The sequence below is a fragment of the Leptodactylus fuscus genome, chromosome 6 (assembly GCF_031893055.1).
Source record: "Leptodactylus fuscus isolate aLepFus1 chromosome 6, aLepFus1.hap2, whole genome shotgun sequence".
Classification (NCBI taxonomy): domain Eukaryota; kingdom Metazoa; phylum Chordata; class Amphibia; order Anura; family Leptodactylidae; genus Leptodactylus; species Leptodactylus fuscus.
Window position 1 is genome coordinate 53,073,818 of NC_134270.1, and position 143,590 is coordinate 53,217,407.

Sequence of the window (143,590 nt, forward strand, 5' to 3'; positions counted from 1 at the left end):
ATCTGTTGAATTGAACAACTAATACCTATAGAAGAACCCTCATTTTATATTAGGGGGTCTATGAAGACATTGTCATTGTCCATTAGGACCATCTATGGAATCTTCTTGTCTGGAGACCTTCTTGTTTATCGGCCTAGCCCAGCTCCTAGGCTTGTAGGTTTCACTTCCCATCAAACAAGAAGAGAAGACAATTCCAATGGCCATATAACATCATACATATTATAAACAATGAAAACCCTGTAAATTGGCTTCTATATTGTAAACCCAATGGGACAGTTTTTGTAAATTGAAACATACGCGGAGGATGAGTTATACAGGAAGTTTATGACAATCCCGGACTGGTGAAGATTTCAATTGAGTGTCAGTCTGATTTATAAGAAAGACTGACATAGGAAACACCAGTCTCAATAAATTCCCCCCATTGTTTCAGTAACACAGACATAGTGATACACAATAATGTCCTTAATCCTTACAATCACAGTATATTTAAGGACATACCAATCCCTGTGAAACAGCTGAGGGGTAGGATTCTTATCAAAGTGTGTCTGTTCACACCTCAGTGTCCTCCTTCACTTCCAAGTTCTGCACATTGTAAAAGTAGACCACTATGGCACTTGTTATTTTGGGAAACACGACAGGGAACCCAGGCACAGGGATCTGTGAGAAAAGCCCACTGCTACAATTTCTGTAAAGGAGGCTTCACTACAGAGGGCTATTATGATGTAAGATTGGTTCTGTAGAACTAGCAGTGGTTTAGGTCTTGTATCGTTAATATGGACCCTAAAATGTGTCTGCCAGAGTACTTAGCTATCTCCATCAGTCCAAAAGAAATTGAACAGAGCAATAGTGTCCTTTGCCCTCTTATTACATGACTGGTGGGGGACAAAGTAAAAAGACACTTATATTTTGTAGTTAGGAAATAAGTTAGTATTGTGGGCTAGCCCCTTTAAACCAGTGATCTCCAACCAGGGTTCCTCTAAAAACAATAATGGTAGGAGCTCCCATATTGACGGATAACAGAGGCGATGATAATAAGAGGATTTTACCAACCCCACAGCTAGATTCTTTGAAATAAGAGCAATAACAAGGCTTTCCTGGGAAAACAAAAATGAAAAAAGAAAAATCAGTGGTTCCCCTATGCACCTATGGTGGAGAACCTATGGCTCGCATGCCAGAGGTGGCACTCGGAGCCTTGTCTGTGGGCACCCATCTGTTTAAAAGATAATATTGTGTGGGGGGGGCCACTGTGGGACCGATTTTACTGTGTGGGGGCCACTGTGGAGCAGATTGCACTCTATGGGGGCCACTGTGGGGAAGCTTGCACTGTGCAGGGGCCACTGTGAGGCAGATTGCACTGTGTGGGGGCCACTGTGGAGCAGATTATACTGTGTGGGGACCAGTGTGGGGCAGATTGCACTGTGTGTGGGCTGCTGTGGAGCAGATTGTACTGTGTGGGGACCAGTGTGGGGCAGATTGCACTGTGTGGGGGCCGCTGTGGGGCAGATTGCACTGTGTGGGGATGAATGTGGGGCAGATTGCACTATGTGTGTGCTGCTGTGGAGCAGGTTGTACTGTGTGGGGGCCACTGTGGTGCAGATTGCACTGTGTGGGGGCCGCTGTGGGGCAGATTGCACTGTATGGGGATGAATGTGGGGCAGATTGCACTATGTGTGGGCTGCTGTGGAGCAGGTTGTACTGTGAGGGGGCCAGTGTGGGGCAGACTGCACTGTATGAGGGCCACTGTGGGGCAGCTTGCACTGTGTAGGGGCCGCTGTGAGGCAGATTGTACGGTGTGGGGCAGATTGTACTGTGTGGGGCAGATTGTACTGTATGGGGGCCACTGTGGGACAGATTGCACTGTGTGTGGGTCACTGTGAGGCAGATTGTACTTTGTGGTGTCACTGAGGGGCAGATCGCACAGTGTGGGGACCCCTTCACTATGTCACACAGTATCTGTTTTATTTCAGACGTGATATTAGTACAGGCTGTAATAACATTGCACGGTCACTATAAAACAAATCCTGTGCAATGTAAATAGTGAACATTAATTGTTCAACATGATCCCAAATGCAAACGTCTACCTTTCAGTACAAAGTTGCTTTGTATCATTGAAAGCTCTGTAAAGCCTCATTCACACGACTGTATTTTGTGGGTCCGTAACTGTCCACAATTGTGGATCCGCACAGGTTAACTTGCCGTGTTGGTACTTTGTCATAAATTATTTGGTCACTCAGTCTTTATAAGGTTCGCCATCACCGCCCTATGCTGTAAGCTTCGGAATTGCAGACATAGGCCATTACAGTGAACAATGTGCATATAATGCTTTAGACCAGCTGCTAGACAGTTCAGAGACTATCATGAAGCTTAGTGTGAAAGTGTGCCTAGCACAAGCATGCTAAATGTACTATACATGTGCCAAGAGGAAGCATCGCTTGTTGTGCTGACACCCACATTACACCTATGGGCAGTCTCTAGTTCTCTAGCATGGAGCATTGTTCCTCTTGGCTTTAGTTCTTGATACATTGTAGTGATTGATACAGTGGAATCTCTGGTCTTCTTCTGCTCCCAGGCAAGTGTGACAATTCATGCAGATTCAGCTGTAGAATGATTTTTTACCCTTATCATTCTCAACACCATAAATCAATGTTTCCCAACCAGGGTTTCACTTGTAATGGAAGGGCTCTTGCAATGACAGGGGAGATGGCAAGTTGATCTCAAACAGCTAAAACAGGACAAAACAGTCTTTGAAACATAACATATGGCCAATAGTAAAAGAATGATCAGGAATCTATTAAGAAAGGCATTTCCAATGCCAGTCTTAGTCAATGCCCTCACTGGCATGAGGATCCATCCTCTTAATAGTTCTGGTACACTTCACTGAGCCAGAATTGAAAGCAATGCAAGTCAGGGACTGGATTACATTTCAGATATAACTTGTTAGGCCAGGGTATCTCTGCCCTGGCTGTCTTGTACTTTCCCCATTGCACATGCTTTCAGAACGTGGTGAGTGAGGTGCAGAAGAAACAATGTACGGGATCTAATTGTTGCAAAAAAAAAAACATGTGCTAAAGATGTGCCACATTTATACCCAGAAAACTAATATAGGTGGGTTAATAAATCATCCCCAATTTTTCTGATTTCACATCAAACATCAGTGAAGTAATGGTAATAACAGAGTTTCCACTGGTCACAAAAAATGGGGTTCCTCCAAAGCAAAAGTTGGAGATTACAGCCATAAATCCTTGACGGCTACATTGTGTATATAATGCTTTAGCTTAGCAGTCTGACATTAGCTCAAAGACTGTTATGGAACTGGGTGTGAAAGTGTGCCAGCACAAGCCTCTGAAAAGTACCATACATGTGTAAGAGGAATGCTGTCATGTAATTGTGCTGACCCCCACATTACACCTATGGCAGTTATATTTTGCTGCTAATGGAAGAATATTCTTCTCAGCCCCTTGTGTCATAATTGAGGTTTAGTTCCTGATATATTGTAGTGATAGATAAAGTGGAAGCTCTGGACTTCCTCTTCTGCCAGACAGATGTGACAATTCACACCTGCCTGTCAGGCACACTTCCAGGCTCATGGACAAGTGCCAACATGGCAATTAGGCCTAATGTCTTCTGTTGTCAGAGCCAGGCTGAGTTCAAAAGGAGTCAAAGTGTGAAAGTGTGCTACTCCAATGGGGTTCCTTCACACCCAACTCATCAAAGGACATAGGAGGGGAAAGGGGATGGAACTGTCCTAAAACAGACAGGCCAAGGACATAAGAATTTACTGACTATAGTATCACAATGCGGTAAGATTCTTATAGTGCAATTGTATAGGGGCCCTGAAGAAAGGGGACTCTCCACCGTCTTGGTATTAGCAATATGGCAGTTATGTAGCCTCAGGTAAAGACTTCCTAATGGCCCTTCAACTTCTAATGAGCAAGACTAGTCATGGTACATTTATAGTTCATATTGTAACCTGAAGGGCCACAAACTAGACTCCACTGGTCTAAGTGGTTTCAACCTAAACATATCTTGTATATCAGTATAGAGGCAATATGTTAAATTGTTTGACTACAATGCAAAATCTGTAACATGGCCCCCACCTATGTATCAGGCACTAGGGCCCTGGATACTATCCGTGCATCCAGATGCAAACTATGACAGCCGGTCTTATATATCATAGTTCCTCTCCTATAGTAGCCCCCCTTATATATAATGGTCCCGCCTTATAATAGTGCTCCTTATATATAATAATTACTCTCTTATAATAGTGCGTATTATATAAAACAGTTCCTCCATTACAAATAATACCCTCTTATATATGTCTCCCCCTTATAATAGCCCCTTATATATAATTGTTCCCCCTTATAATAGCCCTCTTATATTTAATAGCCCCCCTATGTATAATAATTCCATTTTTATAATAGTGCCTCTTATGTATAATAATTCCTCCATTCTAAATACTAGCCCCTTATAGTTAGTAGTTTCCCCACTATAAATATTAGCCCCCTATTAATAATAGTTTGCCCCCTGACGCTGGGTTCACACTAGCGCCCGGAGTCCATAATGAGCTTTCCGTCTTCTGCATGCAGAAGACGGAAAACTGTCAGACCGGGTCCGGCCGTGAGCGCCGGTGAGCGTTTTATGCTCTCCGCCGCAAAACTGTTTTTTTTTAAACTGGACAAAGAGTACTGCATGTCCAACTCTGTGTCTGGTTTTAAAAAATGGTTTCGCGGCAGAGAGCATAAAACGCTCACTGGCGCTCATGGCTGGATATCTTTCAAACCCATTCAAATGAATGGGTTTGAAAGAGTCCTGCAGGTTTCCGTCTCCTGCCCAGTTTTGTGCAGGAAACGGAAACCTGTATGAACGGAGACCGGGTGCAGATGTGAACGAGCCCTTAGCAGGTGATCCCGATGGGCTGAGCAGCCGAAGACTCTCCCTTTAGTAGTGGCACAGGTGGTACAATGCAGTGATGTCATCACACTGTGATGCAGTGGCATAACTAGGAATGGCGGGGCCCTTTGGCGAACTTTTGACATGGTCCCCATTTCCCCGCTTGACCGATGCTAAGGACCCCGACCGACCTCCCCCCGCATTCCTGCACGCTCTATTATGCCCCATAGTGGCCCCTGCACAAAGTATTATGCCCCATTGTGGACATCCATGAACAATTATTATACTCTGTGGTCTTTTCACACCCCAGAGTATAATAATCGGAGACAGAGAGGGAATACCAACATAAAAAAACACTGTTACTTACCTATCCCTGGATCCACTGCTCTCCTCAGTGGTGTCGGCCATCTTCAATGACGTCCGGGAGGTCACATGACCCGAGACGCAGGCCCCGGTCACGTGACGTCAGGGACGTCACAGTAGTAAGCCCGAGGCCTGCCGAGAGAAGTAACACTGTTTTTTATGTTCCCTTACCTCTGCCGCGCCTTCGATCATTATACTTGGGGGTCTGAAAAGACCCCCGAGTATAATAATAGTGTTTGTGGGTCCCGTGGCATCACTTACCAATTCCAGCTCCTGCCAGGATCGGTAAGTTAATATTGGTAAGTAAATAGGACCCGTTACCGGCTGGAGTAACTCCAGCTGGGAACGGCCTATTATGAAAAAAAAAACGTAGCGGTAGCGGCTGTCGCCAGGCCCCTAATGTCCCGGGCCCTGTGACAGCTGCTACCGCTGCTACCCCGGTAGTTACGTCCCTGCTGTGACGTCCTGTGCACTACTGACGGTCCTCTATGGCAAAGCAGCAACCTTTCACCCGGGATTGGCTGAAAAAATGAATGCAGCAAAAAAAGCCGCTTTTCTACAATGTGGAACCTTAGCCTTAAGTTGTTTATAACCAGCTAATACTTTTTTATATGAACAATGAAAGGTAATAAATAATATCTGATGGCATGAACACATTTATCTAGTCCTGGAATTATTGCTCCCTACATGGAACATAGAAATTACCCCGTTTCTCTGAAAATAAGCCCTAGCATGATTTTTCAGAATTTTTGGAGTCTGCTTAAAATATAAGCCCTACTTTGAAAATAAGCCCTAGTTACATTTCATTAAAAAAGTGTCCAGAAAGCTATACATATACAAAGTAAATAGAATACAGCAGGACAGATAAAGTAGACCCTTCATTAAGGAAAGTAGACACCCTCAAAAAAAACCAGACACCCCAATAGAAAGCAGACTTTGACTTTAAGGGATTTATCTGTACCAGATGGCACTAGTGATATAGTTCTCCACAGCAATAAGGGTTGACTATCAGTGGTATTGAGCTGTCGCAGACTGGGTAGTCCCACTGGCTCTCCCAAGCCTGAGTGTTGTGGCTGCTTCCGGTCACCAGGGGGAGCCAACCACTACACATGGCTGCAGTGGAACGCTTCTGCAACAGCTGACAGTGACTCACCTTTAGCTGGAGTAACGCAGGTCTGTGTATGAGAGCCCTTCCACCATTGGCACTTGCCAACTCTTTGGATCTAAAGTGGGCTAGTAAGTAGATTGCTGTTCATGGATAAAAATAAGACATCCCCTGAAAATGAGCCTTAACCCATCTTTTTGGAGCAAAAAAATGGGACGTTAAAAGGCACCTGTCAAGTCAATATGGTAGACTAAACCACCCACAGGTTCTTATGTCCCATATCACCCAGACAGGTTTCCTTTAACTACAGATTGCATCATGGAGGGCTCTTGCTAGAAGTATGGATGAAGGCCACTGAACCTCAAGTGCCATCAATGTTACAGTCTTAAGATGGACAGACACATTAGACAGAAGTAGATTTAGGTTAAGTAAATGTGTATCACCACCTTTTATGGGGCTTACAGATCATCTCATACGGACTGACCATCTCCATACATGTTTCATATAACTTTATGCATTCTGTGGTCAGTTTTGAAGGAACCAATATGGAAAGTGTTGCTTTACACTATTAGCAAATACTTTCATATTCTCAGCCTTATTTCTTTGTGTTTTCTATGTCAGTTTTCTGCCCGGTAAAAACGTTGCCATTGCAACACTGCCTCTAATTCTTTCCAATGCTAATACTAGCTGAAACGTCACCATACTGCGGTGGGTCACGACATGCTATTAAACAGAGACATAACTGCGTGTGGTCCTACCCCAGCCCAATCTCATAAACCATGGCAGATATCTGAGACTCAGCCTTGGGTTTCTGTTGTGGATTCCATGGCTGACTTGTTACCCTGAATAAATCCACCACGTGAAAACACCCTAAACTGCTCATAAGGCCAGTTTGTATTTGACAGGAGTCTGATTTGTAACTTAAATTTCTCAGAGCCTAATGCAAACTTTAGTACACTTGCTTCCTTTGTCGTCAGAATCTAGAGACTGGGCTCATATTGATAAACCGCAATATGTTTGTGATACATCTATCTTATAACTTCTCTGTCTTCTACCATAATGTCCTCTGCACCAGTATTAGCAACATTTCCATAGAAAATACATGAGGTGCAAGCACTACTGGAGTTTTAAGCGTCACCACAGTGAACATGAGGATCCATTACTACCATTAAGGTCATTTGTTATGCAGTGACAATATCTATGTTTCCAAGGAGCTATTTATCTGGGCCTGTGACTACATATGTTAAGACAGACAGTATGTAGTGTAAAAGTGTGCCTGGCACAGGCGTGTGAGAAGTAGCATGCATGTGCGAAAAGGAAGCCTGCCTTGACAGCCTTGACAACTATAATAAAAGAACAGTTTTTGTCCCAGCCATCATGATGATGAACGAGTTCCTGATACATTGTAGTGACAGTTAAAATGGAAGTTGTGGTTTCCCTCTTCTTCTAGGCCCCTGTGACAATTCACACCTGCCTGCCAGGCACACTTCCAGTCTCATGGACAAGTGCCAGCAGAGAAATTAGGCCTAATGTCTTCTGAGATCAAAAGAGTCGGCGTGTGAAAGTGTGCCACTCCAATGGGGGCCGTCACAGCACATCTATCTATCTATCTATCTATCTATCTATCTATCTATCTATCTATCATCTTTCTATTATCTATCTATCTATCTATCTATCTATCTATCATCTTTCTATTATCTATCTATCTATCTATCTATCTATCTATCTATCTAATAAGTTTGTGATGTCAAGGTTGAGAGGAATGCTATTACAATGAAACATTTGCATAGAACACAAAAAGAAGGGATTGCAGTATTTTTAAGGGGGAATGAAACGGGAAATATTCGAGTCACATAAAACTATGCATACTGCAGAGGTGTGTAATACTCCCCCTGAAGACAGCATAATACACTATATATATAGTAGTCTGTCTAAGAAATTCTTCCATAATTAATGTAATGATTTTTAAGTAAATTGATAACATTCCTTTTGTAATTTCTTGTTAGATTATACATATTTTTTTATCGTAGCAAATGTTAAATAATAAATTCTTGGTACTTTGCTATGGAACCTGTCAGTGCTATTAAATGAAATAATAATTATAAGATAAATAGTATTAATAATAACAATAAAGATAACCACAGCCTTACTTTATTCTTTAACTAAGTTATAAATCATATTTTTATTTTAATCCTTCAAGGTATTTTTTTTTCACTTTTACAAATTTAGAGGATTATTTCTTCTTTTTAATATATTTTTTTACTTGCTCTCATGTTCTGTTCTATTATTAATAATTATGGGATGATTCTGTTCCTAATGTTTATGGTATCAATATCAGTGTATAGTACAGCCCGGCAGATGTACTAAAACGTTTTTTATGGTGTGTTCCTTTCCCTCACTTTCATGTCTGTCTACACAATACCAGCTCCAGATGCTATTCTGCACTATCACAGTTTACTGTGACACACGTCCATTGTCCCTGCTGCTGTGTGATTGGTGTCTGAGTGTGGGAACCTCTTGTCAGTCTGTTCTCCACACATTGTTCTGGTAGGAGAGGGGTATATAAAGGGGTGGCTGCTCCCAAGTAGTCAGACAGCTACTGCCTCATACAGCACAAGTCTACAGACCCCCTGACACTGCACCATGGCTCCATGCAGTATGAGAACATCAGATCATCAGGCAGCTGGTGGGCTCAGAAAGGTAAGAGAACCCCACTAGTGTTTAATACTCCTAGTATTATATACACAACTCCTGTATTATTATATGCACTATTAATACTAATAATGATACAATGTAATATTAATCAGTAATAATAGTCATCACTGTCAGTCATTGTATGTAGCGCCCACAGTGACCTCACACACTGACAGGATAGTTGTCCTTATACTGACATGTCCTCACCACCTCCTATGTCTTGTTGTGCAGCTGAGGAAGCCGGTGATAGAGAAGATGAGGAGAGATCGGATTAACAGCAGCATTGAGCAGCTGCGGATCTTACTGGAGAAGGAGTTTCACAGACATCAGCTCCCCTCCAAACCTGAGAAAGCCGATATCCTGGAGATGACCGTCACCTTCCTGCAGCGCCACATGATGGAGAGAAGTAAGTGTCTTGTCCCAGCTCCTCACACCCCTCATATGTATCTTACTGACAGCAGATTGCAGCAGGTGATGGACGCTGTCACTGACATGTATGTCTTTCCTCTTCTAGATGTCACAGCCTCCAGCCAGGCCCAGAGAGAAGGCTACTCCACCTGTGTCCAGGACTCCATCATGTTTCTACCAGCTTACAAGACAGAGGACGACAGGTCTATAAGACACTTTACTGAACACAATGAGATGTCCACAATGATGACCTGTAATGAAGCAAGTCCTTTTACTGGGAACAGGAGCAAATCCATTTGGAGACCCTGGTGAAGAACAACCATGACAGTGGCTACATCATGGACTGGTCTAAGATGGGCATTTTCTTTTGGACTTGTTTATGAATGAACTTATGTTGAACGATGGTGATGATAAGACGTCCACTCTGCTAGCAACGGGGTAACTGTTAGAAACCAGGTCTTTCTCATAGAAAGCTATGTTTTTCCTTTGCTTTGGGAAGTTATAGTGAAGTTTCTACATCAGGAACCAAATGTTAACTGATTTTGAGTTGCATAGATTGTATGTATTTTCACATATGCCTATTTATATGGAGCCACATAGTGCGCCCCTCCGAAATTGTCCTATTAATTGAATGCCCTGCTGTATTGTATACTCAGGTCATCCCGCATACATGATAAATTGGGGGTTATGTCTATATATATATATATATATATATATATATATATATATATATATATATATATTCCGCCCTTATGGACTCTAATAGTATGTTCCTATTCTTCTGTGAAGATGGTTTAGCATTGGAGATGCTATCGTAGGGTTAACCCTTATAATGTGCATGCCTTAGGTTGACCATGTTTTGGTCTTTCTATTGACTTTTTTTGTAATTTCTGTGAAATTTATCTAGCCTCATGCAGATCGTATGACTTAATGTAATTCAATGAGTGTGTGATATTGCATTATATTGTATGCAGATGATTGGATAGATTATATCCAATGCAAAATAATAAATTTCTATTATATCACAAAAGTGAATTCTTTCCTTAATAGCATAATAATAATGATAAAAATAAAAGTTATGTTATGTTGCCACTATATATGGGCTACATAGAATGGGGGGCCCAATGGTCTCTCTGCCACATTAATATGTATAAATGGAAGGTAGGGAGCACTCAGATTACAGCCTTAATATACATTAAGTGTGAAACTGTTGCAATATGAATACCAAATTATGTTCCCTTAGAGGGATCTTCTAGAAACAGGATATTGAAGGCCTATCTATATCAGATCAGTGGAAGTCTGACTCAGCACCCCTGCTAATACAGTCTGTCTATCTGCATGCCTATACTCTACTTAGTAGTGGAGGTGCAGGGTATTATTACAGCTTCCCATTCACCTATGATAGCTCATGCCAAGGATTGGTTCACACTAGTGCTTGTATTCCGTCCGTTAGGAGTCCGCAGGGACACCCCCGGACGGAATACAATCACAATTGCAAGCGATATGGTTTCAAAGCACACAGACCCCATAGACTATAATGGGTTCTGGGTTTGTGCGGGCAGTGCGCGGCAAGCACACGGAGCCCATTATAGTCTATGGGGTCCATGTGCTTTGAAACCACATTGCTTGCAATTGCGATTGTATTCCGTCCGGGGGTGTCCATGCGGACTCCTTCCGAACGGAATTCAAGCACTAGTGTGAACCAACCCTAAGAGAGACAGTCCGACACACAGAAATAAGTAGTTATGGACATTAAGTCCAATTTATTGATACAATCCAGAGCAATGTTTGGTCAGAAGTAATGGACCTTAATCCAATATATCAGACTGCATAGTGAAGAGACGAGGTAAAGGAGAAGTGGCAGCCAATTCTAAGACAGGACAGCTTGTACTGGGAGAGAATAACATATTGTCCTCTTCTAGGGCTGCTGCTGCTCTTCATCTTGTAATCTGATATATGATATGATTAGGTCCATAAATTCAGACCTCACGTGCACAACAACTTATTTCTGAGTTCTGGACTCTCTCTTTTAGTATTAAGGTGTGAAATCCTGCCCTCTCACCGAAACAAAGGAAATTCCTTTACACAACTCATGCTAAGAGACCTTTATTACAGCCAGAGGGGCCATATATACTGTAGATACAATCCTAGCTACACCTCTGGGCTGCTTAGGCTAGGTTCACATTTGCACCCGTTCTCATTCGTATCCACTGTGGAACCTGAACAATGGCAAGCCCTCCCACTAAAACAGGTGGCACCCGCAGACCCCATAAACTAAAACGGGGTCCGGTGGGTTTTCATCAGTTTTATACTGAAATTAGAAGAGAGAAAAGTCCTCCATGCAGTCCTTTTCTCTCTGCCAATTTTTGGCAGAATCTGAGATGCAGTCTCATCCAGAGACTCCGACGCCAATGTGAAGGAAGTCTTAGGGTGCATTCACACAGAGGAAAATGGTAAGGAATTTGGTGTGGAATTTCAGCACTGAAAAAAAAGCCTCCCAGTCAGTGGCGTAACTAGGAATGGCGGGGACCCGTGGCGAACTTTTGACATGGCCCCCCCTCAACCGACACCGAAGACCTCGACCGACCCCCTCCTCCGCACTCTATTATGTCCATTAGTAAGCCCTGCACACAGTATTATGCCCCATAGTGTCCCCTGCACACTGTATTATGCCCCATAGTGTCCCCTGCACACTGTATTATAGCCCATAGTGTCCCCTGCACACAGTATCATAGCCCATAGTGTCCCCTGCACACAGTATCATAGCCCATAGTGTTCCCTGCACACTGTATTATAGCCCATAGTGTCCCCTGCACACAGTATCATACCCCATAGTGGCCCCTGCACACAGTATCATACCCCATAGTGGCCCCTGCACACAGTATTATGCCCATAGCGGCCCCTGCACACAGTATTATGCCCATAGTGGCCCCTGCACACAGTATTACAGCCCATAGTGGCCCCTGCACACAGTATTATACCCCATAGTGGCCCCTGCACACAGTATCATACCCCATAGTGGCCCCTGCACACAGTATTACAGCCCATAGTGGACACCCATAAACAATTATTATACTCTGGGGTTTTTTCAGACCCCAGAGTATAATAATTGGAGACCCGGGGAAAGAAAAACATGAAAAATTACTGTTACTTACCTGTCCCCCGGCTCCTACGCAGTCTTGACCGCTGTCGGCCCTCTTCTATGACGTCGGACGTCACATGACCTGGGAAGCAGGCTGGGTTCATGTGACGTCAGAGACATCAGACAAGTAGGACGGAGGCCTGGCAGGATCGTGGAGAGGTAAGTAACTGTGTTTGTTATGTTCCCTTACCTCTCCCGGTCGGCCGATCATTATACTCGGGGGTCTGCAAAGGTATAATGATAGCATTTGTGGAGCCCGCGGTGTCACTTGCCGATCCCGGCCCAGCCAGGATCAGCAAGCGAATAGGGCCCGTAACGGCCTATTGAAAAAAAAATAAAAATGCAGCGGTAGCGGCTGTCACTGGGCCCCCTAATGGCCCGGGCCTGTGGCAGCCGCCTCCGCTGCCTCTATGGTAGTTACTTCAGTGACTTCAATGGGTTCCTTGGAATGATAAACTTAATGATAAACTTGCAGCAATATGGAAGAGGTATTGCTAGGGTACTGAATAATCAGGAGCACAAGCCCAGGAGCATATCTTCCCATCACAAAAAAAAACATTGACAGTAGAGATAGATTATGGGAAGAATATGCAAATCTGTCTCCCAAGACTTTCTCAGAAGTCTTTACTGCATAATGCGGGGTTATAACCAAATCAATTTCTCAGCTAAAGATGGCACCATTTCTGTCTGGTTGGACTTAACCCTGCAGTAAAGACTTCTGGGAAAGTCGGGCATGTTGTTCAGGGTTGCTTCCCATAGAGAGCAACATAACAGAGGCACTGTCTCCCTGTTTACATCTTGGGAGACAGATTTGCATATTCTTCCCATGATCCCTTGCAGTGGAACAACTATGGCTGTATAAGTCTCCACACACCTGAAAAGGTGGTCTCTCCTTAAGGAGTGACATTATCCCCATAAAGTAGAGATAGAAGACAACTTTATAACACATGATAGCCTTAGAATATTGTTTATAAAAAAAAATGCAGACTTATATAGTAACCTATATAGTAATATCAATATACAATGATATAGTATATTCATACCATGAAAACAAAGGGTTGTTCTCCTTTCTCATAATGCACCAGCACTTATATATACAAATTCTCCAGCTGTCTCCTTACTCCTAATCTTTACACCTACCTAATCCCACACCTAAAGCACTTTACCTTAGACATACTCCTACATCCTGTACCCTCACACTTAGTACTAGTTCACACGTAAATTACGTGTGGCTTATTTTGGTCCGGAAAAAAAACGCTTCCTAATTAGGAAGCTGTTTTTGGACCTTGCCGCGTTTTTTGGACTGTTTTTTTTTTTTTTTTAAAAAAACTGCTTCAAAAAACGCCAGGCGGTTTTCCCCTCCCCTAAAGTGAATAGACCGCAAAAAAAATGCATCACTTTTTTTGGCTCGTTTTTTGTAAAAACGCGCCAAAAAACGTGACGCGTTTTTCGCCTTCCATTCACTTCTATTGCTTTCTTCAGGCAGAAAACGGCTGAAGAAAGGTCATGTTGCTTCTTTTCTCTGCTAGCGATGAAAAAAAGCTAGCAGAAAATCGAACGCTAGCGGTTTCCATAGACCACCATTCTATGGAGGCGGATTTTGAGGCGAAATCCGCTGTCAAAATCTGCCTCATTGCCCCCGAGTGAACTAGCCCTTATACCCAAGGTAGTAATACACACTTCAGCACCTATAGGCTGTAATGCCCCACGCCCATTGACAGTAATTGTGACTAATGGTATCCCTTAGTGCCCTCAGACTGCAATAATGCCCCCTAAGTGCCCCCAGCCTTAGTTCTCCTTTTCATTATCTTTGGATATTTGTTTATGACTTGTATGTGACCTGTAGAAAGGAGATGCAGCTCTCCAGGACAGGGCATACTTCTCAGCTTGTGACTTTCTGTGAGTTCACCAATACCTGGAATAGTGGATAGCCTGAACTCTCATTGGAAGCATGTATTACCATCCCTACTTTATGAACACAGTATCCCATAAAAATACATATCATAGTCCAGGAAGAGTAAATTGTGAATGTTTGTAGCAAAATATTTCACATTTTGTTTATAAGGAAACAATGTGGTGGATGTGTCATTTGACAGATGCCAATGATAACCAATAGGGCAATCCATTGAGTTATAACTTTGGCTTCCATTGTGATTTTGTTTGTATAGCATGCAGGGCAGAATCTGTGACAGCGCCTCCATAGCAGATATGACTAGAGCCTGGTACACACCATAATAGACTGAGCAAGTTCACATACCTATTCTGCTTGTCTTGGTTTCTGCAGCTTGTTGGTGTGATCTGATAGTAGTATACTGAGTAGTATACACAGCAGTCAGACAGTTCTCTCCCACATGTCATGTCCTCACCTCCAGGGGACATAAAAAACATCCTAGGCAGGCTTTGATGTGTGGAGGTGCAAGGCACACTTTCACACCACCTTGCCAGCAGGGTTCCCAGGCTGATCTGTGATTATTGACATACGGTTTTGTTAGAGTTAAGTCCTCCATCTTTGTATTTTGGCAGCCATCTTGTACTCTTTCACATATAAACTGTATAAGTATGTGTTTTTTCTTCTTAAAGGGGTTGTCCCATCACAAGGATCCTATCTATACTGCTTGTTAATGTGGATGTAAGACTTTTCCTAAATACACTGCTTCAGCAAAACTGCTTTGTTTGTCCACTATCTTACTTTATTCAATTCTTTGTGGCCACAGCCCTGACTTAGCTGCTCATGAGTCCAGTGATGTATCTGCTGCTCTCAGGGGGGAGGGAGGAGGGGCTAAGCGCAGGGAGCGAGCCTGTGTATCTAGCTAATCCTGTGTCTACACCATGTGACCTAGGTCCCTGCTATCAGATAGGGGAGAGGAGCTGCTTTCATTTATTCTGTTCTCCCAGTTATCAGGCTAGCTAATTCAGCTGTGTTCATTATGGCAGAGACAGACAGTCTCTGTATGTAACACAGAATGGAGTTGCTGCTGCCTGTACTTCATAGTCCAATGTGGGTGGGCGGAGCTACACGTGAATTTGGGGGCGGAGCTAAACGGCAGGTTGCCTGTGAAACCCCGCCCACCAAATGATGCAAGAAACCAGGAAGAAAGAAGATTTTATAAGAGTGAAGACTGCTCAGTATGTGAGGTGGGAATACCCCTTTAAGTCAAGGAGGCCCGTTGTTAGACTTTAAGGAATGTGATAATGAACGTTAATGCATAGGTTGCTAATCATTATCTCTCAAGGGCCTCATTTTGAGAAGATGCAGCTGACTTTGTATATCTCTTATCTCCTTTACATGATGTATGGACACATAACCAACAAAAGTATTAATCTTATGGTATCTGGGCACTCTGTCATATTTTATGGTATATGAAGGTCACTTAGAGTGTATAGACACAGGGTCTATGGAACATGTCATCTTATCTCTTTTGCCATGATATATACATTTAGACAGTCTGGGATGTTAGCTCACATAAGTATTTTGAATCCTTCTTTGTTTCATGGGAAAGTCCATCCCAGTGTGGAAAGTTGTAATGAGATGCAGATCATATCAGGCCTCAGCCAATAGTCATGTGCCAGGCTTATCTTATATCTCTATGACCAATCATGGTATACTAATTAGAATAGCCAAGCCAGCTCTTTGTCTGTAATGTATTTAAACTACCTTTTTCTTATAATAAAATCAGAACTCTTTTGATACACTACCATCTTGTGTCTTTAATCAGTTCTCCAGGCTTAAAAGAAAGATGGCTGTAGTCCATCTAGGCCTGTTAATTAATTATCTAATTAGGACCTCTACAACATACGGAGGGATCCATTGCTGTCCCTATCAGTTTGTTTTGTAGATAACAGATTCTCATTTTCAAGGAGTGGGAAATATCTAGGAAGCTCTTATATGTCTCCCTACTGGGACCTCAGCCTAAGGCCTCATTCACATCTGCGTTGGTATTCCGTCTGGGCGAGTCTGCATGAGGACCCCCCTGAACGGAATACCGAACGCAACTGCAAACAGTGTGCCAGTGAAATCACACAGACCCCATAGACTATAATGGGGTCCGTGTGCTGGCCGCCAGATCTCTGCAGGGATCATGCAGACAGGTAAGTAGTTCACAATCTACTTTCCGCATGATTCGCGTGGGCAGCGTGAGACCAGCACACAGACTCCATTATAATATATGGGGTTCGTGTGCTTTTACTGCATAGCGCTTGCAATTGCGTTTGGTACTCCATTCGGGGGGTCCCCCTGCAGACTTCCCCGGACGGAATACCAACACAGATGTGAAGGAGGGGGTCACACTATCTAAACAGTTATAAATATGGTGTAAGGTATATGTGCTCATTTTTTTTTGAGGGGATATCGTCACTCCATAAGGAGAGAACCACCATTAAGTTGTGTGGAGTCTTATTAAGCCATGAGCGCTCCACTGTGCAAAGGAACATGGGAAGAATATGCAAATCTGACTTCCATGATGTAATTAGGATGTAATTTTTTTTTTTTAATTCAGATTGAAGCCATATTCTAGATCAGGGGTAGGGAACCTTTGGCTCTCCAGCTTCTGTGAAACTACAACTCCCAGCATGCTCCATTCACTTCCATGGGAGTTCCAAGAACAGCAGAGCAAGTATGCATGCTGGGAGTTGTAGTTTTGCAACAGCTGGAGAGCCGTACGTTTCCTACGTACCCCTGTTCTAGATCAATGTTAAATCTGCCCTATTTTGTCTATTTTACAAAATATAATAGTAACGGAATGTATTTTCATTTTTTAATTACTATTATATTATTATATTATCATACTGTGGTTGCACACGTCAATTGAAAGTTGCCTTGGCTACCAAAGATGCAAAATATCCTGGTAGCTCTGGCAGCAAAATGGTTAAACCAAAGACATTATGGTACTGGATCACTTGGTAAAACCTGGTCAATGTGACTGTTATCAGCACTATAACATCACCACGGAATGTTCTATACTGGTGACCACACAGGACAACTGGAGAAAACTGAAATGTCAGCATTGAGGTCACTTACTCCAGAGATTTCAAATAAGAAACATTAGCTCTGGATAATCCTTTCAAGATGGGGACAATAGAATCTCCTTGGAAGTGGCTGTGCCATTGGTGTAGATACATGTGTTCGTGTTGCACATGCAATTGCCGCTTTAGATGCTCTCATTGTTGCAATTGTTCGTGCTGCCAGTGTGTGCCGCTACTGTGCCCATCTGAAGCCGATCGCTTAAAAGTTGAAGAGGTCAGCGCCGCCGATTACATTGATGAGAAGAAGAAAGTCAAGGCAAAAACCAAGAAAGACACCCCAACTAAAGCCGCACTGAGGAGCTTTGCAGGATTCACTGTTGGCATTTTGATCACAACAGTCTATGCATGGATTGTCCTTTATGTCAAAAGCTACAACCTGTGGTTCTGCCTGACAACCACCGTCACCATGGGATTGTTCTTATCACTCGGCATGGCGTTTTCTCTGAGAGTACGGGTAACTGTGTTACTAATGCTGCCACAGATCTTGTCAAGTAAGAATATTTTCTGTACATTAAACTATATTACAACTCTAGGTATTGATATATAATGTTATTAATTTGTCATTTATTATTCCATTGCATTTGTAATTAACATTACAATGTTTAGCATATATTTATTAGAATTTATTGTATTATATTAGCAGCTATAAATGATGTCAAATTAGTTGTCACTCGAGATGAGCGAACAGCGTTTGACCGAGTACATGTTCGATCGGATATCAGGCTGTTCGAGATGTTTGATTCGAGTAGAACACCACGTGGCAAACTCACTAAAAATTTGATTCCCCTCCCACCTTCCCTGACACTTTTTTTGCACCAATAACTGTGCAGAGGAGGTGGGATGGGTACTGCGACAATGTAGGCATCGAAAAAAAATCAGAAAAAGCCATTGGCTGCCGAAATCAGGTGACCTCCACTTTAGACGAATAGTGGATTTCAGATCCGGTTCATATGAGACTGTGAACTATGTGACTGTGAGACATGGATAGATGTACTGGCAGGGTTAGCTAGGGATTAGCTTTATTTAGGTAGGAATGTTACTCAAACAGCTCTTTGGGGCTCTATCTCGTGGCAGTTATGCGGGAGCTGACTTTTCCCCATAGGAAAGCATTGGTCAGCGTTCGGCCAATCAACGCTGGCCAATGCTTTCCTATGGGGAAAAGTCAGCTCCCACTCAACTTTGCTATTCCAGAGATGTAGCAATGCTGTGCAGAGCTCTGTCAACTCTGCTATTCCAGAGATGTAGCAATGCTGTGCGGTCAATGCTGCTACATCTGAGATGTACAGAGCTCTGTCAACTCTGCTATTCCAGAGATGTACAGAGCTCTGTCAACTCTGCTATTCCTGAGATATACTGCTGTGGACCGATCTTAGACTCCGCCTCCTCCGGCAGAACCAGCATTGATTGGCCGAATGCTGTACACTTTACGGGATTCGGCCAATCAATGCTGGCCAATGCTTTCCTATGGGGAAAGGTCAGCTCCCACATTATTAGTGGTGTAATACAGGGACTTGGGCATGTTAGATGCCCCCAGGCATGCTTCCCCTGCACTCCCACTTGCATTTCCGAGGTGTTGTCATCATTTGCTGAGGTGTCGTAGTGGACTTGGTGACCCTCCTGAGTCGAATATTGGTTCCCCCTAAACGAGTATTTTTTCCCCATAGACTATAATGGGGTTAATTCGAACAGTCGAGTTTTGAGGGGCTACTCGAATCGAATATCAAACATTTCACTGTTCGCTCATCTCTAGTTGTCACATATGTTAGATTATTTTCTTTCTCATAGCTTTACACTCCATTATTATTCTGTAATACAGATCATAACCACTGTCCATAGTAATTGTACTTATCAATTTCTTGTCATTTAAGATGAAGCTAAGACAGTCTTCCTCCTCCTTGCATTTGCATTGGTCGTGCAAGGGCCAGTTACCAACATAAAGGAAAATGTACAACGTTCAACGCAGTCAATGGCTTGTGGTGCCCAGCTAGCTCTCAACGCAACTAAAGAGCTGACATCAAAGATAACCAAGCCACTAATGAGTGAGTAAGAAGCATATCCACTGTAGGGGCTAAGACATTGTAAGAAGGTGACCCTAGTCTTCTTAACATCTTCTCTCCAGTGACATTTTATGATTTTCATTTTTAACTCACCCCCTCCAAACCTCAAAACTTTTTTATTTTTCCATTCACAGAACCATATGAGGGCTTAATGTTTGCAGGACAAACTGTTCTTTATGACACTGTCATTTATTATTCTGTACAATGTACTGAGAATTTAGAAAAATTCAGAATGGGATAGAACTGGAGAAAAAGTGCATTTGTGGGAGCTTTCAGTAGGCTTTCAGCTGGTGAAACAACAGGATGGCCCCCACAGTCTCAGCGCTGGGAAGCATTTTCATACTTGGGGGTTGGAGTGGGGGTGGGGAAGGGGGGTCCTGTAGTGCCTGGAGTCAGAGTTCATTCTTATCATGGGCATTAGCTCTGGGTCTCTGCTGTACATTACAGCAGAGACCAAGTAGTATGACGGTCGTTCTCCTGCAGAGATAACTTTAAAGACCCAACATCCGCCATACTATTATGGCAGATGTCAAGTAGGGGTTAGTAATGGATAGTAGAGGACTATGTTTCCTCATAATACACACTTCAGCTGCTGCAGAACCTCTTTTTGAGTTACTGAAGCAACTTTCAGTCTACTATAGATAGATTTTAAATGCTTTCACCTCCCGTCTCTGTGTCTCCTTCTTCTTAATCTTGCCCTCATCCGTCCCCTTAGGATTAGCGGCTTCTATGGGGCCCTGTCTAACAGTTTCAGGACTTTTCCTCACCAGTCTATTGTATTATTGCCAGGGTCTGAACTGCGCCTTCTTGGCCTGTTCTGTTTTCTGGGCCTGAGGCCCTGACCAGCCTTATGTTTTCTCTTTACACGGTGTTACACATTTTTCTGTTTTATTTCTTGTTTCTTTTCCTTGTTGTTACATATTTGAAAACTCTTATTAAAACTTAAACATAAAATGCTTTCACCCTCTCTGAAAAGAAGATATGCAGCAGCTGAGATACATTATGATGTTCTGCAGCAGCTGTGGCACAGAACAGTATAGTGTACAATGTAGCTGATAAAGCACTTTGTGTCATCCGATCAGCTCTTCTATAGGATATAGTGATTGGTTCTGATTGGTTCTGATTGGTGGGCGCTCCATCAATGGAAATCTTCAAGCGGAATCTGGATAAACATATAGCTGGGATGATTTAGGAAAACCTGCACTCGCAGGGGGTTGGACCCGATGGCCCTTGAGGTCCCTTCCAACTCTACCATAAGAAAAATATATAAATATTGTATAATGAAAACTTCCATGGATGTGTGTTACTGTATATAGTAACAATGATCTTATGTCCCAACAACCCAGAATGAGGCGCTATGTGTAAATGTGATGCTATTATTCCCTATTCTCTTCCAGGCGCTCTGAATGTACTAAAAAACATCGGAAAGAAACTACGCTCAGCCTCAAAACACGCAGTCAGCTTCTTTCAAAGAATTTTTGATGGCGCTAAACATGTCGGTAAGGACTCCTGGATTGGGCACAATGGTGGATACTGGGAGAGGAGGGAATGATGTGTGTTTACTGGGAAAGCATTCTGTATTGGAAGGAGATAGCTCTGGTGCCAGATGGGATGGGAGATATATGATCTATGATAGCCATTGTTTTCTCTATATCAGCCTCTGTCTTATTTCTCCTCCAGGTAACGTCCTCCGTGGCGTGTGGGCATTCATTGCTAACATCGGCGATATCTGTAATGAAGAGCTGGAACTCCCATACATCCGCTGCAACAAACTCTTCGATGAGGCGAAGAACAACTGCTTTAAAGTGATGTCATTTTTGGGTTTTCTGTGCTATATCCTGGATGCCTTCCGGCCTCTGTGTGGTCTGGCAAAAAGTAAGTGTAATATTAGATGCAGTGGCGTAAACACTGGGGTACCAACAGTAGCAGCTGCCACAGGGCCCAGGACCGTAGGGGGCCTGATGTTTATTTTTTATTTACTTTTTAAAAGGAGTAACCCCAGCAGGTAACAGGCCCTATTTACTCACCAATCCCCGCTCCTTCTCACGGCTGCCTCCACTTCTCCTTCTGTGTCCTACATCATAACATTGGGGCCCCCTAGAGGGCAGAAGGGGAAGCGGAGGCGGCTATGAACAGGTGCAGGGATCAGTAAACGAGGCCGCAGGTCCACAAATCCCAACAAACACTGCTATCCTTATACTCTGAGGTCATTGTAGAGCCCAGGGTATAATGATCGGAGACCAAGGGGAGGTGAGAAAACACTAAAAACACTGTTACTTACCTCTCCTGCATTCTACTGCATTCTCTTTGGTGATGTCCCAGACTTGTGAGGTCTGTAACAACATTGAAGAGGGCTGAAAGCAGCAGGGAGTGCGTTGGAGCCCAGAAGAGGTAAGTAACATTGTTATTTATGTTTGTCACCTCTCCTGAGCTCTGATCATTATACTCTGGGGTCTTAAAAAAGTATAATAATTGTTCATGGATGGTCCACTATAGGACTGTGTGCAGGGGAAACTGTGGGACATAATACTGTGAATACCATGTGCAGGGGCCATTATACTGTGTGAACGGGCTCCTATGACACATTATACTGTTTGGAGGGGCTGCTATGAGACATTATCCTATATGGAGGGGCCATTATGGGACATTATACTGTCTGGAGGCCATTTTGGGACATTATAGTGTATGTAAATGGGGTGTTATACTGTGTGGGGGCCTGGAAAGGGGGTGCTATGCTGTGGTGGTGGTGGTGGGGGGGCAAGTTAAATGTTTTCTGGGGTGCTCAGTCTTTGCTAGTTACACCACTGATTACATGACACAATCATTAACAACAATCATGTAATATGGTACACTGTGTATAATATGGTTGTTAGATCCAAGCCTAGAATATGACATTGTAGTCCCTGATACAGAAATATGGCGATTACATCACAACATTCAGCATTACATGACAGTTACCCATAAGGTACACTTTTTAACCCTTTATGAGTATATATACAGCATCCTAACATTATTCATAATCTTCCTGTTTTGCAGTTATTCTTATCCTCTGTGTCATTCCTAACTATTTGCAATCTTTTGTGAGGAAACACGCAAAAAATCGTAAGTATGAAATTCTTTTGTTAGCTCTAATGATAAATTCAGTAATCTCTCTAGAACAAGTCATTTTGTCTATTATATTCTATGTGACAGACGACTTTCTCCAGCCAACCATTTAGTTTCTGCCCCTCTATGCCTATGTTCCTGCACCCTTCATTCTGCTGCCATTACAACTGGCAGGAAGAAAGAGACCAACCTATTGTTTTTATAACCCCAAACCTGGTGACATCTTGTGGTCATCACTAAATGTTATTGCCCCCTAATGTAATACATTGACCCAGAATATGCACAGATACTAGGCAATGTACTTCGCCTTGTATTGGCTGAGAGTGGCACTGTGCCAGGTGTTAGTATATTGTCAGGAGACATGTTCTTATGTTCGCTCTTCTCTCTCCCTACAGCCCTCCTGTCCTTAATCAGGAACTTCAAGGACCAATTTGACTTTAACATAACTGTGGTCCATGATTTTGATGTGAAGTTGAATACCAGTCGAAATTTCTATCAAGTGGCTTCTACCATTGTCAAAGAAGTTAAGGAAGACATGGGGATGTATATGGAGATGCTGAGCATGTTTAGTTACTCTATAGTCTTTGTCTGTGTCTTCACCTACATCCAGTAAGAGCCTCTCTACTCTATCAATATATATATATATATATATATATATATACTGCAAATCTATCTATCTATCTATCTATAATCTATCTATCTCTATCTATCTATCATCTATCTAATATCTGTCTGATCTATCTATCTATTTATTATCTATCTATCCTGCAAATCTATCTATCTATCATCTATCTAATATCTGTCTGATCTATCTATCTATTTATTATCTATCTATCCTGCAAATCTATCTATCATCTATCTATCTATCTATCTATCTATCTATCTATCTAATATCTGTCTGATCTATCTATCTATCTATCTATCTATCTATCTATCTATCTATCTATCTATCTATCTATCTATCTATCTATCCTGCAAATCTCTATCTATCTATCTATCTATCTATCTATCTATCTAATATATGTCTGATCTATCTATCTATCTATCTAATATCTGTCTGATCTATCTATCTATCTATCTATCTATCTATCTATCTATCTATCTATCTATCTATCCTGCAAATCTCTATCTATCTATCTATCTATCTATCTATCTATCCTGCAAATCTCTATCTATCTATCTATCTATCTATCTATCTATCTATCTTTCTAATATATGTCTGATCTATCTATCTATCTATCTATCTATCTATCTATCCTGCAAATATCTATCTATCTATCTATCTATCTATCTATCTATCTAATATCTGTCTGATCTATCTATCTATCTATCTATCTATCCTGCAAATCTCTATCTATCTATCTATCTATCTATCTATCTATCTATCTATCTATCTATCTATCTATCTAATCTCATCTATCTATATGTGTGTATCTTTCCTCCAGGGCCCTATGCTACCGCAGAAAGTACCTGTCAGATATTAACCATGACAATATCTACATCACTCGCGCATTCATTGAGTTAGACGTAATGAGAGCAAAGCAAAACCGCAATACTCTCCTCCCCCTATCCAGATGCGAAGGATATTCATTCATCCGACCCGGTAGCAAACAATGCCATGTTACCTTGTATTACACCTTACAGATTATAGCTAGAATATCTATTAATCCTTTATTCTCACTTCTATCTCCAGGATCATTAGCTTTGACAAAAAAAGAGAAGAAAGGATACGTTTTCGCAATCATCAATGTTTTCCGGAGCTTACTGATCGCAATGCTTGCTGTGGTTTTGGATTATCTGTTCTTCTGGGTACTAGATTTTGTGTCCCATCTCATGACAGGAGAAATTACAACTCGTGGTGAGTGACGATATTTTTTAAACCTTTCCTTATCCTCCGAAGTTTCTCCACAACGCTGGCAAGTCACAAATAAAATCTAAGTATCTGTGCCGTATTTATGTGCATACTCATGCTAACACGTCACATTTTTCTTCTTCTTTTAGCTCCTATGGTGATTTCGCTGCTTGTGAATGGAAGTGGACACACAGAAGAGATCTATGCGGCCTTGGCCTCTGCATTTGATGCTATTCAAAACTCCAATATCTCCATCCAAACCAGAAAATGCCAAGTTAAACCTTCAGAGCCAGATTATGTACAATATCTTCTTATTGGTATGTTTCTATAGGTATATGGATATGTTTATCAGCATCTATTTCCTCCTCATTTTATAGGTGGTTTAATAATAGGAAATCCTTCCAAAATATACAAAATGGTAACTAAGTATGAATTTGATCCTAAAATCTCTGGTCTTCTATCATTAATCTTTTGTTCCCCTACTCAATAATAATGGGTCAATTGCTTCCTTTCTATACAGGGTTCCTACACGGATTAGCATTTTTCATCGCTATATTTGGGATTTACATGCAGAGGTTAAAGCGCTACATATGTGCCTATTACTATCCAATCCGTGAGCAGGTTTGACAACCAATATCCTACTGTCTATTAACTGATATAAGTGATGGTAATTCTGCAGAATCCAATAGTATTGACTTATCTAGAGATTTGCAGAACATTGCCACATATTGGAGATGTAGAAGTCAGCTGTGATATCAATAAGAAATGTTTCTTTCATTCCCTGTTAGGTGCGGATCAGTTTCCTTTACAATAAGTTACTAACCAAGCGCATGCATGTGGACCAGTCCCTGCTCCAAAGTATAAGGATGAATGAAACGGACAAGGGTCACACCAACATCCTGCTTATACTCTCTGCACAGTAACTATCACCATTATGTCTTCCTTATACATGTACATGTACCACTTTGGTGGTCAGTGGCAGTATTGTGAACGCCCCCTAGGGGTTTCCATCCTAAACCCCGGGGAAACTGGACAGGGGATGGCTTGCTGGCGGAAAGCTTTAAAACCCAATCATTTGAATGGGTTTTTCAAAGGTGACCGCTGGTGTGCGTATACAGCCTGGAAACCTTTTTTTTTTTTTTTTTTTTGCATGGACACAAAGTCCTGTATGTACAACTTTGTGTCTGTGCAACTTTGTGTCCACCAGCGGTTACCTTTAAAAACTCATTCAAATGAATGGATTTTAAAGCTGACCGCCGGCAAGCCGTCCCTTGTCCAGTTTCCCCAAGATTTAGGACGGAAACCCCTGGGCAGAGAGAGGTTCTAGTGTGAATGCCCCCTTTTCTCTAGCTGACTCGCCACTCTAAATTTTTCCAACAGGTGCCCATGGCTATTCAGCTGGTTAGCAAACTATATGGGAGCTTCTGAAAAATACTGCATGGCTTGTGCCCAAATATGTACTGGCAAAAACACAGAGGAATACCGTGCCTGCAGCACTCCTGGTTGTACAGGTAAGACATTTATAAATGGCTACCACATATACATATACCAGACAATCCATTACTAAATATATACACCGATCCTATAAGTTTCCCACCAGATAATGACAGTGACCATAGCTGGGCCATTTTTGTCTTTCTCTTGTCAGCAGATAACGTATAATAAAAAGCATTATACCATCAGGGCCACATTTATATTCCATGTTGTCATAATCAATGAGATTGGAAATTGTCTATATATATATATACTGTATACAGTATATATATATGGAACAGACCCTGCAAAATAAGGAAGAAACAGCTGAGAAAATTCAACTTTTTCACTCCTGTTCTTGGCTTATTGTAAATTTAACTTACCATGTACACCAATACATACACTTTTTATAAGCTAAAGGTATGGCTGGAAACTCACGTATCCTATTAATATTCTGTGTCTTTTTAGCTATTTACTGCAAAGGTTGCTCTGAGCTACTCAAGGATATCTGCTCAGTCTGTATGGCACCTCTTCTGGGCGCTGATTTTGAAGACGAAGTCATGTAAGTTTCTTTTTACCTCCTTACCAGTTTTCACTGGAGAGTCATGTCCTCCAGTGTAATAATGGCTCTATAGACCAGACCTCCATTGGTACATAGGGAAGTAGTGATTGTCATCGGCGAGACAATCTCAGGGCCATCTCTGTTATGAGACCTCAAGAAGCAGATTTCTGAGTCAAGCACTGGGGCATTACTGAGTATATTTATTAGGCAAACCTCGTGAGAGTTGTCTGGTATGACCAGCGGTTTCTTTCAGACCAAACAAAATGGAAATGTTATTATTGTACTCGGGGGGCCTCTTCAGACCCCAGAGTTTAATGAGCAGAGGCCCAGAGGAACCTAAACATAACAAACCTTGCTATTCACCTTCCCTGGGCTCCTGGTCTTGAGGTCTCTTCTAGTCTCAGAGACATCATTAATGACTTCATACACTGCTGAGCCCCAATCAGGTCCTGGAGAATTTGTAGTGACAACTATGGGGCATTATACTATGTGGAAGGGCCACTATGGCATATAATCCTGTGTGGAGGGGCTACTATTGGACATTATGTTATGTGGAGGGCTGTTATGGGACATTAGACTGTATGGAGGCCATTGTGTGGTACATTACACTGTGTGGACAGACTACTATGGGACATTACACTGTGTGGACAGACCACTATGGGACATTACACTGTTTGAAGTAACCACTATGGGACGCATACTGTGTGCACTAAAGGACATCATTCTTAAAATGGTTTTCCAGGAAATGGACAAGCTCTGGAGGGCCCGGCAAGTGTTACATTAAAAAAAAAACAAAGAAATACATAGTCACTTGTCTCTTGTGCTCTGATGTCTGCCTCCGCAGCCTGTCCAATCACATACCGTACCTTAGTCCCTGGAAATGCTTCACCCTATGTGACTAGTTGAGGCCAATCAGAAAGGGACATAGCAGTCACATGGGGCACAGGGCTTCCGGAGACCAAGGTACGGCACGCCACCAACTGGCTGTGGCGGTGGACAATGGACTTTTAGGGACAAGTGAGTGTGCTTATTTTTTCCATGTTACACCTACCATTGGCCCTCTGGATTTTGTCCAATTCTTAGACAACCCATTTAATTGAGGGGACAACGTGGATGAGGACATAAAACAGTGGGGACAACCTGGAGGGGGACATGAAACTGGGTTGGACAACTGTGAGGGGGACATGAAACAGTGGATATATAAATATGCCCTTGGTGAAAGGTTCTATAATGTTTGTGTCTTGTCTTTCAGAGACTCCAGCGATGATGAGAGAGTCAATTTATGGATAGAAGCAACAAAATCCATGAAAAGTAATGAAATAAGTAAAAAAAAAATAATGAAGAAATATATTAAAGGCCGAATAAAACAAACCGCCAAGAGGCAAGGAAAGAATGACAATCTCATCCAAAAATACAAGGAGTCTTTAATGTCCCCAGACTCTGAAGAGTGCTCTGGACTAAGCGATATAGACAGGAGTGAGGAGTCTGAGTAAGCCATATTACTACTGTGTACTTATTCTATGGGTGTTTTATACATAGTTCTGACAGTTAGAAGGTTTTCTTGCTGTCTATGTCTTCCTTTTACTTCTATCCTCATTAGGGTTGAGCCGATCTTGATATTTCAGGATCGATTTTAAAATCCAATTTCCGATCATTTTCCATTCGAACCCGATCTTGATCCCAATTCCAATCCTAATGCAAGTCAAAGGGATTTTTTTTCTAAGGTCGTTTTCAAAAGCTATAAAAAGTTACCAAAAAATACATACAAGTTCTTAGAATGCATAGAGAGAGCAAGGGAACACTTAAATGGCCATGAACATTGTTTTTTAATCACTTTGTGAGGACGACGAGGCACTCGCCATATAAGCCATGGCTGAAGTTCGCGAGTAGATAGATACTATCTACTCTTCTGTTTTCTCCCTGTTGTGCCGTAAACTGGACCCTGCTACATCTGTATTACTGTACATTGACTTGTCTATCTACTCTTCTGCTTCGTCCCTGCTTTACCATATACTCAGCTCTGCTACATCTCAGATGTAGCAGAGCTGAGTATACGGCAAAGCAGGGATGAAGCAGAAGAGTAGATAGACAAGTCAATGTACAGTAGTATCTATCTACTCGCGAATTTCAGCCATGGCTTATTATATGGCGAGTGCCTCATCATCCTCACCGCAGTGCACTGAAGAACAGGAATACCTGCAGGCCTATGAGGACATGCTGGAGAGATATAAAGGTACTGGGCAGAGAGGGCACCGCTCCGGCTGGTAGTACAGCACAGGGAGAAGGGCACTCACCTAAAATAGCCGCAGCCAGCGAGTGTCAGTTACTGCAGATAAGGTAGGCAGCTATAGCAGCAACACAGAGTTATTTACCTCAGCCTGCCACTCTTCTGCTTCCTCCCTGCTTTACCGTATACTCAGCTCTACTACATCTGAGACGTAGCAGAGCCCAGTATACGGTAAAGCAGGGACGAAGCAGAAGAGTAGATAGACAAGTCAATGTACAGTAATGCAGATGTAGCAGAGTCCAGTATACGGCACAGCAGGGAGGAAACAGAATAGTAGATACTATCTATTCTTCTCTTTCCTCCCTACTATGCCGTATACTGGATTCTGCTACATCTTCATTACTGTACATTGTAGTAGTAGCTAACCTTGTTAGCTTTTCCCACAAGGCTTGGGCAGTAGCCAAGCATTGTGGGAAATAACCTCTGACCTTGATCCCGCCGGAAAAGATCGGGATCGGAATTCCGATCACGATCGTGAAATTTACTCGATCGCCGATCAGAATCTGAACTTTTCCGATCCCGATCGCTCAACCCTAATTCTCATCTTACATCCTTTGTTATGACTTTACAGCGAAAGTGACCATGAATATCAAAAGTCAAAGGCCGAAGAAGATTCCCACCTCAAATGGAAATCACCACCTAAGACCATTCAATGGGAAACTGACCTCATTTCCCCAGACAATGTCCAAGACGAGAAAAGCAGTGATGACATAGACAGCATGGAGGACCAAGATGTGGAGAGGTGTCAAATTTATTAATTAAGCCCAATTTTCCTACAGCCTCTTCGTAATGTCATTATTGACCTCTGCTTTCTAGAGACCAGTCATCGTCTCTGCCATCTTCTGCTTGGATATGACATTTACAGGACATGACCTTTCGACTGAATTTGACCTTTTAACCAGATTTGACCTTTTTACCGAATTTGACCCTACTACCGGATTTGACTTTACCCACTGGCTATGACCTTAACTGTTTAACTATTGGACTTATGCCATCCACCTCTAATAACATCTTGTGTGCTGTCTCTGCCTGCTGAAGACTGAAGCCTCTCCATTGTTGTATGCCATCTTATGTTATCTATTTCTGTCAATAAAACCTCGCGCCTGCTCCCAATCGGATTTCTGTCACTTTTTATTTATGAAATTGGAGACTTCATAAAACGAACTTATATTCAGAGTATGTGTAAGAAAAACTCAGCAGTTGGCAACCAGGACCAGCTCCGATTCCGTGAGGTTTTTAATTTTAACCAGTTCTGGATTTCTCCTAGTGTTTCATCCACTACTCCTATGTCCTTGCAGTGTTAACCCCTTCAGGACTGAGGCAATTTTTTGTTTTTGCATTTCAGTTTTTCCCCCACGCCTAATCACGTACATGCTTGTGATTTTAAATAAAGGGGTTAGCAGCTGAAATTGCGCAGCCGTACAACTGGGGAGTTGGCTGTAACTATAGCTAGAGCTCCTATAGAGAAGGTAGGAACGGTTTATTGCCACCCCTGGGTTTCCGATTGCTGTATACACAGTGCTTAATATTGTTATAGGAGCTGGATTATGGGGGATCACATGACTCTCTGACCCAACGGTCATGCGATCTGCCATTCATCGGAAACTGTAAGAGCTGCAGTTCACGTTTTGAGGCTATATTTCTAATGTAACAGGGAATAAATGTATCTATTATGACCTTATGGGGGCACAATGTAGAAAAAAAATAAAAAAATAGACAAAAATTTGAGTAAAATAATAATAATAATAATAATAATAATAAATAATAATAATACTAATAACCAATGCCACACTAACATCACAGGTTTTAGTCCTGCCCCTGGTGACACAGAGACTGGTCAGGTCACGTTGAGGGTTGTAGTGTTCTATGTATAGACATTTCTATTAGAGCTATGTTGTGGGGTGTAGTGCTTTATGGAAAATGTATAACAGAGACGTATTATGGTCACATTGAGTGGTCAGGAGTAGGGTTGAGCTGATCTTGAGACTTCAAGATCGTTTTTTAAAATCAGATTTCCGATCATTTTCCATTCGAACCCGATCCCAATCCCAATTCCGATCCCAATGCAAGTCAATGGGATTTTTTTAATAATCGAAGATCGGATTTTAAAAACGATCCTATTCACTACACAGCATGGAGTCTAAAAATTGAACACTTTAATTGTTAGACTCTATGCTGTGTAGTGATTAAAAAACATCCTCTGGCTACTCAGTCCCCCCTGGTGTCCACTTACCTGCACAGATCACTGGTCTGGTCCCTGCTGTTCTCGCTCCTCTTCTTGCTGCCCCCGCCTCCCAGGTTAGTGTTATAGACCTAGGAATAAGGTGGGGCTTGTGGCTTAGGAGAGTGTGGGTGGGTACAGGGCGGGGAGATATGAGTGTATCACTCACATCTCCCCTCCCAGTACCCGCACACACTCTCCTAAGCCGCAAGCCCCGCCTTCTTCCTAGGTCTGTAACACTAACCTGGGAGGCGGGGACAGCCAGGCGAGAAGAGGAGCGAAAACAGCGGGGACTGGACCAGCGGCAGCGATCTGTGCAGGTAAGTGTTAGCTACTAGAGATGTTAGCTAGTCTCCCATTAGAATGAATGGACGCAGCCGGCGCGCAGGAGGTTAAGCGGCCGGATGCAGCACAGGCTGTGTGCCAGCTGCATCCATTTATTCCTATGGGACCTAGTTAGAATTGTTAGCTTTTCCCACAATGCTCGGCCAGTAGCAAAGCATTGTGGGAAATAACCTCTGACCTTGAGCCCACCTAAAAAGATTGGGATCAGAATTCCGATCGCGATCGTGAAATTTACTCGATCCCTCAACCCTACTCAGGAGATGTTGAGGGTTGTCGTGTCCTATGTATAGATAGAATTGATCTATGAATAATATACTGTAATGTATTACTATAATATCCAGTGGTCAGGTGATAGGATAACTTAAGACTAATGTCCTTTTATGTCACCATAAACCTAGGAAACTATTAAGTCACATTTACGTGCAGCAGATGTCCGGCAAAATATTGAATTCACTTAAAGATTATCTTCCAAGTCAGACTGGTTCCCACAGTTATCTTCCTGCAGGTCTATTATATTACCAGCCCAGATGTCAGTGATGTGTCCTGTGCAGTTAAATGTGACACACTCCTATTGTCTATGTCCTCTATCTAATGCCTGTTGTGTGGGAAAGCCTGTGGACTGCAAGGGGAGGGGCGGCCTGTGCCTACAGATATACTACTAAATGGGGAGAGGCAGTGAACAACTGAACAGAATATATATATATATATATATATATATATATATATATATCCATCACAACATCATTCAAACTTTACAGCTTCTTCTCATGTATGAAATGATTTCATGGAGCCTGTAGTGAATTGAGCAGTGATTCAGGGCCAGGACATCCATTACATGCTCCTCATGTGGTAGAAGAGCCTTTGGGCCCTTCAGGCACCCACATCCTGCTACAACTGTATCTTCTGCACCTGCTATAGTTAACCCTCAGTGGCCCATTACCCCCTTGTCTATCCAGTTTGAGAAATGGATCATCAAGTGAGGGCTAGTAGACCAAATAAAAAGATGTTCATGGTCAGGTGGAGTTATTGCCTCACTCACAATCTTTTTGGCGCCTGAGATCCAAAATGTGGAGAAGTCTCTTGGACAGGACTTCAAATAGTTTCCATAAGTAACCAAAAATGCTTTGGAAGTCTATAGAATCTGTCCATTTAGACCAGTATATAAACCCCAAATACAATGAGACCTCTCCAATTGACCACCCATTTGAGAAGGTCACCCCAATACATACATATTATGCATTATGATTTTTTTTTTTTTTTTGATAACCAAGCTGCTATTTTCCATGCGATATTGGTTGGTTATCTCAAAGTGGTTTTACTGTATACAGCCCAATGTCTTATATAGGTGATTATTGAAGAAGATTTGACAAGTTTTTCTGGTGGTCTGATATCAATGACTTTGCCAACATGATCTTCTTACAAACATCTATCACATATCAGAAAGTCTTCAGGACTTCTTAGATTACTTCATCTTCACATGTACACTATAGGGAAGTAAATGCAGAAATCCGTGCTTACAGATAAATCCAATATTTGTGTTCTAAAACTACAATGGCTAATGATAATCATTCCATCTCCATGTTCCTGGCAGCCGCTTATCTCCCTTGTATGTAGGGGAGACTGAAAAGATGGCCGTCTGCTGAGCACTGATTCTTACCTGTGGGACCAGTCACTGTCTGGAGGGATCAGATACGCCAGCCTGACCAGTCTGGGAGCTAATGGTTTTGTCTCCTTCCTTTGATTTGGAGGTGACACTTGTCACATAGTCTGCTTTGGATAACAGACACACACTTTCACAAGTATGTGCTGCTGGTCTTTTATAGTGAAGACTCTTATTACATGCCATAAAAGACAGTTTCACAGATACCCAGGATGCAGATCTCACATTTGGAGAAAAGAGGAAGAAGAGAGAGGGAAGAGGCCGGAAGGAATTTACCGACAGTAATTTCATGGGTCAGTCTATGGAGATTGGAGAAATCTGAAGAATGTTACATTTTCTAAAGGGATATTGCAACAAGAATGGGGTTTTGTCATTTAGACACAATGTTATTATCACAATCCAACAGAAAGCGAATCCACCAGGAAGCTCAAATGATTGTGTTTCCCGCTATTTCCCTACAGGTGTCTTCAGTAGAACATCCATGTATGACAGTCTGTATTCTGTGAATGGATGACATACTGTAGAAATTGTTGCAATTTACTGATGGGCATCACAGCATTATGGAGAGTCTTAAAGGGGTTTTCTGGTTGGAAGTCAATCTGTATCTGTAAGAAATACTAGATCTGCACAGGTAGTTAAGCTGTAGGATATAAAAAATGTTTCCATCTATTGACAGCAAGAACAGATCTTGAAATTTGGGAGGAAAGTAAATACAAAATATACAACAAAGTTGCAGAATTTCTTGTTACACAATAAAACTTATTAAAATTAAATCAGAAAAAAACATTCAAATTCCACCTGTAATAGCAAATATCAAATATTCCCCCAATTAAAGTACCCATTTGTTCTAACAATGAAGCATGTTATTTATATGTAACAGGAGATAAGTGACCGCTATGGAGCTGCTTGTCACAAGAGACCAGTGTCAGACTGGGCCACCAGAATACAGAATACCTCCGATAGCCCATGCTATAACACAATAATGGTCCAGCAGAAGATCCCTACATTTGCAATGTTCTATGGTCAGTTCCTTGGGCTTTTGAAGGTTTCCCCCCACAGAGTCATTTTCTATGGTGGAGCTAAGGAACCTCAGTCCAACAGATCCAATAACTTTATACATTATAAAGAATATAAAAGGTAATTCTTTCAAAATGGTGCAGAAAAATTCTAAAATTAGCATAAAAGAATCCAGATTTGTTCGGTTCTATTCTTTATTCAGTGTAACAGAATACATAGAGCACTTGTACATAATAGAGACATGTCCTGCCTGGTTAGTGTTATCAGGGTCGGTGTCATTAACAGTCCCAGATGTTCCCCGGCAGTGTCACAGGGTGATAATAGGACTGAAGCGAAGCTATTGTACCCCTGCAATGTGTCTGGTGTGATGCAGAGTGTGAGAACCGCGCTCAGGCCTGAGCTCCACACATTATTATGCGGAAGGATAACTACCTATATAAACCAAGACAACCAAGTCATCTGCCCATCATCTGAAATGATGACCATGTAAGACAAGTGCCTTATAAAGTCTATCTATCTACTTATCTAATCTATCTATAATCTATCTATCTATCTATCTATCTATCTATCTATCTATCTATCTATCAATCTATCTATCTATTATCTATCTATCTATCTATCTATCTATCTATATCATCTATTTACTATTTTTTTTGTCCCTGATGCATACTTCTTTGGTTTCTATGATCTGACATTTGGCAATGGACACCAACAACTGAATGGAAGACGGAGAATGTAGAATATTTCTTCCTGCTACATGAAACAAAGTGGTTCTCAATCTGAGGAATGCTTGGGAGCAGCTGACAGGACATGGGTAAGTGTGACATGGAGTGTGCTTCACAGCAGCTAGTGAATTGTCGGCACACTTACAGCTAGTAATAGGTTTGGATGTTGTCAGCTGCAGTAAATGATGGGAAAGTGTGCGGGAGATAGGAGGTGCTATTATACAGCTCACACAGTAATGATTGTAGTCAGAGACCTCTAACAGCTCTGCTGTCTGTCTGGGGTGTGTATTGTAGCACTTTATTCTGTATTGTATGTAGCCATGACAGGAGGGCTGGGAAGTTTTGCATCACTTTAGATCACATAATATTCATAACTGCAGCTAATATTCCTACCTGACAAATCCATACACTATGTCAGGAGAAGGTTGCACCCTATCTCACTATATAATAATATGGTGGAATATGTCACTAATCGGCTCTTTTTGGAATGAAAAATATTACGCATGCTATACATTTTTTTATTGCTTTGGATACAATAATGTCGTCTACTACACCTGTCCATACAGGAGAAAAATATGCCAATACACACTGGTCTAGCATATGCTAAAAGGATATCATTTTGGCCTATACCAGATAATTACAGTGTATATACATATTTACCCAAATATGCTAAATACAGGACTAAAACGAGATGTGAACAAGTCCTTCTATGTTACCTAGACTGAATGGTATTTACATTGGTACTTCTGAATACACCCACATTTAGAAACGTACACCTCAGTGCCCAATGTATATATTGGTGATGTATGTAGGATAAATAATATACCTGCTTCTAGCAGACCCAAACACAGAAATCATGTCATAGAGCCAATATTACATATGGCACTGTTGCCTTGTAACCAAGAGTATAGCACACTTTGATCCTAACCCTCACGACACAGGGTAGTCAGGGGGTCCTGTTACTGATTCTGAATAAGATCCCATTAGCTTCGATTTATGTCTTCTGGGATGATTTTGATAAAGGAATTAATCTTCTATTTCATTATGACTTAGACCACCATTGTGCTTGTATCACCTCCAGAATATTGAGTGTCCTGCGGTTGATTCTCCACAACTACACAGTTACACCCATGGCTGTCGGGAAATAATTCTAATAAATATTACTCTATCTAATACATGATCTGATAATGCTCCCCTTTATTTTTTCAGACCCTGTGAAATCCATCAGGATAGATGTTGGCTGTTCGATTCCTTCTCAATGGAACCAGTGGAGATTCAGCGAAGGGACTGCTTCCTACTTTATGCTTTCAAACAATGTATGGTCATGGAGACCAAAAAATATGTAACAGGCTGATTCTTGTTTGCTTGTGTCACCTCCATAGAGATTGACAGGAGATGCAGTATACCTGCCGCTTGACTACCACTCCATTGACTCTCCTTCATGATTGCTATAGTACAGTTAAGTGGGGGGTGGGTGATTACCATTCTCTTGTAGTGAACATTGGGGTCCCAGGGGTTGAAACAATTGTATACTCCAGATGTGATCACTGCCCAGTCTACATTCATTGCCAGATCTGATACAATGCACATTATGAGTATGGCCATCTTGAAAACCCCATTATGGGTAATAGATTGTGATTGTGATGTGCAGGTCTAGCTCATGGTTTATAAGGGTATGATGAGGGTAATATACATGATAATATAACATTCTTGTAGTATTTTGACATTTTCATTTGATGGTTTTGATGAACAGATGGATAAAATTTCTGTAAGTGCAATAAAGCTCGAAATGTTCAATCAAATCACTTGTTGTATGTGGTTAGGGTTGTGGTCACTGGATATCATAGCATATCATGAAGCCTGGTGATGATCTGGTTCATCCTATATGACAAATGTATTCAAAAAAGGAATAATGTTATTAAACAGGTTTTCCATCCCCAAATGGAGTTTTCATATTGCTGACCTATCCACAGGATAGGCCATCAGTATGTGATCTCTGGCGGTCACCACACAGATCAGCGGCTCCGGCAGTCTCCAGGATGGAAAATGTAATCTGAGCGGTGCTGCAAATCCCTGGAATCACCATCATACAGTGAACAGGACTGCAGGGCTGCTCCTATTACCTGAATAGGAACAGGCTGCAATTGTTGTCCATCCGGTGCATGGAGGCTAATGAAAAAGCGAATCTGTGTGAGGTCCAGCTGTCAGATCACGAAAGATCATATACTGATGACCTATTCTGGTCTCTGGTGCTAAATTTGTCTTTGAACAATCACAGGTTATCTACGTGGAGGTATTTTGGTTCCTTCGGACACCAGGACCTAGGTAGATCTATAACTTATGTCCTTCCTTATAGCGAAACCAAATGTAACAGTCCATGGTCATGTTTATGGGCAGCCAGAAAAAGATACAGGTCTATATAGCCTGGTTAACACATTGTCTTGTTCAACTAGTTTTTCTCTCAGAGACTCTGACTTGTGCCCCTTTGACGTAAAAGCCGTGACACATAACTGTGACATTGACACCTACCATGTTCTCAAGCCTGAAGGTGCTCAGACATCCAGCTATATAGCAGAGCTCTGTGGAGTAACTCTTTATTGTATAAGTGTATGCATAGATAGATGATAGATAGATAGATAGATAGATAGATAGATAGATAGATAGATAGATAGATAGTCAAGTACTGTGCTGAAAAATGACATATACAAACTTAAAAAAATGGCAACAATACTTTGCTACCTCCAGGAGCATTACTAAGCCTACTGTATATAGAAATACATAAATATAAGGTTCTTGGTGCATATTTTGATGAAACTGTGTGTAAGCTGACCTGCCAGTGATAAAGCCCCCTCTTTAGATGGGACCCTTCACCACAAAGACTCACCTCAAGGCCTTGGACTCCATTGAACTCAAGGGAAGTGCATTTCAGCCATATTATGCTTACCAAACACTATACACACTCTGTGGGCCTAGGATTCTATAGATACATAAAGATATCAGCTAGATGGATGGATGGATGGATGGATGGATGGAAAGATAATAAATATATGGTATAGATAAGTAGATCGATATGACATATATTGATAGATGTATGGAGCTAGTTCAGTCAAGGGATGGGACCCAGACAAGACTAGAGGGAATACAGACGCATTCTATACAGTTCCATAAGCATCAATGGTATTTTGATGTATCCTGTTACCGCTGCAACCAGTTCCTGTGGTACACTATTTCACAGATTCAAGGTTCTTATGGTGAAGAAGCCATGTCACGACAAAGATAGATAGATATTACATAGGTAAAAAGGAGTGTAGATAGCTAGATAGATACATGGATACATATTAGATAAATTGATAGAAAATAGATAAAATATGAGAGATATATAGACAGATTATAGATAGTTAGAAATTGCACAGATAAATAGGTGGGGTTTATATGTCAGTGACAGGTCAGGAAGATATTGTACCATGCTGTATTTGATATAATCCTTATCATTTATATGGGCTCCGTCATTCCTGTTATTGGTGGGGATGACATGTCAATGACAGGTCAGAAAGATCTCCACTTACAGTAACACAATTTAATCCCATCCATGTCCTGAGCAATATGCCATTACAGCGGATAGCATCTTGTTGCAGGTCTTTCCCACACTCCGGCTCACAGCTCGCCCCCAGCAATCTCTATTATCTCCTGTATTGGAGGCACCAGATGGACACACGTCCATTGTCTCCGCTGCTGTGTGATTGGTGGCTGAGTGTGGGAACCTCTTGTCAGTCTGTTCTCCACACATTTTATGTAGGAAGAGGTGTATATAAAGGGGCGGCTGCTCATAAGTAGTCAGACAGCTACTGCCTCATACAGAACAAGTCTACAGACCCCCTGACACTGCACCATGGCTCCATGCAATGTGAGGACATCAGATCATCAGGCTGCTGGTGGGCTCAGAAAGGTAAGAGAACCCCACTAGTGATAGCATCACCCCCATATGTCACATCTACCACTATTACACTGGACATCTGTATAGACTGAATGATTCCTCCTAGACTTATATACACAATTGCCGCAGTATTTTATGTAGTATATGTAATATTAATAATGATACAATATAATATTAATCAGTAATAATAATTATCACTGTCAGGCATTGTATGTAGCGCTCACAGTGACCTCACACACTGACAGGATAGTTGTCCCTATACTGACATGTACTCACCACCTCCTGTGTCTTGTTGTGCAGCTGAGGAAGCCGGTGATAGAGAAGATGAGGAGAGATCGGATTAACAGCAGCATTGAGCAGCTGCGGATCTTACTGGAGAAGGAGTTTCACAGACATCAGCTCCCCTCCAAACCTGAGAAAGCCGATATCCTGGAGATGACCGTCACCTTCCTGCAGCGCCACATGATGGAGAGAAGTAAGTGTCTTGTCCCAGCTCCTCACACCCCTCATATGTATCTTACTGACAGCAGATTGCAGCAGGTGATGGACGCTGTCACTGACATGTATGTCTTTCCTCTTCTAGATGTCACAGCCTCCAGCCAGGCCCAGAGAGAAGGCTACTCCACCTGTGTCCAGGACTCCATTACCTTCCTATCCCAGCACAAACACACTGAGCTTCAGATGCAGCTGCTGCAGAACCTCCCTGGGGCTCACTCTATGACATATGGAGCTGTATCACCTCCTGTATCCCCCATCTGCAAGAACCCCAGCAAGCACAGCCCCCCAGACAGCAGCAAAGCCTTGTGGAGACCCTGGTAGCATGGACTAAATATTACCAGGAACTGTTGTTGACTTTGGATTTCATTGCACTAAGAAATGAATATATCACACTGTACAGAGCGACAGATGAGCTTTAGGCTATTATACAGTCTATGATATTACTTATGACTATGTTATATTAGATTATACATGAGAGTTCTAGGTATGACCTGAGGACAGGTTGTCAAAAGTCTTCCAAGAAGAGTCTGTGCTGGGAAATCAGCTGTTAGTATGTAAACCCTTAAAGTTAGGTATATAGTCCTTATATTTCTATATGACTAAATTATATAGAAATGCAGAATATGTATAATGTTTACCATTAACCCCTTTGTTTCTGAGGAGGGGATTTGTTTGCTTCTGAGATGGCAGGAGGCCCTGCTGTGGCCTCATTCCTGTAGGTTTCTATTAACTTGAAGAAGTATTATTACATATTATAACTTCATGTAATCTGCAAATTGTATTGTGCAGTAATATGGTGTCTATTGAAGAACCTTCCCGTATAAATATTCTTGTAGAATGTGTCTGGATATTAAATTAATATCTATCTATATATAAGTAAATATATATATTTGAACTCCAATATCTGGAGATAAGTGAATATGGGTAATATCATGCCAGCCTCCATAATGGGGTATCATTGTGGAATCAATGTAATATTTGATGGCTTCAATGTTGAAGTTAACTGTATCTTGTGTACTGTGGACTAATGTATGAATATATTATTCATAAGAAAAAGAATAAAGTAACTTTACTTTTACCAGTACTGCATCCTGATTCATCATTTCTGGACAAAATTTATGTTGAAATAAGAACATTCCTATAAATATCTATGAACTATTTTTCTATCTATCTATCTATCTATCTATCTATCTATCTATCTATCTATCTATCTATTTATTCATCTATCTATCCAGGTACAAATACTGCAGCAGCATCCTGCGCACAGCACCAGTGCATATGGAAATAGAGATCCAAAAGGCATTACATTATTGCTAAAATCGACTAATATGATCTATAAACTACTCTCATAAATTAGAGGATGTTAGCACCACCTCTAGCCATGATGGTTAGGTTAGCACTTGTTCTGTGCAATGGAATGTGCTGTCTAAATTTTCTTATCTATCTATCTATCTATCTATCTATCTATCTATCTATCTATCTATCTATCGTCTATCTATCTATCTATCTATCTATCTATCTATCTATCTATCTATCGTCTATCTATCTATCTATCTATCTATCTATCTATCTGTCTGTCTGTCTGTCTGTCTGTCTGTCTGTCTGTCTGTCTGTCTGTCTATCTATCTATCTATCTATCTACAGTATCTATCGTCTATCTATGTCATATTTCTATCTAACTATCTATGTCTATCAGTGGACAGAGGTCCAATAGTATCTATTTCATATCTATCTATCTATCTATCTATCTATCTATCTATCTATCTATCTAATTGTAAAGAAAAACAATTGCAGCAGCACCAGCAAATCTGGGGATTATCCCACAAATTGCAGAAACCCCTCTCCAGGCAAAAGGGTTTGCAATAGAAAAAACAATGCAGTCTGTCAGCAACTTGTATGGATGGAAAATGTCCTTTTATTGGAAAAAGCAGTACACCACATATTGGTCCACACTGGGACCTTTCTCAAGTGCAAAAATTGCATGTGCAATTGAGAAACGTCCCAGTGTGGACCGATACGTGGTGTACTGCTTTTTCCAGTAACAGGACATTTTCCATCCATACAAGTTGCTGACAGACCGCATTGTTTTATCTATCTATCTATCTATCTATCTATCTATCTATCTATCTATCTATCTCACAGTGGCGTAACTAGGAATTGCTAGGCCCCAAGGCGAACATTTGACATGGAGGCTCCCCCCGACCCCGACCGACCCAACTTCACCGCGCACGCACATACTGCATTCCTGCACACAGTATTATGCCCCATAGTGGCTCCTTCACACAGTATTGTCCCCAATAGTGGCCCCTGCACACAGTATAATTCCCCATAGTAGCCCCTGCACACAGTATTATGCCTCATAGTGGCTCCTGCACACAGTATTATGCCCCATACTGGCCCCTGCACACAGTATTATGCCTCATAGTGGCCCCTGCACACAGTATTATGCCCCATAGTGGCCCCTGCTCACAGTATTATGCCCCATAGTGGCCCCTGCACACAGTATTATGCCCCATTTTGGCCCCTGCACACAGTATTATGCCACATTGCGGACCATCCATGAACAATTATTATACTCTCTTATCAGAGCCAAGATTATAAATTATCAGAGACCCAGGGGAGGATATAAACATAAAAAATACTGTTACTTACCTTTCCCTGGCTCTGGCACACTCCCTGCTGTTGTTGGCCATCTTCAGTAATGGACCAGATGTCACGTGAACTGGGGTTGCATCGCGACGCATAATGACGCAAGCTCGGCGCATGTGACATCTGAGACATCACCAAATAGGCCTGAAGCCTTGTTGAGCCAGGAGAGGTAAGTAACAGTGTTTTTTTATGTTCCCTCACCTCTTGTAGCCCTCTGATCATTATACTCGGGGGTCTGACAACATCCCTGAGTATAACGATAGTGGTGTTTGTGGGGTTCGTGAGCCTGTGGCTTCACTTACCGATCCTAGCTCTTGCTCACAGTTGCCTCCGCAAAAGAGGAAGCGCAGGTGGCCGTGAACAGTAGTGAGGATCGGTAAGTAAATAGAACCTCTTACCTGCCCAGGTTACTCCAGCAGGTAACAGCCTATTAAAAAATAAAAAAAAAATCTTGGGCTTACTGGACCCCCTAATGTCCTGGGCCCTGTGGAAGCCACTACCGCTGCTGACCTAGTAGTTACGCCCCTGGTATCTCATATCTATTTGTCTATATCTAAAATAACTAAGAAATAGACAGCACCAAGCATTAGGAAAAAGTTGTACAAGTTGCATGGCAGTGTTGGTGGTGTTTTTGGTTCCAAAAAAACAGGATTCCATCCATTCAAGATGTTATCAGGCGAGTCATTTCTTTCTTTCTTTCTTTCTTTCTTTCTTTCTTTCTTTCTTTCTTTCTTTCTTTCTTTCTTTCTTTCTTTCTCAATAGTAAGTTAGTCCACATAGTTTTGCTATAGAACTGGATGTCTGAGAACCCTCAGAACTGAGAACTTGATAGGTGTCAATGTCACAGTTATCTGCCAAGGCTTCTACATCAAAGGGGCACAAGTTGGGCTTCTTAAAGACTGGCCAACTATGTGTCTATAGGTTGTAATGACTCTTTCCCTGTTGATCATATTGAAGTAAAGTATATTTTGCATTTTGAATGTCAAGGCCCAATCCTTTTGTTCTCAGGGAGAAAAGCTGTCACTAGAGGTGTCTGGAAGTGGCTTACTCCCTCTCCTCATTGATACACATGCATACTTGGCCAAACTATGTGTACACATGTGTAGGATAGTTGAGAGGAATAGGTGTTGGGTGAATTAAGCATTAGATGTATAAATACATTTAGAGACAGAAACAAATCCTACTAATATTATAAATGTGAAAGTTTGGATGTTTGTTACTCGATCACGCAAAAGCAGCTGAATTGATTTGGATGAAATTTGGCACATTACACTATGTGATCAAAAGTATTCAGACACCCCAAAAAAACATACATTTTTCATATTAGGTGTATTGTGCTGCCACATACTGTCAGGTACTCCATATCAGCGACCTCAGTAGACATTAGACATCATGAGAGAGCAGAATGGGGCGCTCCGCGGAACTCACGGACTTCGAACGTGGTCAGGTGATTGGGTGCCACACATCATACAGGTCAATACCAAACGACGCCTCGTTTGGTGTAAGGAGCGTAAACATTGGACGATTGAACAGTGGAAAAACATTGTGTGGAGTGACGAATCACGGTACACAATATGGCGATCCGATGGCAGGGTGTGGGTATGCCGAATGCCCGGCGAACGTCATCTGCCAGCGTGTGTAGTGCCAACAGTAAAATTCGGAGGCGGTGGTGTTATGGTGTGGTCGTGTTTTTCATGAAGGGGGCTTGCACCCCTTGTTGTTTTGCGTGACACTATTCACAGCACAAGCCTACATTGATGTTTTAAACACCTTCTTGCTTCCCACTGTTGAAGAGCAATTCGGGGATGGCGATTGCATCTTTCAACACGATCGAGCACCTGTACATACTGCACGGCCTGTGGCGGAGTGGTTTCATGACAATAACATCTCTGTAATGGACTGGCCTGCACAGAGTCCTGACTTGAATCCTATAGAACACCTTTGGGATGTTTTGGAACGCCGACTTCGTGTCAGGCCTCACCGACCTACATCGATACCTCTCCTCAGTGCAGCACTCCGTGAAGAATGGGCCGCCATTCCCCAAGAAACCTTCCAGCACCTGATTGAACGTATGCCTGCGAGAGTGGAAGCTGTCATCAAGGCTAAGGGTGGGCCAACACCATATTGAATTCAAGCATTACCGATGGAGGGCGCCACGAACTTGTAAGTCATTTTCAGCCAGGTGTCCAGATACTTTTGATCACATAGTGTAGATAGTTTGTAACCTCGACTAACACATAGGCTACTTTTTATCCCAGTAAATGACATTGCTTCACGACTGTTATGAATTTATGTTCATATACTATATTAAACTGCTCTTGACAGCAGCTTATCTCAGTTTCTTATAATCCTTTATGTAAACACACAGATAACACTGAGGCCATTGTGTACAAACATCTGCATATTATCTGATCTGCTACAGGCATTGCTGACACACTGGATGGGAAAACACATTTAATCCAAATTGGTAGTTTGCCAATTTTAAACATTGCGGGGGGGGGGGGGGGCAAAAGAAAATCTAATTTGTCGCAAAATTCTGTTGCTGGAGCAGGCGGATTATCAGCGCCAACAAGATGCTCATTATGTGGCGTCCCAGCCAGCTGCTGAGATGCCGACACAATCACAGGCACAGCGTGAGGAACAAGTTCAGCAGCAGGACAGCTTGAGATCTGCCAAAACGCTGGAGCAGGCAAACCATCTACAGCAACAATTTACTGAATATAGGATGATCATCGATGCCAACAACACACAGACGAAGTCGCGGGCAGAGGCTAGTAATTAATATTATTAATATTTATCAAAGAAGTTTTCAAGACTCAAATTAAATTTATACCAGTCTATCTTCTCCATTGATCCATGAAACAATATATCTTTCCTTAAATCAAACAAACCATCAAGGAATCAGCCAGAAATTTATTTAAGTAATCTAAGTACTATCAGTTTATCTCTCCATTTCTCTGTATCTTATATCTAGCTCCCATTCTTTCTATCTATCTATGCAGAACAGGACTTGTGAGTAGAGCCCAGATCACACACAGTGTCTGTCCCTCTTTGATGTTGAGGATAATGACATGCCACTGGGCTGTCAGACACTTCTTATCACACCGCCACATCCTCTGTCCCTGGAGAGTAGAGGACTCATTTCTAGCACATAGCACATTGTGCCATAGTATTGGATTTCTACAGATATAAATACTACAGGGTTTCTAATTGTCATATAATAAATATTTCTGCAACTTTCTAATTGACATTTGGTTTAATTTCCATACTATTATCAAGATCTTAGCTTGGTGTCAGTGAATGGGAACAGGGGTGAAGCTGTAGAGGATGCAAAGATAACAACTGCTACCGAGAATAGAAGCCCTGAAGGGGCCTAAAAGTCTCTCTACAACATGAGAAGACACAGTATTATAGGTAGAACATGGGAACACATTATAGATTTTGCACTGGAGCCCTGGAGCTTCACATAGCTGAGAGTTTATTACTTTTGTTTGCAGACCAGACAACCAAATTACATCAGCAGCACAAATGTCTCCTGTCCTGAGAGAATACCTACAAATATTGTACAACGCTGTATTTGATATAACCCTTATAATTTATATGGGCTCCTTCATTCTTGTTATTGGTCAATGACAGGTCAGGAAGATCTCCACTTAAAGGAACAACATTTAATCCCATCCATGTCCTGAGCAATATGTCATTACAGCAGATAGCATCTTGTTGCAGGTCTTTCCCACACTCCGGCTCACAGCTCGCCCCCAGCAATCTCTATTATCTCCTGTATTGGAGGCACCAGATGGACACACGTCCATTGTCCCCGCTGCTGTGTGATTGGTGGCTGAGTGTGGGAACCTCTTGTCAGTCTGTTCTCCACACATTTTATGTAGGAAGAGGTGTATATAAAGGGGTGGCTGCTCATAAGTAGTCAGACAGCTACTGCCTCATACAGAACAAGTCTACAGACCCCCTGACACTGCACCATGGCTCCATGCAATGTGAGGACATCAGATCATCAGGCTGCTGGTGGGCTCAGAAAGGTAAGAGAACCCCACTAGTGATAGCATCACCCCCATATGTCACATCTACCACTATTACACTGGACATCTGTATAGACTGAATGATTCCTCCTAGACTTATATACACAATTCCTGTAGTATTTTATGTAGTATAAGTAGTATTAATAATGATACAATGTAATATTAATCAGTAATAATAATCATCCCTGTCAGTCATTGTATATATTATATGTAGTATTAGTACTAATAATGATACAATGTAATAATAATCATCACTGTCAGGCATTGTATGTAGCGCCCACAGTGACCTCACACACTGACAGGATAGTTGTCCCTATACTGACATGTCCTCACCACCGCCATGTCTTGTTGTGCAGCTGAGGAAGCCGGTGATAGAGAAGATGAGGAGAGATCGGATTAACAGCAGCATTGAGCAGCTGCGGATCTTACTGGAGAAGGAGTTTCACAGACATCAGCTCCCCTCCAAACCTGAGAAAGCCGATATCCTGGAGATGACCGTCACCTTCCTGCAGCGCCACATGATGGAGAGAAGTAAGTGTCTTGTCCCAGCTCCTCACACCCCTCATATGTATCTTACTGACAGCAGATTGCAGCAGGTGATGGACGCTGTCACTGACATGTCTTTCCTCTTCTAGATGTCACAGCCTCCAGCCAGGCCCAGAGAGAAGGCTACTCCACCTGTGTCCAGGACTCCATTACCTTCCTATCCCAGCACAAAGAGAGCGAGCCTCAGATGCAGCTGCTGCAGAACCTCCCTGGGGCTCACTCTGTGACATATGGATCTATATCTCCTCCTGAATCCCCCATTTGCCAGACCCCCAACAAGCACAGCCCCCCAAACAGCAGCAAAGCCTTGTGGAGACCCTGGTAGTGAATGGACCCAAAATATGTGCAGTGTGGACTGAGAGATCTGGGCTGTGTACCCCAGTATAGCAGAGAGCTGGAGATGGGACGTATTCTGTCTGTCACTGATATCTCCTCATGTTATAGAAGAGGAGGTTCAGTGTGAACACGGTGCAATGACTATGTGATTTACTAGTCCATCATATTATCTGCTGTCAGATGCAGCTCCTATATGGACTTGTTCTATATCAATAGATAAGTAGTTGTCTTCTATGAAGAAACCGTTCTAGTTCTATATGGACACATTGTATGAATATTCCCAGTGATACAATGTATCAGATTATATGTAGTGTGTACTGGCTCTGTACAGAGTGAAGTATTGTATGTGTATATCAGCCCTCCAGTGCAAAGCATTGCAGAATAATGGAGGTGAGACCTCCGGCCTGATATATAAAGTAGATACCATGTATCATTCAGATTACATACACTATGTACAAGCTCTATATATAGAGTAATAGTAAAATGTTATATGTGTGTATTGCTAGATATTGGCTTTATGTACTATGTGCTATCGTCTAGTATAGTATTATTACTACTGGTCTATGTCCCTTATGAAGATAATTGACAGGATATGAATGAAATGTTTTGCAATATTTGCAGTTTTCTTCGAGGTTCAATACATGTGTATTATTATATATAACAGTGCAATTCACTTGAGTATTGTTGGTATGAAATATCTGCAACCATTGTTTAGCAATTTCTTGAAGTTTATGTATGTCATAAATATCCTAAATTATATGATATATGTCAATGTACATGACTGCAGATGATAATCAATAAATAGATGTTTTCTGAACATAATATTTCTTAATAATGGTGATTAATGTGCCCATATACCTACAAAAGCCTTTTGGCTGTACACTTGTTTCATCAACACCCCCTATATACATGCATTCTCAGTTCAGTCAAGTGTGTATAAGTTGGGGGGGGGGGCACTGCCAAGCATCATGACTTTCACAGGGCATTGAAATTCACTATTCTAAAGCTACATTCACACGACAGTCAGTAATGGCTATGTGATGTCCACTTTTTTATTCAACTTTACATGGCAACATTAAATGCCAGTGAATGGGGGGTATTCAAACGTCTCTTGTCACAGACCATCAAAATGGAGGTCATGTACTATTTTTGGCTGGTTTCACAGCTCTTCATAAACTCAAATGTATGGAGGATCCGTGAAAACGGGTGCCCCTCGGGTGCAAGAAAGCCATGAAAATCAGCCATTTTGCTCCTCGTTCTTCTTAAATTTTCCTTACTCATCCTCTATCCAGTCAGTGTAAGGAGAATAGGAAGGCCATATATACCCATATAAAATAAATCTACAGGACCTTTCAAAATCATTGGGCTTCGCAAACGTATTTGTTATGTCATACCTCCCAACTTTAAAAGGACAAAAAAAGGAGACAAAAAGGGACACCGCAGCAAATTTAGCTCCACCCACTTCTAAATTGACCCCACCCATTCCTATCCTTTTCTGTTTGTGCTCTTACAGTCAACCTAATATTATATGACCCCACATTTTAATGTTCTCCTCAAATTGACCCCACAGTATAAAGTCTCTCTCCTGGTGCACCCACAGTTTAATGTCCCCCTCCAAATGCTCCATAATTTAATGTCCCCCTCCAGATGCTCATTAATTTAATGTCCTCCTCAGTTGCCCCCATTTTAATTTCCTCCTCCATATACCCTTCGGTTTAATGTCCCCCTCAAGTTGCTCTCAGTTTAATGCCACCTCTATCTGCACCCAGTTTAATGCCCTTCTTCATCTGCCCCCATAGTTTAATGACCCCTCTATCTGCTCCCAAAGTTTAATGTCCTCCTGTATCTGTCCCCAAATTTTAATATCCCCCTCATACATCCCCCCACAGTGGCGTAACTACCGTCATAGCAGCGGAGGCAGCTGCCACAGGGCCCGTGACATTAGGGGCCCGGTGACAGCTGCTACCGCTGCTATCATTATGATCGGCGGACTGGGAGAGGTAAGAAACATAATAATAATAATAATTAATTTTATTTATATAGTGCCAACATATTCCGTAGCACTGTACAATTTGTAGGGTTCAAATACAGACAGATAAATAACAAAGAACGTCATTTCACACAATGGGACTGAGGGCCCTGCTCGCAAGAGCTTACAATCTATGAGGTAGAGGGGGGTCTGAAAAGACCCCAGAGTATAATAATTGTTTACGGGTGTCCACAGTGGGACATAATACTGTGTGTAGGGGCAACTATGGGGGATAATACTGTGTTAAGGGGCCAGTATGGGGCATAACAGAACGCGCAGAAATGCGTAGAGGGGGTCGGTCGAGGTCTTCGGCGTCGGTGTTGGTCGGGGGAAGGCCATGTCAAAAGTTTGCCATGGGGCCCCGCCATTCCTAGTTACGCCACTGTCCCCCCAGTTTGTCTCCCCACCATCTGCCCCCACAGTTTAATGTCCTTCTTCATCTGCCAACATTTAACATAAAAAACACTAATACTCCCCTCTCCTCACTCCCCTGCTGCGCAGTCTGCAGTCTCTTGTCCTGGACTGTTCAGGGAGCTGCAGGCGTGATGTGAGTGACGTCATCACATCGCGCCTACAGCTCCCGGTTAACATAGGGGGCATAGTGGTAAGGCAGGAGCTGCCCACTCTTGCTTCACCGCTGTACTGAACTCATCTGCATCCTCTACGGAAATCCAGGACTTTCCCACGGAATCCGTGACGGTTGGAAGGTATGGTTATGTGTATGGGGGCCTTTAGTCTCTGGGCTCATATGCACAGCATTGCTGGGTTCTTGAAGCATACATTACTAAGGGGTCTGTATGTCTGTCATATAGGCATATCGTGCCACCATGAAGCACTGTAATCCCTTATAGAAGCAATGATTTAGGGAAGATTACTCCTGTCAAACTGCATTTGATGGCACATGCTATGATTTATTTTTTCAAGAGAAAACCTGGCATACAAACTATATGGGCCGTAATAGACTAATGCATATACTAATGCATACAATACATACATGGACATCCCATTACCTGGTTGTTAAAAGTCACAATTTACGCAACATATATATATATATATATATATATATATATATATATATATATATACAGGTATATATAGATATATATTTGTTAAAGTTTTTAGTACAAGTTTGAGGCTTCGGCATCCTGCCAGTGAAACAATCTTATGGCTAACTCTGCCCGCGACTTTGTCTGCGTGTTGTTTGTATAGAAGATCCGCCTATATTCAGTAAATTGTTGCCATAGATGGTTCGCCTTTTCCTGCATTTCAGCAGCTCTCAAGCTGTCCTGCTGCTGAACTTGTTCCTCGCACCATGCCTGTTTTTTATTACTCACACATTTTTAATTTCTCTATGGATCCAATTCTGAAGTCGTGGGCAGAAGCTAGTATTAACATAAATTAATAGGAGTCGTGAAGCCATGTCATTTACTGGCTAAAAAGTATTCTATGTGTTAATCGAGGTTACAAACTATCTATGTGGCAAATTTCATCCAAATCCATTCAGTCATTTTCAAGTTCTGCTACATCTGTACATACACAGCTCTACTACATCTGGCAATTTAGATGAAAGGGGTTTTCCTATCTCAGTGTCTGACCAGCTTCTGTGTTATCTGTGTGTTTACATAGAGAGATAACAGAGCAGGCTTTATCAGCAAAACTGCAAATAAATGAAATTTCCTGCTGTGTAACATAGTATATGAACATAAATTCATCACAGTCACAAAGCCATGTCATTTACTGGGATAAAAAGTAGCCTATGTGTTAATTGAGGTTACAAACTATCTATATACCAAATTTCATTCAAATTCGTGCAGCCATTTTTACGTGAAGGAGTAACAAACATCCAAACTTTCACATTTAGTAGGAGGAAGTATAGGATGCCCTAGATAAAATCTACAGGTTACAAGACAAAGCTCCCATACAGCGCAGCACACTGAGCAGGTGTTCGGTTTGTAAGCTCTAGATATAAATAGTAGAATGCTTCCATTCACTGACAGCAATCAAAAAGTAACATTTTGGGGAATTAAAAAACAAAGTATATTAGAATGAATAAGCTTTACTTACAGTGCATAAACCAGAAGGACTGCATTATGCTATAAGAAGCTCAGAAGCTCCTTCCAAACTGAGGACAATAGTTAAGGGAACATTCTGAGCGAATGCATCACTGTATTCCAATACAAGGCCTGAGTGCTGGAACATTATATAGATACATTTTCTTTAATATCCTATCAATCCTTATGTCATATCCTTCTCCCTTAGACGCTACACTGTCAATTTTGCCGGAGTGTTTCTATCACAGGTTATTCCTATCTCAGACTTTTACTGCCCATGTGGTCCCAATTTTTGAGAATACTCTGTACAAATTCTAGGACGAGAGCTTTCTATATTGAAAATTGTAACAGCGTTTATGCAATAAATTCTGAGCTGACACTGTTTAAATGAAGCCTACATCTCAATAGTGGAGTTCCCCTTTAAGAAATACCAGTTTATTATGCATGCGGATGTATTTTAGTAATATGAGTCATAGTGATCAGTCCTATTTTAGATAAGGTTGCATCTCAATCTGTCCAATCTCAGTTGTTTCCCCAGAGATAAGCAACACCCACTATGTATAACAGCTGCTTCTCTCCATCATGAAATAGCATGTCAATCTAAGCTTATTTATGGCGGCGTTTAGCAAAGCATTTTGTGAAAAATCAAGTTGCATGAAGCTGGTAAATGCGGATAGATAAGATCTCATTACACTTAATTGGATTGAATATAATATAAATGGTTTTCCTATAATGTAGATACGTATGCAATGATATCTCCAGCCGTCACATTGCCCAGTATATCTCTCTCATTGATGATGAGGGTAATGAAGTGCCACTGGGATGTTAGATGTCTCTTATCGCACCTTCACATACTCTGTCTCCTGAGACAAGAGCAAGGACTCTCATATCAAGAACATGAGGACATCAGATATTAGAGAAGACAGAAGGGAAATGTAATTCAATTAGAAAATTATCGAATATTCATGAACAAAGTGAAAAACTGCAAAAAATATATTTTGTACAGGTATAAAAACCATACACATAACAGATGATAGAGCAATATTGAGAATTCACGATTATTAGAAATGTATTACATATAAGATGTGTATTATGTTCTGCAGCATCTGAGGTGTGTATTATGAGATCTGCAGTAGCTGAAGTGAATTATGAGGTTCTGTAGCAGCTGAGATTAATTATGAACCCTCTCCATCTGAGCAATAATATGCAATACATAATTCATCTGCTGCAGAATCTCTTTAATAAAATGAGAGGGAAAGCTGTTTATCAGTCTTTTATTGGTTGGTACAGGAGAAAGACCAGTGACAGACCTCTACTGGAAGAAGAGATAAGCAGCGTGTATTAGCAACGCTTATCTATGTATCAGCATCTGACCTCAGAATGTGATAGATTATGAAAATATTGGGGCAGATTATTATTATTATTATTATTATTATTACCAGTCTACATAGCCCAGGAGCCAGTGGAGGGCACAAAGCCTCGACATAAATGAATATCCCAGTCAAGATAAATCCGATTTGCAAAAACATTTATGACTTTTTATGCCTTGCACAGCAGAAAACAGGTTTATACGGCATAAAAAATCTGCTCCAGTATGTACATACATGTCAGTGAGAAATTACCATTGTTGTGTATTTCCAGATGTTTCCAGATATTATTGTTATATTTTTACCACTTCTCCTGGGATTCTCATCTATTCCATATTACACAGTTAATGACCATTAGGACATTTCACTGCCCGTGTCACAGATAACAATGGATCTATAGTGAAAGCATCAGTGGTCAGTGCAATATGTCATGACTTCAGGGTCCATCTTGTTGCAGGTCTTTCCCACACTCCGACTCACAGCTCGCCCCCAGCAATCTCTATTATCTCCTGTATTGGAGGGACCAGATGGACACACGTCCATTGTCCCCGCTGCTGTGGGATTGGTGGCTCAGTGTGGGAACCTGTGCTCGCTCTGATCCTCACACATTATTATGCAGGGAGAGGGGTATATAGAGGGGGCTGCCTGCCTCCCTGGCTGCACATCACTGACAGCCCATCTACAGAGAGGACTCTGCCGCACACCCACTGACTGATGGCTCCTTACAGCGACAGCCTCATCCACAGCTCTGCTACCGATCCCCTCACCCGGCAGCCCAGAAAAGTAAGTGTTAAACTACAACATCTATTCTTCCTAGCATCTAATGCTTCTCACCACTATAAATGTACAGTCGCCTCATGTAACTAACCAACCGCCATGTCTTGTCGTGCAGCTGAGGAAGCCGGTGATAGAGAAGATGAGGAGAGATCGGATTAACAGCAGCATTGAGCAGCTGCGGATCTTACTGGAGAAGGAGTTTCACAGACACCAGCTCCCCTCCAAACCTGAGAAAGCCGATATCCTGGAGATGACCGTCACCTTCCTGCAGCGCCACATGATGGAGAGAAGTAAGTGTCTTGTCCCAGCTCCTCACACCCCTCATATGTATCTTACTGACAGCAGATTGCAGCAGGTGATGGACGCTGTCACTGACATGTATGTCTTTCCTCTTCTAGATGTCACAGCCTCCAGCCAGGCCCAGAGAGAAGGCTACTCCACCTGTGTCCAGGACTCCATTACCTTCCTGTCCCAGCACAAACACACTGAGCTTCAGATGCAGCTGCTGCAGAACCTCTCTGGGGCTCACTCTGTGACATATGAAGCTGTATCTCCTCCTGTATCCCCCATCTGCCAGACCCCCAGCAAGCACAGCCACCCAGACCGCAGCAAAGCCTTGTGGAGACCCTGGTAGTGCCTGGACCCAAAATATGTGCAGTGTGGACTGAGTTCTCTGGGCTGGTTAACCCCAGTATAGCTGAGAGCTGGAGATGGGACGTATTCTGCCGGTCACTGATATCTTCTCATGTGATAGAAGAGGAGGTTCAGTGTGTACATGGAGCAATGACTATGTGATTTACTAGTCCATCATATTATCTGCTGTCAACTGCAGTTCCTATATGGACTTGTTCTAGATCAATAGATAAGTAGTTGTCTTCTATGAAGAAACCGTTCTAGTCCTATATGGACACATTGTATGAATATTCCCAGTGATACAATGTATCAGATTATATGTAGTGTGTACTGGCTCTATACAGAGTGAAGTATTGTATGTGTATATCAGACCTCCAGTGCAAAGCATTGCAGAATAATGGAGGTGAGACCTCCGGCCTGATGTATAAAGTAGATACTATGTATCATTCAGTAATGTGAATACTATAAACTTGTGTATAATAACATGTATATTCTAACTGAGGATAGATCATCTTATATTCATGAAAATGTGTGTACTATGTATAACACTCAGTAGAGTTCACTATTATTAGTGATCAATGTCTTGTATATTATATACAGTATATTATGTCCATTGGATATGATTTCAGAATATTTAAAATTCTATGAATTATATATTATGTGATATGTATTATGTACTATTAATATGGTGTGCAATATTTGCTGCATTTGTTAGAAACTGATGTATAATATACAAAGTATTTCTCTCTATTGTGCAATGTTTGCAATAAATCATTTAATATACATTTGATACTGGTATTATGTTGTTACATTGGTTTTATAGTCCACCATTACAGTCTCTCTTTACAAAATTCCTCAGTATCCTAACTTCCTCCTATATCCTAACAGAATAGCTGACTGTAAGTGTTGTCATGATGACCAGATGACAGATCTGTTGCATTAATAAATGTGCCATACCATTGAACTAGCTGGAAGATCCTCCCATGACGAATCCTATAAAGTTGGCAGAAAGCCTCCTTCCAGTGAGGGCCCCCAGCCACACATTACCAATACCCTCTATGGGCAACATACTAGTGTTTTGAATTTCCTATAGACAGTACTTGGTCCCTTTATAAGGACCTCACACAGTGTAGCATATACAGTATAATATCCTTCTCTTTGATGTTGAGGATACTGAGATTTCATGAGGTTGTTAGACACCTCCACATCCTCTGTCTTTTGGTGACCACAGCTAGGATTTATAGCCAGTACATGTGTCTCTCAGTAGCAGTCCATTGTCAACATGGTTGAGCTCCCCATAATACGATGTCCTGAAAATCTCCTTCAGGCTGAGGCCTCACATAGTGGAAAAAACTTGCTTCTTTTGCTGCACTTTATTGAGCCAAAGCCAGGTATGAATTGAGCAGAATGGAGATGTGTAAGTGATTCCTTAATATTTCCCATTCAGTTTATAGTTACTCCTGTGTTTGCCCGCTTCCCCACCTTCCCCAGCAAAATCTGCAGCAAAAAAGCAGCTTTTGGCGACATGGGACTTTAAGATGAATGTGGTAATAATAATACTGGGGTCTAATATACATATGTGCATACAACCTACATAGGGGCCCAGTAGATAAGCGCCCTCTGTTACCCTACAAAGGGACAAAGGTGACCCTGCAGCTGTACGGGGACGCATAAAGTGGTTTTTTTTGCGGGTCCAGAAGTACTTTTTAGTTATACCATTTTGGGGAATATCTATTGCTTAGATCACCTTGTATTGAAAAAAAAACCCGGTGGTTTATGATATATGATTTTCTACTTTTATATATATATTCTAGGGACAGGAGGTGATTTAGAACTTTTATTTATTTCATATTTTTATTATATATTTTTAAAGCTTTTTTTTTTTTTTTTTTTACTATTTTATTCCCCCCCCCCAGGGCTTGAACCTGCGGTCGCTTGATCGCAAGTCCCATAGACGGCAATACAACTGTATTGCCGTCTATGGGCCATTCTGTCTATTAGTATTACGGCTGGTCATAGAGACCAGCCGCAATACTAATACAGCAGTGACAGGCCCGGGAGCCTCATTAGGCTCCCGGCTGTCACCCGAACAGGTCGGCTCCTGCGATATCGCCGCGCAGGAGCCGGCCTGCAACCTCACAGGTACGGGGCCGGTGGGGACCGGCCCCGGGGGAGAAGAGGCCGCTGATACTGACCCGGCATCCGCTGTACTAGAGAGGCGGATGCCGGGGAGGGATAGACGCCGGGGCCTGAGACATCGCTGCCCTGCATGAAGCCAGCGGCGGGGGGACGGAGGAGCGGAATAGCATCACTCCTCCCGCTGCTGGCTTCATGCAGGGCAGGGCAGCGATGTCTCAGGCCCCGGCACCTGTAATGGCGTCTATCACTTTCCAGCTTCCGCCTCTCTATTACAGCGGATGCCGGGCGCCACCTTCGCACTATAAGACGCACCCTTCTTTTCCCCCCAAATTTGGGGGGAAAAAAGTGCGTCTTATAGTCCGAAAAATATGGTAATATCTAAATATTTCTTTACTAAAAAAAATATATTTCGTAAAGGGGTTGTCCAGTTTCAGCAAAAAAATTTTATTATTTCTATAAAGAAATGTTAGGCAATTTTCCAATATACTCTCTGTACAAATTCCAGATGGTTTTCTGGATCTCAGCTTGCTGTTATTCATTCTGCTTGCTTCCAGTAGATAAAAGTCAGTCCATGGTCATGTGATATATCATCCATGGTCATGTGATATACAGTCCATGATCATGTGATGTACACACAGGTGCTGTTCGTTAGCTCGTTATAGTCGCAGCTCAGTAATCAGACATCTGCCTGCTAATGAGCTGTGCACCTGTGTATCCATGACATGACTATGGACTGTACATCACATGACCATGGAATGTAAATCACATGACCATGGAATGTAAATCACATGACCATGGACTGTACATCACATGACCATGGACTGTACATCACATGATCATGGACATATTTATATATATATATATATATATATATATATATATATATATATATTTGTCAATAGACTTGCATGCATTATATAATACACATGCCATGTTATAACATATTACCATGTTACAAATATTGCAGATATACTGTATGAACATTACATAACACTTATGATACTTGATGCGTGATACAAGCTTTACATTGTCTGCTCATAGTGCAATCCATAGGGAGGCCTCCATTAAATAATAGCTATAATTACACATAAATACTAAACCAGTGCCCCCAACTTGTGGCTTTCCAGCTGTTGTAGAACTAACACTCTCAGCATGCCCTCCCTGCCTGTAGAGGATAAATCAATTAATTTATCTAACAAATTAGGTAAATTTAGGGAATACCACTACAAGAACAATACTCTCCAAAGGAGAGAATCATTATATAAGTGCTGAAGAAACTTCCTCTTAGATTACCATTAATTCCACCGAAGTGACATTTCCACTACCAGGGTCTCCACCAGGCTTTGCTGCAGTTTGGGGGACTTTGCTTGCTGGGGGTCTGGCAGAGGGTGGATACAGGAGATGATACAGCTCTGTATGTCACAGAGTAAGTCCTAGAGAGGTTCTGCAGCAGCTGGATTTGGAAGAAAGACATACATGTCAGTGACAGTGTCCATCACCTGCTGCAATCTGCTGTCAGTAAGATACATATGAGGGATGTGAGGAGGTGGGACAAGACACTTACTTCTCTCCTTCATGTGGCTGTCAGTGATGTCCAGTGATGTGTAGTTAGGGAGGCAGGCAGCCTGCTCCATATACCTCACTCCCTGCATATTAATGTGTGAGGATCAGGACAAGTACAGGTTCCCACACTCAGCAACAGGGACAATGGACGGGTGTCCATCTGGTGCCTCTAATACAGAAGATAATAGCTGGGGGCGAGCTGTGAGCCGGAGAGTGGGAAAGACCTGCAACAAGATGGACTCAGAAGTCAACTCATGACATATTGCACTGACCACTGATACTTTCACTATAGATTTTTTTTGTCTAAGAAATATTATCTATCTCCTACCTATCTATCTATCTATCTATCTATCTATCTATCTATCTATCTATCTATCTATCTATCTATCTATTTATCTACGGTATCTATCTCATCTATCTGCCTATCTATCAATCTATCTATCTGCGTATGTATTTATCTATTAACCAGATTATGTCTAGTGTTCCATTATTGGAACAGAAAAATATATAACCTCCGGCATAAATGGGTTAAGGATACAAACAATTCAGACAGCACATCCCAACAGGTGCAAGCTACTATGGCAATATTACAAATGCAGAAAATGCAGCAGCACTCTTCACACAGCACAAAGACATGCTAAAATAGAGATCAATTGGCATTACTGATAGTTTATTTACACATATATTTGTAGATATATTTAATGAAATATGTAGCATAAAGAACCTTTAATTTTTATTTGTGCTATCTATCTATCTATCTATCTATCTATCTATCTATCTATCTATCATCTATCTATCTATCTATCTATCTATCTATCTATCTCTATCTATGTCATATAACATCCAACTTTCTTTCTTTCATGCACATGGCTGTCTTCAGAACTTTCTGGTTTGTTGTAATGGATCTGAACAAGACCTGCTCTAAAAATATCAGAATGTAACAGACAATTTTTTGTTTTGTTTTTTAATGTAGATTGTCAGCCCCAATAGGGATTACAATGTGCATTTTTTTTCCTATCAGTATGTCTTTGTAGAATGGGAGGAAATCCACGCAAAAACGGGGAGAACATACAAACTCCTTGCAGATGTTGTTCCTGGCAGGATTTCGAACTCCAGGACTCCAGTGCTGCAAGGCTGCAGTGCTAACCACTGAGCCATCGTTTTGCCCCATAACAGATGATTTTAAAGCACTTAGACTGCAGACCCGACCATGTGTACGAAGCCTTACTATGTATCCATCTACAAAACATGAAAAGAAAACCATTGATTTATGAGCTGATATTATCATGTAATTAGAAAGTCCCATATAAAGATGTGATATCTGATGTCCTCATGTGCTGGATATTAGAGTCCTCATATTGGTGTCTGGGGACAGAGGATGTGGAGGTGTGATAAGAGACATCTGACATTACAGGGATATCTCATTATGTTCAACATCAAAAGAGAGATATACGGGGCAATGTGGAGATAGAGATATGATACAAGTATTCATTTTGGTTGCCACGGATAACACTTGCATGTGTTTAAGCAGGAGATCTTTTGTCTTCCAATCCATCACAATTGTCAGGACTGCTGCTTACTGTCAATGAATGGAAACATTGGGGCCAATTTGTTCGCTAGTTTTAATTCATTTTTTCATTGGCACAAGATGTGCCAGAATTATTAAATTCCTCAGGTCACTTATGGCTTTAAATACCATTTAAGTCTGAGGCCCCACGTTGCAAAAATGCAGCTTTTTTTTTTTGTTGCAGATTTTGCTGCATTTTTTTGAGCCAAAGCCAAGAATGGTTACAAAAGGAATGGGAAATATATAGGAAGCTTCCTATACTTCTACCTTCTGCTCAATTCACTCCTGGCTTTAGCTCAAAAAACAGCAGCAAAATCTGCAACAAAAAAAGCTGCGTTTCTGCAACGTGGGGCCTCAGCCTAAGGGCATATCCAGACCTTCCCCTAGCACAAATTTTTTTAAAAAACTTTTTTATTCATATTAAATTTTCACCAAACAGCCATGTTACTGTTTTATGTTTATTGGCCCTCTAAAAAAAAGCAAAAAAGGGGGGTCATATACTGTTTGAGGGGTTATATACTACATACAGTGTTGGCCAAAAGTATTGGCACCCCTGAAATTTTGTCAGATAATACTCATTTTCTTCCAGAAAATGATTGCAATCACAAATTCTTTGGTATTATTATCTTCATTTAATTTGTCTTCAATGGAAAACCACAAAAAGAATAGTCAAAAAACCAAATTGGATATAATTCAACACCAAACATAAAAAAAGGGAGTGGACAAAAGTTTGTTTGAAAAATCATGTGATGTTTCTCTAATTTGTGTAATTAACAGCACCTGTTATTTACCTGAGGCACCTAACAGGTGGTGGCAATAACTAAATCACACTTGCAGCCAGTTGAAATGGATTAAAGTTGACTCAACCTCTGTCCTGTGTCCTTGTGTGTACCACATTGAGTATGGAGAAAAGAAATAAGACCAACGAACTGTCTGAGGACTTGAGAAGCAAAATTTTGAGGAAGCATGAGCAATCTCAAGGCTACAAGTCCATCTCCAAAGACCTGAATGTTCCTGTGTCTACCGTGTGCAGTGTCATCAAGAAGTTTAAAGCCCATGGCACTGTGGCTAACCTCCCTAGATGTGGACGGAAAAGAAAAATTAATAAGAGATTTCAACGCAAGATTGTGCAGATGGTGGATAAAGAACCTCGACTAACATCCAAACAAGTTCAAGCTGCCCTGCAGTCCGAGGGTACAACAGTGTCAACCCGTACTATCCATCAGCGTCTGAATGAAAAGGGACTGTATGGTAGGATACCCAGGAAGACCCCACTTCTTACCCAGAGACATAAAAAAGCTAGGCTGGAGTTTGCCAAAACTTACCTGAGAAAGCCAAAAACGTTTTGGAAGAATGTTCTCTGGTCAGATGAGACAAAAGTAGAGCTTTTTGGGAAAAGGCATCAACATAGAGTTTACAGGAAAAAAAAGAGGCCTTCAAAGAAAAGAACACGGTCCCTACAGTCAAACATGGCGGAGGTTCCCTGATGTTTTGGGGTTGCTTTGCTGCCTCTGGCACTGGACTGCTTGACCGTGTGCATGGCATTATGAAGTCTGAAGACTACCAACACATTTTGCAGCATAATGTAGGGCCCAGTGTGAGAAAGCTGGGTCTCCCTCAGAGGTCATGGGTCTTCCAGCAGGACAATGACCCAAAACACACTTCAATAAGCACTAGAAAATGGTTTGAAAGAAAGCACTGGAGACTTCTAAAGTGGCCAGCAATGAGTCCAGACCTGAATCCCATAGAACACCTGTGGAGAGATCTCTTGATGGCAGTTTGGAGAAGGCCCCCTTCACATCTCAGGGGGGACCTGGAGCAGTTTGCCAAAGAAGACTGGTCTAAAATTCCACCAGAGCATTGTAAGAAACTCATTGATGGTTACTGGAAGCGGTTGTTCGCAGTTATTTTGTCTAAAGGTTGTGCTACCAAGTACTAGGCTGAGGGTGCCAATACTTTTGTCCGGCCCATTTTTTGAGTTTTGTGTAAAATGATCAATGATTTGACTTTTTTCATTCTCTTTTGTGTTTTTTCATTGCAAGCAAAATAAATAAAGATATTAATACCAAAGAGTTTGTGATTGCAATCATTTTCTGGAAGAAAAGGAGTATTATCTGACAGAATTGACAGGGGGGGGGGGGCAATACTTTTGGCCAACACTGTAGGCGCCATATACTATGTGAGGGCAAGAAAGGGGTCATATACTTTGTGGGGGGCAAAAAATATGGGTCCATATTATGTGTTAGGGGCTAGTAACCCACATTTCATGTGACTTCACTCTGTCTTCAGTTTGAAGATCTCCAGTACTCTATAGCTGGGGGGTGTTGCTGGATATAGCTATAGGGCTCCTAGCGTTGCGCTTGTGCCTAGGCCCTAAACTAGAGGGCCTCATAGGCCCCCTCACTACACTACTGTCTCCAGGTGTAAGGAATTAGAATACTTACCTCTCTTTCCTGCAAAGTGTTGATGTGTCACCCGGCTGTGCACCTCTTTTAATGTCTTTCCAGCCATGCTGTCTCCCACTCTGTGTATCACTTGCGGTACCATAGTGTAAGTGATAGAGTACAGGGAGGATAATAGAAGATGTGCACAGCCAGGCAATGCACCAGCAGGAAAAGGAGGTAAGTATTCTATTCACCTGAATTGTGTGGCCTAGATTGTAAGTCATGTAATTTAACGTTGGGTGAGGTGAGGAGAACTATTACCTATCGGGGTCACCAATATCTATAAGAGGGGACAAAATAGGACACTACTAACTATGGGGACAGTTACTTGTAGGGGTGATAATTAGAACACTATTACCTAGATGTATTATCAGTATGTTTAACATCAGCCTTATGGTTGCCTTCACAGGCTATAAACGGAAATATGTCTGAATGGTACAGCTACATTTATACAACAGCCCTTTGACAGGGGTGAGCTAACCTCTCTGCTGCCTGAGTTTAACTGTAGAATGGCGCCACCCCACCACATGATATATACAGTAACCCCCTTTTTCTGGCCCACCATACAGTATATGACCTCCTTTTTCTTACCCCTACACAGTACATAACCCACTTTTTCTGGCTCCCCTGCACAGTATATGACCACCTGGCCCCTCAAATGGTATATGACCCCCTTTTTCTGGACCCTCAAACCGTATATATAACCCCCTTTTTCTGGCTCCCCACATGGAATATAATCCCCTTTTTCTGGCCCACCCCACAGTATATGCCTCCTTTTCTATGATCCCCACACAGTTTATGATTATTATTATTATGATTGTATAATTCTGTCACTTGTAAAATTCTATCCAACCGGCAAGCAATATGTTATAGAGATAATGAAAGCTTGCAGGAGATTATTCAGTTTCACTTGTAATATTTTCTATGATTAAGTAGGTGGCACTAGTCATTCATTACCAGCCTGCATTGTATGGTTATACATACAGACATAGCTGTCAATCACTTAGTAGCACCGCCCACTGGACTCCTAAGCATAGCATGGGAAGAGATTTAGAGCAATAAATGACAAGATGTACTGAACATCTAACCTCACAACTATCTGTAGCTCTACTTTCAGATATGACTGCATTACCAATGTTACTGGTTCCCCTTAATGGCAACCTTTCATGGCTTGTGACTCTTGATCCTCCCCAGATCAAGCAGCTTTATCACTAAACCATTGCTAAATAATCATAAAAATGTTTTATAACAATGAAACAAACAAAGGATAATATTCAGTAAATTTTTTTATTGTTTGGAATCCACAAGCACTTTCACGAACAGAATAATATCTGAATTATCAGACAATACATAATAATCTGCAAATATTGCATAACAGGTATAAATGTGTCAGTTTTACACAACATACAGTATATAATATATATGGTATTTCCAAGATTCATGCAAAAGTTGCATACTACAATAAATGTATAGTATTGGTTGCAAATATTGCACACCATGCTATACAAATAGCTGAGATCAGTCTTGTACTAGTTAATATACATAGTATATATACTGCAAATATTGCAGACAGCAAATAAAATATGAAACAAAATACTCATACCAATGTAATGTACATGGAAACTGTGCATATAAATGTGATACAACTGAGATCAATATCTAACAATACTAATCATCCTATATACAATATATCATCTGATATACATAGTATGTAAATATTACAACACACTATTACTCATTATAAAACTAGTATACAATGAATATGCCATTAATATACAGAAGTCTGTAGTTATTACATTACTGAATGATACATAGTATCTACTTTATATATCAGGCCGGAGGTCTCACCTCCATTATTCTGCAATGCTTTGCACTGGAGGGCTGATATACACATACAATACTTCACTCTGTATAGAGCCAGTACACACTACATATAATCTGATACATTGTATCACTGGGAATATTCATACAATGTGTCCATATAGGACTAGAACGGTTTCTTCATAGAAGACAACTACTTTTCTATTGATATAGAACAAGTCCATATAGGAGCTGCAGCTGGCAGCAGATAATATGATGGACTAGTAAATCACATAGTCATTGCTCCATGTTCACACTGAACCTCCTCTTCTATAACATGAGGAGATATCAGTGACCGGCAGAATACGTCCCATCTCCAGCTCTCAGGTATACTGGGGCTATAGCCCAGACTTCTCAGTCCACACTGCACATAAGAGGGTCCAGGCACTACCAGGGTCTCCACAAGACTTTGCTGCTGTCTGGGGGGCTGTGCTTGTTGGGTGTCTGACAGATGGGGGATACAGGAGGAGATACAGCTCCATATGTCACAGAGTGAGCCCCAGAGAGGTTCTGCAGCAGCTGCAGCTGCAGCTCAGTGTGTTTGTGCTGGGACAGGAAGGTAATGGAGTCCTGGACACAGGTGGAGTAGCCTTCTCTCTGGGCCTGGCTGGAGGCTGTGACATCTAGAAGAGGAAAGACATACATGTCAGTGACAGCGTCCATCACCTGCTGCAATCTGCTGTCAGTAAGATACATATGAGGGGTGTGAGGAGCTGGGACAAGACACTTACTTCTCTCCATCATGTGGCGCTGCAGGAAGGTGACGGTCATCTCCAGGATATCGGCTTTCTCAGGTTTGGAGGGGAGCTGATGTCTGTGAAACTCCTTCTCCAGTAAGATCCGCAGCTGCTCAATGCTGCTGTTAATCCGATCTCTCCTCATCTTCTCTATCACCGGCTTCCTCAGCTGCACAACAAGACATGGCGGTTGGTTAGTTACATGAGGCGACTGTACATTTATAGTGGTGAGAAGCATTAGATGCTAGGAAGAATAGATGTTGTAGTTTAGCACTTACTTTTCTGGGCTGCCGGCTGAGGGGATCGGTAGCAGAGCTGTGGATGAGGCTGTCGCTGTAAGGAGCCATCAGTCAGTGGGTGTGCGGCAGAGTCCTCTCTGTAGATGGGCTGTCAGTGATGTGCAGCCAGGGAGGCAGGCAGCCCCCTCTATATACCCCTCTCCCTGCATAATAATGTGTGAGGATCAGAGCGAGCACAGGTTCCCACACTCAGCCACCAATCCCACAGCAGCGGGGACAATGGACGTGTGTCCATCTGGTCCCTCCAATACAGGAGATAATAGAGATTGCTGGGGGCGAGCTGTGAGCCCGAGTGTGGGAAAGAGCTGCAACAAGATGGACCCTGAAGTCATGACATATTGCACTGACCACTGATGCTTTCACTATAAATCTTTGTCTAAAAATCTATCTATCACTCAATCAATCTATTTAATAAAAAAAGCAGCACAGTACAAAAGTTCCATGGGCAGGTGCAAGTCCACAGTCCATAGCCAGATAGCCAAAAAAAACAAAACAAATAGGCAGTCCTCCAATGGCAGTGAACGGAGGACTTTATTTAGCCAGCTTGAAGATGGTTGGTTATGACAAGTATGTTGGGAGTAGTAGTTTCACAGCTGGGGAAACACAAATCGGAGGCTGCTGAGCTGAGATGCATATTGCTAATTGAGAATCATTGATTTATTAGTTGATATTATCATGTAATTAGAAAGCCCCATATACTGATGTGATATCTGATGCCCTCATGTGCTAGATAGTGAGACCTCAAACTGCTGTCTGGGGACAGAGGATGTGGAGGTGTGATAAGAAGCTTCTGACATCTCAGAGACATCTCATTACCATCAAGGAGGGAAACAAACTGGAATTCCAGATAATGGAAAGACAGTGATTATTATTCTATGCACACCAAGTCAGTAATGTAACAACATTGTTCGAATATTCATATTCAACGTTTTTATGTCTGTTTATATGCAGAAGCTTCAAGAATGACCTAGACTAGATATATTAGAGAACATCCATTACTGTGATAAGTATTACATCTGTCTGATTTTTCAGACCTTGATTGGAAACGAGAATATTTTCATTCACTTATAGCAAAAAGAGATCTAGGAAATATAAATATAATATAAAGTACTATCTTGTCTTCATACCACAAAAAACTGAATTTACATAAAACATAAATCCCATTGAAAGCCATGAGCACAAGTCTTCTGCCAGTGTAAATTTTTGTAACACCTTCCCATACATATTATATTAGCAACAAACAATTCTGCTAAAAAATGTCCTATGTAGAGCTTTACATCTCCATGGAGGCAGCTTATAAACAAATCTTATATAGTCCAAGCCTGCAGTCATCCTGTCATCTATTTGATACCTTTATACTGGCTTGGATTCAGTGGCCAGATGTCCCAGGGGGTGGGCTGACATATATCACTCATTTGGCCAGTCTGAGGGGACAGCTTCCAGACCACACAGCAGAAGAATGGAGACACACTTCAGAGACACCTGCATGGTTTGGTGTTAGGCAGTTTTAGATAACGCAATATAGTGACAATGGGTTTTCTCAGTCCCTTATGACAGAGCACCATATTTACAGTGGTGCAGGGGATGCAAAGTTTTCCTCCTAAAACCTGTGTCACTTACAGGAGGGTCTGGTGAGTTCTGATTCCATGAAGCTGGGGTTCCTAATGTGCCTCTCCCCCTCAAGTTGACTGAGCCATGAGTGCTCAAGCGTGGTAGTGGACCCTTAAGTAACATGCCCCTTCTCCCGATGGTATCCCAACATCAGTGGGTGGAAGATGCAACTATGTTCTACCTAGCAGTGGCATAACTAGGAATGGCGGGGCCCCGTGGCAAACTTTTGACATGGCCCCCCTGACCGACACCGACGCCAAAGACCTCGACCGACCCCCTCCCACGCATTCCTGCGCACTCTATTATGCCCCATAGTGGCCCCTGCGCACAGTATTATGTCCCTCAGTGGCCCCTGCACACAGTATTATCCCCCATGGTGGCCCCTCCACACAGTATTATCCCCCATAGGGGCCCCATAGTGGCCCCTGCACACATATTATGTCCCTCAGTGGCCCCTACACACAGTATTATCCCCCATAGTGGCCCCTATACACAGTATTATCCCCCATAGTGGCCCCTCCACACAGTATTATCCCCCATAGTGGCCCCTGCACACAGTATTATCCCCCATAGTGGCCCCTGCACACAGTATTATGTCCCACTGTGGACACCCATAAACAATTATTACACTCTGGGGTCTTTTCAGACCCCAGAGTATAATAATCGGAGACCCAGGGGGAGAAAAACATAAAAAAAACTCTGTTGCTCACCTATCTCCCAACTCCTACGCTGTCAGCCTCCGAAGTAGTCCATCTTCAATGACGTCAGACGTCACATGACCCAGGACGCAGGCCGGTGTCATGAGACGTCAGACGACTAGGCTGAAGCCTGCCCGGATCGTGGAGAGGTAAGTAACAGTGTTTTCTATGTTTCTTACCTCTCCTGGGCCGCCGATCATTATACTCGGGGGTCCGAAAAGATCCGCTAGTATAATGATAGCAGCGGTAGCGGCTGTCACCGGGCCTCTAATATCGTGGGCCCTGTGGCAGCTGTCTCTGCTGCTACGGCGGTAGTTACGCCACTGATTCCTAGCCAATCCTTAGTCCAGTCTCTAGATACTTCCCAAAGTAACGACAATGAAAGGACCTGAGCAGCCCAAGTGATATGGACCAATTAACATATTACAAAGCGCAAGTCATACCTCAACACAATACAATATGCAATACAACTTGAGTAACAATGGGTTGACCAGTGATGGCGAACCTTTTAGAGACTGAGTGCCCAAACTGCAATCCAAAACCCACTAAATAATCACAAAGTGTCAACACAGTAGTTTAACCGTAATACTGTACGGATCCACAATTACAGACCCGCAAAATACGGTCGTATGAATGGGGCTTTACAGAACTTTCAATTATACAAACAACTTTGTTCTGCATTTGGTATAATTTTGAACAATTAATGTTCACTCTTTACATCGTACAGGTCTGTTTTATATGACCGCGCAATGTTATTATGACCTTTAATAATATCACATGTCTGCTATAAAACAGATACCGTGTGATAGAAATAGTAAAGGGTCTCCACTCAGTCCAATCTTCTCCACAGTGACCCCCACACAGTACAATCTGCTCCACAGTAGCCCCCACACATTACAATCTGCTCCACAGTGACCCCACACACAGTACAATCTGCTTCACAGTAGCCCCCACACAGTACAATCTGCTCCACAGTGACCCCCACACAGTACAATCTGCTCCACAGTAGCCCCCACACAGTACAATCTGCTGCACAGTGACCGCACACAGTACAATCTGCTCCACAGTGATCCCCACACAGTCCAATCTGCTTCACAGTGGCCCCCACACAGTACAATCTGCTCCACAGTGACCCCCACACAGTACAATCTGCTCCACAGTAGCCCCCACACAGTACAATCTGCTGCACAGTGACCGCACACAGTACAATCTGCTCCACAGTGATCCCCACACAGTCCAATCTGCTTCACAGTGGCCCCCACACAGAACAATCTGCTCCACAGTGGCCACCACACAGTATCATCTATTCCACAGATAGGTTCCCACAGAGAGGGCTCTGAGTGCCACCTCTGGCACCCATGCCATATGTTTACCATCATGGGGCTAGTCTAAGCCAATCTATGCCCAGGCCTCACCACAGGTGCAGTGTGAACAGTAGCTGAGAGCTTCCCCTGCCTTTTGCTGCAACTGTTATGTGGACTAAGGGCAAAGTGTGTTTGTACCATCTTACATACTGATATCACTACATCATGCCTGCTACTCCAGGCCACAGAGATCAGAGTGGACCTTAGAGGAACAGGTGATACTATTTTGCATTATGTTTAGAAGCCACAAACAAGTATGCATTATACTGTTTTGGGGCCACAATGGGACAGTATACTGTGTGGAATCACAAAGGCCCTTATACTGTTATGGGTGCCAGAAGAAAGGGAAAGAATACTGTGTGGGGACCACAGTATACTATAAAGAGTCCACAAGGGGGACATTATACTATGTAGTATACTATATACATGGTATATTATACCATATACAAATTGGCCCCGATAACTGCTTCCAGTGTCTAGGAGCAGTAGGTGCAATGTGGTGATTTCACAATATGCCTCCTGCTCTCTGAAGCCTCCGGGAGCAGAGATAGGAGACAACAGCAGGGAAATGGGGCAAGGTGCATATTAGGTTCTTTTTTGTTCCATTATACTTTGGATACCTTGAGGGGACTTTATATACTGTGAGGACACCTGGTGGGGGATTGTATACTATGGGGGCAACTGGATGGGGACGATTACACTGTGTGGGCCTGCTGAGGAGCATATTATATTGTGTGTGGCTGCTGGGGAGTATATTATACTGTGTGGGACACTGTGGAGCATTATACTGAGGGGAAGGCATAGTGGGAGTCTATTATACTGTGTGAGGCCACTATACAGAATTATACCATGCTTGGGTGGGCCCTGGGGAGCATATTATACTGTGTGGGGTCACTGAGGAGACTTATATTGTGGTGGTTTGGGCTCTAGAGACCATTTTATACTGTGTGGGGCCACTGTGGAGTGTAAATAACAAGTAGGGTCATTGTTAGGAGATCAGGGGAACATTTTATTTAATGTGGAGGGCACTGTGGAGCATTATATACAATGTAAAGCATTATAGTGTGGGGAAGGGGGGGGCAACATTCCTAATGGCAGCCCTATGTGCTATGCATGCATCACAACTCTGCCACTAAAATCAAATGAGTTGGGTAGTCCATGGTGGTGTCATTCCTTATACAATGTTGTGCATGAACCAGCCATTTAGCTATTAGGGTGTGCATAGTAGTATAAAGAATATTGATATTGTGAAAATACTCAGTAACACCAGATAGAAAGCGCGTGTGCCAGCAGTGGTGTAAGTTGCTGGGGCCCCCTGGAGGGAACAAGGGAAAGTGGAGGTGGCCTTGAGCAGGAGTGGGCATCGGTAAGTAAGGCTTCAGGCATGCAGCAAGAGTATTTGTTCAGCAAACCCCAACAAATGCTGCTAATCATTATACATTGGAGCCTCTTTAGACCTCAGAGTATAATGATCGGAGATTCAGTAGAGGTGAGTGAACATAAAATCCAATGTTACTCATCTCTCATGCATGACTCTAGGCAGTCTTCAGCCTCTGTAGGGGACATCACAAACATCACATAAGTCAGGCCAGCATATGTGGTTGCAACGCATAAAGATACCACCGTAACCCATTGGGGATGTCATTGAAGAGGGTCGCAGCAGAGCCCAGGTGAGTTAAGTACCACTGATTTTTATGTTGGTCACTTTCCCATGGCTTCTTATTATTATACTCTGGGTTCTGAAAAGACCCCAGAGTATACTAATAGTTCATGGGTAGTGCATCCCAAACATTTCAGTTCTGCTGAACCCGATGGGGCCACAATGGGACATAATACTTCTGGAGGGGCCACTGTGAGACATTATACTGTATGAAGGCTGCTATGGTACATTATATTTTGTTCAGGGGCCACTATGGCACATTATATTGTGTGCAGGGGCTGCAATGGGACATAAGACTGTATGGAGGGTTTGCTGTGGAACATTAGTCAAAAGTTTGGGGACTATGGAGCCCAGTCTTTGGTCTTTGCTGCATACGCCCCTATGTGTAAGATTTCAGTGAAGGAGCTGTGGTGTAGGCTGCTAGCAGGAAGCTGTTGGATGGGCCTCCAGAATAAGTTTCTCTTTTGGGACCTAGGCCCTTCAGTCCAACACTGGGCATGGGTTTGCCTGTAGTCTTTACCCATGGAGACACATACTGCACAGTAGATGAACCTAAGAAATGTAGACATGAATTAGTAGCATATTTTAAAATATTTTCCTCTTGTATGTAATAGGCATTGGAAAAATGGAAGTGCTGGTAATCTTCTTATGTTATTCTCTCATTACAACCATTGGTTATTTTCCTCAGCCATAGCACATGACCGCAGTGTGACTCCAGAATCATATACTGTATCCTCTTCCCTGTGGACCAGAAGCCACTTTCTCTAGGCATGTCTATTAGATTTACATTGAGAACCTAACTGACATGTATGAAGTGGCTTCAGTCCCCAGAGAAGTTGTTATATGGTTCCTGCGGTCACAATGGGGTCACAGTACTGCTGAGGAATGTAACCAATGGTAATAATAAGGGAAGGAAGTCCTCGATCAGAATATTACCGCCATCTCACTGATGTCCATTGCAAACAGGGGAAAATATATAAATGTCCCTTGAAATGCAACTTTAAGCTTCTTTCTTATTTTAGAAGCAAATATAAATGGTTGCAAACATGTTCATACCCTTTAAACAGAAGCTGTCATGGGTAAAACACCATCAAATCTCCAGGCAGATAGTTACAGAGCTATGATTTGTGAGAAAACATTCAGTATAACTTATATTGTATGTATTTAGACACTACCTTTACTATGTCTATGAGTCCCTTGTGCGGCACTACAGCTTTCGTTTACAGATAGAGCTGCCAATCACTTAGTAGCACCGCCCACTGGACTCCTAAACACTGAATGAGCAGAGGTTTATAGTAATATGTTACAAGTTACACCCATATATTTTCCCCCAAAACTATATGTCAATCTGCTCAGCCCTATAACTTTCTGCCTGCAGATTGGACAGCATTATTAAACAAAACCTTTCATGGCTTTTGACTCTTGACCCTCCCCAGATCAAGCAACTTTATTGCTGCTGGTCTGAACCATTGCTAAATAAGCATAAAAATGTTTTAAAACAAGAAAATAAACAATGGATAATATTCGATGAAAAATTTTATTGTTAGGAAATCACAACCAGCGACCAGATCTGATATTTAGAAAAATAATCTCTGAATTATCAGTAACTACATAGTAATCTGCAAATATTGCATAACAGATAAAAATGTGTCACTTTTATATAACACAACACAATATATATAATATATATAACATTTATAATATATATAACATTGTGACAATTCATGCAAGTGTTGCATACTGTAATAAATAACTATATAGTACTGGCTGCAAATATTGCACACCATGCTATATAAGTAACTGAGCTCATTCTTCTACTATTTAATATACATAGTACATAAGACTACTGCAAATATTGCAGACACCAAATAAAACAAACAAGAAAGTACTAATACCAATGTAATGTACATGACAATTGTGCAGTCATATATATAATGTGAAACAAATAATGTCAACATCTGACAATACTAATTATTCTATATCCAGTATATATCATCTGATATACATAGTATATATAGTATACATAGTAAACACTTGCTATAGATCTACTATATACTGAATATGCACAATACTATATAGAATTCTGTAGTATTCACAATACTGAATGATACATAGTACATATAGTATACATAATAAATATTACAAAACACTCACTATAAAACTAGTATACAATGAATATGCCATTAATATACAGAAATCTGTACTATTTACAGTACTGAATGATACATGGTATCTACTTTATATATCAGGCCGGAGGTCTCACCTCCATTATTCTGCAATGCTTTGCACTGGAGGGCTGATATACACATACAATACTTCACTCTGTATAGAGCCAGTACACACTACATATAATCTGATACATTGTATCACTGGGAATATTCATACAATGTGTCCATATAGGACTAGAACGGTTTCTTCATAGAAGACAAGTACTCATCTATCATTATAGAACAAGTCCATAGAGGAGCTGCAGCTGACAGCAGATAATATGATGGACTAGTAAATCACATAGTAATTTCTCCATGTTCACACTGAACCTCCTCTTCTATCACATGAGAAGATATCAGTGACCGGCAGAATACGTCCCATCTCCAGCTCTCAGCTATACTGGGGTTACCCAGCCCAGAGAACTCAGTCCACACTGCACATATTTTGGGTCCAGTCACTACCAGGGTCTCCACAAGACTTTTCTGCAGTCTGGGGGGCTTTGCTTGCTGGGGGTCTTGCAGATGGGGGATACAGGAGGTGATACAGCTTCATATGTCACAGAGTGAGCCCCAGGGAGGTTCTGCAGCAGCTGCATCTGAAGCTCGCTCTGTTTGTGCTGGGATAGGAAAGTAATGGAGTCCTGGACACAGGTGGAGTAGCCTTCTCTCTGGGCCTGGCTGGAGGCTGTGACATCTAGAAGAGGAAAGACATACATGTCAGTGACAGCGTCCATCACCTGCTGCAATCTGCTGTCAGTAAGATACATATGAGGGGTGTGAGGAGCTGGGACAAGACACTTACTTCTCTCCATCATGTGGTGCTGCAGGAAGGTGACGGTCATCTCCAGGATATCGGCTTTCTCAGGTTTGGAGGGGAGCTGGTGTCTGTGAAACTCCTTCTCCAGTAAGATCCGCAGCTGCTCAATGCTGCTGTTAATCCGATCTCTCCTCATCTTCTCTATCACCGGCTTCCTCAGCTGCACAACAAGACATGGCGGTTGGTTAGTTACATGAGGCGGCTGTACATTTATAGTGGTGAGAAGCATTAGATGCTATGAAGAATAGATGTTGTAGTTTACCACTTACTTTTCTGGGCTGCCGAGTGAGGGGATCGGTAGCAGAGCTGTGGATGAGGCTGTCGCTGTAAGGAGCCATCAGTCAGTGGGTGTGCGGCAGAGTCCTCTCTGTAGATGGGCTGTCAGTGATGTGCAGCCAGGGAGGCAGGCAGCCCCCTCTATATACCCCTCTCCCTGCATAATAATGTGTGAGGATCAGAGCGAGCACAGGTTCCCACACTCAGCCACCAATCCCACAGCAGCGGGGACAATGGACGTGTGTCCATCTGGTCCCTCCAATACAGGAGATAATAGAGATTGCTGGGGGCGAGCTGTGAGCCCGAGTGTGGGAAAGAGCTGCAACAAGATGGACCCTGAAGTCATGACATATTGCACTGACCACTGATGCTTTCACTATAGATCCATTGTTATCTGTGACATGGGCAGTGAAATGTCCTGATGGTCATTAACTGTGTAATATGGAATAGATGAGAATCCCAGGAGAAGTGGTAAAAATATAACAATATTATCTCGAAACCTGACTCATACATCTGAATAATCTCTATAATCTCCATAATATCTAATAGTAATAATATACAACACTGGTAATTTCCCACCTACATGTATGGAAAAATATTTCAATAATCTATAACATTTTAATAATCTAGCAAATATGCCATAGTTCAGTTTTGCAGGAAATTCCATTATAATACATACTCTCTGACATCTTAATACACACACTTAAAGGGATTGTCCATGAATTGCAGAAAACTCTGGGGCAGCCGGGGGTAGGTATAAATAACAAAAAACAGCATACTGACCTGTTGCTTCTTTGTATAGTAATGGTCCTCTTTCCTTCATGTGCCAGCCCAGGGCTCACCTGTTTGGAAGCGGGGGCTCACGTGACCATTGAGACCAATCAGTGGCTTTGGTGATCTTCGGTAAGGAACCAGTGGTGTATGTGAAAGACTTGTTTCAGTGACCCCTGTGGCTGCAAATCTCATATGATTTCTGGTCTCAGCGATCATATTGTCTTCTGCGCTTCCAGTCTGACAATCCCTGGCATGGGAACTCAGAGGGCAGCTCTTTTATGTTTTACACCTACCCCAACCTATCTCATCTGCCCCAGCTGGTGCAGAATGTTATCACAATAGACATCTCAACTGCTGCAAAACGTCATAATGTAGCTCACCGACAGCAAAAATGTCAAAATATACATCTCAGCTGCTGCAGAAGATCCTAGCACAAAACACAGCTTCTGTAGAGCCTCATAATGCTCACCTCAGGTGCTGCAGAAAATTCTAGCTAATAGCTAATCTAGAATTCTGAATATTTCCAGAGATGTTATGTGTAAAAACCTATGTATTTAACCAACTACTTTTTTGTACTAAAATGATTTAGCTTAGAACTTTTACTGATTTTCTACTTGAATTACATTTCCCTCCTGTCTGTTCTGATATCTGATGTCCTCATGTGCTGAATATGACAGTTCTTGCTCTGATTTCTGGAGACAGAGGATGTGGAGGTGCGATAAGACACAGCTAACATCTCAGTCAGTCAGTATCAAAGAGAGAAATAAACTGGGCAATGTGGAGGCTGGATACACTAAGTCCTTTATCTCCATCTCATTTGCAATAATAAGGTTCCTCTTGTGCTGCCAATATGGTTCTGACTAGAGATGAGCGAGTACTGAACAGCACGCTCCATAGAAATGAATTGATGCGCCTGGTACTTCCGCTTTGATGGCAGCCGGCCGCTTAACCCCCCGCGTGCCGGCTACGTCCATTCATTTCTATGCTAGTGTGCTGTTCGGATCGGCTGATCCGAACAGTACTCGCTCATCTCTAGTTCTGACCCATGGACTCCACAAGATCTCTGAATCTGTACTGTAGTGTCTGGCCCCATTACATTAAAGGGAATCCGTCAGGGCAATTTGGGACAGTGAGACAACCTTAGATCCTTATGGACTGGGGGTTTGGTGTCCCAAATCACCCTCTTATAAAGCCATCTGTGCCTGCAATAAAAATGAAAGAGCTTCTTACTCACCCTGACGCCATACTCTTCGCATTGACGTAGTTCTTCACTGAAGCCAGAGGAGTACAGCTTGGTTTCAGTCCATATGTCCCATATCTCCCGCACATGCGCAGTGATACCAGGTAGTATGTACTCAGCTTTACTGAAGAACTGCACAAGTACTGGGAGCACCAGAGATGAGTACGATGAGACTCATCAGAGCGATCTCTAATAAGTATAAAGTTTTTGTTTTTTTGGGGTTTTTTAATTTAGCATGGATGGATTTCAAACAGGACTATTTGGGTCACTAATCCCCCCAATCTATTAGGACCGTTGTATGGTTTAGTGTCCCAGTTCGACCTGACAAGTTCTCTTTAAGTTTAGCAATTTGTCTCTATTATGCACATGTGCATGGTCAGCCACATGATTTCAATGAAAATGTGATTCATCAGTCCAAGCCATCTTCTTCCATAGACCCATGATCCACTGTGTCAGGGTCTGGGGTTGCTAGGTGGGGTGGCATAGACACACAAGTCCAGTTTGTTTGGTCCAAAACAAAAGTAGAGTTTTATTTTCACTCCCAAAAAAGGTAGTGCAGGAACAAAGAAAACAATACAAAAATAAATACCTGCCCGGCTAGGCTCTAACTAAACATAGAATAGGATACCTCATCTAGAATAACAGAAATTAAAAAAAAAAACTGTAGAATCATTCAGGACACAGCTCCAAAAATATGACCTCTCTGTCAGCTCTCCAGCCAAGCTCTGCCCCCAGTCTGCTGCTGGAGCTGGCTTCTTAAGCCTCCTTGATGAGGAGACTCTCTGCAGCTGAGTCGCTGCCGAAACATCCCCAAAGTTGTCTGCTGAGAACAAACATTCCTGGAGTTTTCTCATCTCACCCACCTAAGTAGTCTGGGTGAGATGTACACCCCCTCCATTACCTGACCAGCCATCGGCTTACAACTGCTAATCCTCAAGAGCGCACTGTTTGCACTTTTTTAAGTGGATGGGGGCAGTGTCAGATTGAAGTTCCTTGGGCCCACCAAATGAAATGATTCTGGTGGCCCACCCTCCAACAACTTCTAGGAAATAGACCATGGTATCCTTCAAATTTGGATGTCTTCTCTTGTAGTAGAGGTGGGCCATCAGGGAGACCATCTAGTAGTAGTTTGGTGGCCAGTCCATCACTGAACAGGGTGCAGCATGTGCTCTGTAAAAGGACTGTGGTGTGCTGTGTTTTCAGGAAACTATCAAATCATAGACAGCAATAACTATTTTCAGCAATAGACATAGGCAGTGATATGCATGAGACCGGTTCATCAGGTTTTTTTTTCAAATCATTTTTAGTAGGTACAAACCACTACACACCATGAACACAGCTACAATAACTGACTATTTACATGCTTGACAGGTGGCGCAATAATAAAATTGTGTTTATAATGTTATGGTTGATTTATGGATATGTAGGTAGACAGGCCTATCACAATTCCTAATGCAAACCCTTCTTGATGCCTTTTCAGCCTAACATATTTGTCCATGCTCTATCCACATGTTAAAGGACACTACTAGTGACGGCCCATAAAGCTTTGTTTGTGTAATGGCTGCAACCTCTATTACAAAATTGTCTGAACACTGTATAAGCAATGCCGCCCCTCCTACCTCTTGTGTCATCCTCTCTACCTCATAGATTGTAAGCTCTTGTGAGCAGGGCCCTCAGTCCCATTGTGTGAAATGACATTCTTTGTTTTGTATCTGTCTGTATCTGAACCCTACAAATTGTACAGCGCTGCGGAATATGTTGGCGCTATATAAATAAAATTTATTATTATTATTATAGATGGAAGGACAGACAGATAGCTCAATAAATATTTAGATAGATAGATAGATAGATAGATAGATAGATAGATAGATAGATAGATAGATAGCATTTTATAAGGCACCCTTCATTCAAGGTTATTAGATAAGGGGCAGATGACTTGGTTGTCTTGGTTTATATAGGTAGTTATCCTTCCGCATAATAATGTGTGGAGCTCAGGCCTGAGCGCGGTTCTCACACTCTGCATCACACCAGACACATTGCAGGGGCACAATAGCTTTGCTTCAGTCCTATTATCACCCTGTGACACTGCCGGGGAACATCTGGGACTGTTAATGACACCGACCCTGATAACACTAACCAGGCAAGACATGTGTCATACTGTTTTTATATTTCTAGTTTGCTATGAGTGTAAGTTCCTGATTTGCTCTATTTTGGAAAGATTTTTACTTACCTTTTTGATCATTTTTTACTTTTCTTTATTTTTAAGAAAGCTGAGTGAAGAACAATTTGGTCACCACTGAAGCATCCGTATAAGTAATCACTTACCCAGCATTTCCAGAACCCTGAATAGCAAATCTGAATCTTCTCCTTTTATTGTTTATTTACATCATAAATAATATTCAGTTGAAAACCTCTGGCAATGGGTCACATAAGAAAAAGAAACTGAGTAGCCATAGAATAACAATTTTAGGCTGGGGCCCCACGGGACGGAAATGCCGCGATTTGCCCGTGGTGGAAACACAGTAGGAAAAATTGTGGCGTTCTAAAGTAAGGGCAAAGTGGATGGGATTCCAGTGAATCCCAAGCCCACTTTGTGGTAAAAACTGTGGTGCGGACTGGCTGCGATTTCCAAAACCAGCGCGATTTTGGAAATCACAGCATATCGATTATACCTACGGAAATGCCGTCGGTTTCCCCATAGGTATAACTGTCATAGAAAGTCTGCAGAGGAAAACTCTGTGAACTTTCTGTCTAGAGTAGACTGTTGTGGAAAGAACCGTGATGTGTTGCCACTGCAGTTTTTCCTGCAGCACTTTTTTGCTGCGGGATGTCCTGTGGGGCCTTAGCCTTAAAGGGTAGGAGCTCATTGTGACCAGATTTTTAGTTGCTTCTATGGATGTAATATACCAGCTGAGGCAACTTTCCAAAATAGAATTTATTAACAATGTTCTTCCGTTTTGTGTATGCAGCTCATGAAGTCTAATCCTATAGTCATGTGTTATATATTTCTTTTACAATTATTGGTAACCTATAGTCAGTAGAAGTGAGTATGACTGCAGGAGCAGAGTACATCAAGCATCCATGAGGATACATAAGTGTGCATAAGAGTTGTGTATACCAAACAGTACAATAGGAGGTTTATAATAAAGACTTTGTGCAACATTTTTTATTTAGAGCTTTTCATGCATAAGAGCAACTAAAATGCAATGGTGGACATACCCTTTAAGGATTCATCCAGTTGATTCATTGGGACTGTTTTTTCCACATATATGTATTAGGCTATACGTAAACATTGCAGTGATGGTAAGAAGCAGTGTGATATGTGATATGTGTGTCAGGTGTGTTCAGGTAATATATACCCCTAGGAAGAGGTCAAAATATAATCAAAAGCAACATATCAGCTTTGTCAATAGTTTATTAATGATAGCCTTTTATTACTTTTACCATCAATTAGACATCTCCAGTTTAATAAATATACAAATATCATCAAATGTCATAATACATGATAATAAGTGGAAATATTGCATATTATACACGATATAACTGCACATCAAACATTATAATACCTACATATAATGTAACACACAAAATTGTCTGCAAATATTGCAAAACATCCATAACATCTTGTGAATTATCCTCATAAGAGGAATTGCATTGATGCTATATTATAGAACATTACATTTTATTATTACTCTGTAGATAGTTTTTATACTACATGTAATCTGAATGATACATAGTATCTACTTTATATATCAGGTCGGAGGTCTCACCTCCATTATTCTGCAATGCTTTGCGCTGGAGGTCTGATATACACATACAATACTTCACTCTGTATAGAGATGACATTTACCACTATTAATAGTGAACGCTAGGGGGCATTGTACACAGTACATTTATCTACTGAATATAAGAACATGAATTATCCTCAGTAAGAATATACAGTACATGTTACTTTATAGAAGTCTGCAGTATTCACAGTACTGAATGATACATAGTATCTACTTTATATATCAGGCCGGAGGTCTCACCTCCATTATTCTGCAATGCTTTGCACTGGAGGGCTGATATACACATACAATACTTCACTCTGTATAGAGCCAGTACACACTACATATAATCTGATACATTGTATCACTGGGAATATTCATACAATGTGTCCATATAGGACTAGAACGGTTTCTTCATAGAAGACAACTACTCATCTATCAATATAGAACATGTCAATACAGGTACATTGGGGTTACACGACCCAGATCTCTCAGTCCACACTGCACATAAGAGGGTCCAGTCACTACCAGGGTCTCCACAAGGTTTTGCTGCTGTGTTTACTGGGAGTCTGGTAGAAGGGGGATACAGGAGGTGATACAGCTCCATATGTCGCAGAGTGAGCCCCAGAGAGGTTCTGCAGCAGCTGCATCTGAAGCTCGCTCTGTTTGTGCTGGGACAGGAAGGTAATGGAGTCCTGGACACAGGTGGAGTAGCCTTCTCTCTGGGCCTGGCTGGAGGCTGTGACATCTAGAAGAGGAAAGACATACATGTCAGTGACAGCGTCCATCACCTGCTGCAATCTGCTGTCAGTAAGATACATATGAGGGGTGTGAGGAGCTGGGACAAGACACTTACTTCTCTCCATCATGTGGCGCTGCAGGAAGGTGACGGTCATCTCCAGGATATCGGCTTTCTCAGGTTTGGAGGGGAGCTGGTGTCTGTGAAACTCCTTCTCCAGTAAGATCCGCAGCTGCTCAATGCTGCTGTTAATCCGATCTCTCCTCATCTTCTCTATCACCGGCTTCCTCAGCTGCACAACAAGACACAGGAGGTGTTTAGGACATGTCAGTATAGGGACAACTATCCTGTCAGTGTGTGAGGTCACTGTACTATATAGGTTACTATACTACATACAATGACTGACAGTCACAATTATAATTACTGACTATTACATTGTATCATTATTAGTATTAGTACTAATACTACATAACAATACGGGAATTGTGTATATAAGACTAGGAGGAATCATTCAGTCTATACAGATGTCCAGCATTGTAATAGTGGTAGATGTGACATATGGGGGTGACGCTGTCACTAGTGGGGTTCTCTTACCTTTCTGAGCCCACCGGCAGCCTGATGATCTGATGTTCTCATACTGCATGGAGCCATGGTGCAGTGTCAGGGGGTCTGTAGACTTGTGCTGTATGAGGCAGTAGCTGTCTGATGACTTGGGAGCAGCCACCCCTTTATATACCCCCCTACCTACGTAAAATGTGTGGAGAACAGACTGACAAGAGGTTCCCACACTCAGCCACCAATCCCACAGCAGCGGGGACAATGGACGTGTGTCCATCTGGTGCCTCCAATACAGGAGATAATAGAGATTGCTGGGGGCGAGCTGTGAGCCGGAGTGTGGGAAAGACCTGCAACAAGATGCTATCTGCTGTAATGACATATTGCTCAGGGCATGGATGTGTATTTTGTGTATTTTGTGTCAACACCTTTTTATCTGTGCCAAATATTACATTGATAGCAATGGTTTTTGTAAATATATTGAATTGCCCTATTTCTTGTATAGGCACTTTTTGCTATTATAAGGGGGCGGGGGGGGGGGGGTGTTAATAGGGGGCAGTATTTCTTTATGGGTGTATTAAGGTGGTCATTATTGATTTAAGGGGCCATACGGGAGTGTTATTAATTAGGTGGGACACAGAAGACATTATTAATTGAGGGGCACTATTAATTTAAAGGGGTTGCGTCCTTTTAATTTTTAATCAAAGGGATACACAGGGGCATTGTTAATTTAAAGATACATACCGGGGTATTACTCATTTACAAGGGTTTGTATATTATTTATTTTATAATTGTAGGATACAGCATGATGGGGACTTTGTGTAGGTCAATAAGATGTTGGTCAAGTGCCTGGAGAAGTGAGGAGCCACAGATGTCTGTGTTGCATACTTTACAGAGACAAGTCACAGCTGGAAGAAGTAGTCATGGTGGTCCAGATGGAATAGACGGGAAATGTGAATTACAGTCAGAGACGTCACCTATAGTCAGTACATTTTCCTCTACTGTATTTACTTAGATTGTGTGCAGAGCTGTGTAGGGCCAGTATCTATCACTATATGTTCTCAGTATAGTAATAATATTGGTACAACTGAGTTAGGGGCCCACTTGGATATGTTTGCTTCCCCATGAGGTATTGCAGCTGCTAAATAGACATTGAGGCACATTTATTATGCACATGACCTAATATCCATGAAAATGTGCCCTTTGGCATTTTATGAAAAAGCCATCACATGGTCCTGAAATAAATCATGATTTTCAATGGTTCTGTTCACATGCCACTATGTCTGTTTTCATGGATAAAAACGGATGAAATGGGCCGTCGAAAATTAGCCATGTAGATATACACTTTAAATTTAATGTGTAGTCAAAATGGCCGCGTGATAAGTGTTGCAAAAATGATCGCTACACGGCCATTTTTCATGGTCATGTGAATTGGCCAGTGATAGATGCAAATGTTTCCTCAAGAGGCACAGGCCTCTTAATACATGTTAAATATCTTGTATTTGCCGGTGAGACTTGTGTCCACTGTTAAATATCCGGACCTGGCCTTGTCCACGATAGGAAGAAGTCAGCTTGTTATAAATCAGTGTAGAGGTTTATTAATATCTTGAAGGAAAACACAGGAACAGGGAAAATGTCCAAATAACACAAATATCAGTCAATTGTCAATAGCTTACATCTTCAGAGAAGTTAAATCATCTGGATATCTTGTAGTTACAGCTTGGTTCATGCTTGTCATCTGGTCTGGTCATCTGGAATATTCACGACATCTTGTCCAGGATGACAGAGAGGGATGGCAGACAGACCTGCCATAGATTCCCCATGGATTCCCCTCATGGATGACGACGATGACGTGTGTGTCTGTCACTCATTTATGTTCATGAGAGTGGGTGTTACCTTCCATCTTGTAGCTATGTAAGGAGATTTCTAAAATGGTGTACTCTAACCACACCCATGTACCCAAAATACAACAGATATGATGTCAGTAGAGTGTTAACCCCATGTCTGCTAGAGAATATTGTAAATATATAATATTTAACAATACATCAGCACAGATCCGTGGAAGTGTATGCTGGTTAGGAAGGTGAAGAATGTGGCACAAGAAAGGGCCTTGTACCCTAAATCCGAGATACTGTATTTTTCAGACTATAAGACACACTTTTCCCCCCCAAATTTGGGTGGAAAACAGGGGTATGTCTTATAGTCCAAAAGTCTGAATGTGGTGGAGGGGGAGAGAGGCGGAGGAGCTGGGTTTTCTGCATCACCCCACTCCTTCCTCTACTGGGCTCCTGCAGTGGGAGGAGTGGGGAGATGCTGTGTGCCCTGGGCTGAGAGGGTGTTACGGCATTGGGAACCTCCTGGAATTCACCATGCTATTACGGTAGATGCCAGATCTGTAAGGATAATGGCGGTCGCCATAGCTGCCGGGTCTCCGCTGTAATGTTCAGCAGAGATCCGGAGCTAATGCCTACGATCAGAGTCCACTCTGATCACGGGCATTATTACGTCAAAGCCCCTCTAAAATGTTAAAGAAGCCCCGCAGGGCCGGTCACCACTGGCCTCGTGCTTTCAAGTCGCAGGCCGGCTCCTGCACGGAGAGATCACAGGAGCCGACCTGTTTCTGTGACAGCCGGGAACCTAATGAAGGCTCCCAGACCTTTCATAGTGATATTACTATTGGGAATCTATGATGCTTATTAATATTGTATATTCTCTGACAATGAGCATATGTTAAATCCATATTGTAGCTTTAAGAAGTAATAATAATGCATTTTATTTATGGGTATTTTTAGAGACATATCGACAACAAATGTTAAATATAAAGTTATTTTATTATCAGAAATATCTAAGCAATATAATACACATGACATTGATATACTTTCTCTGATACAGTCATTGCATTATATAGACATTACTTAATGTAATAAGTACAGGGCATGCCATAAACAACATGAAAGAAGAGAACAACTGCTGCAAATATTGCATACTACATAAGTCATAGGACATTATCCTTCATAATCATCAGATTTACCCTTTGATCATGCACAAACATGGACATTCAGGTAATGTATCAAATATTCAACATACTGAATAATACACATGACATTTACCACTAATAATAGTGAACGCTAGGGGGCGTTGTACACAGTACATTTATCTACTGAATATAAGAACATGAACTATCCTCAGTAAGAATATACAGTACATGTTACTATACAGAAGTCTGCAGTATTCACATTACTGAATGATACATAGTATCTACTTTATGTATCAGCCTGGAGGTCTCACCTCCATTATTCTGCAATGCTTTGCACTGGAGGGCTGATATACACATACAATACTTCACTCTGTATAGAGCCAGTACACACTACATATAATCTGATACATTGTATCACTGGGAATAATCATACAATGTGTCCATATAGGACTAGAACGGTTTCTTCATAGAAATTATAGAACAAGTCCATATTGGTAGATTGTGGTTACACAGCCCACAATGGTCAGTCCATACTGCACATAAGAGGGTCCAGTCACTACCAGGGTCTCCACAAGGCTTTGCTGCTGTCTGGGGGGCTGTGCTTGCTGGGGTTCTTGCAGATGGGGGATACAGGAGGTGATACAGCTCCATATGTCACAGAGTGAGCCCCAGGGAGGATCTGCAGCAGCTGCATCTGAAGCTCAGTGTGTTTGTGCTGGGATAGGAAGGTAATGGAGTCCTGGACACAGGTGGAGTAGCCTTCTCTCTGGGCCTGGCTGGAGGCTGTGACATCTAGAAGAGGAAAGACATACATGTCAGTGACAGCGTCCATCACCTGCTGCAATCTGCTGTCAGTAAGATACATATGAGGGGTGTGAGGAGCTGGGACAAGACACTTACTTCTCTCCATCATGTGGCGCTGCAGGAAGGTGACGGTCATCTCCAGGATATCGGCTTTCTCAGGTTTGGAGGGGAGCTGGTGTCTGTGAAACTCCTTCTCCAGTAAGATCCGCAGCTGCTCAATGCTGCTGTTAATCCGATCTCTCCTCATCTTCTCTATCACCGGCTTCCTCAGCTGCACAACAAGACACAGGAGGTGGTGAGGACATGTCAGTATAAGGAAGGGCAACTATCCTGTCAGTGTGTGAGGTCACTGTGGGTGCTACATACAATGCCTGACAGTGATAATTATTATTACTGATTAATATTATATTGTATCATTATTAGTACTTATACTATATATACTATATATAACAATACAGGAACTATGTATACCAGCAGTGTAATAGTGGTAGATGTGACATACGGGGTTCATGCTATCACTGTTGGGGTTCTCTTACCTTTCTGAGCCCACCGGCAGCCTGATGATCTGATGTTCTCATATTGCATGGAGCCATGGTGCAGTGTCAGGGAGTCTGTAGACTTGTTCTGTATGAGGCAGTAGCTGTCTGACTACTTATGAGCAGCCGTCCCTTTATATATTCCTCTCCCTTCATAACAATGTGTGGAGAACAGACTGACAAGAGGTTCCCACACTCAGCAGCCAATCCCACAGCAGCGGGGACAATGGACGTGTGTCCATCTGGTGCCTCCAATACAGGAGATAATAGAGATTGCTGGGGGCGAGCTGTGAGCCGGAGTGTGGGAAAGACCTGCAACAAGATGCTATCTGCTGTAATGACATGGTGCTGAGGCCATCGATGGATTCATTACCTGAAATAGTTATTGATTTGCATATTAGATATATCAGATAGATAGATAGATAGATAGATAGATAGATAGATAGATAGATAGGTTAGTATGTGTTTCATTTCCTTTATACTTTTAAAAGGGTTTCTGCCTTTATAATAAAAATACATTTTTAAAATGCTTACAGTAGTTCTTTATTACGTCAAGATCTCTGCACCATAGACCTATTACTTCTTAATTTACAGCAATTTTATTAAATGGACTGTCCAGTATTTAGAGCAAGGTTGGGTGTAAAAGGAGAAATATGGATACTCCCTTCTCCCTGACACCCCATTGTCCACTTCCGGTGCCCTTTTCTTCACTTGCCAGGGCTCACAGCACCGGATGCCATGAGGCTCATGTGAACACCCAGACCAGAACAGTGGTTGCTGGAGAAGGACCAGTAACGTCACTCAAATACAGTTCATTACCACAGTGCAAGTCCTGACACATGCCAGAAATGGGACACCATTATGTCTACATAATTCTCTGTAAAACCAGAAGTAGAACAAATCTCTGCATGTGAAGTGTCCTTCGCGCAGCTGAATTTCTTAGACTGGTTATGTTGGGAGATGAGTTAGGTGTGCACAAGTTTCCACCCTCTGAGAAATCTTCTTATTCACTGACAACAATAAGAGATCTTGAAGTCTTGTTGCACTTTTTGCAAGGATGACTTTGTCTGGAGATGACAGGGAAAAAACAACAGAAACCCGATGGACCCCACAGTAGTCAAAGGGGTCCCTTAGGATCTGCTGTTGGCCATCGTAGAATAGATCTGTCCTAAAATGGACCAGAAAAATTAAATAAACACAATGTGAAAGCTCCCTGAATGTAATGCAAACTGGTTAAAGCCACATGATAGAGTTGAAACTACTACTTTTATGGCTCACACAGTATGACAAAGCTTTCTATAGGCCTCGCCACATACCCTAATAATAATAATGCTTTGGCTGCAGATCTCATGGAGGCAGTGAGCAGTCATCCCAGGCTGGCAGCCGTCTCTCCAGACATTTTACAAGCACCTGCCTCACTCCAGCGATGTCTGACATGTGCCTGTGAATAACAACCCCCAACATCAAAGCCAGGAAGTGTGCCTTTAGTAGTCAGCACGTGGAGGAACATGGCAGTGAACATGCCAAAAGGAAAAACAAATCATAGGCCCAAAATAGTACATAATAATAATAGTACATAGTTTTTTTTTTGGGGGGGATTCTTTAACACATCTAGGCTAGTTTTCCGGGATACATGTGTGAAGATGTGATGCATCATTGGTGCAAGGCCCCAAAGATGCGACGCATTCCCTGTTCTGCGCCTTGTTGACTATTTTCCAGATAAGAAGGTGGAGAGCGGGATGGGATTTGGATGTCTCCCACTGACCTATTTATTATAACTCATGCCAGTTTTCTGGTGTAAGTTATACATGGAGTCAGCATCAATTCCAAACTGGAATACATATCTATTCTAGTGCACAGGCGTGAGCTTGGTGTAGAAGAAGACCAGAGCCTCTTCATAATTCAGTTGTTCCCTGCGTCAGTCTTAATAAATATTTTTGCTAATATTTCATGTTGGTTCCTTTACATGTATGTCTGATAATCCAGAATACTACATAAATCAGCATCTATCTAGTTCCAAAATAAATATTGCACAATAGGCAGCAGCCATAGATTTATATTAGGGCCTCCATAGCCCCATTTACTGCTCTCAGTGAGTCTAAGCCAAAAAATGTACAGGTATAGGACCTATCCTGAGTTTTGCCCCTGGCTCACTGCCTCATATACTGTCCCGTGATAATACACAGGCTTTTGTATGAGGCCATATAAATGATGGGTAGTGTGCTAGCCGTGAACAACAGGGCTAGCAAACTCACAAAGCTTACAGTCATGTGCATGCACCCTAAGACTGAGCTGAGGACCCCTATAAGAATTTGTAGCATAAAAAAAAGGGTTGTCAGATCCTTGTCTTATACAGATCCTGTAGAAGCATTTCTGTAACATACCCGGAATTGCTCTGTTTTTACAGCTTAACCACTTTTTGTTTTGTCCATCTTGTAACTGGAATACAATGTTCTCTTCATTCTGAGTATTGGCTCCGCAAGGCAGGATTCATGATACCCTGAAGTTGGGATCATTACAGGAGAATTACATCTCAAAACAAGTTTTCCTGTATAAATCACTTTTCAACGTATTATAAACTTTGTTGACCACGGACATACAGTATGCTTAGGTAGCAATTCCCTAGCAGTCCAGTTTGGAGGGTGATTTTTCCTCGTGAGTCCATCATATATCATGGGACTATAGGACTGTAGCCAATTCCCCTGGAAATGGCTGAAAGAGCGAAATTCATGACCAACTGAAGGGACAGATAACACAAACGGTAACAGAACAACGTTCTGAGAGGTGAACTTCAAGGTCAAGGTACAATAAAGTCAAATTGCACTAATGATCACTGTCTTCACTAAAGTGGACTTGATGGAAGCCAACTGAGGAGGAAACACTGTTGAAAGTAAATCATAAAAAAGCGAGACTGGAATTTGCCAAATGCACATTGACAAGCCAAAAAGCTTCTAGGAGAATGTCCTTTGGACAGATGAGACAAAACTGGAGCTTTTTAGAAAGTCACAATGCTGTATGTTCAGAGATGCAAAAAAGAAGCATTCAAAGAAAAGAACATTGTGCCTACTGTGAAACATGGAGGAGGGTAGGTTGTGTTATTGGCACAGGGTGTCTTGAATTTGTGCAGGGTACAATGAAATCTCAAGACTATCAAGGGATTCTAGAGAGAAATGTGCTGCCCAGTGTCAAGAAGCTTGGAGTCATTCACAGGTCATGGGTACTCGAATAGGATAATGACTCAAACCACACAACCAAAATCTTTCAAGAACGGCTAAGAGAAAAGCGTTGGGCCATTAAGAAGTGGCCTTCTATGAGCCCTGTTCTAAATCCTATTGAATATCTGTGGAAGGAGCTGAAACATTTAGTCTGAGGAAGGCACCCTGCAAACCTGAGACAGCCGAAACAGTTTGCTTATAAGAAGTGACCAAAGTACCTGTGGACAGGTGAAGAAGTCTAATTGAGTGTTACAGAAATCGCTGTCTGATTTTCATTAGTTGATTTTTAGTACATTTATTAATACTTTTTTCAGTTTCAAGTTATTTCATTGACCATTGTGGGAATTTAGTTTGTGTGTATGCTTCTCAAGATGGCCATCTGTGAGTCAGAATGGGAGCTGTTCACTTGAAGGTATGCTGTGTAATATTACATATTGGATTTCCACTGTTACTGTATGTATAGAGATATGGTTACATGAAATATGTACACAGTAGACACTGTTCACACTAATCTCATGGCATCTGTTCTTGTGAATCCAAACAGGTCTCAACAGATCTTGATGCATTCTGTTGATTTATACTATGTCCATTAGGGTCCGGTTGTTTTTAATGGCAAGAATGGCACAAAAACAGAACGGTAAAGGAAAAATACCGCTATAAACAAATGAAAACTTCTAAAAAATATATTCAGTTTTTATTTTTTTCTGTTAACCTTATTATTTTGCTATAATAATTTAATATACTGTAACAGACCCCTTTGTGCTCCCCCGCCATTGGTGTTGTCTAACCTTCTTAGCTTTTCTTAGGGGACGTTCACACTACTGTCGGTGCCGACAGGTAGTGTCCGCTCCTAGTGTCCGCTCAAAATCTGGCACGGACATTAGGAGCGGACACTAGCTGTGTCCGTGACACCTGTCATTTATTTAAATGGGCATCGGGTGCGTTCTTTTGCACTCCGTGCCCTTCTTTCACTGTCCACATGTAAAGATGTCCGACTTTTCAAGCGGACAGAAAAAATCTACATGTCGGGTTTTTCTGTCCGCTTGAAAAGTCGGACATCTTTACTTGTGGACAGTGAAGGACAGGTACGGAGTGCAAAAGAACGCACCCGATGCCCATTTAAATAAATGACAGGTGTCACGGACACAGCTAGTGTCCGCTCCTAATGTCCGTGCCAGATTTTGAGCAGACACTAGGAGCGGACACTACCTGTCGGACACCGACGGTAGTGTGAACGCCCCCTTACTCCTAGGTGAATGCTGAGATGGCGACAAAACAGGTGAAGGCGGTGGCCAATAACTGATGACATCACATTAGTCGAAACATCACACAATTGTCCATATATTTCAAAACCTTATATCCCAGTCATGATTGGGTTAAATGGTACCATATTTATATAATGTCTGATACCAAATTATATATATGTATATATATATATATATATATATATATATATATATATATATATAAATAATCATAGATATATACAGAAACTAGCTATAAGAAAAAAGGCAAATGTGTCTTACATGAAATAATACAGGACATTAGAGGGGATTTGTCAGGGGTAAACCATGGTCACTGCTCTCCATCCGCCTCCTGAGAGGATTTCTAGTTCTGTCATCACAATGTAAATGTTCCATCAATGAATTTGTTGAAATTTCCCACAGATTGGGGATTTAGCGAACAATAGACGTGTGTCTGACTGAACTATGCGGCTCAACAAAGCAACAGCTGGAGACAGGGTCACCCAACTCATGAAAGGCCTAGATGTGGGAAAAGACTGCCGAAAACACGCAGTAAATGTGACCCTTCTCACAACGCTAAGTACATTTTAATAGTAAGTGACACATTCCATTTATGGGAACTGTCCCTAAGCCCTTAGCAGAAGGACAAAGCCTGGACTATTACCTCACCATGCTCTGTGCCGTACCATTTATCATTAGTCATAGGACCCAGGGTAAGAGTTAAATGGGTTGTCGGCTCTTCTGTGAAGCAAAAATTCGGCAGCAATCTAATAGACTTATTCCCAGTTACTCATCATTCTCAGTATCTCTGTTTTCTGTCAATGAATTGAAGTTAGTTCTGGTCTAGTCTATGCTTTAATAAAAATTACTGTCCACATTTCTACATGGTGTACAGGCTATAATCACATTGTTTGTTACTTATAGACTGTCGAGAGGAAGTGTGAAAGTGGATATAAATGGGGCTGGTAGGTGCTTGGTCCAAATTCCAGGGGCTACGTGAGTACCAATAATGCTAGGTTGACATTACTGTTTGAGTCTCTGTACAAGACATTCTGTTTAAAATCAGCGGAGAGAAAAGTGCTGCAAGGAGGACTCTTCTCCCTGCTATTATTGGTGGAAACTAAGTGGATGTCACGTTCGTGTCTATGCCCAGATCCAGAATCAGGACTGCAGACTGCACTGCTAAGGGAACAGGGGAGGGAAACTTTCCCTGACACTACGGTGGCTAGCTAGGCCCTGCCTGCAGGTGGTGGTCAGCTGTTCCCAAGCTAGCCTTGGCCCTGACAACTCCTGGCTCTCTAGCACAAAGGCCTAGCCGGCAGATAGGGCGAGAGCTACAAGAGAGTTAGGGACTGGGGATACTAAGGTGGTCACCCCTACAGAAACCAAGGTGCAGCTGCAAACAAAACAAACAGGATGGGATGTGCTGGACAACAGACACGCAGCACAACGCAATACGCAACAAGAGAATGAGGAGGGGAACAGTGGAGAGGTGAGGAAAGGGTTAACACTGGATTGGGGCAAAACAAACTGGAACCCAAACCTCACAAATAACCAGATAGTGCCAGGCAAACAGAACTGAAGGACAGGGTGGAGTAGAAGTGTGGAGGGACAAACCAGACTCACACACAAGGCAACACTCACATCACTTCCTAGTCAGTTGTAATACTACCAAAACAATCCTCCTCCCAGAGTCACAAATTCTAGGTGGTTACAACGAAAACCAGCAACTAGTGAAGCCAGCCCTCCTCCTAATAAAGGCCCCAGAATCGTCCCATAGGATAATGACAACGATCAACACCTGAGGTTCGCTCTAGAGAACCTCAAGTATACTCTGAAGGCCAATACCAAACACACAAACAGAAGGGACTAATGGCAAGGAGACCACCCGAAGACCACAGAACACCGGATCAAACCCCCACCAGAAAAATATACATTTTTATTACCAGAATTCAGGTCGTGACAGTGGACCACATTATAGTCTACGGGGTCCATGGGTTTCCACATGTAACTGCTTTTTAAATTGCCTTTCAGTTCCCCAAGTGGACCCCAAGGCCGGAAACCCGAATGCTATTGTGAACCTAGAGTAAGCCCCTTGGCCTTACCCAAGTTATTTGGCTAAAATTAAAGGGTTTTCAGGGCAAAAAAATCATTTTACAAAAAAGGGTCTGTTAGTGCTATTAATGGGTTTATAAATGCCACCAAATACCTTTGGCAGTGTTTTGAGTATTTTCTGGGGTCTCAGTGAGCTCATTGCATCCTCTGCATTTGTTTACATCCATAACTTCCTCTTCTGTGTTTCCTACAAGTTCCAGGATGCCTCACTTCTCGTCCCTCTCTCACTGACTGACCCCCATCCCTTTCTCACACACTCCCCCTCCCTGTTTCCTTAGCTAGCCCGCCCACTACACCCTCAGCCGCCATCATTAGAATCCTAGATTTCTCTCACATCTCCCTCTCACACTCACTGTCCCCCTCCCTTTCAAAACACTCCCCTTCCCTTTTTCCATAGCTAACCAGCCCACTTCACCTCAAGAAACCATCTTTGAGATGGCACCAGGCAGCTCACACATGGCTGCACGTGCGTCACTGATGACACAACATGACAGGAGGAAAGGTAAGTATGCCAGGTGGGTTGTAGTGAAGGGAGGGGACAGAAAGTGAAGGGACGTGATGGGCGGGCTGGGGAGGGGAAGAGTATAGTGAGGGGAGGGGACTGGAAGTGGGGAGAAGGGAGGGGAGGGCTGGGGAGAAGGAGAGAGAGGGGGGATATAGTATGTGACCACGGAGAATAGGAGAATCACAGGATACTATGAAAATGTATCCAGCAATCATGGTAAATATTAACTTTTGATAATAAAAGTGATCTATAAAGTAGATGGGGGGAGGGTGTTAGATTAATGTAAAAATTTATTTTTATACCGGACAAACCCTTTAAGTTTTACTCTTTCTGAAGGACAACCTGGTAACATAATCATTTTTACAGCCACAACACCCGGACTCCTGTAGCCCACATGGTTCTGGTGAGCCAACATTAGATTAACATAGAACTCTGTGGGGATCTAGGTTCATTCAGTAGCTCCTCGGGGGGCTGAAGGAAGTAGGGGTATGAGTATAGTGACCATAACATACATTTAAATATATATATATATATATATATATATATATATATATATACAGTCCTATGAAAAAGTTTGGGCACCCCTATTAATTTTAATCATTTTTAGTTCTAAATATTTTGGTGTTTGCAGCAGCCATTTCAGTTTGATATATCTAATAACTGATGGACACAGTAATATTTCAGGATTGAAATGAGGTTTATTGTACTAACAGAAAATGTGCAATATGCATTAAACCAAAATTTGACCGGTGCAAAAGTATGGGCACCTCAACAGAAAAGTGACATTAAAATTTAGTAGATCCTCCTTTTGCAGAGATAACAGCCTCTAGTCGCTTCCTGTAGCTTTTAATCAGTTCCTGGATCCTGGATGAAGGTATTTTGGACCATTCCTCTATACAAAACAATTCAAGTTCAGTTAAGTTTGATGGTCGCCGAGCATGGACAGTCCGCTCTCAAATGATCTGAAAACAAAGATTGTTCAACATAGTTGTTCATGGGCAGAATACAAAAAGTTGTCTGAGAGATTTAACCTGTCAGTTTCAACTGTGAGGAACATAGAAAGGAAATGGAAGACCACAGGGACAGTTCTTGTTAAGCCCAGAAGTGGCAGGCCAAGAAAAATATCAGAAAGGCAGAGAAGAAGAATGGTGAGAACAGTCAAGGACAATCCACAAACACCTCCAAAGAGCTGCAGCATCATCTTGCTGCAGATGGTGTCACTGTGCATCGGTCAACAATACAGCACACTTTGCACAAGGAGAAGCTGTATGGGAGATTGATGAGAAAGAAGCTGTTTCTGCAACCACGCCACAAACAGAGCCCCCTTAGGTATGTAAAAGCACATTTGGACAAGCCTGTGGACTGTTGAAACAAAGACTGAGTTGTTTGGTCATACAAAAAGGCGTTATGCATGGCGTCCAAAAAAAAACAGCATTCCAAGAAAAACACTTGCTACCCACTGTAAAATTTGGTGGAAGTTCCATCATGCTTTGGGGCTGTGTGGCCAATGCCGGCACCGGGAATCTTGTTAAAGTTGAGGGCCGCATGGATTCCACTCAGTATCAGCAGATTCTTGAGAATAATGTTCAAGAATCAGTGACGAAGTTGAAGTTACGCCGGGGATAGATATTTCAGCAAGACAATGATCCAAAACACCGCTCCAAATCGACTCAGGCATTCATGCAGAGGAACAAGTACAATGTTCTGGAATGGCCATCCCAGTCCCCAGACCTGATTATCATTGAACATCTGTGGGATGATTTGAAGCGGGCTGTCCATGCTCGGCGACCATCAAACTTAACTGAACTTGAATCGTTTTGTAAAGTGGAATGGTCCAGAATACCTTCATCCAGGATCCAGAAACTGATTAAAAGCTACAGGAAGCGACTAGAGGCTGTTATCTTTGCAAAAGGAGGATCTACTAAATATTAATGTCACTTTTCTGTTGAGGTGCCCATACTTTTGCACTGGTCAGATTTTGGTTTAATGCATACTGCACATTTTCTGTTAGTACAATAAACCTCATTTCAATCCTGAAATATTACTGTGTCCATCAGTTATTAGATATATAAAACTGAAATGGCTGCTGCAAACACCAAAATATTTAGAACTAAAAATGATTAAGATTAATAGGGGTGCCCAAACTTTTTCATAGGACTGTATATATATATATATATATATAATTACTGGACATTTTCCATAACAAATACTTAACCAAATATCCAACCATTTCTCCAGTGATTTTATGAGGTAGACCGAGATAGATGATGACTTGTTGGATGTTTTTGGAATGGGGGGTGCAAATTTATGCAACACAGACTTTCTGACCTATTATATAATGAAATCATTTTCTATGTGGCTGAGTTCATCACATTCCTGCATGAAAAGAGTCTCCAGGCGGACTGGGTGGTCCTGTATGTAATTCTCACAGGACTAGAATTCATCATTTAATCTCATTCATTTACAGCCGGTGACTGGGAAACTCTTGTATCAATGGCCATTTAGCATTCAACACTCTGAGAACAGTTAATTTAATGAAGCGGCCATTGTTCCCTCTATCTGCAACCCTCCAGCACTTGTAGATACTTCCTCCGGCATACAGCATTCATTCAGAATGGCGAATGACTGATGGAAATTGGTGTCATATATATAAGCTATGGCAAAGATTAATTGTATGGACCCTTCAAGGTAATTTTAGAACATTTAGGTTGAGACTTGGCACCCATGGGTGCAGTAATGCAACAAAGTTGTATGATGTGTAGTAATGAGTTATCAGCTTGCACAATGCGGCTTTACAGTCACACTCGAGGGAATGAATGGTAAAAGTTACGTGACCAAGACAATTGTGCAAAAGTTACTTTTCAACTGGTATGCAACTATTACACTTTTGCAATAAAATTTTCATTTTTCTATAATAAAAAAACTTGTAGTTATACTTCTTATTTGTTTCAAGATGTCTGCTTGCTGTCAGTGAATATAATCCTGTTCTGGTCATGTAATGGACACAAGAAAGTTTCCTGAAAACTGTGCAGTAGTGAACCATGCAACTGTTTGTCTCTGACATGACCTGGACAGGCTTTTATACATTGACAGTAAGCAATAGTATCACCTTAAAAATAAATAAAATATGGCATATTCCACTAAATGCCACATTATTGGGGTATATTACCATATACAGCACTGTACAGTATATGGGCACCATATGGCCGCATACTGAGTATGGAAACCACAGACTTAATGTACACAGGTCTGACGTATGCACCAGACCCTAAAGGTGAAAGTGACTGACGGAAGCAGGTAATGGATGCAAAAACAGTAACATTAAGGAACCCAGACACTTGGCTTCCATCACTTCTGGGTGATATTTGATAAAATACCGTCTTATTTGACTGGACCATTAAGAATGCACTTGCTGGGAGCTGTGATACTAGGCAGGTGTCAGCCCACGGGGCAGCGGCTGGTCAGACATGCTCCTTGCCGTTGGTGTGTGAGTTTGAGTTTGCTAAATTTTCCCACACTGTTTTCTATTGAAAGCTTTCAGCCTGGGCATAATAGAAGTGTGCCGAATGCCACTCATCATTGGGGGAGATCTGACCTCACTGGGTGTTAAGCTGTAATTCTTCGCAGTAGACCATCTGGAGGCTGGGTCCCTTTTACATGTTTCTGATGATCTCATGGCCTAAAAATGTACATGAATAAATGGACTGTCCAAGATAACAAAGAGCGTTCACAATTCAGAAAAAAACTTTTATAACCTCTGAACTAGTTCTAAACTATTACAATGGCGATGAAGTAAAATGGAGTGTAAAATTACACTCCAAAATACACTCCATTTTACTCCGTGTGAACTTACCCTAATAGTGTAATATGCACACAATAGGAGTGAGGGTCCTGCTTGCAAAAGCTAACAATCAATGAGGTAGAGGTAGAGAAGTAGCATTGCTTAGTCAATGGACCAGCCATTTTTATGATAAAGGTTATTTTAATTGCACAAATAAAGAAAACTGACTAGCCGTGTCCTTGAATGTGCCTGGGCATACAGATTTACACATAGGTAAAAGTATCATGTCCTGCACGATAATGTGTTTGTGGGGGGCTTAAACAGAAGACTGTTGGTTTTAGGGGACGTAACTACAGAAGCGTTAGATTATCAAATATGATAGGCCTGTCTGAAGAGATGTGTCTTTGGGGTGCACTTGAAGCTGTAGAAGTTGGGAGTTAATCTGATTGTCCATGGTAGAGCATTCCAGAGAAGTTCTGCAACTCAAGAGAAATCTTGAGACGGGAATGGGAAGTTCACCAACATGTAGTTTAATTTATTGCTTAGTCTGTAGGACATGTATTAGACCGTTATCCCCTATCCTGTAGATACCCCTGAATACCCCTTTATGGTGTCCATATACCTTGGACAGCTATTGAACAAGTGTTTTGTAGATAGCTATCACCCAAACATGCATAGATTTTAAATAGGAAAGTGGATTAAGCTGCCACTATACTATACTCATCTGCCTGACATTTTATCTCCTACAGGAACAAAGGATAGGGTATTTTGAAATCCCAATCCTTCCTGCTCCTGAGGATACCCCAATAAGTATTAGATAGATAATGCCACTGTAACATCTCTGCCTGTTTGGGTCTCTGCGCCACCCTCTGCTCACGTGCTGCGGCGCAGGAGGCGTGTGCAGTTTGGTTCATGGCTTAAGGTTTTTGGTCGCACTGTGTGAACACGGCTCTACTGCTGTGATTGTGTTTGCACCACACCCGTCTTCTGCCTTGTTTGTCTCTGCTCCTCTAATGGTTAATCTGGCCTTGCCCTGTGATTGACAGCCTGCCTTCCTGTCAACTCCATGGGCGGGTTCTTCCTCCCTATATAGCCTTGGTTCCCATTCAGACCAGTGCTTGCTATTGTCTTGCATACCTGCTCTTACTGTCCCTATTTTTTGCTTGCATTCTAATCCTTGACCTTTGGCTTTTCCTACTGACTATTCTTTTGGACTCTGATTTGGCACTGCATTGCTCGACTGTTACCGAACCCAGGCTAGCTGACCTTTCGCTGTTGTTGTTCGTCTTGTCTGCGTTTTGTGTTTCACATATTCAGGGAGGGACTGTCTTCGTGGTTGTCGCCTATTACCTAGAATAGGGTCTGGCAATAGGAAGGGAAAGTTGGGGGCTTCAGCTTAGGGCTCACTGTCTCTTGTGCCCTGTCCCAGGATTCTACCGTTACTAGGGAATTGCTGTCCTAACAATTCCCTTACAGCCACCAAATTTGTCTGCTTTGGCCTACTTACATCTAATGTCTGCGGGCATTTTTAGGGCAGTTGTGTAAGGTTGAGAAAACCATGTCCTCCCAGAAACTTTGTGGTACTGTTTCTTGGCTGTTATGGGTGGTAATAGGCCAATGACTTGTAATGTCTGGGGGTGCAGATATAAAGTACGAGGCTGAATAAAATAAAGGTGCAATTCTGAGTATAAATTTGAATGACCTTGCTTGTCTTTGTGGAAGAAAAGATGATCCCCTATTCTAACCCCACCATCATAACACTTATCACCTATTCCTCTGGCTGACATCTTGTACTTCTTTTCTTCTAGTCTGACACATAAATACTCAAGCTCCATCGTCAAAGCCCTGCCAGATTAGCTGCACCCCTTTACTGCCCTCAAAGAGGATGAAACATAGAGCTGCAAAATAAGAGTAAAAACCCCCCAGCGAAACGCCTTGACCTGAGTTCAATATCCTCTTCTCCAAATGAAGCCTATGAAATAACATATTTATATGTAAATGAAGTGATGTAATAGATTGAACTCAAGAGCATTGAAAGCTGGTATGAATGAAGGGCAGGGGTCCAGGCCCTCGGTGATAATCCAATTAGGCAATTATGTTCTCTTGTATACGCCATGATTTATTACTTTCACCATCACCATCAAGAGGGTCACATGTGCCTAATATACATTGCAATAATTAATATTCTTAACAATTGGAAAGATTGGCTTCACTTAATTTTTGAGCAACATGCATAATACAGCATACTACACATCCTAACGTAATGCAACCACTGGACATGACCATAATACCATACTTCATACATACAACACTACAATTCTCTGCATGCTATGGCTATTATGCTATTCATTAAACTCTCTATAAAACATTGCTACCCCAACATGACCCAACCACTGGACATGACGATGATACAATTCTATTATACTCTATATAGAGAGCATGGCTATCCTCAGTATGACCCAACTACTGGAGATAGCCATAATACCATTCTATTATACTCTCTATATAGAACACTATGACTCCCACCATAACTGGACCACCAGTCATGTCCATAATATAATCTTATTCCATGGTATAACAATGGTTTCTTGCCCTAACTCTGCAGTCAGTTTCATCCCTATATAAATATAACTGATAACAGAGGACAATAGATTACTATGTGGTACGAAGTCAACATACTATAGCTAGAAGCCTATAGGTACAATTCCAGGTTGTCATATAAGCCACATAGATGTAAGGTAATAGATTAGGGCATTTGTCACACGGTAGCTTTGGCACAGTATCTGCTTTGGAGTTTCCCTCCAATGTCAGTCATTTGATCTGGAGGAGGAAGCACGTGTCTCGAGGCCACACGAGCCTTTCCCAGAATCTAATGTATCATTACCAGCTCCGACCCTATTGTCCTGCCATACTCCACCTGCTGCTGAACAGAGGGCTGTTATCCTCAGGCAGTCCCACAGTTAATTTAGCAGCTAGTAATTGAAGCCCTTGGTATTGTTTGGGGGAGTGGGTGGGGGCAGTGAATGGCTACTGACTGTGGGAAACTTCACCGAGCTCAGGACTCACAGATTCAGCTGCTGATATGAACTTGGAAATAGGGGATGGTCTCACATCTGCCGCAAGGAGAATGATCAGATATCAAAGGCCACTATGGAGTCCTGCGTCAATGGTCAAAAGTCCAAAGTCCCTTCTAATATGTAAGGTAGAGCTGGAATTGGCAATGTATGTACAGGTTATGTATATTATGCAATGGAGATTGGATTGTACTGTACCTAAGAGCATCCAGGATTTCATTTTTTTTGTTTAACTGATATTTTGATTAAAACAATGGAAAAGCTTAGATGGACCCCAGAGAATAGTATTATCAAGTCCAACATTTCTATCCTTAATGAGTACAATAATGGATAGGTCTACATGGTGACTTTGGCCACGAGTCCCATCACGTGACCAAAGATGGCTGTTTCTCCCTGCGGTTCCTTCACCTATGTTAGTGAAGTCACTTTGCAACTAAGAGGGTGCCGTGACTGCAACTTCTTCTAGCCACAAAGAAAACAAACATTGTTTAACTTTTTTGTGACAGCTGCAATGTGACTCCATTCACTAACATAATTGAAGTCGCAGGGCAACACAGTAATTTTTTGGTCATGAGACGGGAGTTGTTGCCAAAGTCGCCATATAGCTCTATTGTTAATGTATATGAAGACTTCTCAACTCTCAAGAGCAAATGGCAGAGTATATAAGGATCAGGTTGTTGGTTTTTAACACACTTGACCCTTCCTTAGGCTGAGGCCCCTTGTTGCAGAAATGCAGCTTTTTTTGTTGCAAGTTTTGCTGCGTTTTTTTGAGCCAAAGTATGGAGTGGACTAATAAGGAATGTAAGCTATAAAGGAAGCTCTTAGATCAGGGGTAGGGAACTTTTGGCTCTCCAGCTGCTGTGAAACTACAACTCCCAACATGCTCCATTCACTTCCATGGGAGTTCCATGAACAGCAGAGCCAGTATGCATGCTGGGAGTTGTAGTTTTGCAACAGCTGGAGAGCCGTACGTTCCCTACCCCTGTCTTAGATGTTTCCCTTCTCTGTTAAATCCACTCCTGACTTTGGCTCATAAAAACGCAGCAAAATCTGCAACAAAAAAAAAGCTGTGTTTCTGCAAAGTGGGGCCTCAGCCTTAGGGAAGATAATCCATGCTAGAGGTGTCTGGCAGCAACTTTCTCTACATATGCATGCAAGTGTTTGAGGGTGTCAGGAGGGATAGCCGTCGGCCGAACACTCCCTCTACAGTGTATAGCCAGGCTTCGGTTGCTGCAGAAGAAGAATGAACCTCAATTCCATCCACATAATTCCCACTTTGGAAAAACAGTATACTAGAGTGGACACTTAACTTTCTGAAGCAGCACCATCTGCTGATAAATACCAAGTACTGCACCCTGTATAATTACAATATTGACTTAGCAAAGTTGGCCAAACCCACCAGGGTCGCTTTATCCATAGACGCAACGGTGCAGCTCTAACAGGCCCTATGATTGCAGGGGCCCCCTCAGCCACCCCGAATTCAGCGGGACCGTTCCACATTTTGGGTAATGTCCCACTGTTCCAGACAGCAAGCAGTAATTTCACCTCTATCTGTGTCCATATACTATAGCGGACCATGGAGCTAATAGCCTTACAGCCTTCGGCTGATACTGGTTGCATAATGGCAGGGAAGCGCAATGAGCCCTGAGTCTCAGACATTACAGTCAGAGCCTGCAGGTCTGTAGGAACGTGATTTGGTTAGTATTTTTTTTATGTAACACTGGTGTTAAGGGGGGCAAAGGAAATTAAGTTATGGGGGGCACTGGGGGGGGGGCCTGCTTTCAAAAAGTTTGCACAGGGCCCCCTAATGCATTAAAATGGCCCTGACACACAAATATCAGCAAGACTTGTAAATTTTCTTAGATGTACGGAGGTGTGCAGGAAAAAAATCTACCTAATAACACCAATCCTGCAGCTTCCTAATATTGCCCCCCTCACCCCCATGGTCATATTACCAAAACTGCTGTCAGTTCAAAATTGCAGCATGTAATGGGGTCGTCCTAACCATGTGCTATCCATAATAGTGGTGTTTTTTATACTTTAAATAGGCTTTTGGGTCCCCTCAGGTCCCAGGGCCTGTTAGCAATTGCTAGTGCTACCTCTACCTCTACATCTCCCCTATGGCCACAGTCAGCGCAGCGAGGCAAGGTGAGGCGGCCGCCTCGGGCGGCGGACTGGAGGAGGGCGGCAGCCCAGGTGATTTTTAATTTTTTTTTACTTTTTTTTTCTTTGAACCAGCGCAGGAGAGCTGACGCTCTCCTTGCGCTGGTTCAGACATCTACGTATCAGCATAGGTGGCATCATCACACCGCCTACGCTGATACGTAGATGTCTGACTGCCGAGAGAAGAGGATCGTGGAGGCAGCGGGAGCAGCAGCAGCAGCAACGAGATTGGTAAGTATAATAACTTTATTTTGTTTTATAATAGGCCGCTACCTGCTGGAGTATCTCCAGCAGGTAGCGGCCTATTTACCAACCTCCCTGGACCTGCTCACTGCCGCCCCCGCTTCCCCTTGTACTATAGGCTGCGGAGGCCGGCAGTGAATCCCACTGCCGCTATTATTATACTCGGGGGGCTTTTCAGACCCCTGAGTATAATAATCAGAACCCCAGGGGAGTTGAGGAAACACTGTTATTTACCTCTCCAGGATCCAATGTTAATACTAGCAGGCTTCGGGCCTATATGGTAATGCCCAGACGTCACGTGGTCTGGTATATTACCATATAGGCCCGAAGCCTGCACTAGTAGTACCATATAGGTCCGAAGCCTGTGCTAGTAGTAATAGTCTGTTACTGCTACCACAGGCTTTGGGCCTGTATGGTACTGCTAGTGCAGGCTTCAGGCCTATATGGTAATATCAGACCACGTGACGTCTGGGCATTACCATATAGGCCCGAAGCCTGCTAGGATTAAAGAGGACCTTTCATGGGTTTGGGCAAAGGCATTTTTATGCTGACACAATGTTAAGGAGAAAAACTTCCATTCTTCAATCTAGATGTCTTCTGTGTATCTTCCATCTTTCAAAAATTTTACAATTGCTGTGAATTTAATTTTACTAAAGTTTAAAAATTAATACCTTTATGTGGGACATTTGGTATTCTTATAAGGTTGTAGAATCAATCATTACTGATAATAAAATAAAATATAATAATAATAATAATCATCATCATAATAATAAACATAATAATAATAATAATAATAATAATAATAATAATTATTATTATTATTATTATACTGTAAATTTTATAGTATGTGCTATTTTATAAAATTATAATTAAATTATACATACCGGTACATATAATATATAATATATGTATTGCAGCTACAATGTTAATCAAGAAAATTTGAAAAACCCCAGAAATAAATTTTACCACTTCTTTATATTGGGAACTAGTTTAAAAAAAATGGTTATTTCCCACCAAGAAGAAATCTTTTGTGTCATGACTTGGTGAGGTAAATTCTGGCCTAATTTCCATGACAAGAATTCTTGGCTTTATTTTCCGATCGCCATGATCTCATCGAAAAATTTGGGCTTGAAAAAAAAATTCGGACAATACAAATAAACAAAGAGGCTTAGTGAATTAGTCATTTTTTTCCTTGAAGTTATGAGCGAGGCCGGGCAGCGGCTCAATAGGTTTAGACATCCTGTCTTTTGATCTTTTCTCCCGCCTTGAAGTGTGCCCCTATTTATGGTTGTCACAGAAATGCCTCTGACTCCAAACATTAGGCCGTGTCGGTTTCTCTCTTAGAGCCATTAACACTCTCACCATTTCTGACCCATTCAATCGCCCCTCTGTTTTCTGTCACGCACCCTCCACCTGTTCATCTGTCATTATTCCAAGGTCATTCACAGTCAATTTAGCGCAGCAGTCATTGAAGCCTCCATTGTGGTCACTAGTTAACAATTGGGAGCTGAGTGTGGGAATGAGCAGAGAGGATGGGGCTCACCAACCAGGCCTTCAAGGACTGTATTGTAGACCCGTATCCCGGGTAAATGACGTCAGAGGTGACAGTGAACTCAGCCCCATTCAGAAGGGCACAGTCCATTGTTGGAAAGATTTGCTGACTTCATTACTCTGTACCCAGGTCAAAAACATGAACAACCCTTGGTGGCGGCAGAATCCTTTGAATGTGATGATGGGGGAAGGGAGGGGGTTAATCAGTGTTTTCATGGACACACAGGAAGCCATAATTAAATTCATTGACAAGGGAGATACTTTTCTTTGCTGTGTGAATAATACCCAATGGCGGGAAACTCTTCAATGAGACAGCCAGGGCTGAGATATCGATGAATAGACATGACGACATCCCAATGCAGGAGATAGGAGATATACATAAATACAACTCTATTGTATGAATGAATGAATGAATGAATGAATGAATGAATGAATGAATGAATATGTATATATATATATATATATATATATATATAAATATATATATAAGGTATTTTTTAACTAATTTCAAATTTTTATTTCATTATTTTATATGTATACATTTTTTTAATTTAAATGCATTTTAACACCTAATACCTTCTTATTATGCATTATCCACAATAATACTGCCATCTAGTTTAGACATTTTCCATCGGTTTTTAAGATCTCTATTTGGTGTTGTGTTTACATCTAAAAGTTGAAAAGCTGAATACACATAAAGGTATGTTCACACGTTAGATTTTGCAGTGGGAAAAATCTGTAGTTGGAAATCTTCCCTACTACCATTCATTTCAATGGGAGGCTCTGAAGATAGGGAAGAGTGTTAATTTTTTGATTTTTTAATAATCTGGCAGAAAGTGTCTACCTCCTATTAGGTAAAGTGTGAACATCACCTGATTTCTCACAGCTGGCTGTATAGTACCCTAGGTATGTTCTTACAGTGGTTTGACTGGTTAGAGCCCTGTGTTTTACTGTTGATCACCAACACACAGTGTGTGAGTTCAAGCCCAACTTGGTGCAGATATTTTACATAGATCCTGTATATATAGTCTAGACACACCTTTTATCTAAGGTAATATAAATATAATTGACAGGACACATACATCAAAGATTTTACCCTTTTTGTTATTGTGAGTTCATTGTATTTTAATCAATTGACTTCTCTTTTTATATTATACTGTTACATTATAGCATAGATGTTACTCTGATAATACTGTAGTACCGTTATATCTGAATACTGAATATTACATTCAATATCCACATAATACTGCCATGCATTGCCTAAATAATAATGCCTTACATTGCCTAAATAATACTGTCATACATTATTCAAAAATAACACTACCATATAGTACTCACATAGCCCTGCCATATGTTTTCATATAAAATAAGGGAAAATGCTTATTTACATCCAGAACAGAAAATCTGTAGTGGCTGAATCTTTCTCACAGCTGATGATTTGTTACAATTACATCCACTTTCAGTAACCCTCTGTGAGCTTAAAGCCTGGACTTCAGATTGATACATTATATATACTCTTACTGTAGCAATCACTTCTATCAAGACATAAAGTGTGATGTATTATTCACATTGTACTGTGTGACAGTGGCAGCCGATTATACATTGGCGCTGTGGGCGCAACTTCATTGCGGGATGGCAGTTTCAAAACAGCAGGCACATTTGGAATATACTTGGCATACTAATGTTGGCATATTAAGGACAGGGCTACAGACTTTGGCCACTATTCCCGTTGACTGCCCTGTCGGCCTGTGAGTCGTTCACCTATATAAGTGAATAGAGTCGCTTCGGCTATGATTTTTAGTTGCAAAAAAGATCCAGATGGTCTGTATCTGCTCTCAATACAACTCTATACAATATTAGTGAAGGAGTTGCAGGGTGGAATAACAATATTTGGTTGAGCAATAGGAGTCATGCCACCCCAACCAAAAAGTTTTCCTGAGATTCACCCAAATCTTGTAAAGTCTTGGATTTTGTCATTTTCATACATACCGTATATGCACCTGCTTTCCGTTCGGGGTTTCCATCCCTGAACCCGCTTAAAAAATGTGTTGAGAAAAGTTTTTGTCTGTGCATTTTTTGGGTGGAAACCCATTGGAACCCATTATAGTCTATGGGGTCCGAAGGCTTCTGTGGGTAACTGCTTTTTAAGTGGGTTAGATTTCCATTCTTCGGGTCCCAAAGTGGAAAGTCCTAGGCGCAGTTGTGAACCTAGCGTAATGTGAAGAGTTGAATTATATATATGTTTATACCTACATAATCTAAAAAGATTTACCACTATCAATAAACATCCATAAAATTCACCCGGCAGAGGGCTAAACCACAGCTCCAGTGGCGCAATCGGTTAGCGCGCGGTACTTATAAGACAGTAACTAGTGAGCAATGCCGAGGTTGTGAGTTCGAGCCTCACCTGGAGCAGATGTTTTGTCTTCATGTGTACTCTGCCCTCTGGAGATCTGCACTATTGTGTTTGCTCAGCAGTGATTGGAATAGCAATACTGCTCACAGCTGAGGACTTGTGTCCAGTGTGACACATTGTAACAAAGAGACAAGGTTGTGTTGTTGATGTTTGTAGCACACACAGCATTGTCTTCACTAGATATAGTTGTAGTATTTTCAGTCCACAACCACATTCAGTTCACATTCTCTCAGGATTATGTGAAGGCTCAACATATGTGCAAAGTATTGTCTGGGAGTGTGCAGTACAATAATATAATAATAGCCCAAAAGTGAAATTTTATTGTGATCATAAAGACTCAAAGACCCCCAGTCATGGCAGTGTTTCAGTATTGCAAGCTGTATCACATTAAGAAAATGTGTCTACCTTTTTTACGTATACGGCGCCACTCGCGTACATAGGCTGTGTTTGATATTGCAGTGTAGCGCCATTAAAATCACTGCAAAATCAGTCACAGGTGTAAGTGGTCAGTCTTTCCCAGGATGATCAGCCCTTTGAGAAAAATGGGCCCCACGTAAGAGCCAGAAATTCAGTTAGACATGGTAAATATCTGTAATGGGTGTTTATAGGATTAGAGGTTACAATGGAGGCAACTCATTCAGAGGTCACAAATATTGCAATTACGTGTCTTTGCAGAGGCACAGTTCTTGACCGTTTCACCCTTTACAGAGGAACACAGATTGGTAGCAGGCGCAATCTTTTGCAGAGTAATCGCCGTAGGAACAAAATGCAAAACACAATGATAGAATTGTGTTTTTTCACATGGACCCCGCAAAAAGCTAATCAAATCATTATATGTACCCCAAAATGGTACCAATTCAAGGTCACATAAAGATTAAGCCCTCACTTAGCTATCAAAAATAAAAAAGTTATGAATTTTGAAAGACGGAGAATGAAAATCTATAAAAAAAAGTCGACAAGCATTAATGCACAAACTACTCCGCGTCCTTTGTGGGAACACTGCTATGGGTTATGACTAGACCTGTTTGTATGTTAATGTCGCCATATTATGTAGCAATGAACCGTACAACTAGTATAACAGTGAACATAGTATTAACATGCAAACAGATCTAGTCATAAATCATAGTAGTTTCAGAATATATTCTGCATAGGGGAGTATGGACAGTACATAGGGGAGTACAGATAGTACACAGTCTTATACAATGATGCTATTGCCCTAACAAAATACAAAAAAGCTGAGATTTTTCCCCAGTCTCATAATCCGTTTTATAGGATTCTTGTTTCCTATAGGTCAGTGATCTTTAACCTATAGCTCAATGAAGACACTAATACAATGTATAGGCCATGAATATGTCACCTTGTGAGATGAGGATAAATGTTCTATGGCCAGAGCACCAAATAACAACAAAGTGTAACCAAGGCCCAAGTGTGGGAATCCTGAGCTGAGCCACGTCTCCCGGGAGAGCAGAGTCATGTACACATCTTGTATAAAGACCGAATCAAGGCTTCTTTTCACTTTGTCAGAATAGGAACGTAACTCAAACGAGTCAGATCGGCGTTTATTGTCTCATAGTAAACACTCATGCTGTGTGTGAATAAGCCCTGAATCTGTGATTAAAGGGGGGGGGGGGGCAGTTATGCAAATTGCACCACAATATCTATCTATTTATCTCTCTCATATCTATCTATCTATCTATTTACCTCTCTCATATCTATCTATCTATCTGGATCTATCTATCGAATCTGTCATACCCACCTAATCTCTCACTTGTAGCATAAACCACCATAATATCCAATTATTTCCAGGCCAGACACATGGACAGTAAAAGGCCTGTGCTCAGAGATGATTCATAGCGATCTCCCCCCAGCCATGTCATACTGACACAAGATCTTCCACAACTCTGACAGATGACTGAGCTCATAACCTCCAGTTGACTGTAATGTTAAATGCCTGGAAGCAGCGACAGATCTTGAATTTCCAGTCACTCAATGACCGCAGATATGGCCTAGGAGCAGCTACATCCTCTGTATGTTCCTACTGTTTACAGATGATTTCACTGAAGGTCAGAGGCCAGAAGCTCGATGTCTTGTAGACATCTTGTCCTCTGATAGATGATGATGACCTCATAATCTGAATAACCAAAAAGGCTCGCTCAGTAATGTGTCTCAGGGTCAGACTTTTTCGCATGATATTAGAGTCAATGCAGTAGACTAGTTGGTCAGCCAAATGCAACAGAAACACAACTTGTTGAACATTTTACTAATAAGTCAAGCCCAAGGACAGCCTTACTCTAGGTCACTGGAGCTCTGCTACTTCAAGCTACTACACCTAGCACTGTCAGAGCATGCTGGGATCTGTAGTCTCTAAACAGCTCTAAGCAAACATGATAACTTAGAGAGTACAAAGGGTCCTCTGCTATAAAAGATGAGCACAGAACTCAGGGACGTAACTACGATAGTAAAGACCAGGCCCCAGAGCAAACTTTGAGTGAGCCCCCCAAGTACCCAGATGGTATCACAATACCTTTCCTGGCCCCCACACAGTGTAGCATTCTCTTTAAAGGCCCTTACATGGTATAACGCTACCTTTACAGGCCCACACATGATATAACACCCCCTTTTACGGACCTTTCACAAAGTATAGCACTCCTTTTAAAGACCTATGCACCATATAATGCCCCTTAAAAGGCCCCCACATGACAAAACGCCCCATTTACTAGCTCTCGCATGGTATGATCACCCTTTACTTGTGCCACACAGGATAACACCCACTTTACTAGACCCACATGGCATATTGGACCCCCATACAGTTTGCCGCCTCCTTCACTGGCCTCCCACACAGTATATGCTCCCTTTACAGACCCTCATAGAGTAAGGGCCCCTTAGTGACTTTAGGCTTCAATACTGCAGCAGGTAATGGCCGCTATTTGTTTACTTACTGATCACCAATCCCACAGCCACCTCCATCTCCACTTCCAACATCATGTGGGATGCACGGGACCCCCTATAGGGCTAAAGGGGAACTGACCGGGGTCTCTAAGAATGTGGGCCCACTATGGCTGCTGTAATTATAGTTCCAACACGGCCAGTACTATAAATGGTACACGTTCGTAGAAACCCGGCACATTTATTCATAGATTTGTGGCACCCCAATCCATCAGAATTATCAGACTGTATCTCATGGGAAAACCCCTTTAAGGCACAGTTTGTCATTCTCACGTATAATACTCCGTCGGAGCATGACCTTAAATATAATAGGTCTGTCTGCTGCAATGCTGGCTTGACTGTTTGCATGGTGTAACACAACCCTTAGTTGCACCCTGGGGGTATAATCACTGTGACACAGATCTGCTATGTAGCAGCCCCTTACCCTCCTTCATGTAGCAGCAGGTTGCAAACACTATGGGTGGGACTTTCCCAGGTCTTGACAGCCAGGCCATGTGCAGCAGCCCTGTGTCCTTTGTACAGTACACACTCCTGACATCTGGGTAGGGGGGGATAGATTGCGGGAAGGCGGGTGCCTTTCTTTTTTGGCTACAGAAGCATACTTCAGAAGCATGAATGAAAGTGGCTGTTATCATGAGGCTGCAGTGATTGGTTACTGAGTGTGGGAAACCATGTGTTGGCTGCCACCCATACATTCACATGCAGAGTAAAGGGTATAAATGGAAGTGCACTGTCTGCCTCTGCTAGAACAAGCAGACTAAGGAAAACCCTATGATCAGGGCAATGGCTGGTGAGCTGTGTCTCATATCTAAGGACTATGCAAAAGATAAACTCACCACGAAAGAGAAAAATAAGGTACATTTTTATTAACTCTATTACACTAGTTTTTTTAAATAACAATTTCAGTGTTACAATTGCTACAGATCTATAATATATATTTCATCTTGCCCAGATGAGAAAGCCAATTGTGGAAAAAATGAGACGGGATCGCATTAATCGCAGCATCAACCAACTGCGTAAACTTCTAGAACAAGAATTCCAACTTCTCCAACCGGATTCCAAGCCAGAGAAAGCGGATGTCCTCGAAGTAGCTGTTCAGTTCCTAAAACAGCAGCAGATCTGCATCAGCCAAGGTAAGTTTGTTGCAAAAAAGGAAAAAAAAAAGTTTGCTGGAAAACTTTTTGAAGTGTATTATCTGCCCCCTAGTGGCATTACTGCACATTACATCAGCTTACTGCAATTTAATGACCTAGATATACTAAGCTGGAAAAATCATACACCGTATCTTCTGAGAATCCACACCCACATGTCTAGCAAGTCCAAAATTTTTTAGCCAAAACTATATGCACCAAAGATGTGTCACAATTCCACCAGTGTCTAGTCATAACCTCAATAGTAAATCAGGACCATATTGTATTATATGAAGATTAAAAGTGAGATCAAGACTATACGGCCGAATAGCCTTTGTTATGGGATTGCCAGGCTGTATTTTTATAGCAACCAGCTGATGGCCAAGATGTATATGAAGAGTCTCCTTTCTTCCAGAAACCGTGCACACCTGTCCATAGGTTGTGTATGGTATTACTGCTCATTCCCTTTCAGTTTATTGGCACTGCGCTGCAATACCTAATGGAACCTGTGAACAGGTGTGGCACTGTTTAGAAATGTGTTCAGAATGCTGCCATGTTCTGTTAATCATAGACAATCATTCAAAGTTAGATGGGGTTAGCCTGTAGGCATGTGCCAGTTCTCTGGCTTATATAATTTGTACTGTAGGCAGTGTAATGTGTGACTTGCATAGGACTGCCACTTTCTTTCTCCAGCCTATGTATGGGTTTTCAGTGTTTTCACCAGATATTTCCATTATTTTTCAGGAATGAAAGCCGTTTATAGACCAGATCATCAGGAATTTAGACGTGGCTATAACGAATGTGTACATGAAGTCCTCTCCTATCTATCAGTCCATCAGACAGGGCAGGAGGCACAGGTCAAGTTACTAAATTACTTTCACCAGCTGGAGAGACAACCAAGACCTCTCCAGTTACCTCCTAAGTCCATCTCAGAGCAGGCAAAGCAGCAGAAACAGCCTCTTATGGCCAACACCAAGTCTTTGTGGAGACCCTGGTAGAAGATCCTAATGATATATAAAATTCATTGCTCACTAGCCTGGACTTTTCGGAGGCTTTTCAGTGAGCGCTGTGTCCACAAGTACCTTCCTACCGTAGTACTTACCCACCGGGAGTTATCATCTGAGCGTCTGCTTCATACTTAAGAATAAACAATGCCCTTAGACTGCGTTCACACAGTTTTTTTTAGTCAGGAAACTGACTCAAATTCCTCCTCCTAAAAACACCTCACCATAGGACTGTATGGTGAGGAGGAATTTGAGTCAGTTTCCTGACCAAAAAACTCAGTGTGAACGCACCCTAAGGGTAAGTTCACACAGGGTTTTTTGGATCGGAACCTGAGGCTAATGCCGCCTCAGGTTCCAATCCAAAAACTGGGTAGCCACGACCAAAAGCTGGTGCAATGCATCGGCATCCAGCCGCGCACTCTGCTCCGGATTAGGCCCAATGAATGGGCCTAGTCCGGAGGAGGGAGTTTCTTCAGGCCGAATCACGAAGAGACTCAGCCTGAAGAATGAACACCTCGCTTCTTCTTTCCGGGAGCCGGAAGAAACGGCTCCCGGAAAAAAGACCTGAGCGGCTCTCATTGATTTCAATGGGAGCCGTCTTTTTGGTTAGGGGTTTGAGGTGGATACGGCCTCAAAACCCTGGCCAAAAAACCCTGTGTGAACTTACCCTAAAAGAGGAGAACCTCCAAAGAGGATAGCCCCTTTTTTATTTTTATTATCCAGGTTAGTAATCTTCAACTTGTGGCTCTGCAAATACTGCAGAGCTACAGGTTGGAGATCACTGAACTGGTCTGCTAAAGACAAAATCAGGTCCCCTAGTTGAAACTTCCCTGTTTAATGTTGTACTCTGACAACTGTGATGCAAAACAGTCATGAAAAATGTTCACTTTCATTCCATTTGCATAAATTCCACAGATTCCTCACGGATTTCATGTTAGTCTATTGAAGAATAAGTAACAATGGGCAAGAATAAGACATGTTGTATTTTCTGTTGGCCCATGTAGCAGGCCACAGCAAAAAAGGGCTGTGGGAAAAACTGCGGCAGAAATGCATCGCAGTTTTTCACGCAATACTTTTCACAGGACAATAGCTAAGCATGCACTGCGGGGATTTTTCCGCAGTGTGTGGAAGGGATTCAATAGACTGTAAAACGCAGCAGTTTTTGCCGTGGTGTTTACGCCACATGGGCCTCCGGCCTAAAATGGGTGTTCAAAGGTTGTGTGACTAGTCCCATTGAAATCCATTGATTCTAAATGCAGATGACAACCAGTTCATCCACCATACTGGAAACAATATATACAATTCTATTCTATATACACAATGCAATATTCTTAAATGATATAGACCCACATGTTGGCTGTGTAGTGAAATAATTTCACTAAGGAGCTTGAAATGATCTTTGGATCCTTTATTAATGCCTATGGCAACAGTATAATATCTATATTCAATGTATATTTATGTAAATTATAATATTTTTATTGTATATAAACTTTACAATATTTGTACAGTTTATTAAAGGGGGGATTGTTGATAGAAATACATGGCAGAGGTCAAATGTTTGCCAAAGGTGCTATTAAATTTTTATTTCTTTAAATGTGAATACACTTGCAGTTTTTATTTTGGGTTAAAGGAGTGAGTTCCATATTGCTGGAAGTTGTAGTTTTACAATCATTGGGGGAACACAACACTTTGAAGAGGCTGTAAACTGTTAGAGAAAAATGTCTTTATCTAAAAAAAAATAAATTACAGCTTAGTTCCATTAAAGTGAGCTGCAATACCACATACAACCAGTGTACCAGGGTGGTGCAGTGTGTGCGACCATCACAAACAACCAGTGACTCAATTTTTGAAGAAATGGTTGTACTTTCAAGTTACTCCACTAGAATTATACAGGATATAGCGCCATCTTCTGGAAAATAAAAATACAACACAGGAGCAGATTTTAAATGAAATCTTTTTATTGAAGCTGAGTAAGTGTATTGTGCCCCCTAGTGTAATATGTGACTTACATTGCTGTGAGATCTGCAATCAATAATACAACAAATTTTGATGTTGCATCATGTGTAGTCAAGTGACACATTTACAAAGTCACAATCCAGCCTTGTTACCAAAGGCAACCTATTTATTTTATTTTCCCCACTTGTTACATCGCCAACATATTCCAAGATGCTTTACAGGTTATGTGAATATCTCACATAGGGTTCACAATCAAAGGTCCCTATCGGTATGCTTGTGGGAGGAAACTGGAGTACCCAGAGGAAACCCAAGCAAACACTGGGAGAGCTGACAAACTCCTTGCAAATATTGACTAATGCTAATGATGCTTTTTACGTTCAATAAGCTAAATTGCATCTTTCCTTACATTTTTTTCACTCTATTATAACTATTCTAGAGATTTCTAGGGTACATTCACACATCAGATTAAAATCTGACAAATTTTTGCATCAGACATTCTCAATGTTTGCCTCCTATTATACTCTGGGGTCTGAAGAGACTCCATACTATAATAAATGAAGGCCCAGAGGAGGTGAGTATACTGAACAGTGTTACTCACCTCCCCTGGGCTCTAGTGCACAAGTCCCCATCCTCTTTGGGCCTCCTGAATGATGTCTTAAATCACTGAGGCCTGTGATATGGTGTGGTATGGGGGTCACATAGGACATTATACTGTGCGGGTGGGCAAAGCTATCTGAACAGCCCAGGGCTCATGGTGCTATTAATCCGCCCCTGCCTGGCCCACAGCTTTGATGCTCCTTTCATAGATGAAACACAGGGACATTGCTGTATTATGTGGAGACACAAGATGTCACTATGGTTCTACTTCGAGACTTGTAAGTTTCCTTCACTTTTGTTTTGTTTTTGAGCTTCTGTGACTTGTCATGATATTTCGCCTCACTCTTTTGTCATTTATGAATATAGCAGTTCAATTCACCAAATACAAGCTATAGATCTTTACACAACGGGCTTAAGCATAACATCTATATATAAAGGCAGTCCAACAATCCTTTAAATGAATGTGGCTCAGTGGTTAGTCTTGGAGTCTTGCAGTCTTGGAGTCCTTAGCTTTGAATCCAGCTAAGAACATCATCTGTAAGGAGTCTGTATGTTCTCCCTGTGTCTGTGTGGGTTTCCTCCAGGTACTCCGATTTTCTTCCACACTCCAAAGACATACTGATAGGAAACTTAGATTGTGAGCCCTATATGGGACAGTGGCTGACAATGTCTGTAAAGCGCTGCAGTATATGATGGTGCTAGATATGTAAGCAGAATAAGTAAATAAATGACAACCCATCTAACATACATCATTGTGAACTACAGCCCCAGAGAGAAGGGCTGCATTCGGGCACCAAGACGGCTTGTTCTGCTCTGGGAAAAGAACAGCAGATACATAACCACTGAACACTTACAAGAATATTCTGTAAACTTTCTATAACATCTTAATAACCCAGATATTTTGTAGGTAAAATATGTACAATGTGCACTTGCCTATAATAGCTCTATCCTTGTGGTATATAGCGCTTGCTGTTTGCCTAGGCAACATCCCCAGTAAACAATTACACAACAGGAAAATGCAAAGTTTTTGTTTGCTGCATTTAAATACAAGAAAGCAAAGACGAGGAACAAACAGGAGCAATAACATATAGCAGATACAATGTGGAATAGAGATGTGAGAGCTGGTTGCTAAACTATAGGTATTTAACACCTTTTTCACCATGACAATTTTTCCCTCCAATATTCTTATATTTCACAATATACAAATGAGCAGTCTGGAGCGCCAAGGGCAACTCTGTTGCTACAAACTGCTGCCTGATAATCAGTGGCATAACTAGGAATGGCGGGGCCCCATGGCCAACTTTTGACATGGGCCCCCCCCCCCCGACCAAAGACCTCGACCAACTGACCCCCTACCAACCCCCCACACCCCTGCATTTCTGTGCACACTATAATGCCCCATAGAGGTCCCTTCACACAGTATTATTACCCATAGTGGTCCCTGCACACAGTATTATTACCCATAGTGGTTCCTGAACACAGTATTATGCCCTATAGTGGTCCCTGCACACAGTATTATACCCCATAGTGGCCCCTGCACAGTATTATGCCCCATAGTGGCCCCTGCACACAGTATTATGCCCTATAGTGGTCCCTGCACACAGTATTATTACCCATAGTGGCCCCTGCACACAGTATTATCCCCCATAGTGGCCCCTGCACACAGTATTATTACCCATAGTGGCCCCTGCACACAGTATTATACCCCATAGTGGCCCCTGCACAGTATTATGCATCATATTGGCCCCTACACACAGTAGTATTCCCCATAGTGGACACCCATGAACAATTATTATACTCTAGGATCTTTTCAGACCCCAGAGTATAATAATCGGAAACCAAGGGGGGATACAAACATAAAAACTACTGTTACTTACCTATCTCCGGACTCCGCTGCCTTCTTCGCCGCCATCAGCTATCTTCTGTGATGTCATGTGACCTGGGGGCCTGCGTTGCGACACATATGGACACAGGTCTCGGGTCATGTGGCGTCACGCAAGTAGGCCCGATGCATGCCCGGATCGCGGAAAGGTAAGTAACAATGTTTTTTATGTTCCCTTACCCTTCCCAGGCCTCCGATCATTATACTCGGAGGTTCGAAAAGACCCCCAAGTAAAATAGTGCTTGTGGGGCCCGCAGCATCACTTACCGATCCCGGACCCTGCCAGGATCAGTAAGCAAGTAGGGCCCTTTACTGGCTGGAGTAACTCCAACTCCATCCACTTCCACTTTGGATATACCTATTCCCACCCATTTATTTTTGTGCCACCATATAGTATAACATTCCTAAAGTCACCCTGATATGGTATGTCCCCATATTATAATGCCCACCTCAAGGTGCCCCCGCAGTATAAAACCCCCTTCCAGTTTCCTCCTCGGTATAAAGTCCTTCTCCTGATGTACCCACAGTATAATGTCACCCTCCATCTGTCTCCACAGTTTAATGCCCCTCTCCAGCTATATCTACAGTATAAACTCCCTCTTCCTGGTGTACCCACAGTATAATGTATCCCTCCAGTTTCTTCCACAGTTAAATATCCCCATCCAATTTCCCCCATAGTATAAAGCCCCCCTCCAGTTTCCCACACAGTTTAATGTCTCCCTCCAGCTACCTCCAGAGTTTAATGTACCCCTCCAGCTCGCCCCAAAGTTTAATGTCCCCCTCCAGCTATCTCCACAGTTTAATTTCCCCCTCCAGCTATCTCCACAGTTTAATGTCCCCCTCCAAGTGCCCTCACAGTTAAAAGTCCCTCTGCAGTTGACCCCACAATATTATGCCCTTCACCTGGTGCCAAGTACACATAAAAAAAAGCTAATATTCACCTTGCCCCATTTCTCTGCTGTTCTCCTTGGTTTCTGAGGTTTCAGGGAGCTGCAGGTCTGATGTAAGTGATGTCATCACATCTCGCCTACTGTTCACATTACAGAGACAGGGGATGAATGGTGAAGCAGGGAATGGACAGCTTCCTACATCACCAGTTTATTCATCTCATCGCGTTCAGCGGAACCCTTCTGGTTTGTTATGCTTCACCTCAGTAACAGACTCCTTTTAATAAATCATCATATCAGCAGCAGCTTGGATTTTGTGATAGACAGCTCCAAATCTGAGGATGGGACTCCCAGGTGAGAAAGGAGATAGATTGGTAGCAGCAGCCATAGGTTGTTTGCATGGAAATAAAGACCTTGAAGATTTCAGTGGCAACTGCAGAGTATACAGAATCATGTCCACCAGTTCCGGGTATGAACTGCTTCTATGCAGCCTCCTAGGCAAAATCCAAGAGATATTTTATTATTGATATGTATAGCGCGCATGCGCTGTTTTACATGGAGGATGCTGGATACTCCGTTTATATGGTGGATACAATTCTGGTCTTCTGAAGGTGAGATTCATTATCTATTCACTAAATGGGATCAATTACATTTTGTAACTATTGTTTCATACTTGTAAGACATGATCTTTATCTGATACCACTAGGCTGCCTGATTATTGATATAGAGATTCCCCTTATGAATAGACCTGTCCATATAAGAACTTACTGTACATTATCTCAATCTCAGGAACAAAGCGCAGTGTTTTATTGCTCATAGGATGATTGTAAATTCTAAGTATTAGACAAAAATCTAACATGTATTGCGAAAAAACGGTGCAGACGTTTTATAATTTCTTAATACATAATACTGGATGGAAATATACAAAATTAACCTACAGATATTACATCCATCAGTGAGAAATCACTTAAAGGGAGTCTATCAGTAGAAAATAACCTTTTAAAGTAATGGCACATTCTACTCCAACCTTCCATTCTCCTCTTCTCCCTGCCAATTCTGTAAAAATTGCACGTATCACATTGAAACCAATAGGGAAAAAAGCATCCCATACATTTCAATGGGGAGCACACGTATGCCAGCTCCCATTGCAATTAATGGGATCTGCTTTGTACGCGCTGATTCTGAATGTGTTTTAACGTTCAGAATCAGTCAGCGTATACTCCGTGTGAATGCACCCGAGAGTGAAAATTTCCCAGATTATTAGACTATTTGGATTACTGGAAAATAGACCCCCTTATGTTGTGTTCTGTTAACTCTATGGAAAGCGACAAGGCTGGATTAAGGTTGATGGAGGCCCCTGATGATGGAGGTGGTGCATCCTATTGCATTCCTTGGACCTTGATCCCACCTGAATACCTATAGCAGCTACATATAGGATTGGTGGACATACATGTGCACGTCTTTGTCTGATTAAGTCTATGGGTTTTTCAGAGAAAATAAAATAAGCCAGTGATAGACTTAAAAAGAGAGCATAAAATGCATACTTGGCCACTATCTCACCTCTTCTTGGCTAGAAAACATTGGTCTTGCCTATTGATAATATACAATATGGAATTAATAGCAATCCTCCTAGTCATTAGCGGATTGTTTCTTGGTGTAGTTCTGAATGGCTGTCTGGAAATGCTCAGTGGTATTGAGTTCTGGTCTAAAGAGAATAACGTAGCATTTTGGAGTAAAGTATCCGATAAGAATTCCCATCACACTGACTAATACAGCAGCAACATTGACCGCCGCTATGTACTTCCCCTGATAGATGATATAGGTGGTGAGGAATGCAATCCAGGAGAAGAAGTAGACCAATAAGCTGAATGAGATACATTTTGCCTCATTGTAATTGTCTGGTAAATCTTTGCCCATGTAGCAGAAGGCAAAACACAACATGCTCAGGAGCCCAATGTAAGCGATCTGAGCCACAAAGCCCACAGAGGCCGTCTCCGAGCACTTTAGTATGATCTGCTCAGGGAACGTGGTGTAATCTTCTATGGGTGAGGGCCATTTTACCACCATCCAGATGACACAGATCAGGACCTGACCAGCAGAGCTGACCACAATAAAGATATCTGAGCCATTCCTTTTCACCCACATGTCATACACTTTGGGCATATGGGTGGCCATTTTGAAAATACAGACAATCTGGAATGCATGGACAACGATACAAGAAAAGCAAATAGTGAAGCTGATAGAGAAGATGGGTTGTCTCACCATACATGTGACCGGCCCCGGCCTATCAAAATAACAATACAGAGTGCAACAGGAACACCCAAGAGACCATAACATTAGCAAACACATCTTCCCTCCGGCTGACTTCACTACTGGGGTATTAAGATTCAGAATGAATATGATGGTGATCGCTGCAATTAATATTAACAACAAGGTGACTACTGAAAGAAGGACAATTGACAATGGATCAGTCCATGGAAGATATTCTAAGGTCCTGTTGTAGCAGATCTCACTCTTCATGGGCGACCACTGCTTGGATCCACATGGCTGGCAGGTGTAGAGATCTGTAAATGCCAAAGTACGTACATCATGTTGATGGTATAAATATACTGATGATATCCATAGGCAAAAGGTAAATATATGTTACTAACACAGATACAGATATGACAGAACCAATTTAATGGAGTTGTGCGGTGTTGTCCAGTATTGACATCACCAACCCCCCCTCCCTGTCCCTACTGCTATCATTCTGACAGTGCCAGAGTTCCCTGCCATTCTCTATTTTTTGGTCCCTTTATGCATACAGTAAATGACTACTCCAATCCCTGATCACAACGGTAATCCACATTGTGTTGAAATGGAACCACAAAGCGGGCACCAGTGGGGACCCAATAAGCATCAGCAAAGTGGCAGGAAAAAAGTCTATCTTGTCTTTTAACCATTCTGAACTTTTAAAAAAATATTTTTTCCCACTGGACAACCCCTTTAATGAGAAGCCAAAAATCTTCAAGCACAGGACTTTGCTGCACACTGTTTCTCACACTGGGTCCAAAGTTATTTCAAAAGTAGTCATAAGCTCTATATAACTATAGCTCACCGCTTTGGTTGACAAAGGTCATTTTTGGGCAAGGGATACAGTCAAAGCAGCAGGAATGAGATCCCGTCTGCACTCGTCGCTCTCCATTTGCACATTCTTTTGAACAAATTGATTCGGGAACCTGCAGGCAAACACAAAAGAGCAATCTTATATCTTGCAGTGAGTTTTTATTGCTTGGGGAATTTATGAATCCCACATCTCCTAAACCAGACAGGTAGTAGGGTTTCACAGAGGCAATACTATTCACTGAAACCACCAAATTGTAAACCTCAAGTGAAAAGTGGACATGCTACTATTGTTACTGACTACACTCAAGATCTCAAGTAAGGACCCACTGTTTTTTCGACCAACGCCTTCATTCTTGCAACCCAGTGGAGAATATAATGTAACCATGCTGAGCTGAAGACCTCCTACTACTTCAGTTATAGGAGTTGTGTTCTATGTATAGGGTCATGGGTGATTTAGGGAACTTTAAGAGTAATTTTTAAGGTTTTCATGCAATTGGCCACCACTAACAGCGCAGAGCAGGCTTCCAGTTAGTACCCTTTTGGTGACAGTGCATACAGATTGACTTACAGAATTATCCTTGGTGTGCCATTTCAGCCCTTCATTCAACTGGAGCTTTTCTGCAACTTTACTGTATGAACCAATGACATTGAAAGATGGAATATCTCCATTCCAGGTCCACATCACTATGTCATAACCAGTAGCTGGGTCCCCGTTACTGTCAAAATTGATGGTTTGGTTGTAGAGAGTGAAATTTACCTTCTTTACGTATTCCAAGAGCTGGTAAATGAAACAGATAGAATGTTATATTTACTGTACATGTAAGGAGTGCCTGGAAATTCAAGGGGCTCTGTACTAATATCTTTACAACAAGCTACTGTGACTCAAAGTGGCATTGAACTTGGTGAAGCACCTTTTTCCAGCCATAACACTACCTTTGTATAAGACCTGTGTTAGGTTTTGCAGTGCAGCAACACCACTATTACTCCAATAGCCAATCTGTATATTGACAAAAATGGCAATATCTCGGCAACGGAAGTACTAATTGACATGGGGGCAACACTGTTTGATTCAGGAGACCCTAGCCTATTTGTCTGTAGGGTTCAGTTGATATCCTGGGTTCTAGCGACAGACTCCCTTTAGGGTGAAGGTGAAATTTTGCTGGATCTATTAAGTATCAGGGGTCAATATTACATCAACCACATATTGGTGCCATATCTTAGCAATATGCCACCAATACCTATTAGTATGGAAACCTTTTGGCGTAAAAAAGTGGTCTTCTGACATGGCTGCATTAGTAAATATTAGTAAAAGAGATATTCCTTTCTCAAAAAGTATATGCCATCCCTTTATGACCAATGGAAGTCCAAACTCTCAGACCCCCCCAACTTGAGAATGAAAATGTTTCAGCATTCACTTAGTTCTGCGTTCCCTTGCGTGCCCTGGCCAAATGATCTGCAAGGAATGACAGCACAGATCCATTGAAGTAAGTGGGGCTGGCTGCAGTTCCCTGCACAACAGGGTGGCTGGGAACATTATCGAGCAGGAAAATTCTGTGGCGCATATACCATCAGTTTATATGATGGGAATACCCCTTTAAATTCCCTATGAAATACTGAAAAGTCTTTTCTCAAAACATCGAATTTACTGTTCCTTTACTATTCCTTCTACTAAAGAATAAGTAAGGGGGAGTTCATACGGAGGAAAGTGGAGCGCAATCTGGCACGTATACACGTACCGGCAGATTACGCGCTCAAAATGCTCCCATTCATTTCAATGGGAGTTAGGAGCGTATACGCCGCATTATTTTGCGGCCGTGATTTTGCATACGTGCCAGATTGCGTTCCACTTTCCTTCCTGTGAACTCCCTCTAAGGGTAAATTCACAAAGGGTTTTTTAGTCCGGAACCTGAGGCGGAAGGCTGCGACTGGATGTCAGTGCAGTGCACTCCGCTCCGGATTAGGCCTAAATTTTCCGGGAACCGGAACAAACGGCTCCCAGAAAAAAAGAACTGATCGTCTCCGATTGATTTCAATAAGGGCTGTCTTTTTGGTCAGGATTTTGAGGTGGATACGGCCTCAAAATCCTGACCAAAATACCCCGTGTGAATTTACCCTAATTTGACAACTGGGTGTTACCAGTTACCTTGTCAACTAATTGAGTTCCAGTGTCAGTTTCTGCCTCAGGATCAGACTGATCTAGACTGATTATTTATTTTGCTTTCTTATCTAGCGCCATCATATTCCGCAGCGCTTTACAGATATTGTCAGTCACTGTCCCATATAGGGCTCACAATCTACATTCCCTATCAGTATGACTTTGGAGTATGGGAAGAAACCGGACTACCCGGAGGAAACCCACACAAACACAGGGAGAACATACAAAGTCCTTACAAAACAAGTTGTGACACTTCACCTTATCTTCAGTTATAGACACTTACCTGCCAAGGATAAATGGTCTCATTTCTACATCGCTCAGATTTACAATCCAGTAATTCATGCAAGCCATGAGCTATAGCGTAGACTGCAGAATACACATTAAAAGCGGCTGACATAGCAAACTGGCTGGGGAGCGACATGTTCTGCAGACTGAATGAATGACACTCCTCACACTTTTGATTGCAGCCGTAATAACTAGAAAACGTTGCTTTCAGTGATCTTACATAGTCAGTCTCAAAATCTACAAGCTTGGGGAAATAGATCTGAGCCACTGATACCCCGAGAATTGAGCCAATACTCTTGATGTTTGGCAGCCCAGCAATCTGTGAGTCCATGGACCAGCTCTCACTACCAATCCAGACAAAATCTGTCACATTGGCATTAACCACTTCTTCAAAAAATATCCTAGCGTTGAAATAGGCAGAGAAAACCACAGTCAACCGAACACGGGCCTGCACTATGTTAACAATCATCTTCTTGACATCAGTCCTGTCTGTGCTGTATGGAATTAACCCTTGGTAAGCTACACAGATGCCATTGTTTGTTGCCAAGGTGTATAAATCTTGTAAGCCCTGCCTGCCATAGTCGTCGTCACTGCCCACAATGGCTATCCATGTCCACTGAAATCTCTGCAGCAAGTTCAAGATGACTTCTACTTGTAGTTTGTCGCTGGGGATAGTGCGAAGGAAAGATGGGTATATCTGCTTGTGGCTCAGCAACTCATTGGAGGCCGAGTAACTTATCTGCAAAATACACAGTGCAATGTGCATGGTTATCCTATTAAAGCTTATATCTATAGATAGTATATACAATACAATGTATCTATAAAAAGATTTCAGTCACTTTGTACATATATTACACCACACACAACATACACATTACGCAATTTTCCTATACTCCAGAGCTGTAATCAATATTCTGAAGGTGGATTCACTGTGTACATATATTACACTACTTATACTTTAAAGCTGCCCTCACGAACTACCAGTAGTCATTTTGTACATTACATCACTTCTTCTGTCCTGATCTTGAACTGTAATGTAATCCAGAACTGCACTTGATATATTGCTGGATGATACACTGTGAATATAAATCACATTATGTTTTCTGTACTGATCTTATAATTATACTTTTTATTTACTTTACTTTTAATATACTTTTTATTTACTTTACTTGTATTATACTTCAGAGCTGCACTCACGATTCTGCTGGTGGAATTACTGTGTGCATTCATTACATTACTTTTCCTGTACTGATCTGTATTATACTTCAGAGCTGCACTCACTATTATTCTGGAGTCACTGCTTTCATACATCTCAGAAGCCACCAGAAATTGGCATAGAGAAAAGTCCTACACAGAGAACTTTTTTCTCCGCCAGTTTCAGTATAAAAACAGTGGACAGGTGACGGACACCCGGTGAACCCAATTATAGTCTATGGAGTCTGCCAATGTGCACAGATAACTTCTATTTTAGCGGCCCAGCTCGCTGTCATTTTGAATGATGGAGAGCCGTGTGCAAATGTGAACCTAGCCTTAGTAATCCTGCACTGATCTTGAGCCACGTCCTGTATCATACTCTAGAGCTGCACTCACAATTCTGCTGTTGTAGTCATTGTGTACAAATATTACATATCTTGTACTGAGTTACAGTCTGAGTGTCCAACTCTAATCATGCAGTAACACAAGTACCCCCAACTACCCTTTACATGGTCAGATATTCTCATTCAGGGTGTAGCTCTAGAACTCTCTTACCTGTGGTACAAGAAATTTTCCTAATATACTTGCGGTAACAAAAGCAAAACTACTGCTAGCAGGTCCAACTAATGCAATGACTTTCATGTCATAGTCAGTTAGGTTGTTTTTTATCTTTATATAGGGTGCTGCACACTGGGAGAGGACCTTCAGCGTCCCATATATGTTGGCAGAATCTGAGCAGGTGTCATACAGCTTATACCCCAGTGTGATGTTGGGGAGAAGAAAGCTGGAATTATTGATTTCTTCAATGGCGAATCTCATTCCTTGGAGCAAATGATAACCGTGGGAATTGAATGAGGTTCTGTAAGAGCAGAAAGACAATAACTGGTTAAAAGTATATTCCATGATGCTCTAAAGGTTGTCAGCTTTGGTTTATACCACATCACTATGTCAAACACCCATTCATTTCAATGGGAGTCAGATGCTGATTTTTCCTCTAACACCATGCTCGATCTTCAGGCAAATTCTGCCTGATAACTCTCATTGAAGTTAATGGGAGGCAGAAAATACCACGTGGCGGGTGTGGAATTTGGACGAGCGAAAAAAATCAGCTTGAAATTCCTTAAGCTGAATTGCAGCTAGGAAAATTTCCGCCATGTGAACAATCCCTTATGGGTGATAGAACTGCAAAAGAGTAGTAGCCCTCTCTGCTAAAATCAATACGGCTATAAAAAAGTACCAGTCTCCTGTCCAGTTTCTCAGGCAAAAGACGGAAACCTGAAAGCAGAGACCGGGCGCAGTTGTGAACCAGCCCACACAGCTGAAGGTTTGTTACAATTGTATCCTGTGTAAACTCTCCTCTATAAACTTAAAGGGGCTCTATCAATGGAAAAAGTCATTTTTGACTAAACATATACTTGTATAGCTTTTAGGTAGGCTAAAAAAAGCGCTCCAGGAAAATCCATGATGGCAATGCATTGTGGTTTTTCCCAAAGTGCTTTTCACAGAAAGTCCGCAGAGGTTTTCTTTGTGTCTGATTGCTAGGTAGGGGGTCCAACTGCTGGGGCCCCCAGAGATCAGAAGAATGGGGGCCTGCAACTTCCACTAACTCTGTGCGGTCACTGCTCAATTCACTTCTACGGGGATGCTGAAGACCAGAATCCCAGAAGTTCCATAGAAGTGAATGGAACACAGACCACATATGGGCACCACCACTCCAACGTGGGTCCTGTTGATTAGGGATAAGTCTTTACAGTGGAACAATCCCTTTAAAGACCTGGAAAACTCATTCAGCATATAACGCTAGGTTCACACTAGCGTTCAAGTGTCCATGTTTAGCTTCCACATGGGGACCTGAAAGACAGAAACCGTGTCCACTTAAAAAGCAGTTACATGTGGAAACAGATCTCCTTTCCGAATAGTTTGCTACAATGTATCAGTGCAGAAAAAGTGCATCAGTCTGGAGTCCAGTCCCTTGTCTAGGCTGGATACAGCTATAAAAAGTAGAGAAGTAGGGTTTCTGTGAAATAAACAAATGTTTGTGAGCAGAGACCTTGAAAAAATCTTGAAGTAATTGAAATACAAAGTATATTAGAAAGTTGGAGGACATGTCATTATATAACAAACTGCCCCCTCCTCATCTTACCTATCACAATTGTCGATCAGAGGTTTGGAGGATATTGACACACCTGCTTTATGATAAGTGAATAATCCCCCTATGATGTAGTCTCCTGGAACATTAAATTCAGTCTTATAGTTGGTTTCCTTACAGCCCAGTGTAAACTGAAGAGAAAGAAGAATTATGAAGACACAGTCCGATCTTGAAGATATAATAAGCATAATGTTCTTAGGACTGAGACTAAAGACGGAACCAGCACCAGACAAAGCAAGAAAGTCCTAGTCTGGTGAATAACATAGCCGTCTACTGATAGTTATTTGCTTTTGAGGGATGAAGGCGGGCTGTGTCACTACATGTGACGGATACCCTCCGACAGAATTAGCATACAGGCTGATTTGTATATGCGCAGACTGGGCCTTCAGCTGGAGTATCAGCCAGGGATTATGGCAGGGGAAATTGTAAGTGTAGAGCTCATCGTATCCAAATCAGAGCACACTATATGATTGCTGAAGCTCCAAAGGGATCAACATCTTAGGAGTCAAAATATTTGCCAGCAGATGAGAGAAACATGTATTCAAATGGAGATAGCTGACCCACGATTCTTAAAGGGGTTGTTCATTCTGAGGCACGTTCCTACGTGACTGGTTAGTCTCAGAGGGGTGAGTGCCGATTTCACTTCACAGGCTAATAAGATCATGTTCATTCATCACAAGGCCTGCTTGCAATGCAGTCCCATTAAAGTGATTGGGGCTGAGCCAATCTATGCAATGTAGAGACTGCAGTACTCAACTAATCAGCTGATTTCTAGGGGTCCTGGGAGTCAATCTACCTAAGGACAGGTCATCAATATGTAATTCCTGGAAAACCACATAAAGAGGACCTTTCATGTCCTCGGGCACATGCGGTTCTATATTCCGCTAGAAAGCTGACAGTGCAGTGAATTCAGTGCACTGTCAGCTTTCCTGTTAGGGGCTGGAGATGTCAATGGGGTTAGTTTCGGCTCCGATCTCTGCCCAAAGTCAGAAGGCTGTTCCTCACAGTCTAGTGAGTCCTGACAGTACTCTAACGTAGCCCTGTACTGTCAGACGGGGGCATTCCTTAACCCCCAGCGATGATGCTGAGCTGTGAAGAACACCCCCCCCCCCAGTACAAGTCTATGAACGAGTACTGTCAGGAACAACCTTCTGACAGTGGGCAGAGACTGGAGCCGAAACTAACAACACTGATATTTCCATCCCCAGGGCACACAACGGGAAAATCACCAGCGCACAGTCAGCTTTCTCGTGGTATATAAAACCGTATGTATCTGAGGACATGAAAGGTCCTCTTTAAGGTGTTGTGGAAATGCAGCATTTTTAATTGCTGATTTTGCTGCGATTTTTTGAGCTAAAATCAGGAGTGGAATTAACAGAAGAGTAATGTCTAAGATCTTCCTTTATATTTTCCATTCCTTTTCAAGCCACAGCTGATTTTGGCTCAAAATTTCTGTTAAAAGTACTGGGGGAAAAACTGCGATGTGTTGCCACTGCAGCTTTTCCCACATTACTTTTTAGGTTTGGTCAAGTACATAGGGCCTTAGGAATCGTTCACATCTGCGTTAGGTCATCCGTTCGGGGAGTCCGCATGAGGACCGACGAACGGAATACTGAACGCATTTGCAAGCGTTGTGTAGTGAAAGCAAACGGACCCCATAAACTATAATGGGGTCCATGTGCTTGCCGCCAGATCTCCGCAGGGAACTGCGGACAGGAAAGTAGTTCACAACCTACTTTCCTGTCTGCATGATTCGTGTGGGCAGTGCGTGGTAAGCACACAGACCCCATTATAGTGTGGGCTCCGTGTGCTTTCACTGCACATCGCTTGCAAATGCATTCGGTATTCCGTTCGGGGAGTCCGCATGGGAACCAAGTACAGATGTGAACCTAGCATTAGCCTTAAGGTTTTTATGGCCTATTATTGGGATAGGGCATAAACACCTGATCAGTGCAGACTAACAACCAGATCCCCTGCACCTACCAGCTGCATGGAGCCATTTCCAGAACCCATCCTATACACAAAACAGTGCTGGAAGCAGAATGCTCCATCCCCTGTATAACATGTGGGTGCTGTCACTACGGCTCAACTCCCACTGACTTCATGGGAGCTTCATTTATTTCAAAATATGCAAATGAGCAATGAGGGCAGGTCTGTTGCTCCAAACAGCTGCCTCATACTGCTCTAACACACCGGCAGGGATCCTCAGTGCTCCAGATTGCTACCCTGGCACAGACTTATTCCCTTTAACCCTGAACAACCCCTTTAATGCAGATTAAATATGGAATGTATGCACTACACACATGCCACGGATTACATCCCATCCACGGCCACATGATCAGTGCTTCACACCCAAATTTAGTGGCAGATCGGCCCATATGTGAATTCGCTCTCCATAAAGAGAATTGCATCCAAATCATTTTTAACTTAAAAAGATTAACAAGAAAACCTATGGCATCCTAAGGCATTATCAATTATTGTCCTCGAACTTTTTGTCTTATACCTAATACCTGCCTTAAAGACAAGACAATACACACTACACCATGCCATGCGGTACAAATACATCCCTTGTGACGTCAGCCACAAAATTGATAATTTCCCCCCTCCCCCAAGACTTGTGAACAGCACTCTGGCACCCTATCATGTCTCTGCCACTCATCAGTGACCGGGTGCATACAGTCGCACATGCGCACTACAGTCCCCACACATCTGCGGCTTACATTCCCATGACTAGGCGGAGCCTACAGACGTCAGAGTGTGCGGGCCGAACAGCAACTATCCCTGGGACTTTGCGTCTACACCACGTCAGGTTTCCAATAGAAGGCATTCACCCTGGGAAATTTATGTTTGTCCCATACACAAGTGCCGTGCTGCGCTATTCAAACCTGTTCTTGTGGCGCCCCCGGTCACGGTGAATCTCCGCTATGAAGCAGCGGCCTGTCAATTCCCGCCCGGGCCCTTCTTACAAGATCCGACCGGGGAAGAGCGGATCCGTCAAGAGCAGAAATGCGTTGGCTGAACGCTGTAAACTGGCAGCGGAGTCCGAACCGCGCAAGTCTTGGCCCAGCACTGACAGTGAGGAGAGCCGGGAGCATGGAGCCTTACTGGTGGAGGAGGGGGTGTGTGTGACCGTGCTGCAGCCGGGAGAGGTCAGTGATGCCTGTACCGAGATGTAGCAGAGCTGACCTGGTGGCTGACCTCTGGTCTCCTCTGTGCACCTCTATGGCCTTATGGTTACAGAGAAGTGTAAGAGCTGAGCTTGTTAGACAGCTCCTCTAAAGACACCCGCTGTGACACTGGAGGTGACTACTGGGGGTCTCCATATGGTGGCCAGGTTAGGGATTGGCATGCCCTGATGGTTGACGGTATGTTAGGCTGCTGCTGCTGCCTTACCTCTTATACTATTGTCCGATAAGTCAGAACATGGATAGAAATCAGGTAGAGGGACATTGTGGCCGGGACTCTCCCACCTGATCTCTAAGGTATAGCCATTGGCCACTCCAGGTATATGGGGTATGAGCCGCAGGCGGTCAGCAGAGACTTGTCTGTACACCGAGAACTAGATAAGAGTTGGCCATGGTAGATATTAAAGGGATTTTTCAACGCCTTTTTTTGATGACCTACCCTCAGCATGGATCATCAGAGAGGTGGTCCGACACCGGGGACCCCTCAGATCAGCTGTATGAAAGATCTATGGTGATCATAAGAGTGCTAGGGCCCTTCATTATTTACATTGCATAGACTCTGTTATAGCGGCCATGTGATGTAGTCAGTCTGGAGACAGAAAAAAGTTACCGGATTCAAAATAAAACAATTAATTCAATTATTAATATGGGTATAATGAATGTGGTCCATGTCTGGTGCATATTTACTTTCATAAGAATGGAGTTACTGGCTTTTTAATGAGTGAAAGGATCTTTCTTACTTCTGACTGACTGTGACTATCAGCGATGTGTGAAGGTATCGGGGCAGGAATCCACAGCCCCAACCTATAGAAGTGAATGAGAATGTAATTACATCCGATGGCCACAGATGGTGTGCGATGTAAACTGAGGACCGGTTGCAACACTCGTACAATTTCTATGGCTCCTTCTACTGATCAGGGTGCCAAGTGTAGGACCCCCAATGATCTTTTAGATGACTTACCCTATTGAAAGATGAAAAGAGTTGTAAATGGTGAAACGTCCTTTTTAAATTATTTGTGGAATTGTCCCTGTACTTCCTAATCTTTGAAGACTGAATCAGACTGTATAGGGACATGCCCCCTTGTACAAAGGGAAATGTAATGCCCAGTTGTAAATATATGCATATATTTCTAGTAGGAGTAAGGTTATATTCACACAACTGTGCTGAAACCCAAACACCTCAAAGGGTGAATTGGATTCAATCTGTGAAAAAATACAGCATGCTTTATTTTGTCACAGATCACGGGAGTCATATGGCTAATGAACTCTGTCATCTGAATAAGCTCTAGGGGGGCGTTAACACTACCGTCAGTGTCCGTCAGCTAGTGTCCGCTGCTAATGTCTGTTCAAAATCTTGTGCGGACATTAGCAGCGGACACTAGCTGTGTCCGAGACATTTTGCATTCATTTAAATGGACATCGGGTGCGTTCTTTTACTGCCCGTGGGTGTCCTTAACTGTCCGTTCCCAAAGATGTCCGACTTTTCAAGCGGACAGCAAAATCCTACATGTTGGGTTTTGCTGTCCGCTTGAAAAGTCAGACATCTTTGGGAACGGACAGTAAAAGAATGCACCCGATGTCCATTAAAATGAATGCAAAATGTCACAGATACAGCTAGTGTCCACTGCTAATGTCCGCACAAGATTTTGAACGGACATTAGCAGCGGATGCCCCCTAACAGAAGAACACAAGACAGTTATAGGAGACGATGTGTCATAATTGTTTAATGGGGATGGATTTATTACACGTTAATCAAGCTTTACATAAATCTGGGGAAACAGTAAAGCATTTGCCCAAAAAAGATATTTTTGGCATATCCTGTGGATATCCCTTTCATTATTGCACTTTTTTTTTTTGCAGAAATTGGCTTTTATAGGTAAATGTGTCATGACCTGCTTGTATGGCAGCGTGAAAGTGCTGGGCCTAGTGATCAATGCAAGTGAAATCCCTTATGACCTCTTCTCACCAAAAACTCATGCACCCCTGGCAATTGAAGGACTGAAACAGAAGAAGAAGTGTAAAACGCGCAAGGAGATCCGAATGGAGGCCCGGATGCTGCTGCGTGGATACTTGTCCTTAGGTAATTGCATCTCTGGGGTCAGTGACATTTTAATATTGCTACTGGACCTGTAAAACTGGGAAATAGGCAGATCATGGGAACCTCACAGTAGGGATATAACCTTTCCAAAGTTTACAAAGATACCAAGCTTCTGTCACGTGTGGTCTTAAAGAGGACCTTTCATGTTCTCATGCATATGCGGTTTTATATACTACTAAAAAGCGAACAGTGAATTCAGCGCACTGTCGGCTTACCCAGTATGTGCCCCAGTGGTGGAGAGATCAGTGCCGTTAGTTTCGGCACTGATATCTCCCCACTTTAAAAAGGTTGTTCCTCACATCTCAGCGTCATTGCTGGGCGGTAATGAACACTCCCTCTGACAGTAAAGAGCTATTTTATAGTACACTCGAGGGTTGGGAGGGCATTCATTACAGCCCAGCAATGACACTGAGCTATGAGGAACACCCTTCTGATAGTGGAGCGATATCAGTGACTTTAGTTTCAGCACCAATATCTACACCACAGGGGCACATACCGGGAAAGCAGACGGTATACTGAATTCTGTGCACTGTTGGCTTTCTAACGGTATATAAAACCGCATGTTCATGATGAGATGAAAGGTCCTCTTTAATCTTGGAGGTTCAGGTACTGACGCTATAAAGCCGCCATTGTAATATACACCTCCTTTTATTCCAGATTGCAGACGGGCTGTAATGAAAAACTTCAAACCCTCCTGCTCCATCCTGCTGCTCGAACGTTTGGAGGACACAGCAGTTAACTACATTTTAAGTCACCCTGACTATTCCAGCATCTTTGGCACAAATTCGGTATGAAAGCTTTTTTTATCAAATAAGAATGCTACACTTTGTTGTTCTTCTGTGAGGCCCCATGCACATAACCGTATTTTTATCCATAATTGCAAATTATGAAGCATTTCCTATATTTGTCCAGATTTGCGGCACAGACCAGTGTAGGGATTCCTACAGGACCTGCGATTGCGGAAATGTTTATGTGCTGAAGTCAGAGGTGGTCCTATCAATGACTGACAGCTATCTCTGTATGGATAGTCATAGAGGGGAAGTTGTCAGTCACTGATAGATCCGCCTCCTTCACCTCTCAACATAGAGCAGAGATTTCAACGGGTAAATGGCATGTTATAGCGAATCTTTCCCTACAAAACTATGTATCAGTCTGCTCCTTCTACTCTATAACATGCTGCCTGCAGAGTAAACTGCTTTTCTGTTTGATTATTTTGCTTTCATCTTTATGTTGATCCTGTAGGAGATCAGAAAAAACAAAAATGTTTTATTGTTTTTCAGAAGAGGAAGTCGTCTGGGGCGAGCGATCCGGTCCTACATTCTATAGGAATCAATAGTTGTGACCCAGAATATGCAGTGACTATGTCAGAGGAGGCAGCGTCAGCAGCCCAACAATTAGTTAGCGCCTGCCTTGGTATGTATTATGGCATCTCACATCTGAACTCCCTGTTATATATTAATCTCCCTACGCCTGGTTTTGTTGCAAAGTTTGCAACTTTTTACTATTTTATCCTGCACTCACCACTTTTCCAAAAATGCAGGCAAGGCTTTGTGATGGGGACAGGACCTTACATGGCCCGACAAATGTATTGTAAAAATGTATGGCAGAGCATCTTGATAAACACCTTAGCTTGTGCATGAGGAAGCTCATCGGCCATAGGGCATCATGATTTCTGATATTCTTGTAATATACAGTTGGCACATTATATCACATATCATAGCTGCAGAGTATTATAATATCCAGGTCAGTGCAGCAGCTATATGGGCTGCTACTTTCTTTCTATATATCTGACTGTCACCAAAATTATTTTTGATGCATTGATGGCTCCAGCCCAAACATTGGTTTTGAAGCTGTGGCTCTCTAACAGCTGCAGAACCACATCCTTCAGTGAGACGTGCTGAAACTTGTAGTTCCTCTACAGCAGGAGAGCCACAGCTTACCTTGGATTACAGATTCAGGCCACTCACTGTTTATTTGTGGTTTCTTTTTTGTTTGCAGAGGAGGACAATGGCTGCCCCATTATTCTGGTTTGTGGTCCTAAAAATGTTGGAAAATCAACGTTCAACAGATATCTCATCAACCAGCTGCTACAGCAGTGAGTAGATGTGTACATAACCTTCATTATGGTGTTGTCTGTGGCACAAAGAGGTTGTTTCCATTTGATATTCAGTAGGCCAATGATTTATGGTTCGTAATGACAAGTTTACTATTGTGATAGCTGCCGCTCTGTCCATCCTCTTCACATTGCAGCTCAGGGCGCTTTGGTGGACTGCACAAGCACATGAGGTACCGGTTACCATGATTTACACTGAGATACAATGCCAGATGAGCCATAGAAAGGGAGTCACTTGTTGCTTGATCACTTTTTTCTTAAATTACCTAACAAGAAAGAGGATTGGAGTCTGATCAGTCTGGGTCCAACCAATGAACCCCAGTAATCTCAAGAATAGGGTTCTGTTCCTTTCTAGATGAATGTAGTAATGGGTCACCTATGTCTGTTGCACTCTTTTCACCTCTATGGGACTGCTGGAGATAGCACATGTGGACAACCAAAACCCCTCTTGTCTGTGCTGTCCAATTGCTGCACAATTTTTAGGCCATCACCTTAGATTAACACAAAAGTCATTGTGATTTCTATAAATGGAGCAGCAGCTATCATCAGATCCTAAGACTTGTAGTGGGTGGAGTAGAAAGGTCCTCTTTAATGCTTTCAGTAGTCTATCTACACACTTACTCAGCCATTCAACATCTAGCCTTACATTTCTGTCGGTCTTATAAGTCCTCTTGACTTTTAATTTCTTGCAGCATCCCATGTGTTGAATACTTGGATTGTGACCTGGGGCAGACCGAATTCACTCCACCCGGCTGTATCTCATTGTTAAGCATTACAAAACCTGTACTAGGTAAGTGTTTTATGTATATATACCTACTGTATGAACAAAAGTATGTTGACACTTGATTATCACACACGTATGAACTTTTTGGATGTCCTATTCTAAAGCAGTGGGTGTTAACATGAAGCCCACTGGGGGCTGCAACAACATCTACTTTTCTGAGAATGTTTTGTACAAAAAATTTGAATAGGATCCACATCATTTAACCTCTTCCGGAACACCCATAGATTATATACGTCCGGGTAGTCCCTCTCTTGTTCTGCAAAGATGTACCGGTACGTCCTTGCAGTTTTCAGCAGCTGCACAAAATCCTGGAACTGGCTGTAACAGCTGGAGCTCCCCTAGAGAAGGCAGAGAAGGTTTATTGCCTGCCTGATAGCTGTGTATACAGCACTCAATAAATTCTGTATACACAGCTATGGACACAGTCATGATGTGGCTACTCTCTGACCTGGCGGTCACGTGATCGTCTGGGATCATAGTCTGTTAGAGCTCCTACAGGAACCAAATCACCTCTATAGTAATATGCAGGAGGCTGTATTCCTCCTGCAACTGGGGCTATATGTATCAGCCCCAGTTACAGGCGAAATCATCCTCCCCTCCCACCAAAAAAAAATGAGAAGAAGTCCCCAGAGGTCTGTTATGACCTTATGGGGACACAATGTAAAAAAGAAAGAAAACAGTAGAAAAATAAAAAAAAATTTAACTAAAGTAAAATAAATGCCAATAACACACCCTTATCACAGGTTCTAACGCCATCCCCGACAACATAATAAAAAATTAAATTCACTGTAACAAAGAGCAGAAACTATTTTATAACGTTTTTTAGTAGCACTTTGTAGCAGACACGTTTTTTCCCCCTCTTAAAAATAAAAACATAAAAACAAAGGCCTATGTGTCAGCGAAAAAAAAGACACAAATTAGTTGAATAACGCAAATGATAAGTGTTACAGCCCTCAAGACTGCACTTACAAAAAACACAAAAATGTGTGTGGTTCTGAACCAAAAATTGGCCCCGTACTGAAGTGGCTAAGCCACATATATGTTTTATTGATTGTTATTAATGCTAGATTTTAGAATTTGTTATAACCCAATATCAAGGCATCTGACTCGGTGCATATTGTACCCTGTTACAGGTCGTGCCAAAGTTGCATCTTTTTTTGCATTCTTGAATTGGACAAAAAGTAATATTGGGTTCATTCTTTTCGATGCAGCTTTCGCTTACCTTCTTTAGAATATTCATTCACACAGTTGTATTAGTAATATACAGTACCTGCACAGTCGTATACCCTTCGACCTTTGCTGTTGGTTGGTATTTCCCCGTGTATGGTTGTCAAAGCAGGTTTGTCGATGCCCTCAGGGTAAAAAAAAGGATGTGTGGAGGAGTTGCAGTAACAGGGGTAGCCACACTCATCTGGACACGGACTGTCCTGTGGCCTATACATTCAGAGCAGCTTTGAGATGTTGCTCTTGGGTGACTTCATGTTGTTTCCTGTTTTTGATACTAGGGCCTCCATATACTCAGCAGCGAGACCCTCACAAAATGGTTTACTTTGGAGAGACATCATGTGAACAGGACATGGAGAGGTTCATCGAGTCGGTAAAATACATCATTACGAGTTATAGGAGAGACCAGCCGCTCATCATCAATACCATGGGATGGGTAAAAGGTCGGTTTCATCTACTGTTTTAGCCTGTGTTGCAGTACAGTGTTACACCATTTTACATTTCTGGTTTCCTTTTTTAGGATTTGGATTGCTGCTCTTAATGGACTTAATACATCTCCTTTCCCCAAGTCACATCGTCCAAATGACCACCAAAGACAAAAAACTGATGGATCCTCTAACCCCTGAATATGTCAGGAACACTGCAGGCTTTATGACAAAAACTCAGTCACAGGCACAGAGCAAAAACCGAAGCTTGGACTTCTTAGAGGATGAGGAGCAGGACTACAATGAGCAGCTTCATCCCAAACCATCTGTGGGTCATAATCTTATTGAGATTGAGAGCAACTTTGATGGAGCAGGAGATACCGATAATATGTAAGTAGTCAGTTTATCAAGACTAGGAGCACAGATTACAGGAAGACTAGGGGCACAGATTACAGGGAGACTAGGGGCACAGATTACAGGAAGACTAGGGGCACAGATTACAGGAAGACTAGGGGCACAGATTACAGGAAGACTAGGGGCACAGATTACAGGAAGACTAGGGGCACGGATTACAGGGAGACTAGGGGCACGGATTACAGGGAGACTAGGGGCACAGATTACAGGGAGACTAGGGGCACAGATTACAGGGAGACTAGGGGCACAGATTACAGGGAGACTAGGGGCACAGATTACAGGGAGACTAGGGGCACAGATTACAGGGAGACTAGGGGCACAGATTACAGGAAGACTAGGGGCACAGATTACAGGAAGACTAGGGGCACAGATTACAGGAAGACTAGGGGCACAGATTACAGGAAGACTAGGGGCACAGATTACAGGGAGACTAGGGGCACAGATTACAGGGAGACTAGGGGCACAGATTACAGGGAGACTAGGGGCACAGATTACAGGGAGACTAGGGGCACAGATTACAGGGATTTCCCACTTTAATGTTGGTGATTTGTCCTAAGCACCAGCTGACTAAAGGGGCCACAGAACAGGTACAGATAAGTGCACAGGCACTGCCATTCACGACCGCTAAACAGTGCACAGAGCCGTGTCTGTTCCAGTTCTAGTCTAGAACCGACAACACTTTGGATAATTTGTATATAGCTTCTCTATATCAAAACTGCTTTTCTGATTTTTCTTTTTGTAACTAGCCCTTGCCATAACTGGATCTTGCGGGACCTTGCAATGTTAGGGTACCTCAGTAAGTTACAGCAGTTTGATCCTGACCAGATCATACCCTTGAATGGACTGTTACCCTTCGAGGTGAGTTTTTGGATTATAGTAAAGTTCTGACTAGAGTAAAGACTCTGTTCACATTGCGTTTTATATTCACATTTGGCATAGGCACCTGGAAAAGTCCCAGCACGTATGCCAAATTTATCCATAAGGCGCTGTTCATCCAATAGCTAGAACTTTTTTCTTTTTCTTTATGCTTTTCAATGCAAAGGCATCATATGGAGTGGGGGGTAAAGTACACCACATGCGGGTTTATTTTTTTTGTTTTGTCTATTAATGACATGTGGTAGACTACTACTATCGCTAGATTCACACTAGCGTTCAGGTCTCCGTTCTCAGCTTTCCGTCTTCTGCAGGCAAAGCTGTCAGAGCGGGTCTGGTCGTGAGCGGCAGTGAGCGTTTTATGCTCTCCGCCGCGAAACCGTTTTTCTTTAAAATCAGACACAGAGTACTGCATGTTCCGACTCTGTGTCCGATTTTAATGAAAAATGGTTTCGCGGCGGAGAGCATAAAACGCTCACCGGCGCACACGGCTGGACATCTTTCAAACCCATTTAAATGAATGTGTTTGAAAGAGTCCTGCAGATTTCCGTCTCCTGCCTCTGTTTTGTGCAGGAAACGGAAACCTGCAGAACGGAGACCGGGCGCAGATGTGGACGAGCCCTATATGACATATGTTGGAGCTTTTAGTTGCTGGTATTTGTTGGGAAATATACCTCCACTGGAGGGCTCAAAACCTAAGGGTGGAGTAATTTGGGGGAAAAAGAAACAGAACAAAATGTTATCCCCAAATCTGCTACAATTCCTAATTTCATTGTACATTATGTTGCTGTATATTAATGTAAAGTTTTCAGAGGTTTTTTCTGTAGAGTTTCGGTGTCAATTATACCTTTGGGAATATCGCTGGCGTTTCCGTAGGTATAATTGACATGCTACGATTTTCAAAACCGCACTGCCTTCTAAGGCCCCAGCCTAGTAATGGCGTAAATTTACAAATTACGTGTGGTCTGCTACACCAGTATTCTAGTGCACCTGCCCTATTTGTGTAGCACATATGCTCTTTCCCATTGCAGGAGAGCAGGTATACCATGGTGGAGACTATATGGTTGCCACCTGCTACATCTACAGCTGTAGTCACAGATGCCTCCTGTGTGTTCCACTTCACAAGGTTTTACACTCTTCTCAGCTTGTTGATCTCCCAATTTTAGGGTTTTGCTGATACTGGGTTAAAGGAATTATAAAGTGCCATTGTAGTTTACATTGCGTGTATCTACTAGGAAGGAGCTGTCACAAGTTAGATGCAAAGCAGGAAAAAATATCTGGAATCCAGCAAAGAAGATTTGAGAGGGATAATAGTCTTCAGGGTAATACCGGAGGAAATGGGGAGTTGTACTGCTTTGCATGCATACAGATACACATTTGTCATCTGGGCTTTGCATGTATCAAAGTGACTACTTGATTGATATTTTAACCAATTTAGCACATGGCTTAGCTTTAGCCTTAAGAAACCTAACCTATTGATGAACGGACAAACTTATTCATCAGGCAGACAAATGGTCAAACTGAGCCACGTAGACAAGTGACACTTGATCAGATGGCATGGGGTGAATAATACAGGTTGGTTATACCGTGTTGCCTAGGTTGTGGTAGCTTAGTGTAGTCTCTATACTGATTTGCACTTTATAGTTTGGCAGCTCACACTTATATTACTTGCCTGTTTGTATTGTTAAGCTCCTGGCCCTTTCCATGTATGAATTTTAATAATTGTATACCTCACCGTTAGCTTGTATGTAGTGACCCTCAGATGTTCATATTGTGTTGTGTGTACCATTTTTATTTATTTAAAATTTTATATGTTTTAATATATTTACATATGTTCTTATATTTTATGTTGGCACTTCATGTTTGTAGGGAAAATGTTCTGAATAGTTGTGTGACCACACTGATATGGTTGTGTATATTACTGTCTAAAGATACTTCTTCTTTTTTTTTCTTTTTTTAATGTTTTTATATATATATATTTTTTAATCATATGCTAGAATACTTCTGTATTGCATTCCATTTTCTATGTTGGTGTAGAAATTATGGGCACATAACCTGTGTTATTGGGGTTGTCTTTACTGTAGTCATTCAGCCCCCATAGCATAGATAACTGCTTGTGAAAATGAGGGAGGAGGCACAGTGACCTGGGGGTGGGGACTGGTTCTGATCATGGGACCAGGAGCCAGATCCAGCTTTTAAAAGTTGCAAGAAGAATTAAGTTTATTTACACCCCCCTGGAAAACCCTTTTATAATAATGTTCTCGCCATTATAATCTTAAACTTACATTGAAGGCTTTTTTTTATTTTATTTTTTTTTCAGGTGCCTTTTAATGCAGTTGCTCTGCGTGTGATCCATGCAGACGTGGCTCCATCTCACGTCATGTATTCTGCTAATGCCAGCTGGGTTGGGCTCTGCCACATTCTGGATGACATCAGTAGTCAAGATAGTGGCCCAGTGTTATTAACCCAGACTCCAATCTGCGACTGCTTAGGATTTGGTAAGATAAATCTATTTAGATTTTGTACTTTTTTCTTCTCCTCTCTCCACAGGATAGGTTATCAGTGTGTGATCTTTTGGGGTCTGATCAGCTGGTCTAGCAGGCTCTGGGTGATGGAAGCGGTTAGTGGCCACGGCTGCTTCACCTTTCCAATTTACTTCAATGGAAGTGGCACTGCATGCACCACTTATCCACTACCAGCTTCCGAAACCCAGGGGCTGCTAGAACAGATGATCTAACTGGGTGTTGGACTCTTGTCATATTACAAAATGATGACCTATTAATAGGATAAGTCATCAGTATAAAAACTCAATTTGGGGCTGGAATACCCCTTTAAGATGATGGTGATTTGCTGCATGATGCATTCCCTGATGCTGTGGGCACCAGCATGTGCTGATGCCGCAACACCTGCATGTACTTATACATCTTCACGTCTTCACCATGGTCTCTAAGGGAGCAAGGAGTCAAACCTCTACTATCCATCAGCCATAACATTAAGGAATGTCTGTTACGAGAACAGTCCCTGTTGCACCCTATCTGTTACATAATTGGGGCCCATGGGACTAAAAACTTTCTGCTTTCTGTGCGGAATGATTGACTTTTTTTTTTTTACCTGATATTCTAATGAGCCATTTGATGCAACGAGGGCATCACCATTGCACCAAAGAGCTACCCTCATGTTTGACAGGGTCAGGCACAGCATATATCAATTATAGGGGGTAGGGGGGGGCAACACGGTGGCTCAGTGGTTAGCACAGCTGCCTTGCAGCGCTGGAGTCCTGGGTTCGAATCCTGCTATGGGCAATATCTGTAAGGAGTTTGTATGTTCTCCACAAGTTTGCATGGATTTCTACCCATACTTCGAAGACATACTGATAGGGAGAAATGTACATTGCGAGCGCTGTATGGGGCTCACAATCTACATAAATTTTTTAAAAAAAAAATAATAGTTTGGAGGGAAAGCGAAGCTCTTTGGTCCACTAAATGCCACAGTAGCGCTCTTGTTGCACCCAGTATCTCATTAGAATATAGCTCATCTGTCACATAACAATCCATATAGCTCATATGGATTGTTATGTGACAGACTCCCTTTAAGATCACCCACACATACACAAGGGGATCTTTTAAGTTCTGTTGCTGGTTGTGGCCTCTTGGCTCAGGCTGGTTGTTCCAGCACGTCCCACATATGCTCAATTGGATTCAGAACAATCTTTGAAGTATGGCAGGGTGCATTATCTACTGAAAGGTCACTACCTTAAGCGGTATATTAGATCTGTACAATGTTTAGGTAATGGATGTGCGTTTCAAAGTAACATCCACGTGAACGCTCAGACCAATTGATTCCCAGCAAAATACTGTCCAGAACATCATATTGCATCCGCTCATTTTCTTTCCTCCTATTTTGCATCCTGCTGTCTCTCTAAGATGAGCTGTAAAGAAATACCACATGAATCCTCAGACATGGCCACCTTCTTCCATTGTTCTGTGGTCTAGTTTCAAAGCTCAGTTGGCTATTATAGGCTATTTTGGCACAGGTTATCATGGGCACTCTGACTGGTCTGTGTCTACCAGGCCCATACTCTGCAACTAGCCCTGTTGTTAGTTTACTAAGTGGTTGTCCTTCCTTTAGCCACTTGATAGTAACCACTGCATAATGGGCAAGCCGCACAAGCCCTGATTTTTGGGAGATGCCTTGCCCTGGTCAACTAGACATTACAGGTTGCTCAGATCAATTGGCATGAGCCTCATGGGGTTTTTTGCCTTCCCCTGGATCAACGCTGTAAGGATTGTAGGGTTATAGGTTGGACTTGATGGACTAATGTCTTTATCCAACCTCATTAACTATGTAACTATGTAAGATCCCTTTTCTGCTTCCATCAATTTCAAGTACTGACTGTTCACTACTGTCTAATATTTCCCAGTCCTTGTAGGTGGCCTTTGTCACATCTTGATCAGTGTCATTCACGTTGACTGGTGTATGTTATATAATTTGTTCTTGACCCCATCATCCAGCTGCTGTTCCCTTTGACATTGTGTATGATGATTTGTTGTCTCTATAACCAGGTATTATTCGAGGAGTTAATATGGAGAAAAAGGTCTACCACATTCTTTCCCCCTTGCCACCAGAGACTCTACGATTGGTCAATTGTTTGCTCATAGGGAATATTTCTATACCACACAGTATCTTCAAGCATCAGGTACGAACTCCTCGAGAACCAACAGAACGGCACATCTCCTAATATTCTGTGTACTTAATCATTTTAATGTTCTTACTTTTTTGCAGCCGGGAGTGCAGGGTGATCTCCCTTATGTAACCACAGAATACGATTTCTCCATATACGGATCTGGAAAAATAAAACTGAACAAACATCTCAAAAGGCGGGAGCACATATAAGAAATATGGCATTGTTGCCAGACTTACTTTGTGGTTTGTTTGTTTGTTTGTTTTTCTAACCTTTCTTGACATGTTTTTTTTTTTTTTTTTTTTATAGTGAATACTTATATTGCCAATGAAATAAGAGTTCTATAGAATTTCTTACTTAGAACTTTGCTGTGCTGTTACTCTGTTACCCCTCCTGGAAATGTATTTGAATACATTGATATACTCTGGACATGTCTATCAGTACAGACAGTGTGGCTGCACACTGATGGTAAGGGGAATGGTAACTTTCAATTTCCAATTTTATTCATATATATTTCCAGATGGAATAACTGAGGAATGACACATTGCAGAGTCAAGATGCTTCTTTCATTGAGAATCCAGCTATTTACTAAAGCAAACGCGTTAAGGGCAGTGACCGATTTTCTTTACAGTTTGCCATCTTAAATTATTAGCGTCCAGTGAGATAAATGGCGCCAACATATCTCATGTAAATATTTTTTATTACAGTTGTGATTTTTTTTTTTTTTTTTTACACTGTTGTGTGTTGTAATTTAAGCAGGGTCTAATGGGATACTTTGTAGGATTAGCAGTGTTTATCTGGTCACACAACAGTTTTAAGTCGTCTTGTATATTATGTAAATATTTTAAGCTGCAAGGACTGAGTCTTTCCCAAGGCCGGAATTTTGTAATAAAGATTTGTTAAGAAATATAATGCAGACTTTATCTTTACTTTACCATATTTACTCCTTGGAAAACGTCCGCTAGGCCTGCACGGTGACCTGTGGCAGCGCGATATGAGATTGTACTGTTGTACTGCTATTTCAGGACTAATGTGAACACGTTGCAACACTCAGAAACTCAGACCTGCTGGATTTTAAGGTACTGTAATGATTTGCAATTTTAGCAGCCGGACCTTACACCTTATATTACACGGCCACTAGTTCTAGCCATATTCATAAGTCCAAGTTCTTATATTTGGTGCTTTCTTTTTTCAGGTCGTCTCGTGCATTGAACCAGATTCCCTTGATCTTTAGGTGGTAATAAATGGGAGGTTGTCTCATCAATGAGGAGAGACCCCAACATATACTTTGATCATCTACGTGCCATCAGTAGGATTTCTTCACCCTGACACAAACCACTGCCTTTTATTACCTTAACGGTTCAGTTTGGATACACCCTCTATGTGCCAGAATATTGAACTACTTTGGCGCCTTCACACATGATATTTGCATTTCTTTATGTGCTGCCGTTTTGTGCCACATGTATGCCTAGCAGTGGCTTCCTCCAATATCATATTATATAGCTGGACTGTGACTATCAGCCTGAGATACCCTTTTAATCTAAAAAGTTTGGGAATTCTATGCTGATTCATTTCTGATGTATCATATTCTTAGAGCTCCAAGTCTATTGCATAGGCATAAATTTAAAACCTTATGACCCCGATTTATTATGCCTTGTACACCAGTGGTTTTGATCAAAAATTGTGACTTATTAAACACCGCCCCATAGGATAGAGGATAAATAGATGGTAGGGGTCTGATTGCTAGCGCCATAACTGAAACAGAATGACAGCAGCAACACTCCTACTCACTTCAGTGACCGTGTCAGAGATTGCTGAGTGCTATACTCTATCTATGGTGCTTCCACTGAAGTGAATGGGAACACAAATCTGTCCTGTTCGGCAAGGGACATGCTTACCCTCAGCTTGGCTGCAGTCAGAGGTAAGTAGGGGTAAAATATTCAGGATTGGTGGGGTTCCCAGCAGGCAGACACCATTGATCAGCTATTTATCCTCTATAGAGGATCAATATTCTTTGGTATAAACCCTTTTAAGTCCTCATGCACACGCCTGTGTGTGTTGTACGGGTGCTAGCTGTGTTTTACACTAACACACTGACCCATTAATTCCTATGGCCCTTACCCATGTCTGTGTATTTTTATGGGGACATGGGGAGAAACTCATGACCGGTCCTATTCCTGTTAGTTTTTCATGCTGACTGACATGAGTGAGTGGGATGGTGTCGGCACGGGCAGCACACAGATGTCATCCATGGCTATTTAATCACAATCCAGCTAATAGGCACACATAATCATGTGCATGTAGTCTAAGGCTAGGGATAGATATGGTTCTATTAGGGTAATGCAGCACCTATTTCCCTAAATGCCACTGCACCACAGACCAACCAAAATTAGGTAGTTTTTTTCTGCAGTATACTTATGGGCTTTTTTTTTTTTTTTTGTCTCCAAGGGCGTTCAGTCTTTTGTACTGTAAAGGTCAAATGCTAGAGGTGAAATGGCAATATTACACCAACACCTGATTTGCAGTGTGTCCCATCATGTTTTTAGGCTGGGGATAAACAGTGATGTTGGCCCCTTCTCCTGTCATGCAACCAAAGATCACCATGTCTTCCTGCAACTTCTTCACTAATATAAGTGAATGAAGTCACATTATGATCCCAATGATTCCACTACTGTGACTACTAGTCAGAAAAGCAAAAACATAAGCAAAGGTCTCTAAACACAATTGACTTGTTCCAATAAGAAGTGACATTTCCTCCGTCTATGTGCATTATCCCTTCCACATAGTTACATAGTAGATGAGGTTGGATAAAGACATTAGTCCATCAAGTCCAACCTATAACCCTACAATCCCTACAGTGTTGATCCAGGGGAAGGCTAAACCCCCCCATTAGGCTCCACTGTCCATGCATTTTGTGAATTTACTTTCTTATTTCTGATACTATATAATCTTCACTGTCCTTTAGAGAAATCGGCCAGGAAAACCCGGCACAGCACATAAATCACACTGCAGTCTACTGAGCAGGCAAAATGGGAAAGTGCAAACAATGGCCCAGAGTGTTTATCCTCCATGAGCCCTGTTGGCACCAGAGATTGTCAGCTATGCAGATGGACAGGCTCATTCGCAATGGCAGGGTCTATCTTTTATTTAAAGGGACAGGGCAATGTAATGTCTTGAAGTTGCTTTTATTCTTATATTAGTATAGTTTATCTGTCAAGGCTCAAAATTATGAAATTCTCTGACCAGGGGCATGGATGGATCTGTCATATGTGTTCGAGAACTTCATCAGAGCTGATAGGTACATGTTGTACAATTAACACAAAACTTGGTGTTGTAATAGTTGCACATGTGAAACTCTGTACCTGTGTGTGCCAGATTTACAAGCCTGTACACTATACTGGGAGACTTGGCTCCTATCTTTATAGTACTCTGTGATGCTAGGAGTCCCTGCCTCGCTGCTATATTCTACCCTATAGTGATTACAGTACAGGACTATACGTAACGGAGAGTCAGGGACTCCTAGCATCAACAAGAACTATACTGCTAAGGCCTAATGCACATGACCAAGTGTACATGCTCCTATGAGGGGTCGTCTGATAGTACATTCCGTTCCAATGAACATGGAGCAGGTCTTATTCTGTTCTGTTATTGGAATGAATGCACTGTAAGCTGCATAGAGGTAAATACATCATGGAGTACACTCACATGTCACTCCAAGATTCCACTCCAAACTCGGTCCCACATTGGACACCCTCGGTCGTGTGCATGGGGACTAAG

General features: G+C 42.1%; 12 protein-coding genes and 1 non-coding gene across 16 annotated transcripts; 8 read left to right on the forward strand and 5 right to left on the reverse strand.

Annotated features, from left to right (window-relative positions):
- The first annotated feature begins 8,953 nt into the window (after nt 1–8,953).
- Nucleotides 8,954–9,820, forward strand: LOC142209521 (transcription factor HES-5-like). 2 transcript variants are annotated; one of them, XM_075278523.1, is made up of 3 exons: nt 8,954–9,058; nt 9,284–9,458; nt 9,567–9,820. In XM_075278523.1, exons 1-3 carry the CDS (start codon nt 9,002–9,004, stop codon nt 9,770–9,772), a joined length of 438 nt encoding a protein of 145 aa, XP_075134624.1. In that variant the 5' UTR covers nt 8,954–9,001; the 3' UTR covers nt 9,773–9,820. The 2 variants fall into 2 exon arrangements, with proteins under 2 accessions (XP_075134624.1, XP_075134623.1); XM_075278522.1 differs by having other exon boundaries at nt 9,284–9,820.
- Nucleotides 9,821–17,667: 7,847 nt separating this feature from the next.
- DCST2 (DC-STAMP domain containing 2) lies at nt 17,668–29,923 on the forward strand. Its single transcript, XM_075278051.1, has 16 exons — nt 17,668–18,115; nt 19,493–19,663; nt 21,079–21,180; nt 21,362–21,556; nt 22,718–22,783; nt 23,182–23,395; nt 24,232–24,389; nt 24,480–24,644; nt 24,788–24,955; nt 25,159–25,259; nt 25,427–25,557; nt 26,019–26,149; nt 26,580–26,673; nt 27,926–28,162; nt 29,532–29,694; nt 29,777–29,923. Exons 1-16 carry the CDS (start codon nt 17,668–17,670, stop codon nt 29,921–29,923), a joined length of 2,691 nt encoding a protein of 896 aa, XP_075134152.1.
- Nucleotides 29,924–38,767: 8,844 nt separating this feature from the next.
- Nucleotides 38,768–39,783, forward strand: LOC142209522 (transcription factor HES-5-like). The gene is made up of 3 exons (XM_075278524.1): nt 38,768–38,874; nt 39,163–39,337; nt 39,446–39,783. Exons 1-3 carry the CDS (start codon nt 38,818–38,820, stop codon nt 39,679–39,681), a joined length of 468 nt encoding a protein of 155 aa, XP_075134625.1. The 5' UTR covers nt 38,768–38,817; the 3' UTR covers nt 39,682–39,783.
- Nucleotides 39,784–45,939: 6,156 nt separating this feature from the next.
- Nucleotides 45,940–46,921, forward strand: LOC142209523 (transcription factor HES-5-like). Its single transcript, XM_075278525.1, has 3 exons — nt 45,940–46,046; nt 46,403–46,577; nt 46,682–46,921. The coding sequence occupies exons 1-3, from the start codon at nt 45,990–45,992 to the stop codon at nt 46,915–46,917; spliced, it is 468 nt and encodes a 155-aa protein (XP_075134626.1). The 5' UTR covers nt 45,940–45,989; the 3' UTR covers nt 46,918–46,921.
- A 6,099-nt stretch (nt 46,922–53,020) lies between these two features.
- Nucleotides 53,021–53,861, forward strand: LOC142209524 (transcription factor HES-5-like). 2 transcript variants are annotated; one of them, XM_075278528.1, is made up of 3 exons: nt 53,021–53,158; nt 53,268–53,442; nt 53,551–53,859. In XM_075278528.1, exons 1-3 carry the CDS (start codon nt 53,090–53,092, stop codon nt 53,784–53,786), a joined length of 480 nt encoding a protein of 159 aa, XP_075134629.1. In that variant the 5' UTR covers nt 53,021–53,089; the 3' UTR covers nt 53,787–53,859. The 2 variants fall into 2 exon arrangements, with proteins under 2 accessions (XP_075134629.1, XP_075134628.1); XM_075278527.1 differs by having other exon boundaries at nt 53,268–53,861.
- Nucleotides 53,862–63,677: 9,816 nt separating this feature from the next.
- On the reverse strand, nt 63,678–64,627 carry LOC142209525 (transcription factor HES-5-like). The gene is made up of 3 exons (XM_075278529.1): nt 64,374–64,627; nt 64,090–64,264; nt 63,678–63,981 (listed from the first exon to the last, which is right to left on the reverse strand). The coding sequence occupies exons 1-3, from the start codon at nt 64,440–64,442 to the stop codon at nt 63,746–63,748; spliced, it is 480 nt and encodes a 159-aa protein (XP_075134630.1). The 5' UTR covers nt 64,443–64,627; the 3' UTR covers nt 63,678–63,745.
- Nucleotides 64,628–71,884: 7,257 nt separating this feature from the next.
- On the reverse strand, nt 71,885–73,253 carry LOC142209526 (transcription factor HES-5-like). The gene is made up of 3 exons (XM_075278530.1): nt 73,021–73,253; nt 72,737–72,911; nt 71,885–72,628 (listed from the first exon to the last, which is right to left on the reverse strand). Exons 1-3 carry the CDS (start codon nt 73,087–73,089, stop codon nt 72,393–72,395), a joined length of 480 nt encoding a protein of 159 aa, XP_075134631.1. The 5' UTR covers nt 73,090–73,253; the 3' UTR covers nt 71,885–72,392.
- Nucleotides 73,254–79,332: 6,079 nt separating this feature from the next.
- LOC142210647 (transcription factor HES-5-like) lies at nt 79,333–80,246 on the reverse strand. Its single transcript, XM_075279949.1, has 3 exons — nt 80,142–80,246; nt 79,665–79,839; nt 79,333–79,556 (listed from the first exon to the last, which is right to left on the reverse strand). Exons 1-3 carry the CDS (start codon nt 80,196–80,198, stop codon nt 79,333–79,335), a joined length of 456 nt encoding a protein of 151 aa, XP_075136050.1. The 5' UTR covers nt 80,199–80,246.
- A 3,297-nt stretch (nt 80,247–83,543) lies between these two features.
- On the reverse strand, nt 83,544–84,521 carry LOC142210646 (transcription factor HES-5-like). 2 transcript variants are annotated; one of them, XM_075279947.1, is made up of 3 exons: nt 84,420–84,521; nt 83,980–84,154; nt 83,544–83,871 (listed from the first exon to the last, which is right to left on the reverse strand). In XM_075279947.1, exons 1-3 carry the CDS (start codon nt 84,474–84,476, stop codon nt 83,636–83,638), a joined length of 468 nt encoding a protein of 155 aa, XP_075136048.1. In that variant the 5' UTR covers nt 84,477–84,521; the 3' UTR covers nt 83,544–83,635. The 2 variants fall into 2 exon arrangements, with proteins under 2 accessions (XP_075136048.1, XP_075136047.1); XM_075279946.1 differs by having other exon boundaries at nt 83,544–84,154.
- A 20,111-nt stretch (nt 84,522–104,632) lies between these two features.
- TRNAI-UAU (transfer RNA isoleucine (anticodon UAU)) lies at nt 104,633–104,725 on the forward strand. The gene is given in 2 exon segments: nt 104,633–104,670; nt 104,690–104,725. It is a non-coding gene; the product is annotated as a tRNA-Ile (tRNA).
- Nucleotides 104,726–108,439: 3,714 nt separating this feature from the next.
- On the forward strand, nt 108,440–109,800 carry LOC142209527 (transcription factor HES-5-like). Its single transcript, XM_075278531.1, has 3 exons — nt 108,440–108,527; nt 108,625–108,805; nt 109,547–109,800. The coding sequence occupies exons 1-3, from the start codon at nt 108,444–108,446 to the stop codon at nt 109,798–109,800; spliced, it is 519 nt and encodes a 172-aa protein (XP_075134632.1). The 5' UTR covers nt 108,440–108,443.
- Nucleotides 109,801–116,757: 6,957 nt separating this feature from the next.
- TAS1R1 (taste 1 receptor member 1) lies at nt 116,758–122,686 on the reverse strand. Its single transcript, XM_075279973.1, has 5 exons — nt 122,423–122,686; nt 120,672–121,412; nt 118,802–119,011; nt 118,226–118,346; nt 116,758–117,692 (listed from the first exon to the last, which is right to left on the reverse strand). Exons 1-5 carry the CDS (start codon nt 122,684–122,686, stop codon nt 116,758–116,760), a joined length of 2,271 nt encoding a protein of 756 aa, XP_075136074.1.
- A 4,229-nt stretch (nt 122,687–126,915) lies between these two features.
- NOL9 (nucleolar protein 9) lies at nt 126,916–140,687 on the forward strand. The gene is made up of 12 exons (XM_075279979.1): nt 126,916–127,165; nt 129,062–129,281; nt 129,957–130,087; nt 130,580–130,712; nt 131,298–131,394; nt 132,105–132,202; nt 133,702–133,863; nt 133,941–134,235; nt 135,006–135,117; nt 137,453–137,630; nt 139,695–139,828; nt 139,915–140,687. The coding sequence occupies exons 1-12, from the start codon at nt 126,941–126,943 to the stop codon at nt 140,023–140,025; spliced, it is 1,896 nt and encodes a 631-aa protein (XP_075136080.1). The 5' UTR covers nt 126,916–126,940; the 3' UTR covers nt 140,026–140,687.
- Nucleotides 140,688–143,590: the final 2,903 nt, after the last annotated feature.

Excerpts from the sequence above, each read along its gene's own strand:
- LOC142209521 (XM_075278522.1), top strand. The coding sequence starts at position 9,002 with ATGGCTCCATGCAGTATGAGAACATCAGATCATCAGGCAGCTGGTGGG. Across the intron at positions 9,059-9,283 it reads CAGCTGGTGGGCTCAGAAAG|CTGAGGAAGCCGGTGATAGA; the intron begins GTAAGAGAACCC and ends CTTGTTGTGCAG.
- DCST2 (XM_075278051.1), top strand. The coding sequence starts at position 17,668 with ATGGGGACAATAGAATCTCCTTGGAAGTGGCTGTGCCATTGGTGTAGA. Across the intron at positions 24,645-24,787 it reads AGGAGAAATTACAACTCGTG|CTCCTATGGTGATTTCGCTG; the intron begins GTGAGTGACGAT and ends TTCTTCTTTTAG. Across the intron at positions 24,956-25,158 it reads TGTACAATATCTTCTTATTG|GGTTCCTACACGGATTAGCA; the intron begins GTATGTTTCTAT and ends CTTTCTATACAG.
- LOC142209522 (XM_075278524.1), top strand. The coding sequence starts at position 38,818 with ATGGCTCCATGCAATGTGAGGACATCAGATCATCAGGCTGCTGGTGGG. Across the intron at positions 38,875-39,162 it reads CTGCTGGTGGGCTCAGAAAG|CTGAGGAAGCCGGTGATAGA; the intron begins GTAAGAGAACCC and ends CTTGTTGTGCAG. Across the intron at positions 39,338-39,445 it reads GCGCCACATGATGGAGAGAA|ATGTCACAGCCTCCAGCCAG; the intron begins GTAAGTGTCTTG and ends TTCCTCTTCTAG.
- LOC142209523 (XM_075278525.1), top strand. The coding sequence starts at position 45,990 with ATGGCTCCATGCAATGTGAGGACATCAGATCATCAGGCTGCTGGTGGG. Across the intron at positions 46,047-46,402 it reads CTGCTGGTGGGCTCAGAAAG|CTGAGGAAGCCGGTGATAGA; the intron begins GTAAGAGAACCC and ends CTTGTTGTGCAG. Across the intron at positions 46,578-46,681 it reads GCGCCACATGATGGAGAGAA|ATGTCACAGCCTCCAGCCAG; the intron begins GTAAGTGTCTTG and ends TTCCTCTTCTAG.
- LOC142209524 (XM_075278527.1), top strand. The coding sequence starts at position 53,090 with ATGGCTCCTTACAGCGACAGCCTCATCCACAGCTCTGCTACCGATCCC. Across the intron at positions 53,159-53,267 it reads TCACCCGGCAGCCCAGAAAA|CTGAGGAAGCCGGTGATAGA; the intron begins GTAAGTGTTAAA and ends CTTGTCGTGCAG.
- LOC142209525 (XM_075278529.1), bottom strand. The coding sequence starts at position 64,442 with ATGGCTCCTTACAGCGACAGCCTCATCCACAGCTCTGCTACCGATCCC. Across the intron at positions 64,265-64,373 it reads TCAGCCGGCAGCCCAGAAAA|CTGAGGAAGCCGGTGATAGA; the intron begins GTAAGTGCTAAA and ends CTTGTTGTGCAG. Across the intron at positions 63,982-64,089 it reads GCGCCACATGATGGAGAGAA|ATGTCACAGCCTCCAGCCAG; the intron begins GTAAGTGTCTTG and ends TTCCTCTTCTAG.
- LOC142209526 (XM_075278530.1), bottom strand. The coding sequence starts at position 73,089 with ATGGCTCCTTACAGCGACAGCCTCATCCACAGCTCTGCTACCGATCCC. Across the intron at positions 72,912-73,020 it reads TCACTCGGCAGCCCAGAAAA|CTGAGGAAGCCGGTGATAGA; the intron begins GTAAGTGGTAAA and ends CTTGTTGTGCAG. Across the intron at positions 72,629-72,736 it reads GCACCACATGATGGAGAGAA|ATGTCACAGCCTCCAGCCAG; the intron begins GTAAGTGTCTTG and ends TTCCTCTTCTAG.
- LOC142210647 (XM_075279949.1), bottom strand. The coding sequence starts at position 80,198 with ATGGCTCCATGCAGTATGAGAACATCAGATCATCAGGCTGCCGGTGGG. Across the intron at positions 79,840-80,141 it reads CTGCCGGTGGGCTCAGAAAG|CTGAGGAAGCCGGTGATAGA; the intron begins GTAAGAGAACCC and ends CTTGTTGTGCAG. Across the intron at positions 79,557-79,664 it reads GCGCCACATGATGGAGAGAA|ATGTCACAGCCTCCAGCCAG; the intron begins GTAAGTGTCTTG and ends TTCCTCTTCTAG.
- LOC142210646 (XM_075279946.1), bottom strand. The coding sequence starts at position 84,476 with ATGGCTCCATGCAATATGAGAACATCAGATCATCAGGCTGCCGGTGGG. Across the intron at positions 84,155-84,419 it reads CTGCCGGTGGGCTCAGAAAG|CTGAGGAAGCCGGTGATAGA; the intron begins GTAAGAGAACCC and ends CTTGTTGTGCAG.
- LOC142209527 (XM_075278531.1), top strand. The coding sequence starts at position 108,444 with ATGATCAGGGCAATGGCTGGTGAGCTGTGTCTCATATCTAAGGACTAT. Across the intron at positions 108,528-108,624 it reads CCACGAAAGAGAAAAATAAG|ATGAGAAAGCCAATTGTGGA; the intron begins GTACATTTTTAT and ends CATCTTGCCCAG. Across the intron at positions 108,806-109,546 it reads GCAGATCTGCATCAGCCAAG|GAATGAAAGCCGTTTATAGA; the intron begins GTAAGTTTGTTG and ends ATTATTTTTCAG.
- TAS1R1 (XM_075279973.1), bottom strand. The coding sequence starts at position 122,686 with ATGAGATTCGCCATTGAAGAAATCAATAATTCCAGCTTTCTTCTCCCC. Across the intron at positions 119,012-120,671 it reads AGACCATTTATCCTTGGCAG|CTCTTGGAATACGTAAAGAA; the intron begins GTAAGTGTCTAT and ends TTCATTTACCAG. Across the intron at positions 117,693-118,225 it reads GACCTTTGTCAACCAAAGCG|ATCTCTACACCTGCCAGCCA; the intron begins GTGAGCTATAGT and ends TGGCATTTACAG.
- NOL9 (XM_075279979.1), top strand. The coding sequence starts at position 126,941 with ATGAAGCAGCGGCCTGTCAATTCCCGCCCGGGCCCTTCTTACAAGATC. Across the intron at positions 130,088-130,579 it reads GCATCTTTGGCACAAATTCG|AAGAGGAAGTCGTCTGGGGC; the intron begins GTATGAAAGCTT and ends ATTGTTTTTCAG. Across the intron at positions 131,395-132,104 it reads ATCAACCAGCTGCTACAGCA|CATCCCATGTGTTGAATACT; the intron begins GTGAGTAGATGT and ends AATTTCTTGCAG.